The following is a 144,179-nucleotide window of genomic DNA, read 5'->3' as shown; positions in this document are numbered from 1 at the left end:
GAAGTGGTTTTTTTGACTTTGGTTCTCCCTAGAGGAAAATGCACACCGACAAAGGATAGTAGAAAAGGGTGGCAGCTTGGATACAGAAGGTTCAATCCCAGTTCCTCCTAGGCCAGAAACTGGGCAACAAAAACAAATTGATAATAATCATGGCTAACAGTTATTGAAGCTTAAAGTGAGTCAGACACCAATCAAAGTGTTCTATGTATATTAACTCACTTAATTCTGTGAGGTGGTCAAGTGTTTAGAAGAATAGTTTCTGGAGCCACACTTCTTGGTTTTAGAAACGCTCTCTCCCATTTGTTAGCTGGGCAAGTTCCTCTTCTGTATGATTATCATACAATGGCATCTCCCTCCTAGGTTGCTCATGAAAATCAATGATCTAATTCTAAGATTAGCATGTAGAACATTGTTTGACACAAAGTAGATGCTCAGTTAATGTCTGCTATTTTTATTCCCATTTTACATTTAGGAAACGGAGACACAGAAAGTCTGTTTGCTAGAGACGTGGCAATTCATATCTAATGAATGAACCTATAATATCTGGCCCTTTGTAAATATTTCATACATGAGTTACTTCTCATTCTATAATAAACAAAGAGGTCACTGTGAAAACAACTCTCCCTTTGGTATCCAAATTGTGATTTGCCCAAACTTAACACAAAGCATTCCAAGTGTAGATTTCTAATAGAAAACATTTAAATAGTTGTCAGTTATTATTTTTTCCTTCCTCTTGCATTCCTGTCATAAATCCAGAGCACATCAATGTTATACAGATTGAATAAAGACCTATATTCTACAATAACCGTTATATTAAACCACCTTTCCAATAACAATCAGTTTCCCGATCTGTAAAATGGGAAACCCAAACTGCCCCCCACCAACAGCAGAGCACTTTCAGGGTGAATTCCCCACTGTCCAGGTTCTGGTCTACGGGCTGGGTATCTCAAAACTTGACATTGAGCAGAGAACACAGCCATCTCTTACAGACAGACTTCCCTTAACCAAGTTCATGACCAAGACCCTTGGACAAAACCAGAATGTCGAATGATCAATTACAAAGAGACATAGCACATCAAGCAGGCCGGAGACTAGATTAGTTGATGGCAATACTTGCTCCCTGTAGGCCAATCTGCATGGGACACCACATTGTAATTAGAAGGCTGCTTGGTGAATATAAAACCGGAAAGAAGGCAGACCCAGCTATCTCCAGAGTAATCAGAATTGAAGAGTTCATACTGAGGCCAGATGGGGCCAGTTCTTTGCTCTGCAGATAGCTTCTCCGAGACAGAGTTTACCCTTCCTCTGAGGCTAATTAACCCATTTCTGAAGGACTCATTCTTTCTTCAGCTCTGTGAATAACTATAAGCCTGTTACAGTTAAGTTTTAAGGGCCTAGAAGCCGTCCCATCCTTTCAGGTAATTTGCCTATATGTGTAATCTGACTCCTTTTATGTTTATTTTACATTTTAGCTCTCTTAGAAGAAAATTTCCTTTCCAAAGTTCAAAGCTCGTAGGTAGGTACAGCCCTATTTTCCCCAAATACCAACAGTAAGATAATCACCTCATCTAACATAAAACAATTCTCCAAAAACGTAATCCCCTTTCTTAAAGCCCCTCTTCCTGAGGTCAACAACAGTTTACCTCCCAATGGCAGTTAGAAGTCCCCAGAAGTGTTCCTGGGGACACTAAGGGTCAGTTCGTTCATTCACTCATTTAACTTCTATTTACTGGGTTTCTATTATGTGCCAAGCACTGAGCAATGCACTGTGGGTCAACAGGATGTGAAAGTCATGGACTCTGCCAACTCAGATCTCTGAGCACTTGAAACAAACACTAATCATTTACTGCAATCCCACCAGAGAAGGTAAAATTACAAACTGAGAAAAGTACCCTGATGGAAAAAAGCAATACAATTCTTTGAGAAAAGTAATGAGCTGACCCAGCGAGGAGGGTTAAAAAGGCTTCCCTGAAGAAACGACATTTGAACAGAGGTTGGGAGGAGACTAGCAGGCATCAACTGACAGAGCAGAGAGTGGCTGAGAGGCTTTAGGGGAGAGGGGGCCGTTTCAGATGATGGCAATGGCATTACAAAAGCCTTGAGGCTTTCAGACAGTGAGCAGCCCACACATAGGAGGAATCTAAAGGTCAGAGGTGGTGAAGGATGAGCCATTGGGCAAAACAGTCATAAGACATGTAGGATAGGTAGGAAGGAGCTGGCCACAGTGGACCTTGCCACACAAAATACAGTTTTTGATTTCTCTCCTGGGATGAAGAGTTGTAGGGTGAGTTGATGATTCTTGATCAGATTGGGACCTCTAAAGATCACTCTTCCTGTGGACTGAAGAATAAGTTGGAGGGGGCTAAGGAGGAGGCTGGGGGACCAACTTGGGAAGCGATCATAGTTGTCCAGGCAAGAGACGTTGGTTCTTTAGGCCACAGTGATTAGCAGAGATGAAGAGAAATGGACAGGACTGAGATACTATGAAAATAAATGTCCATTAGCAGGCAATGGGCAAGAAAAAATTGTCCCACTGTGTAGACATACTACTCAGCAACAAAAAGGAATGGACCATACTCAACAATAAGACAGAAACTTGGGGGTGCAGAAAAGGGTAAATGACCAGGAAGAGGCATGAGGGAACTTTGTGGTGGTGAAATTTAAATTGTGTTGGAGATTACACAGGCATATAAATTGGTCAAAATTTATCAAAATGTATGTTTAAATGGTTACATTTTATCATATGTAAAATAGATCTCCGTAGGGATGATTTTTTTTAAAAATCAGTGTAGCTTAATCATGAAACATATGGATTTTGGAATCGTACAGACATGGGTTTGAACTCTAGTTCTACCATTAGTAATTAAGCCATTCTAGGAAAGTCGATAAAATGGGAAGGTAGGATGGCTGTTCTTAGGATCAAATCACCCAGTTTAGCAGACGGTTAAATACAAAGGCAAGAGGGCCTATCATTCAAATTTCATTCCTTGACCCAGTGGGAGCACTAGATCAAGGAATGAACATTTCCTGAGTGTGTCCTATTATTAGACATATGCAAGGCCCTTTACAGATGTTGTCTCATTGATCCTAAGGAAAACTCGTAAGAGATGGCTATTATTCCTTTAGCTTAGAAATCGCCCAGGAAACAGTAACTTGGCCAAGTTCATTCACAGAGTGAACAGGGAGCCAAGGTCCTTGCAGTGGTGAGAGAAAGCTGCCTTAGACCCACCTTAGTGACCTGAAAGCATACTGGAGGGTCCCTGCAGGGGATTTTCCAAAAAGCAGCACTTAAACACAGGTAGTCTGAGAGATGATTCTAGATGTCACATGACTAGACATTAGTTATCTTGCTTTGATTGCATTCATTGTTAAGGTTACTGTCTTAGTCCTTTCAGGCTGCTATTACAAAATACCACACACTAGTTAACTTATAAACAACAGAAATTTATTTCTCACAGCCTCTCTGGAGGCTGGAAGTCTGAGATTAGGGTGCCAGCATGGTCAGGTGAGGGCCTTCTTGTGAGCTACAGAGTTCTCATCGAATCCTCACATGGTGGAAAGGGACAAGAGAGTTCTTAGGCATTAATCCCATTCATGATAGCTCGACCCTCATGACCTAATCACCTCCCAAAGGCTGTACCTCTTAATACCATCCCATTAGGCTTTAGGATTTCAACCTATGAATTTGGAGGGGACACAAACAGTCAGACCATAGCAGTTACCTTCCACTTATGTGAACGATAGTGGTTTTCATTTATGGTGATGAATTAAATTTCTTTTAAAAATAAGTTTATTTAAGCTTTTTTAAATGAGTCAAATTAAAACTATGAAGGAATTGATAGTATAGGCACTACTTGGATATGTCAAAATTGTGAAGATCTGAAATGATTGAAGCTTGAGAAAGGCTGGGCCAGCCCAAGCAGAGAAGTGCTAAGGCCCCAAGATCCCAGGACAGTGGTCCGGGGATGCAGAGGGGATTCAGGCTGGGGCTTTGGTGACTTTAGACAGCCTGAGAAGAGAGTTTATGCTCATATCACTATTCCCATTTGAGTGGCTTTGAGACAGCTAGGGACAAAGCTTGGGCCCTGGAGAAGGAATCAAGATGGGCAAGAGAGAGGGACACAGGGGGAGGGGAGTGGGAGGAGATAGGAAAAGAGCTGGAGCAAATGATAAACCAGTCTCTCAATGCCAGTCAGGGCACCAGCGCTATTATTTTTCAGTTCACCTAGGACAGCTTTGGGGGGAAAGCCAAAACAGCTCAAAGCTTTTCTTAGGATATTGTTTTCCTCTATAAACTAGGAAGAATTCAGCTGTAAAATTATCGTTTTTAGAAACAAAAGAATTAAAATAATGAATCTTCTTGTACTTTCAACTTCACTCCATCACTGTCCAGGTAGCTTTTGAGGATGAGGCAAGAGACAATACAGTAATTGTTCCTAGAAAAGATAGTGACGCTCTGCAAATTGAAATCCACTGCCTCTCACACCCAGCATTGTGTTTTCCAAGCAAAATCTTTGCAGAGCAGCTGGACTGCACACATGATATATTCTTCTTATAAGCCAGGACTGTTCTGTTTTTGTTTTTTTTTTTTCCTAGTCTCATACCCAAACTAACCCTTAGGGGATTTTTAAAATGCTTTCAAATTTATTCTATGCCCTGTTTTCACTCCTGTTTCTCTCCGTGGTCCCAGCATGTTCCAGCTTAAGATTTGGTCAAATTAACTTCTAAGTAAAGCTTCTAAATTCTATTCCAATACTCTTACCACCATCACCCCCAAACACACACTATCTTACCACCATCACCCCCAAACACACACTAACTGTGCCCAGGTTCTCTAGAGAGAGATCCTACATTCACCTACGGAGAGGAGAAAGGAGAGAGTTAGAAGCGTCTTTAGACCTGCAACGGAGTCTGAAGCATGAAAGGGCAAGAGTAGGGATAAGACAATGAGAGGTGACCAGACTTCAGTGCCAGACAAAGACGGGTCCCAGGAGAAAGAAGCAACAAACTACACCTTAGAGGTGGAATCTTTAGGGGATAAAGAAAAAGATTATAAACCAGGGTTCTGTAGGGTCACATGAGGCACTTCTGGAAAACTCTTGGTTCAAAATGGACACTGAATGAAGGTTTGCTGATTGGATCAATAAATGTATGAATGGTTACCTAAGCCAGAGCCTGCCTAAGCTAAGCAGGCTCAAGAAAAGAGAAGATAGGGAGCTCACCATCCAGAAGCTTATTCTTATGCTTTCCAGTTTCAATCAAATGTGGGTTGAAAGTTAGAGGTCACAATAGGTATCTTAGCCCCATTGTCCAAACCTGTGTATTAGATCAGTATAAGACATGGCATCTCTCCTCCTGTATTTTACAATAAAGACCATGTAAGCTTTAAGGGCTTTCTAAGATTAAAGAAGCTAAAACTCACTAACAGAAAGAGAAGTAAGAACATGATATGTGATAATTTCCATAAGAACTGGTAAAAATACCCTAAGAATTTGAGTGGTTATTGTTGAAGGTAGCACGCACTGTTTCAGGGAGCATCTATTGAGAGGCTACTACACACCTCACAGTTGATGCAGGACAGATGCTTGGTCCTGAACTGTTGTGTGGCAGACAGAGAGAACTGGGTGAAGAACCAGGAAACATGAATCTGAGCCCTAGCTCTGACACTCAGTGACTTTGGGAAAGGGCATTCCAGGCAGAGAATAACTTGTGAGCCATCCCAGAGAGACAAGAAACAACATATGAGTTCAAGAAATGATAAGCAGCATGGTGTTCAGTAAAAGCATCAGGTAGAGATGGCAAGATTTTAGGCTAATATGTAGCAAGTGCTCAATAAATATTTTTTGAATAAATGAATGAGAAGTAGACAGAAACAGATCACAGAGGACCTTATATTCATTCTACACTAAGAAACTTGGATTTCTTGGGTGCTTGTAGGCAATGGAGACTCACCGATGGGAGTGGACTTTACTCAGACTTAGATTATAGCTAGATGCACACTATATGGAAAATTAATTTAGGGAGACAAGAAATAACACAAAAAAACAGTTAAGGGTCTGTGGTCCTGAGACTTCCCTGGTGGTCCCGTGGGTAAGACTCCGTGCTCCCAACGAGGGGCTCCAGGTTCGATCCCTGGTCGGGGAACTAGATCCCGCATACATGCCGCACCTAAGAGTTCACATGATGCAACTAAGAGTCTGCATGTCGCAACTAAGAAGCCCGCATGCTGCAACTAAAGATCCTGTGTGACACACTAAGACCCAGTACAGCCAAAAATAAATAAGTAAATATTAAAAAAAAAAAAGAGTCTATGGTCCTGTGAGGAAGAAGAGCAAATGCCTTGGAGAAATCAGAGCTAAAACAGACAGCACCTGGCAAGTAATTAGATAGGCAGTATAAGTAGAAGAAAAATTGAATCATGGGCTTTTAGGGTAATAAAGTACGTGACCAATTTATATAGAAAGTGCATGAAGAACAAGTGTAGAATGGAAACTGGTAAATTTGGCTTTGGACACACTGAGTGGAACATCCAGGTGGAAATAAACCGTAGCTAACATTTACTGAGCTCTTCCTATGGACTGAGAGTTATTCTAAGCCCCCTGCACACATGAACTCATTTAATCTTCACAACAGCCCCCATGAGGTCTGTACAATGATTAATGCCATTTTTTAGAGAAGGGAAACAAGGTATAGAGAGTTTAAGTTCCCAAAGTTCCCAAACTGGTAAGTGTCAGAGTCAGATTCAAACTCAGACCATCTATCTCTAAATCCCTCTCTCTCAATCTCTGTGCAAATACATAGATATGTATTTGCCATATAGTGAAGGCCCAGAGCCCTCCCCCATCTCTTCTTGTAGAAACAGAACTCAAAAAATAATCAAATTAAAGTGATGATTTTAAGCACACAAAATGCAAGAATTCCAACCATCAGATCGTGAATGCCATTATTGTTGGTGATTTAACACAGTTAAATTTCAATCTAAAAAAAAAAATTTCAATCTACATTTTAATATACATCCAGTCTTCAAAGCAAGACATAATGTTATTTTTATATTCATTTGTCGTCATGGTTTTTTATATTATTTATTGAGAGTAAATTAAATAGCATATGTTCATTTGCTAAATAGAGAAAAGTTAAACTGGTCCCTATATGTATTGTAAATACTATTACAGGACATATTAAAATATATTTCAATATAATCTTTAATAATATACCACTCATATTGATTTTTAACTTAAAATAACTTCTTTGCTTTCTAGTTACTTTGCAAAAATAATACAATGACTTTTTATTTTAATTCCTAAGAGGTTTTGTGAAATTATATATTATAGTGAAATGGGTTTGAGTTTAAAAAGCTCAGGAACTACTGCTTGGCACCAAGATATTTCTGCCATTTTAGGATGTGTTTCATAACTGAGAGACCTCCATAAACAACTACAATAAGAAAAAATCTGACAAGGGGGGAAAGCGGTGGGTAGCGGGGTGGGATGAATTGGGAGATCTGACATATATACACTAATATGTATAAAATAGATAACTAATAAGAACCTGCTGTATAAAAAATAAATTTTTTTAAAAAATCTGAGAACTTTTCCATACCGATGCTTGTGGTGGAGGGTTCAGTTTTGACTGGTATACTCTCCTGTGTGACTAACCACTACAGGGATACAGCTGGGGATTTTGTGGATGTGCTTGGCTGATGAGCTGCTGTGTTTGAAGCTCAATGCCATTTTCATTTGACTTTAATCCTTCACAGATCAAGACACAGCAGCCCTCTTTGAAAAGCCAGGTTTAATAGAATGCACTCGTGACACATTCTCAGAAATGGAGGAAAACACTTTTATTTCCTTTCCTGGTTACCAAAGACTCTAGAACTTACTGTAATTTCAACAGCAGCCAAAAGGAAGGCCTTTTTCTCTTGACCCTTGGCTGATCCTTTCTTTCACTTCCACGAATTTTCTCCCTCTTTCTGGCTATGGCATAGGTTTTGTTCTCCTTGAGATTCAGCCTTCAACAGAAAATTGAATTCAGGCAGGGTAATAGAGTGATTATAAAGCTCACTCACAACTCTTGAGCACTTGAAGTATGGTTACAGTGACTGAGAAACTCAGTTTTTAATTGTATTTGATCTTTATTTAAACATCAACTTTAAAATTTATACCAAATTTAGTTATTGATGAATTTCTGAGTATGTTTGGAACAATTTGGATATATGAATCTACTTTTTCAACTGTAAATTTTCTGAAATCTAAATGTACATCAAATATTTCCAATGAAAATTTAGTCTCCAAACTGAGATGTGCTGTGTTAAATATACGCCAGATTTTGAAGACAATACAAAAAAAGAATGTAAAATGTCTCATTAATAATTGATTGTATGTTGAAAGGATAATATTTTGGCTATAGGGGGTTGAAAAATATATATTATTTAAAAATAATTTTACATGTTTCTCTTTACTTTTTGAATGTGGCTACTAGAACATTTTAAATTGTATGTGTGGGGACTTCCCTGGCATTCCAGTGGTTAAGACTCCATGCTCTCAATGCAGGGGGCCCAGGTTCGATCCCCGGTCAGGGAACTAGATCCCACATGCTGCAACTAAGAGCCCATGTGCCACAACGAAGATTCCATGTGCTGCAACTAAGACCTGGTGCAGCCAAATAAATAAATAAATATTTTAAAAATAAATAAATAAATTATATGTGTGGCTCTCATTATTTCTATGAGATAGTGCTGGTCTACAGCAAGGACAATGATGTCAGAGAGAATTAGCTCCCTCTGTTTACTGGCTGTATGACTGTAAGATACTTGACCTCCTTAAGCGTCGTTACTCATCTGTAAACTGGGGGAAATATTACTATCTTCTGAATAGGCCTGTAGTGGATTTTATATCAGACCATGAACAAAAAGCTTATCACAGTGGCTGGCTCATAGTAAACTATTCTGTAAATGTTCACTTTTATTATTGTTGTTGTCATCATTACTCTCTAACAATCATCCAAATGTTTAGCAAAAGAGTACATTAAAATAAATGTTGGTCACCTATAGCTTAACTATTATCTCATGACCAGATAGAGCAACCTCATTTTCAAAATACAAATAGGGACTTGAAGTCAGATACAGGAGTTTTTCTCATATTTGTGAATTTATTTTCATGGAAAATCATATCTTCAATTCATGAAATGCTTTTATTTAAAACAATGAAATTACTTGAAACCAGACTTTCCTGCAAAATCCAGGGCATGAGGTTTACTCCTAAAAAATACTGCCACACAATATCTCAAAGAACCCAAACTCAGCAATCTTCATACAGATTCAATTTTGATGGCTAAAATTTTATTTATAGCCACTTTTTGGAGGAACAGGATTAAAAAGACTAAATAAATAGTCTGGATATACATTAGGGACTTCTGCTTCCAGAAAAATGGAGAAGTACTTTTCCCTATTGCTCCTGATAAGTACAACTAAAATCCCTGGCCCTTATTCATAAATCAAGCATAAGACTCTGAAAGGTAGAAAGAAAAAGGCAGACCACTAGGGACCCCAGGACCCAAGAAATAACATAATGGTAAATTCCCTGGGTTTCCTTATTACCTTATGTATCCCAAACTTGGAGCTAGACACACAGAATGCCAATGAGTACAAACAAAGAAAGTCTCCAAAGCAACAACAACAAAACCCTGCTGTCTCCAGCCAAAGGACCAGGAAAGGAGAAGCCTAGCAAGAGAGAGAACTTCTAAACAATACACTCTCACAACATTGTAAAGCAACTATACTCCAATAAAAATTAATAAAAAACAAACAAAAAAATAACCACTGTTCCAGCCAACACCACAGAAAAAACTTTGAACCCACCTCCATCCATGCTAGCAAAGATCAAGCAGGGAGTCTGGACTTCCACCTGTGGTAATGGGGCACCTCTACCCGCTACTGGGGTGGTGTTGGAGGAGGTCTAGTGGAGATGCAAGACTTTCATCACTGTCCAGCAGTAACAAGGCCACTTCAACCCCTGTGGTATCAGTAGAAGTTACATGGGGAGCTGGAATTCCCACCTATACCCAGCAGTAAAGAGGAACTGTGCCTGTCCTCAGGCATCAGTGGAGGCTGAGTGGGAAGCCTCTACTTCTACCCTCACCAGGCATTAATGAAGAGATGACCCACTTCCCACAGTCAAAGTGGTATTAGAGGATGTCAGCTAAAGCAGAAGGTTTAAGTAAGATCCAGAGTATCATAACATAATACCCAAAATGTCCAGGTTTCAGTCAAGAATCATTCATCATGGTAAGAACCAGGAAAATCTCAACTTGAATTTAAAAAGACAATCAACAGATGCCAATACCAAAATAACAGATATCAGACTTATCTGGCAAATATTTTTAAACAGCCATCGTAAAAAATGTTTCAATGAGCAATTATGAACATATTTGAAATAAACGAAAAAATAGAAAGCTTCAGCAAAGAAATAGAAAATTTAAGGAAGAATCAAATGGAAATGTTAAAACTGAGAAATACAATAACTGAAATTAAAAACTCAGTGGATGGGCTCAACAGCAGAATAGAGGGGCAAAGGGAAGAAACAGTGAACTTGAAAACAGGATAATGGAAATTACCCAATCTGAAAAACAGAAAGAAAATACACTGAAGAAAAAAATAAACAGAACAACAGAGACCTGTGGACTATTTAAAAAAAAAATCTAACACTCATGTCACTGGAGTCCCAGAAGAAAAAAAAAAAAAGGTGGGGCTGAAAAAGAACTTAAATAAATAATGGCTGAATATCTCAAATTTGGCAATAGACATAAACCTATAGATGCAAGAAACTCAGTGAATCTAAAGAGGATGAACCCAAAGAAATCCATGCCAAGACACATCATAGTCAAACTTTGAAAACTAAAGACAAAGAAAAAAATCTTGAAAGCAGAAAGAAACACCACCTTACCTATAGGGAAAACAATTCTAATGATAGCAGATTTCTTATCAGAAATCATGGTGGTTAGAAGGAAGTGGCCCAACATTTTTCAAACACTGAAGGAAATGAACTGTCAACCCAGAATTCTGTATCCAGTGAAAATATCCTGCAGGAAAGAAGGAAGAATTTAGCCATTTTCAAATGAAGGGAAACTAAGAGGATTTTTCACCGTCAGATATACTTTAAAAGAATGGCTAAAGGAAATTCTCTAACGGAAAGGAAATGATAAAAGAAGTAATCTTGGAACATCAGGAAGGAAGAAAAAATAACAGAAAAAGTAAAAACATGAATAAATACAATGCACTTTCCTTCTCCTCTTGAGTTTTCTAAATTGACAAATGAAGCATTAATGATAACACTGTCTGTTGTGGTTCCAAATATATGTAGATGGATTATTTAAGGCACTTATAAAGAGGTAGGGTAAAAGGACAGTAGGGGAGGTAAGATTTCTAGGTAAGATTTCTACACTTCACTTGAACTGGTAAAATTACAATACCAGTAACTGTTATAAGTTATGTATATGTAATGTAATACCTAGAGCAACCACTTAAAAAGTTATGAAAAGAGAAACACTATTAGTAAATCAAATCAAAATTCTAAAAAATGTTTAACAACCCATAGGAAGGTAGGGAAAAAACAGAAACAAACAAAAACACAGTGAAAACAAAAACATAGTGAAAACAAAACAAATGGAAAACAAAAAAATTAAATGAAAGACATAAGCTCTACCATGTCAATAATTACATAAATGGAAAAGTTCTCATACATCAATAAAAAGACAAAGATTGGCAGGGTGGATTAAGAAACATGACCCAAATATATGCTATCTATAGAAAACTCATTTCATGTATGGCTGACCCTTGAAAAATGCAGGGGTTGGGGAACTGACCCTCCATGCAGTAAAAAATTCCATGTATAACTTATAGTTGGCCCTCTGTATACACAGTTCCTCCTTATCTGAGATGCCTCTGTACCCATGGTTTCACATTTTCAGATTCAACCAACTGTGGACCATGTAGTACTATGGTACTCACTATTTTTTAAAAATCTGCATATAAGTGGACCCATGCAGTTCAAACCCATGTTGTTCAAGGGTTGACTATATAATGAAGTAGGTAGTTTGAAAGTAAAAGGGTAGAAAAAGATATATCAGGCAAACATTAATAAAAGGAAAGCTGGAGTAGCTATATTAATATCATATAAAGGAGACTTCAGAGCAAAGAAAATTATCAGAGATAGAGAAAGACATTATTACATAATGATAAAAGTGTCAATCCATCAAGAGAACATAGCTATCTTAAGTGTGTATGCAACACACAACAGAATTACAAAATATATGGAGCAAAAACTGATAGAATTGAAAAAATAGACAAATCCACAATTATAGTTGTAGACTTCAACACCCTTTCTCAACAAGTGATAGAATAACCAGACACAAAATCATCAAAGATGTAGAAGAACTCAATAACACAATTAACCAATGGGACAAATTGATATTTATAGATTACTTCACCCAACAATAGCAGAATACACATCATTTTCAATCACCCATGGAACATAAATCCAAATAGACCATATCCTGGGCCATAATACCAACCTCAAAAAATTTAAAAGAAATGAAATTATGCAGTGTGTGTTTTCTCACCATAATGCAATCAAACTAGAAACTAATAACAGACAGATAACAGGAATATCTCTAAACACTTGGGAACTAAACAACACATTTCCAAATACTTCAGGGGTAATGAGAAAGTCTCAAGGGAAACTTTAAAAAAAATACATTGAACTGAACAAAAATAAAAACACAACATATCAAAATTTGTGGGACACAGCTAATGCAGTACTTAAGGAGAAATTTATAGCACTAATGCTAACATTAGAAAAGAGGAAAAGTCTCAAATCAATAATAGAAGCTCTCGCCTCAAGAAATTAATAAAAATAAAAGCAAAATAAACCCAAAGAAAGCAGAATGAAGGAAATAATGTTTGAAAGAGCAGAAATCAATGAAACTGAAAACAGAAAATAGAAAAAAAAAATCACTAGAACAAAAAGCTGGTTCTTTTAAAAGATCCATTGACAAACCTCTAGCAAAACTGACAAAGAAAAAAAGACATAAGTTGCCAATATCAGGAATAAAATATGATTTTTACTTAGACATTACTACAATTACTGTAGACATTGCAGATGTCAAAAGGTTAATAAGGGAATATTACAACCAGCTCTACACACATAAATTTGACAACTTAGATGAAATGGACCAATTCTACATAAAGTACAAACTACCACAATTTATCCAATATGAAATAAATAATTTGAATAGCCCTGTAAATATTGAGAAAATTGAATTCATAATTTTAAATCTTCTGAAAGAAATCTTCAGGCCCAGATGGTTTCATTGGAGAATTTGACCTAACATTTAGAGAAGAATTAACACCAATTCAATACAATCTCTTCCAAAAACCAGCAGAGGAGGGAATATACAGGTTATTTATCAGCTTAACTTGGTCTTTTTGCTCCAGCACAGCTGTCTTCTTTCAGCTCTGGAACATACAGGGGAAGAATGAACCCATGCTGCTGCCTTTAACCAGGATGCTTTCCAATCCAGCCCACTGGCCCCTCAGATCTCAGCTTATTCAGCACACATGTTACTTCCTCAAGGAAGCCCAAAGTAGAGGAGGGCTCTGTCTTATGCACTTAGAGCCACTGGGATATTTTCTCTGTGGCTGAAAACTACAAACTATATGAGAGTAGGAAATCAGACTGCCTTATTCTCTCTCTCTCTCTCTCTCTCTCTCTCTCTCTCTCTCTCTCTCAGGATCCAGACATCATTAGATCAATATTGAGTGAATACACACTCAGGGTCCTGCAGAGAAACAGAACCAATGAGGTGTGTGTATGGGGGTTGGAGGGAGAGAGACTGAGTCTTACAAGGAGCTGGCTCAGGCGATTCTGAAGACTGACAAGTCCCAAGACCTATAGAGTGAGTTGGAAAACTGGAGACCCAGAAGCTGATGGTATAGTTCCAGTCCAAGTTTGAAGGCTGGTAGTCTCAGGACCCAGGAAAAGCCAATGTTTCAGTTCAAGTCTGAAGGCATGAAAAGGCCAATGTCCCCAGCTCTAAGGTGGTCAAGCAGAAGGAATTCTCTCTTACTTAGAGGAGGGCCAGACTTTTTATAGTATTTAGACCTTCAACTGATTGGATGAGCCCCACCTACACTAAAAAGGACAATCTGCTTTACTCAATCTACCAATTTAAATGTTAATCTCATCCAGAGAAGGGAACCCTCTTTCACTATTAGTGGGAATATAAATTGGTACAGCCACTATGGAGAACAGTATGGAGGGTCCTTAAAAAACTAAAAATAGAGCTACCATATGATCCTGCAATCCCACTCCTGGGCATATATCCAGAGAAAAACATAGTCCGAAAGGATACATGCACCACAATATTCATTGCAGCACTGTTTACAATAGCCAAGACATGGAAGCAACCTAAATGTCCATCAGCAGAGGAATGGATAAAGAAGTTGTGGTATGTATATACAATGGAATATTACTCAGCCATTAAAAAGAATGAAATAATGCCATTTGCAGCAACATGGATGGACCTAGAGATTGTCACACTGAGTGAAGTAAGTCAGAAAGAGAAAGAGAAATATCACTTATATGCAGAACCTTAAAAAAAATGATACAAATGAACTTATTTACAAAACAGAAACAGACTCACAGACTCAGAGAACAAACTTATGGTTACTAGGGGAGAAGAGTTGTAGGGAGGGATAGTTAGGGAGTTTGGGACTGATAAAAAAAAAAAGTTGTATATCACTATATTGTACACCTGTAACTTATATAATATTGTACATCAACTGTACATCAATTTTAAAAAATGGTTAAAAATAAGTTAATCTCATCCAGAAACACTCTCACAGAAGCACCCAGAATAATATTTGATCAAATACCTGGGATATCCTAGTCCAGTCAAGTTGACACATGAAGTTAACCATCATCACATTAACAATAAATGCATGTAGAAAAAAAGATTTGTTGGTAATTAATCTATTAAGTATAATAGCCTATGGTCAGAGTTTACTTTTATCTTTTGGCTGAAAAGTAAACAGTCACTAATTCATCAATGAATTCATAGTCATTAGCTAGGTTTTCATCTTAAATGATATTAAAATAATAGTAACTATCATTAAGTATTTTTCTTTGTGTCTATAATCTCTAATCCTTCCAACAATTCTGGCAGGTTCAAAGAGGTTGTATAAATGTCCAAGACCACACAGACAGGTAACAGCAAAGCCATGACAGAAACCCAAATCTGTCTTCAGATCTCAAGCTTTTACCAACTTAAATGCTTCCCATTAAAAAAACAAAGCCAAGGGCTTCCCTGGTGGCACAGTGGTTGAGAGTCCGCCTGCCAATGCAGGGGGTGCGGGTTCGTGCCCCGATCCGGGAGGCTCCCACATACCGCGGAGCGGCTGGGCCCGTGAGCCACGGCCGCTGAGCCTGTGTGACCAGAGCTTGTGCTCTGCAATGGGAGAGGCCTCAACGGTGAGAGGCCTGCGTACCACAAAAAAAAAGAAAAAAAAAACGCCAAGAGAATTACCCAAAATTGAGAAACATTTTGCAGCTCAGCCATTTTTTGAGCAAGTGACTTAACCTCTTTAAGCCCCAGTTTCCTCCATTTGTTAGAAAAAGGTAGAAGTACTCTTGATATGGGATTGCAGGAGGATTAATAGAGCTAAGACTGTGAAGAATTTAGCACGAAGCCTGGGCACAGTAAATGCTCGTAGATGTTAACTTGTAACAGCAGTTGCTCCAATTCCATTGACTCAACTGGCATCTGCTCTTGCAGGCTTTCAGGCCCCAGTTAAATTGTCCTTGAGGACTGGCGGGGTACCAGGGACAGGGCAGCTCACAAGTGTTCACAGTTCAGTTCCCCCGCCACAACCTTTTCATGGCTCGGTCCTTTTTCGCTCCATCTCTGCTGGCCCCCAACACACCCCACACACAGACACACATATACATTTTCCTCCCCTCATTTAAGCAGCCCCATCTGTTCCAAGAGTCCCTGGGGCCAGGCCAGGGGTCATTATCTGAGACTGGCACCAAACCATCCTTCTTTCTCCTTCTTCCTCCCCTTAGCATACCCTTTCAACCCAAGCAAATCAGCTCAAGCTAATAGATGCCTGCAGGTTACCAGGACCACCAGCTCATCATTCCTGCCCAAAGCATCTGAATCCAGGCTAAAAGTCCAACCCAGACATAATACTGGGCACAATAATAGAATTTGTCATCAATTTATATTCTACCTAAGTGCTTCTCTGCACCAGGTTCTTATTTCAAATGTCAAGATCTGCCTGTCCTATAGTTTTCCATTTTTATTTTATTAACTTGTTTCATTCTTTCTATGATACTTATTTTTTTTAAGATTTTTTTTTTGGATGTGGACCATTTTTAAAGTCTTTATTGAATTTGTTACAATATTGCTACTGTTTTATGTTTTGGCCTTTCGGCCACGAGGCACGTGGGATCTTAGTTCTCCCCCTCAGGAATCAAACCAGCACCCCCTGCATTGGAAGGCAAAGTCTTAGCCACTGGACCGCCAGGGAGGTCCATATGATACTTTTTTTTAAATATTAATTTGTTCAAACAATAATAAAAATACTAATAAAAATGTTCTAATTACTCAAATTCCACCATTCTAATAAATTGTTTTACTTTTAGCAAAACATTTCTTCCAACCTTTGTCAGTGTGCATAAATCATATAAACAGATATAAAACATATGCACACATATATACACATATGTATATATGTGTGCATATGTTTTATAATATATGATAATGAAATAGATACAAATTCCCATTACTTTTTTTCGATAACAATGAATATATTTTACGGCAGAGCATAGCAATACGAAACAACAATGCAAAGATATAAGGGTTTTTTTGTTTTGTTTTGTTTTGTTTTGCGGTACGCGGGCCTCTCACTTCTGTGGCCTCTCCCGTTGCAGAGCACAGGCTCCGGACGCGCAGGCTCAGCGGCCATGGCTCATGGGCCCAGCCGCTCCGTGGCATGTGGGACCCTCCTGAACCGGGGCACGAACCCGTGTCCCCTGCATTGGCAGGCAGACTCTCAACCACTGTGCCACCAGGGAAGTCCAAGTTTTATAGCTGTCAAATTAGTAAGCCTCAAGCTCCCCAGTCAATCAAAAATAGAGTTTGGGGTATTATTCTAACATATTAGATTTAAATTCGTTTCTATGCTATAATATTCTATTAAAATGAATTCAGTTTTCCCCCTGTGTTGTTGTATACTAAAGTAAAATACACTTTTACTGTACGAATGAAAGGCACATCCCATTACTTTTCAATACTTACATTGAATTTTCACTAATTCTCCAGCCTGCTCATTTTCAAAAACAGCAATGTTTCTGATAGATTTGCAATCATCAGCTCAACCTAACAAAATATTTAAGCCAAAGACATTTTTAATGCTATTTTCCCTGTATCTTACTCATTGGTTCTCCTTGTTGGTAAAACAAGCTACTAAATATAGGAAAAATTGTGTTTATTCTAAATTTGAAAAAAAAAAACAAATTGGGGAAACCTACCTACTCTTCCCTTTGGGGGCAAAATCCCAAGTTGGCTTCTCCTGGGTTGATCTTGATACATGTTCTGCTCTCCATAAATGGTGGGGCAGGTGCCAAGGATTGTTTTTCTACCCATGATGACAGATTTGCAGTGGTTATCACCAGTTCCAAGGACCGGTCAAGAGAACACTTTTGATAGGACTGGCCAGGTTAGAGTACACGTTGAGACCAGGAAAGAACGGAAAACAAACCAAACAATACAGAGATTGACCCTTTGGCCTTTTTCATCAAGACCCCTGGACTCAGACTTTCCCCTCCACCACATGGCCACTCTATGTGGTTGGCAGTCAATTTAAACCTGATGACCAAAACTTCAGGGTTAACCTGAAGAGAGCTCTCTCACTGTTATTTTGTTCCAATGGAGTTCAAAACATTTTCAATTCTTTTGTACACTTTGCATGCACAGAAAAATTTCTAAATATATAAAGTCTCTGAAAAGTAATACATATCAATTCCTGGAATTAAAATATGAACTTATCCCTTAACAATAATCCATACGAGAAATAAAACAACAGTCCTATTTAAGGGAAAGTTTTGCTGCAGGTTGGGTTCCCTGGGAAACAAGCTCAGAGATGGAGAATTGCCTGCAGGAGGTTTATTAGGGAATGATCTTGGCATTGACATCTGTGCAGGAACAAAAGCTGCCGATTCAGGCAGAGGGAGAAGCCAAGCTGCAGTGCAGTCACAGCAGAGGTCTCTGTTAATTCCACAGGGTGCTCTGGAGCTGGGATGGCCCTGCAGAGAAGTCCCAAAATAAGGAAGGGGGAAAAAAAAAAAAAAGAAAAAGAAAAAAAAAAAGGGAAGGGGGCTGGACCTTCCTACCCGCGCATCAGCCCACCATTTTTTTTTAAATCTTTACTGCATATTTTATCCTTTATTAAAATTAAATGACAATGCCAAAATAAGAGAATTACAAATTTACACAAATTTGTTTTCTAAAAGCTTAAATTTGTCATCTAATATCTCTAATGAGAATTCCAGGTGTTACAAAGTTATAAAATAAAACTGTGTTCTGGCTGCTCCTAGGAAAGGGACATGATCTTAAACAAGGTGGCTTCTCTTCACGAGGGTTATGGGAGCAGGAGGACATAGGTGCAAGCTGTCAGCCAATCACAACTGCTAGCTGCAGTCCTGAAGTGGGGGGCCTGAGCAGCACACTGCAGTGCCGACTGCAAGTGTAAATCACATACTCATTCAACTCTCACCGGGGAAATGTCAGTGTAGACCCAGCAGACAGTAAAGACCACTTCCCAAAGAAAGAGTGAGCTATTAAGAAGAAAGAAAAAAACAGATGCACCATGGAAATTTTTACCCAGAGGTAAGCCTTCATGTCACTGCCAAGACAATGCAGCGTCTTATACTCAGCACAAGACTGATCCCAGCTCCTCAGCGCCAAATTTAAAGCAACCCAGCAGCAAATCTCATGCTGGTTATACACTCTTCTCTCTGCCCCTGCCCACCACTGACAGTACCTTCCCAAACACAAATGATGCAAGGGGAAATGCATTTTATGCAAGCAAGTCTACTAGCAATAGATTTACTCCATGCAACTCCGGCATATTGATTTTTTCATGAATGCCAAGAAACAGAATGGATAAAGAAAAGTTTTATGTGGAAATCTTTATGACAGACAACGGTCTATCAGTGGGTATGTCCTTGGAGCAGAGATCAAAGGTCAAATTGTTATTTCAGTCATGCAGTCATCGAACTTTGCACATGCTGGAGATTCCCTGGAAGGATTATTTAATGGAGGAAAAGAAAGAAATCATTAGGACCTGAAAGAACTTCTGCATCTCCTATTGAATATTAAAAACAAGCAAACAAACAAAAAACACCATGTGAGTCTTCGTTTAAATGAGGAAGGTCAGCCTTCTGCCCAGTTATCGTATGATCATTTAAAATAACATTTTAAAAAATATATAGTTTGAGTTTAGATGGTGGGGGGTTCGGAGAAAAGGCTTGCTTCTTGTAAGCAGTTTCCAAACTGTCTACCTGTCAAATGTCAACCCTAGGATAATGACTTCAGAGAAAGCCTTGTGAAAAGTTTTGTGCGTACATCTGTCTGTCTGATGTGACATCTGTGGTCACACCCTAGAGAAGGCGGCAGGATGAAAGAACTGATTGTAGGTGTTCTCTCAAATCCCTTGGCCGCACCCACCAACCCAGCCTCAGGTTTACCAAACCCCTGTAGAATCTGGCCACACTTCTATGTCTAAACATTCAGGGGGGAAGAATTTTTTTTTTTAATTTAATGCAAGTGAAACTCAAAGGTGGGAGAAGCAAACCCACTTAGCAAATAATCAAGGCATCAAGGTCCTGCATATCGTTTTCCCTTAGGTATAAGTACAATATTCTTGCCCCTGGTCTGGGCTGAAAATGGCCAGGCTCTTCTGGCCCTTCCAACTAACTTCTTCCAGAGGTTCAATCTAATCCCTTGCTCATGGTCCTGGGGGTCTGCCTTCCTGAGGTAAACGCAGTCCTAAAAAGTTATATGTGAACCAGTTGTTTGTAGAACAAATAATATTTTTCTGCTGACTTCATTCTGATTCCATAATGTTTTTATCACTGCTTCTCATCTATCTCTTGTGACAAGTGAGTCAATTATAAAGTAGATAATTCTTTCTAAAGTGAGGAAGCACCCCACCTCTTTTGCTTTCATCAGGAGAGGTATCTAAAAATGGTTTTCCCCTTATAGTCCCCAACAGGGTCTGAAGCTCTCAAGCCTGCACTTGACTCCTTGCCTGCAGCTTCCAGCCTCGACTATGCAGAGCTCACTCTTTGCTTAGGGCTCCACCTTGGTTGTAGGCTGTCTTAGTTGGCTAGGGCTGCCATAACAAATACCACAGATTGGGTGCCTTCAACAGCAGAAATGTATTATCTCACAATGCTAGAGTCTAGACGTTCCAAGATCAAGGTGTGGGCAGGGTTGGTTTCTTCTGAGGCCTCTCTCTGGTTTGTAGATAGATGCCTTCCCCCTGTGTCTTCACATGGTCTTCCATCTGTACCTGTCTGTATCCAAAGTTCTTCTTCTTACAAGGACACCAGTCATAATGAATTAGGGCCCACCCACATGACCTCATCCTACCTTAATTACCTCTTTAAATACAGTCACATTCTGAGGTACTGAGGTTTGGACTTCAACATATGAATTCTAGTGGGACACAATGTCTACACTTAAAATACATTTGAATATTCTTCTACATAAGAAGAGAGTGAGGGAAGATCATTTTATTATTTCTAAATATCTTCCAAAGTTAAGTAAAAAGTTTCTTGTGGGTATCTCATCTCTGCCCTTCTCCGGATGACCATAACACAGTGCTTCCCACAACTGAAGGTGCAACAGAATCACCTGGAATGCTGGCTGGACGCAGATCGCATGCCCCACACCCAGAGTTTCTGGTTTTACAAGGTCTGGGGTGGGGCCTAAGAATTTGCATTTCTAACAGGGTGTGCTGTGGGCCACACATGGAGAACCACTGTGGGTCATTAGGGCGTCATGGATGGTATCATCTCCCATCTCCCCTCTGTGTAGACTCGCTGCACTTTGTTGGTGTTGTCTCTTGTGAACCTCCAGCACTCGGGTAGTCTAGTGAGGGCGAGCACTATTGTCCTTATTGTAGACAGGAGGCAAGTCTGGCTCAGAGTGGTTACAGGCTTGCTCAAGGTTGCACAGTCAATTAGTGGCAAAGCCTCCTGTTGGTCTTGTTCTCTCCACTAGTCCACAACCATCAGGATCAGAGAGGAAACAGAATGAAAGACAACTGGTTTTTCCCAGTCTGTAAAAATACCAGTACTAAGAATGATAACAGTTATTCTCTGCTGAGTGTTCATTATTTTCCAGTCATGGCTGTAGGTGTTTCACTTGTATTATGTCATTTAATTCACTCAACCATGTGAAGTAGGTGCAATTATTATGAACATTTCACAGATAAGGAGGTTAAGAAATGTACCCAAGGTCACATGACCAATAAGCAGTGAGGCCTGAACACAAACCCAGATGAGCCTGATTCTGGAGTCCATGTTCTTAACACTACTCCTGAAGAAGGGGAGTCAATAGCCTTTTCTAAACTCCCATTGCCCTGCGATTCTCAGTAACCTGGGTCAAGAGCTGGGCTTTGTGATGAGAACTAGGACGGGCAGAGGGAGTAAAGCTGGTGGTAGAGAAAGGCAGCTGGACCTCCCAGGTAAGTGATAGAGGGGAGCCTGGGGGCACAGAGGGCCTGGAAACTTACTTGTTGCACACAAAGCTACCCAGGTGGGTAAGTTTAGCTCCAATTTTAGTGAAGCAAGTTCCCTTTGCTTCCACATGCTTGCTTAGTATTACCCCTGCTCTTCCTTGCATAGAGTATCTAGTCTGCCCTTTTCAGTAAGCTGTTTTTTGCTGGTTTTTTTTTAAGTGTGTTACTCCAGTCCCTTTAAAGTTTCTGGGGGGGCTTCCCTGGTGGCGCAGTGGTTGAGAGTCCGCCTGCCGATGCAGGGGACACGGGTTCATGCCCCGGTCTGGGAAGATCCCACATGCCGCGGAGCGGCTGGGCCCGTGAGCCATGGCTACTGAGCCTGTGCTCCATAACGGGAGAGGCCACAACAGTGAGAGGCCTGCGTACCGCAAAAAAAAAAAAAAAAAGTTTCTGGGGGATAGGGGTTTTGAGGGCTACAAGGGTAGCCTCAGACTTCATGGGTGGCCTCGCAGGTATAAACAATTTATTTGGTTCCCGTGACATATCTCTTTTAGGTCATCTACTAACATTAGCTTCTACAAGCCTGTGATTCATGTGTACATAGCACTCCCGTATCTGCTCTCCAGATTACCCATATCCCATCGAAGGCTTCATTGACACAGACAACGCGTTAATTTGAGAAGGGGACACCTTTTCTGGCACCTCCTCCGAGCCAGGAGGTGTGCTGGTGATTTATAAACGCTGCTCCACCACCTCCTCCCAGCACTTCCATGAGGTTAGTATCATCCGCCTTTACAGAAGAGCAAGGAGGAGGGCTGTCTGACGTGTTCAGGTTGCACAGCCTCTCCGGGGCAGCTCCAAGACACACACTTGGGGCTTCCTCACTCTGACACCCATCTCTTTTCTCTATTTATCCTAAAGCAAAGTTGTTTTACCAGACACTGCCTAAGTGACTCTGACCCCCACCACTCTTCCTCCTCCTGGCTGCTTTGGCAGTTTTAGTATATTCTGCAGTCCCTCTTCCAGGCAGAAAGGAAAGCCTAAGTCCTCAGAGACTTTTCAATACCAGGGCATCATTCAACATCTTCCAATTCAACAAGTATTTATTAAGTATCTGCTCAGTGCCTCGGTGCCTCACTTTGCACTGGAATCAACAGCTCTGGGACCTACTGTCTGCAGGAAAGAGGAAACGTGTTATAGACTGAACGTCTGTGTCCCCCCAAAATTCATATGTTGAAGCTGTAAACCCCAATGTGATGGTATTTGAAGAAGTAGCCTTAGATTTAGATGAGGTTATGATGGGATCAGTGCCTTCATAAGACGAGGAGCTCTCTGTCTTCTTGAGTGCACAAAGAAGAGGTCAGGTGAGCACCCAGTAAGAAGGCAGCCATCTCCAAGCCAGGAGGGGAGCCCTCACCAAAATTACATCTGCTGGCACCCTGGTCTTAAACTTCCCAGTTCCCTGAATTGTGAGAAATAAGTGTTAGTTGTTTAAGCCACTCAGTCTATGGTATTGTGCTATAGCAGCCCTTGACTGAGACCAGGGGAGAGTGGAAATGTTAGGCTTGCAGGTGATTCACTTCCCAGGCCAGGTCCTTGGGGCAGATATGGGAGCAGCGGATGAAGGGAGATCCCTCTGATGGACCATTTGGAAGTGTGCTACCTCTTTGGGAAAGGCCACTTAATTAAAGTAGCAGAGTTTGTCACTTTCTCTCAGGAACTCACACTTCTCTCAGCCTTTTGCCATTTAAAGAAAATGTTCACGGGGCAAAACAGCTGCTGACCGCCCAGGAAAGGTAGCCCTCAGGCAGTTCTCTCCAGAGTTGGGGGCAGCGGGGCGGGGAGGGGGGGGGTTGTAGCCCCTTCTGAAATCTCTGTGATGTGTTAATTTGATATAACTAACATAGAGTTTTCTATGGCAGTTACATATTAGAAAGTGAAGGACTGGATCAAAATAAGGAATCAGCTGTTTAGTGTGATATGTAAGACACCACAGCCAGATTCTTGGGTTCAAATCCTACCTCCACCACATACCAGCTGTGTGTCCTTGGGCGGCCTGTCTCACCTCTCTGTGCCACAGTGTCCTTGAAATGGGATCATAAATATATCTACCTCATGGGGCTATCAAATGAGTTAATACATATAAGGCTTTTAAAACAATGCCTGGCCCATAGTTGAATCTCAATAAATATTATATATAATATATAAATGTATATGCATACAAAGAAATTGTGTACAGAGAATCTTCAGAGTTACAGAAACAATATGAGCAAAAAACCAGTCTTCTTATTGTACCTGCAGTCCCTGTCTTCCATGTAATGTGACATAATTCCTATATCTGACAATTTGCATAAGGTGATGTTGGCTTAACTGTTGGGTCACCTGAAGGGTGTTATTAACTCCTTGTGTCGTGAAATAATTTAAATCTAGGACCTAAAAAGTAGAATAGCAAGTTTGGGAAACAAAGATATGTTCCTCTTATTTATTTTTGTCTTTTTCCTTATTGGAGTTTGGTACAAAGAAATGTAATTCAGTTTCTTGCCAAGTTCATCTTGTTTTTTGTGCACCAGTTAATGTGGTGGGCCTTGGCCACAGGGATAAATCCAGCTAGATCTCCAGTCTCAAGGAGCTCCTGCCCTGGCAGTTAGCAACACAGTATACAACAATGGCACACGGTCTTGATTTGTCCTAGAGGATCTGGGGACAGAAGCATCCCTCTAAGGAAAGATCAAAGTGGAGGATCGGGTGAAATCATATTCATATCTTCATCAAGACCCTCCATATATCCTCCCCTTATATAGCACATGCTCAGTGCCAAGCTCTTGTCTAAGTATTGATACTTTACACATATTAACTCACTGTAGCTTATAAGAACCCATGAGAAGATGTTAGTGTCAATCAGTAAGTACAATGTAAAATGTAAACTGCAAAATGTGATGAAAATATTAATGCTTATAAGTTAGAGTTAAAAGACAGAGGAACCGAATTTAGACACAATACCCTCATCCAAGCTCAAAATTATGAAAAAAAGAAGTCATCATTTCATAAAAATGCCTCAAGTGTCACTCCATTTCTAAGGTGCCTCATGGAAGCCATGAAAACCAGGACCATTAAAAATAATAATAATTGAGGAATTGCCTGGTGGTCCAGTGGTTAGGACTGTGTGCTTCCATTGCAAGGGGCATGGGTTCAATCCCTGGTCAGTGATCTAAGATCCCATAAGCCACACAGCACAGCCAAATTATAATAAGAATTATAATAATAATAATTGGATTAATATGATTTATGGAACATCTACTGTGATCCAACATTGCATGTGTTTAATGTTTGTGCATAACCTAGTGCTTAGGAATGGACTCTGGACTCACACTACTTGGATATCTCAGGTATGCAATTACTACCTATGGAACTTTGAGAAGTTTCTTAACCTCTCCCCATCTCAGTTTCCTCATCTGTAAAATGGGGATAATAATTGTACCTACCTCATAGGGTTATTGTAGGATTAATTAAGTTAGTATATATAAAAACACACAGAACAGTGCATAGCACTTAGTAAAAGCAATAGAAGTGATTGCTGTTATTATTAAAATATCACAACATCCTTGTTGTTATTATACATTTTTACATAAATGTTATTATACATTTGTACATAGACGATTAAGTCAACCTGTACTAGGTGACCCACCCAGAATGTAGCAGGGTAAGGATTCAAACTTAGGTGTGTCAGATTCTAGAGCCTGGGCTCTGAATGGGCCCATGGTGACCTTCACTCCCACTTGTAGCAGAGGGAAGTCAGACACATGCTGATGAAGTCCACTGTCTCAGGGTACACAGAAAGGCCATAACCCTTGGCATGCTCAGTTGCAACTCTCCCTGACCTTTGCCCACTTGAAGAGCCAGTCCCAAGGCAGTCTAGGGCAAAGGGGTGGGGCAAAGGCCTTCTAGTTGGGATAGCAACAGAAAGAGTTCAGCCAACACACTGGTTTGGGGTGGGGCACAGTTGCTTATCACTAAGGAATCAGTGCTAAAGGCTACTACAGAGGAGAACCAGACCTTTATAATCAAACAGGCCTAATCACTGCTGGGATCAGAGCGTACTGCAGGCTGGTCAGATGCCCTAGACAACAAACTTGACTGTCCATAAACATCCCCTCCAGGCAGAAGGAAAGATAAGACAGGATGCCAGGGACAGAGACATTTCCTTTAGAGTCTCCTTAGGGGGTGAACAAGCTCAGGAAGTTGGATTTAGTATGTGTCATTTTCATGCCTCTCTTTGACATATGTGTTCCCTCTCCTCTTAGAAGAGTTAACAATGCTTATGAACTCCAAGGGCCATCTTCCAAACACCCTTGGATCCTAGCCAATCACCAAAACGGAAGAGATATTCACATGAGACTAATTAAAATACACAGATAACGGAAGAGAGCTCCATTGGTACATTTCCTAGACGTGCAACTTTTGATTTCATGATGACTTTAGAAGTCGTTAGACATACCTTTATCTTGCCATTAAATATATCTGGTATCTTTGTTGAAAAATCATTAGTTACTTTGCAAATTTGTATGCTTGCAAAAATATATTATTGTAACTTTAATAAATAAATGAGTTGAGGGTTAAAAACACAAGAACTCTCCTGGAAAGGTGTGGGTAGGGGGTGGGAGAGAGGCCCAGCAAACAGAAATAAAACAGTTGTTATGAATCATCCTTTCATTAATCCCGGGGTGTTAGGGGGAGCATAGTGGACACACCATGGCCTTAAGCCCACTCGGAAAGACCTGGATTCAAATCCTAGCTCTATCCATTGTGTGTGACCTTGGGCAGATTCCATGATCCTCCCGTCCTTATCTGCAAATGAAGATAACAATATCTAGCTCAGATGTCTGTTTTGAGGAGTAGATGAGATGGTGCATGACAAGTGCTTAATCTTATGTATGGCCCAGTCTTGGCTCAAAAATGTTACTTTTCTTCCTCCTATACCCCACCTCCTCTTAAATATCCTTCCCCAAGGCACAGTTAGTCACCTGTACTTTCTGTTGTACCCACAGCTGATTTGTTTCTCTCAATTTTTTCCCCTGGATCTTAGAGCAGTAATCAGGTGCTTGGTAAACATCCGTCCATCCAGACTTGGTTATGCTGTAACTTATGTGCTGGCTGTGAGCTCCTGGGGACAGGAGCTGTGCCAGCCACCAGGCATAGCTGTGTTACTAAGTGTGGCCCCTCCATCTTGCAAGGTACACAAACACATCCATCTTCAGCAGCCAGGCAGGTGACACAAATCAGCTGAGTTAAGATAACAAGAATGGTAAAGTCTGTGAGAAATAGAAGTGTGTCCCCCATGGCAGTCACTCCAATTCAACTAAACAAAACACACTTTTTTTGCCAAACAAAACCATCTGCCCCCAGGATCTGCACCTCTGGCCATAAATTTGCCACCATAAACAGAGCTTTACAAGTCACACATATTTTGATGTACTGTGGGTTTTGACCCCCTTTTCACCCCCTTAGATCTTCTGGGACAAAACCCAAACCCCATCAAAAGGTTAAACCTGTGTCAGGTTGATATTCCCATGTCTACCATGAGTCATAGTCCATCTAAAATTCTCACCCAGGTGCCCCTGAAAACAGGGCATTCTTTGCCACCATAGGAACATGTTTTACCCAAGCTGTCCGCACCAGGAGTTAGGCAGAGGGGTGCCAGGAAGAATGGTGGGAGGAGCTCTGCTCCTGAATAGGAATGAGGAAGCAGGCTCCTAGTATCAATGTGAAGAATCTTCAAAGGGACTTGAGTTTGTAAAAGGAGCAAGAAAAACAAGGTAGAATCATAGCAATTAGAGTAAACAAGCATCTGATTTCTCTAGGCTAGTGTTGTCCAATAGAAATAAAATGTAAGCCACACATATAACTTTACATTTTCTAAGTAGTCACATTTAAAAACTAAAAAGAGGACTTCCCTGGTGGTCCAGTGAGTAAGACTCCGTGCTCACAATGCAGGGGGCCCAGGTTTGATCCCTGGTCAGGGAACTAGATCCCGCATGCATGCTGCAACTAACAGTCCCCACGCCGCAACTAAGAAGCCCCCATGCTGCAAACAAAGATGCCACAACAAAGATCCTACATGCTGCTGCTAAGACCCGGCACAGCCTAAATAAATAAATAAATAAATTTAAAAAGTAAAAAGAAACGAGAAATTAATTTGAATACTACATTTCATTTAACTCAATATATCCAAAATAGCATCATTTCAACATGTAACCAATATAAAATCATTAATGAGCTACTTTGCATTCATTTTTTTTCTTACAAAGTATTCGAAATCCCATACGTATTTTACATATACAGCTCATCTCATTTGCTCTAGCCACATTTTGAGTGCTCAACAGTCACACGTGGCTAGTGGCTGCCATACTGAACAGCACATATCTAGGCCAAAGAAACTCCTAAAAGTCTCTATTTCTGGCACAGTGGAAGTGAGTGATATAGTTGAAAGCCAGATCTGACAGCATTCTTCAAGACCACAGAGAGACCTCATTTCCAATCCTACTAATCCAATTTCAATATAGGTCTTGGAGGGCCACCATCAAACTTTGCCACCATTTGGGGGACAGTTGCGTCAGTTTCCAGCCAGTTGCTCTGCAAAGCCAATCAGAGCCATTGTGTTTGGCAACCTGTTTTTGCCTTGCAGCAGTGCAGTTCTCAGCATGTCCCCTTTCAAATACCTATTATTCTGGTTCTGTCTTCAGTGGTGCCCTGACTGGCAGTGACTAGGGTGATGTTTTTTATGTGCCCAAGTTCACAGAGCAAATTACACAGTGTGAGTGGCATGGTGATTAAGAGGCTGTATGTAACGACTAGAATTGTTACATTTGAATGTCTCTGAATAATGAGATTCCTATCTCCATTATATGGCAATGAGGTAGAAATTAATAGCATTATTAACTGTTTACACAGTAAGCACAATTTTCTTTTCTCCTTCTCTCTCTCTCTCTCTCTCTCCAGCTGCTTTCAGAGACATCAAAAGCTAGAAGAGGCAACCAGAGGCTACAAAGTCACCCTCCTCACAATAAGTCCCTAGCAACCCTACCAAACAGAAGTTTTCCACAGCAAGACATTTCAACATCTTGTCAATAAATCCTTTGGCAGCCTTGCAGGAGGGAGCCCACAGACCCAATCTTATGGTTTCATAGGGGAAAAAATTACAGGGTAGAGAGGTAGGATTTGTCCAAGGTCACACAGATATAAAGAAGGCTAGAAGACAGGATTCCAACAATAGCCATTTCTTCTCCAATTCTCATCCTCTGGCGCCTGGCTGCAGCTTTAGAACAATGGAGTCTCCCCTTTCAGTCTAATTACATGTTGTACATACTGATCACACACCCATTTTTCTCATAAAGAGACGGAGAAACCAGCTGAAATTATACTTCGATTTCCCAAACACAAAAACCTTTTCAGTTGACTGTAGAAATAAGTCCTAACTAGCCACTGAATCAACAAACATCCATTTTTGCAGCAATGAAATAAATATATGGGGAGAGAGTTACAGTTATGGTGGGTTATAAAGCAGGGAAAGGGAAAGCTGTGATTAAGTGTTTTGTGGCTCTGCTCCCAGCAATGCAACATTTTTCCATCAGCCATGTAGCAGTGACACTTTTGATATCAAGAGTAAGATCAAGGTAATAATATCCAAAGGTACTCTTTTTAAAAAACAGATCATCAGTGTAGCAATCCACAAATGCATACCAGAGAGTGCCTCACTAGCAATGTTGCAGAAGGTAGGGGAGAAAGACTCTCTTCAATTAAGTCCTAACACATCAGTGCTTTAGTGATGGAATAAACAACTGCAGACAGCATGAAGCATAACTGCCTCTGTGTAAAAGAGGAGACAGAGTAAGGAGATTTGTCAAATATATGGTGGCATCAGCTTAACGTTTGTGGTAGTTAAATGAATTCATGAACAGCTGTAATGCTGAATTCCATTAATAAATATAATGATGACGTGGACTGGAGTGGAGCATTAGTATTCATTATGTACTAAAACGGACTATTTGGGATCTATCTTAAAAGTATCGAGTGCCTTAAAATAACTAGAAAGTTCCATTACTTCCTTACCCCATCAGTAATCAAAGGTCTTGTCCTAGGAATCAAAACTGAAGGAGCTTCTGGGCAGCATAAAGCATAAAGTCCCTTGGGACAGGGACTTCCCTGGCGGTTCAGTGGTTGATTCCGCGCTTCCACTGCAGGGGACGCGGCTTCCACCCCTGGTCGGGGGAACTAAGACCGCACGTGCCGCACAGCACGGCCAAAAAAAAAGAAGAGAGGAAAACTGGGATATATTCAGCAGGATGTAAAAGATGTTGTGAAGACCTTCCGGTCTCCACTTAAACTTCACTGGGTTCAGGGAGGTCTTTCTCTGAACCCACAGTCTCAATTAACTCCCTGTTATAAGTTACCGTACTTCTACATGCACTGTTTCACTTGGTATGTTCTTTACGAGCAGGTACTCACTGTCTGTCTTCTCTGCAGTCTAAGCAGGTCAGGTGCCTATTTGCCTGACACAGCTGATTCATGGGTTCAAAAGGTAGAGCACCTACTTAAAGCCAAGCACTGTGCCGTGTACACAAGTTACAACAGAGAAAAAGACAGTGCTGCCTTCATGTAGTTTACACCCCAAATAGGGAGAAATAGACCATAAACAACTAAACAAAGAAGTTGATTTTAGATAATCATATGTGCTCTATACAAAGTAAAGGATAATAAGATAGCGAATACATGAGAGACTGGTCAGAGGAGGTCTCTCTGAGGACATGAGATTAAGGAAACTGAACAGTGGGAGGTTCTGGGGGAGGGCACTCCAGGCAGCCAGAGACAAGTGGAAAGGCCCTGAGATGGGAATAAGTCTCTATAGTTGCAAATGAGTGAGTGAGGGTAAGAGGGAGCCAAGGATGTAGATTGGGCTGGATCACATACTTGGCACATAGTAAATACTCAATAAATTGTCATAAAGAGCAGGTAGCATGTAATTCTTACTGTCTTGTTTAAAAGTGCGGGTGATCAGCAAATAAAATTCGAGACTAGAAACTTGAAACTGCAAGAATAATACAGCAGGTAAGTAAGATGAGGTCTGGGGACTCACGGAATATGAAAACGAGATATTCAAGGCAGTCTATAATCAACACCAAAGTGCTGCAAAGGAATGTGGGGGTAAGAGAGCTAATTGCAGGCTGACATCACATGGGCCAGGTTCCTGAAGGTGTGGTGTGAGCTGCACCTTGAGTCACACACCAGAATTTATTAGGTGGAAGGAACAGGAAAGGGAGGGCATTACAGGGAAATCAGTCTTATCATGTTATTCTGATGGAACTACCACAGTTATTTCTAGGCCATTATATATGTCCATACTATGCTTGTTACACAGGCAAGGGGGACAATTACATACATGGAATATAGAAGCTGGCATTGAAATGTCTTTACTTTAGGCTCATGTTGCCCCCTTGGAAGTCACAGGCTCCACCTTGAGGGGGGAATTACCTATGTTCAGTTTATAGTGAAATTGATTAGAGTTGTGAATTTGGAAGGCATGCTCTAATTCTCTCATTCTCTGGAAGCTCACTAGCCTGCTATTCTTGTTGCAGTTGTTTAGTTCCTTTTTAGCACTTTGTTAATTAAACCCTTTTGCAAGTTGTCCAGGATAATGCAACCTGATATTATAAGGTCTGTAATATATGAGTCAGAGGGCCACCACCCAACCAATAGGCCTGAACCAGGATCTAGGTGTCTTTACCACCTTGGGTCTAATCAATGAATAATCTCAAATAACTCTCAAATCCATCTTTATGCTCCTTCCTCACCACCACTACCTCATTCAGCCCCTTGTGATCCCTTGCCTGAATCCCATCCTTTAAGTTCCACCGTTCCTCCAGTTCTTCCTAAACATTCCTCTCCACTCCCCACAACATCTGGGTGACTGATTGCATGTTCACCATAATACACATACACACCCTTCATGATTTGCTTTCTTCTCCATTCTCTTCTCCCTTCATGCCTCTCAAACATCCGGAGTTCAAGAAAACCAAGCTCTGAACAATTCTCCCAAAGCCGCATGCTGTTGGGAGTCTCCATGCCTTTGAACTTGCAGCTACCTCTACCTAGATTGTCCTTACCCAAACCTAAATGGACTCCTCTGATTCATCCTTTAAGACTCAGCTTAAATATCACCTATTCTCTAAAGCTTTTCCTGTTTACCATTGTATTATTTAGGGTTCTCTAGAGAAACAGAACCAAAAGGATGTATATATATAGAAAGAGATTTATTTTAAGGAACTGGTTCATGCAATTATGAAAGCTGGCCAGCCCAAAATCTGCAGGGAAGGCCAGCAGGATGGAGATTCAGGGAAGAGCAAATGTTATCGTTCAAATCCAAATGCCATCAGGCTGAAGACCCAGGAAGAGCCAATGTTGCAACTCAAGTATGAAGGCCACCTGCTGCAGAATTCCCTTTTGCTTGGAGGAGGTCAGTCTTTTGTCTATTCAGGCCTTCAACTGACTGGATGAGGCCCACCCGCACTATGGAGGGCAATCTGCCTTACTCAACATCCACTGACTTATATGTTAATCTCATCCAAAAATACTCTCACAGAAAGACCCAGAATAATGATTGACCACATATCTGGCATGATGGTCCAGCCAAGTTGATATATAAAATTAACCATGAGCAAGATTAGGGTTTTTCTTTCTGTCATCCTGTAGCATCTCAAATAAAACTCTATTTTAGCATTTACTATGTTGCTTAAGTTATTAGTAGACACATCAACCTCCCCTCTCGTGGGTAAGGACCCTGTACTAGCCATATTTATATTCCATTCTTAATAAAGCAATAGTAAACACTTATCAAATTAATGACTAAGTGAATTCATAAACTGTTCTTACGTTGTTAGGACAATATTATAAAACCCAATCCTTACAATAATCACCAGATGGGGGAATTATTGTTAGCTTCCCAGGGAAGAAAATTAAAAACAGAGTACAAAGAGGCCATTAACCCAACTTCCCACTGAGAGACCACAAATCCTAAAGTCCATTTAAAACCTTTGCCTCTTGATTAACAAGGCACAAAAGATGGCCTGACTTTCTTAAGCTTTCCTGGGCAGTGGGTAGATGGCCATGAGGATGACTCTACCTGTGACCATCCCAACTCCTGCAACAACTGACCAATAGGAAATTCCCTATAGCAGTCTGGACTTGTATACCACTCCATGACTCACCTGTTCATAAATGTACCAGGCTTTTGGCTCAAAGCATTTGTGGCATAATAACAATCAAGAGACCATAATTCCAACCATGTGTCATAAATCAATTCCTACCATTACTTTGAAACCGAGGACTCAAAGTGTGAAGGGCAAGAACTCTTCAATAGCCAAAACAATGTAATTTCATTCTAGAACAAAGGGGGAGATAGTATTTCATGAGATGGGCTTCACACTAAAGATTTTGCCAATAGCTGCAGTTTTATGAGAATTTTTTATGCTGTAGGCCTTATTCTAGAGCAGTTTATGTGTATATATTATTCCAGAGCTATCTCATGATAGCTCTCTGAGGTGGGTACTATTTTGGCCACATTCTACAGATGAGGGAAGACACTGAAATGCAGAGATTAGGTAATGAGGTTCGGAAGCATCTCAGCAGAGCTTCAAACCTAGACAGTCTGGCTCTAAAGCCCATGATGTTGGCTAGGGCACAATATAGCCCCCCTTAGAACACCTTAGAATCACAGGACCAGATCAGGAATAAATAAGGGAGCTCCTCTTTCTACCACGGCTCACAAGGTTCTTTAGGACCTGCATCCCCATACCCCAACTATCACTCCCACCCCACCCACCCTTCCAACCTTTACGCTCTCTCTATCTGCATTCTACACTTCAGCCAAAGTGCCTTGGTGCCATCAACATCTCTTGCCTGCAGGTCACATCCGTGGCATTTCCTCCACCAGGACCTTTCTCCCCTTCCCCCTCTTCACGTGACCGACTCCTGTTCATTCTCAAGTGCCAGCTTTGCCCTCACTTTCTCTGGGGAAAGCTCTCCTGACCACCCTGCCTGAGTTAGGTGTCCTTCTCCCTGTACGCTCCTACAATCCACTCTAATTTTCTCTGTCACAGACCTTATCATACTATATGGCAATTGCTTGTTTTAATAGACTGTCTCTTAACTGTGGTCTTGTGATCATAACTAAATACCCATCACCCTGCACATGTCTGACTATGGTAGACACTTAATGAGCATTTGATGGAAGGAAGAATATAAAAATGAATGAATTGAATACATGTTGCTTATCACTTACTTTTAGACAGGACACTTTTAAGAATTCTCTAAAGAATCTCTAAGATTTCATCAAAAATTGATGCCCTAGTGGCATCTTCTCCCCCTAGCAACTTAAGAAGCCCCTAGACTTCTACAGGTGAGAAGAGAGGTTCCAAGAACCAAGCACTAATGATTTCTGAGGCCTTCCCTCCCCTAGTTCTATCTCTGAACCCAAACATCTATTATTAGATGGCACCTGGGATACCTTCAAAGCAAGCTAAAGCCTCTTGATACCGCTCTAAGGTGAACTTAACCCTCAAGAACTTTTTAAGACAATGTCTGGGTGTGGTCCAGCTTTGGGGGTATAAATATGCTGTCTGTGTTCCATTATATTTTTCATAAGTAATCCTCCATCGTCGCTAAACTATGCAAATGAGCTTTTCGTCATTCCTCAAGAGCACTCTCTTAGTCACAGCACAAGATGTCACTTCTGATAACAAATTTGAGGGAAATTGTGTTCATCCGGAATATAGACCGCTCTCCTGTCGTAGGATAGAAAGTTGAAAGTCAGAGAAATGTGCCTGCGTAATGCTAAGTTCATTCCTCTTTCTGAAAGAGAGAAGGTAAGAACTACACTAGACGACAGCTGAGGTTTCCAAATTTAATGCACTTTGAGCCTGTCAAGTCATAAAGTGTGTGCAGGCACTATTACTAAACAGATGTTATGTGCTGAATAGTGTCCCCGCAAAATTCCTATGTTGAAGCCCTAACCCCCAGTACCTCAGAATGTGATTATATTTAGAGATAGAGCCTTTGAAGTGGTGATTAAGTTAAAATAAGGCCACTAGGGTGGGTCCTAATTCAATCTGACTGGTGTCCTTATAAGAAGAGAAAATTCAGATACGAAAGCACAGAGGAAACACATGTGAGGACACAGGGACAAGGTGGCCATCTGCAAGCCAAGGAGAGAGGTCTCAGAAGAAACCAACTCTGGCCACACTTGATCTTGAACCTCCAGCTTCCAGAACTGTGAGAAAATATGTTTCTGTTGTTTAAGCCACACAGTCTGTGGCATTTTGTTATGGCAGCCCTAGCAAACTAATACAACAAATGATTAACAAACATTAGAGCAATATTAGAAGCCCAGTACATGTGTTTATCTGCCATTTTTGCTAAGGAAGTTTTGATTCTGCATTTTTAATACAAATATTTTAATTTAAATAAGACCAAAATTTATTAAATTTTTGTTAAGAAATAATTTGGCGAGGGGGGGAGGCGGTGAATGCCATTAAGCCAATTTAATTTCTTAGTCAATTTTCTATGGCAATCAGTTAAATCATATCCAGTTTTTTTTCTATTTTAACCTTTGTTCAGCTGAAGTCATGTTCAATTAATCAATTTTTATCAGCATGTATTTCACAACAAAGATAAGATTCATCAATCAATGTTTTGTCCAAATAAAATTTTATCAATTATGGCCCTTTATAAAGTTCCTGCTATGACTATTACTTTTACCAAGATCAAATTTTCCAGGTAAAATGCTGTTGACAAATTTTGATTCTTTTGTCAATTTTTTTAAATGTCAGTTTTTTAATATTTTGAGATATAAACCATGAACATAAATGTTATCCTTTTAAAGTATACAATCCACTATTTTTTAGTGTATTCACAGGATTATTCACCTATCACTACTATCAAGTTCCATAATATTTTCGTCACTCCAAAAAAACACTCCCATTCCCCTCTCCCTGCCCTCAGCCTCTGGCAACCAGTAATTTACTTTCTTCCTCAATGGATTTGCATATTCTGGACATTTCATATAAATGAAATCACATAATATGTGACCTTTTTTATCTGGTTTCTTTCACTTAGCATGTTTTCAAGGTTCATCGATGTTGCAGTATTTTATTTATTCATCAGCTGATAGACATTTAGGTAATTTCTACTTTATGGCTATTATGAATAATGCTGCTATGAGCATTCATGTACAAGTTTTTTATGGACATATGGTTTTGATTCTGTTGCCTATATACATATATGTATATATATACACATACACCTAGGAGTGAAATTATTAGTCATATGGTAACTCTATGCTTAACTTTTTGAGGAATTGCCACTGTTTTCCAAACGTGCTACGCTATTTTACATTCCCACTACAATTTAAGAGGGTTCTAATCTCTTAATTTTTATTATCATTTACCATGTGCAATTTTGGCTTTTTCAGCTTTGTTTTGTGTTTATTGACACTACCACTAATAATCATTACAAATTGTACAAAATATGGTAGCTTGCATTTATTTCTCAGCAAATTCAAGGACAGCAGCTACTCCAAGATATTTCTATTGTCCAGAATTGGTTTATTGCAGCAGTCTGAAAACTAAAACCCATGGGCCAGATCCAGCCTGGGGCCCATTTTTGTATGACCCACAGGCTAAGAATGATTTTTACATTTATAAAAGTGGTTGAAAAAATTAAAAGAATAATATTTTGTGATACAAATAAATTATATAAAATCCAAATTTCATTAACTAGAAATAAAGTTCTGTTGGAACATAGCCCTGCTCATTCATTACGTATCATCTATGGCAGCTTTCACATGGCAACAGCAGAGCTGAGTAATTATGACAGAGATGGTCTCGCCAACAGAGTCTCAAATCTTTACAATCTGGCCCATTACAGAAAAAAAGCCTATCGTATTGTCAATCCAATTCATCTTTATTTTTCAGATCACATGGTGTGATGGGCAGTAACTAAATAGTTGGCAAAGAGAGAGCATATGGCAGCTACCCCAAGTGTGGGCCTTAGACAATTGCCAGTTGGTGAACTGTCACGATCCATAATGAGATAAGTACAGAAATTGAGAGTAAGCCTTAGAGACGTACAGAAAATAGACTGAGTAATTTTTAAACTTTGAGTCAAATACTTAAAAAACAGGCTGTGTAGTTTGTAGGTTTTTGGGGTTTTTTAAATTTCATTTTTCTAGTTATTGATTTGTATTGTATTTTATTAAAATATCAGTTCACGACAAATTGGAAAACTTTAAAAAAAAAAACTTTTCCTTTACCACAGATAGTTGGAGAAGCTCTCAAATAGAGGACCGGTGTCTTTAGAAAAACAAAGGCGTGAACCTCCTAGGACATAAGCATCCTGGGAGCAGGGCTTTCATCTGCTTTGTGCACTTGTATGTTCCAGCACCTGGACAGTGCCTGGCACAATGGAATAGGTACTCAATAAACAGTGGACGAATATACAAATCCAATACAACCCACTTCCTAACTACAATATCACTGCCAAGGATTACTGTTTTCTAGGCTTGTTTTTGTTTTTAATTTACTCTCAGAGGCAGTATTTACAGCACAGAGTCTGGAGCCAGGCCTGGGTTGAAATCCCAGCTTCTCGCTTTACTAGCCAGGCTATCTGTGGCAAGTTACTCAACCTCTCTGTAATTCTTCATCTGTCAAATGGGGATAATAGTAGTGTCTATAGAGTTATTAGAATAGTCATTTGAGTTTTTATATATATATATATATAAATTACTTAGAAGGGTGCCTAGCACACAGCAAGAACTCAATAAATATTAGCTATTATTATTACTGCACATACATGTAAAGTGTATATGCATGAAGTGGTCACAAAAATTTCTTCTATCAGCTGCCCAAAATGGTATGCGGCACACTTCATCTCTTTTTTTTTTTTTTGCGGTACGCGGGCCTCTCACTGTTGTGGCCTCTCCCATTGCGGAGCACAGGCTCCGGACGCGCAGGCTCAGTGGCCATGGCTCACCGGCCCAGCCGCTCCGCGGCATGTGGGATCTTCCCGGACCGGGGCACGAACCCGCGTCCCCTGCATCGGCAGGTGGACTCTCAACCACTGCGCCACCAGGGAAGCCCTCATCTTTTTAAAGTAATTGCATTTTATATTCCTGCCAAATGTAAGATCCCTAGCTGTTTAAAGACAATCTCTTTAGGTTAAGGTCATCAGATACTTTTGGCAAATATGATTTTTCATGAATGGTGAAGTATTTCTCATAAATTTGCTTAGTACAGTCTAAAGGCTTGACTTCAATTCTATAAAGTGCAACCCACAAATTGGCACAACTAATGTGTAGAAGTTTCAATTCTGTCATCCTGCACACTACACCTACCATCCCAATCCTAAACAAACTTAACAAAACACCAATTTTTTTTCAGAGTGAATCTCTTTAAGCCTGTGGCAGCCCCTCCTCAGACAGGTCTCTGGGCAGTGAGTGGCTGCCCCTAGGAGTGACCCTTTCTATAATTATATCTCAGAGCAATTTTCAACATTAGGGGAAGAAATACAGCTCAAACAGCTACGCAGAAAGTCTTGCTCTCCACAAACATTCTTGCCATTCCATACCTCCCGCCTCTGGCTATGTTTTGCCTTTGGCCTAGAATAAATCTCCCAGCCTCTGACTACTGAGAACTAGACATCCTCCAAGACCAGACACCAATACCACTTCTGTAGCAACTTCCCATGTCCCTTGCAGTCAGAACTAATAAAAACTCTAAAACCTTATATAATCAATCTTGTTTAATGCCTGTCTTGTCCACCAAGCTGACCCCAGAGCAACTACCAAAATACCTAGTACATAATGAAATGAAAAAAGATACGAAATAATACCCTTTAGGAAACTATTGACCAGACATTCACAAGCTGTTCTGCCTTTCCCCACTACCTAAATTCCATGAGGGTAGGAATCTTAACTGTCCTGCTTATTAGTCAGGGACTGGCGTTACTAGGAGGTGCTAAATAAATATTGGTTGAATAAATGAATGAGTTTTAATGAGTGAGTGAATGAATGAGGAACCAAGACAGGGATATTCTTCATAAAGAGGGGCCATCTGTTATCTTATTCCAGCTGATCTCATTCCCTCAGAGGGGTAGAGGGAGATTTCAAAATTACCTAACCCCAAATTTCAATAATTAGGTTGTGTCCCAAGATCAAAAGTAGAGTTATGTATCATGATGTCACATGTAGCATACACAGCATTATTGATAACAAACTATGAGGATTGTTGAAGGAACAGATCTATTTTTTCTTTGTTTCCTTTAGACAATTTTAAATCATCTTTTTTTTCTGGGAGCAAAGCTTCCAGTTGTCTGTATCATTTCTCTCCTAATTTTCCCCATGCCATTAGGATCATCCATTATGTAACATTTAAGGATTTCATCTATCTTGGTGACAATAGTGTCCTCTGGATCAGCAAGACACAATGACCTCAGTAATACTAAAAGCTCAGGTTCAGAACATAAACCCCAGCCAGGAATGGGGTTTATACAGAGGTCAGGGAGTAACTAAACCAATGTCACTAGCCAGTTGTTTTTACTGCCCATTGTAGACATGGGTGTTAACCCTCCCGTAGACCTGAGAGATGTCAAGAAGGTAACCTGAATGTCCCTCTGTCTACATCTCACTCATCTTGTTTACTTACAGAGTGTTCATGATGACTAAGACTTTGGAATCACAGGTACTAATTCTAGAAAGTATCATAGAGATAGTTTAATCCAGGGGTTGCAAACCCAAAGGTCTATGGTGGCCAGATGGGTTATTTTATTGAAAGAAGATAACTAGGTGGGGCCTGGGGAGAACAGCAAAGAATAGGCTCATCTGAAGACAAGAGCAGATACTCAGCTCAAGCTGGCTGTTGCCAACTGGTGTCTAAGGCCCAAAGTCCTGATCTTCTGGGTTTTCCCCCAAAAAAAGATGACTTCAGATTTTCATGAGCTATCTCTCAAAAAAAAATTTAATTGTGGTAAAATATACATATAAAATTTACCATCTTAACGATTTTTAAGTGTACAGTTCAGTAGTATTAAGTACATTCATGTTGTGCAGCCAGTCTACAAAACTTTCATCTTGCAAAACTAAAACTGTACACATTAAACAGCTTACCATTCCCTATTTCTCCCAGCCCCTGGCAACCACCATTCTATTGGGTTGGCCAGACAGTGCCTTCAGTTTTTAAGTAAAAATAAAAGACACATTTTTCATTTTCACCAAGAACTTTATTGAACAACGTATTCACCCTTTTCTTCCACTACCTTCTGCCATTTTTGGGGTAACTTCATAATTCCATTTTCTGAAAACTTTTTACCTTTTTGAGCAAAGAACTGTTCCAGGTGCCTTTTACAGTCTTCCAGGGAATTGAAATTTTTTCCATTCAAAGAATTTTGTAAAGACCGAAATAAATGGAAATCTTAAGGTGCAATGCCTGGTGAATACGGCGGATGAATCAGAACTTCCCAGCCAAGCTGTAACAGTTTTTGCCTGGTTATCAAAGAAACAGGTGGTCTTGCATTATCCTGATGGAAGATTATGTGTTTTCTATTGACTAATTCCAGACACTTTTCGTTGAGTGCTGCTTTCAGTTGGTCTAATTGGGAGCAGTACTTGTTGGAATTAATCGTTAGGTTTTTCCGGAAGGAGCTCATAATAGAGGACTCCCCTCCAATCTCTATCATATACATAACATCACCTTCTTTGGATGAAGACCAGCTTTGCTGTTGTTGGTGGTGGTTTATTTTGCTTGCCCCACAATCTCTTCCGTTCCGCATTATTGTACAGTGTCCACTTTTCATCGCCTGTCACAATTTCTTTTAAAAATTGAACGTTTTCATTACATTTAAGCAGAGAATCGCTTGTAGAAATACGGTCAAGAAAGTTTTTTCCGCTTAAATTACGTGGAACCCAAACATCAAAGCAATTAACATAACCAAGCTGGGGAAAATGATTTTCAGCGCTTGATTTGGACATTTTGAGCAGGTCAGCTATCTCCCACATGGTATAACGTTGATTGTTCTCACCACCAACAGTGCACAAAGGTTCCAATTTCTCCATATCCTCACCAACACTTGTTATTTTCTGTTCTTTAGGTATACCTAATGGGTATGCAGTAGTTATCTCATCATTGTGGTTTTGATATTCGTTTCTCTAATAGTGGTTTTGAGCACCTTTTCATATGCTTGTTGGCCATCTGTATGTCTTTAGAGAATTGTTTACTCAGGTCCTTTGCCCATTTTTTTATCAGATTATTTTATTGTTGTTGAGTCAACTGTTAAATGATAGACACTAATTCAAATTTTGTAAATTAAAAAAAAAAACTACTACACAGACAAAACACATGCTTTCAAGCAATATATGGCCCAGAGACCTCCATTCACTGACCTAATATACGTCCAACACGCTCATCCTGCAGACAAGGAAACCAAAACCTAGATCATAAAGTCAACATGCCCACGGTTGCATGTGGCTGTCTGGTGTCTGAGACAGAACTAGACCTGAGGTCCTCCAACTCAGGCCTTTGGGACATTTCTTAGAACACTCACCAGAGCCAAAACCTCTGATTTGTAAGAGGTTCCCACTTGCTAAAAATTCATGACTCGACTCAGTGATTTGTGGGAGAAATTGCAAAAAGCAATAACTCAAAATGTTCTCCCCCCAACTCAAAAAAAGATAAATATGAGGTGATGGATGTGTTAATTAACTACATGGGAGGAATCCTTTCACAGTGTTTATGTATATCAAATCATCATGATGAACACTCAATATCTTACTTTTTTTGTCAATTAAGCCTCACTAAAGTTGGAAAATAAAAGGCAATAACTCAAGGCAAAGTCAGGCTGAATGGAACTTTCTCTGCCCACAGCCGCCTCCTTCCTTCTCTAGAGGTAGCAACAGAGGTCTGGAAATCCATTCATCCTCAGTTAACAATGGACAAAGGGGAGCCTGTCTGGTGTGTTAGTCATTGATTGGAGGTCCCCGACTTCTAGCTACACTCAGTCTCTATCCCAGAAGTGACTTCTCTTTATTGCTATTTCTGAACTGGAATGCGACCCTCCAGCTAGGCAGGGCTGAGGGCATGTGGGGGACACGAGTGGATATTAGAACTATAACACTGCTGGAGTCTGACATGTGGATTCCCAAGAGAACGCATGGCAATGAGAACTTGGAAAAGGTTGTTATGGAGGGAGGAAAAACGAGGAGTATTCTTATTTTATTTTTTTTTATTTATTTATTTATTTTGCAGTACGCGGGCCTCTCCCTGTCGTGGTGTCTCCCGTTGTGGAGCACAGGCTCCGGATGCGCAGGCTCAGCGGCCATGGCTCACAGGCCCAGCCGCTCCGCGGCATGTGGGATCTTCCCAGATCGGAGCATGAACCCGTGTCTGCTGCATCGGCAGGCGGACTCTCAACCACCGCGCCACCAGGGAAGCCCGAGGAGTATTCGTAAAAAGAAATGGCGAAGATGTGAAGATGTCCCACCTAGAAAAAGGTTTGGCCTTTCTTTTTCTGGGTCAGACCCATGACTTGCTGGTTATGGAATAATGGAGTGTTTCAGCCCCTAACTTACTGTGTGTCCTGAAGCAAAATTCTGTACTCCTTCTGAAACAGGAGGGAAAGGGGTAGGGCACAACCTTTGAAAAAATGACATAGCCTGAGGACATAACAAAGATGGTGGGTGAGTCAACTTCCACTAAGACCTTGAGCCTCATTATACACTCACTGTAACACATTAGCAAGCTAAATGACACACCCACAGGCACCATGACAGTTCCAAGGCCCACCATAAAAGGTCAAAAAGTGGGCAGTGGCCCAATTCCTGGAAATCCCTCCCCTTCCTGAAATAGCTGGAATACTCCTCCAACTCATTAGCCTATGAAATTACCCACCCCTATAAAAACTGACAACCCCATACCCTGGTGCCTTTCTCACCTTCTGAGATGGCTCACACGCTGTCTGTGGAGTGTGTTTCTCTCTAAATAAATCCACTTCTTACCTATCACTTTGTCTCTCACTGAATTCTTTCTGCAATGAGACATCAAGAACCTGAGCTTCATTAAGTCCTGAGACGAGGTGTGTGATCTCAGTTAAAAGAACATGGGTTCAAAATATCGTATATTAACGCATATAGGTGGAACCTAGAAAAATGGTACAGATGAACCGGTTTGCAGGGCAGAAAAAGAGACACAGATGTAGAGAACAAACGTATGGACACCAAGGGGGGAAAGGGAGGGGGGGCGGTGGTGGGATGAATTGGGAGATTGGGATTGACATGTATACACTAATATGTATAAAATAGATAACTAATAAGAACCTGCTGTATAAAAAAAATAATTAATTAATTTTTTTAAAAAAAGAACATGGTTCAAGTCCCAATCTGGGTTGCACAGTTTCACTTCTACTTGTCTTTTCATAACATTGGAGAAAAGTGACATAGCTGCAGAATTTTCTGTCATGCTAATTGTGGCATTTAGTCACACTAAAAGGACATAAATTACATATCCATGCCATCCTGACTTGCCTGGTGTCCCCTGCTCCACTAGCCTCTTGACCAACTTCAGCTGCTTTTGGTGGTTCAGGAATTGAGGGTTTGAGGAATTAGAGCAGAGGCAGTAGCGACTGTAAAACACCGAGAGACCTCATTCAAACTCACATGTTCCTAGAGACCGGCTTGAAATTGCTCATCACATGGAGCAAACGACCAGCCAACAACTCCAAGCTTTGTGTTAGATGTTGCTGTAGAATTGCTACTTGCCAATTCCGTTGTGATAAGGGCCTGGGGTGGTGCAGAAGAAAGTTTTGAAAAAGCACTTGGGAGATCCTCAGACAAAACTGCTCACTATACCAATAGTCTGCTACCAGTTGTATTACCCACTATCTAGGGTTGAGTATTGATGATTTCCCAGCACAACCATCATTCAAGTCAATCTGAATGATGCCTTTTTATTACCAGAGTTGGAGCTGGCCTTGCTCAGTCTCCTGCTTCCTTAACCATCCACTTTTCTCCCTGGAATAAGCTCAAGAGAGTATGTTTGACAAGTGTTTGCCATAGCCAGTAAATGGTCCAACATGGAGCACAACTTATTAGAAAGGTGTGCCCAGGTTTGCAAGTGTTTTACACTGTTGATATGTCATCAGGATTCAGCCAGAAATGAGATTTTATTATAATCTCGATCAGGGCAAAGGCCATGGCTCACTCATTTTTGTATTCTCAGAACAGAGCACAGGGCCTGACCCCTAGTTAACTTCTAATCATCATGCAGTTCCTTTACTCATTCAAACACTGACTGAGCACACAAGGTGTACAAAACATGGTCCCAGGAACCGGGCGGGAAGGACAACAAAGCTCAAGACAAGTTAGGCCTCTGCCCTAAGAATGCTTACAAGCTTGACAAGCTTCACCTCCTGTAGGAAACTTCCCTGTCCCCACCATCTGAAGACTCAGTGCTGATCCAAAAGAAAGCACGTACTACAGGGCACTATAATTACCTGTATGGATTTCTTGAGTACAGGACTATGAATTATTCATTTTTGTAACCCCAGTGCCTAAAACAGAGCTTGGTACTCAGAAGGTGCTCCACAGATGTTTGTAATGACTGAACCCATACTTCCCCTCTGACTTCCACTAAGAGACTCATGTCCTAGAATGCGCAATGTTGCTCTCTTGGTTTGTCCCTCATGCCAACCACCTGCTCGATAATTGCCCACTTACTGACCTGGCTGCACCACTAGACTGTAAGTTCTCCAAGAGCAAAGGCCACACCTTATTTATGTTGTATCCTAACATCCAGCAATAGTAGGCAGACCATAAATATTTGCTAGATCGTTGAACAAATAAGTTGAATTATAAATAAAAATGAAAGATGCTTAGATATACAAATGATTTGCAATTATAGATATAATGATAGTTCTGAAGAGTGATATAAGATTATTCTGACATCTGTGATCTTTTGTTAGAGTGATGGTGGTGGTACTCTTAACTTACAGCAAAACCCTACCAGAGAGATACTGAAATCTGTCAACAGTTGCACCATTATGGTTTTCATTCACAGCTCATGCAGTGAAAACACTTCAACCCATTTTTACTTAACCAACTCATTGGATTGATATAGATCTCCATTTCCTCTCTAAAACAAACTGAAAGGGTACAGCTGGAAGGGTCATTTGTGTGTCTGCTTCTGCTCCCACCAGCTGAGCTGTATGATTTCTAAGACTCAGTTGACTTTGTTCCCACTCACATTTATGTCCATTGTAATTGCTATTATACTTTTCAATTCAATTCAATATTGTAGAAGCTGATGAAATAGGAATGCAAAACAAGAGTTGTTATTTTACAGAAATGAACTTGAATGTATTAGGAAAGGTTGATAAGATAAATCATTAAAAATACTTTCAGATTAGGGGTGAGCTAGTAAACTCTGAAAGTTTGGGGGGAGAAAAATCTACTAAGATTCTACACTCAAAACTGGAAAATGTGCATAATACATTATGGAAAGAGTTTGTGCAAAAAAGACAACATAGAACTTGAATCAGCCCACCCATGCTGAAAGAAAACCTTAGTTTTGAGGCCTAAACCAAAACTAGACAAATGAATCTACCTTATGTGTTGTGAGTTGTATAAAAACATTTAAGGCTTGTAGGTATCATATCCTTTATGATTATCAACTTTTACAGTTTTTTCATTTTTTTTTAAATTTACTGATTGCTGGTCTACAGATCTGGAGAGATTTTCTACTGTATGTTGGATCATTCAGAGGCTCCATCTAAAAATAGTAACTCACCGGGAAGATCCCGTAATCCCATCCTCCTGGCCTCCTGCCCTAATGACTAGAGTAATATAGGATGGTTCTGGTCACATGTCCATCTTACCATTTTCTCTAACACCCTGATTAAGATAGGAGAATCTAACCAATTGTAAGTCATTTACATGTCTGTTTCCACATCTCTCTATTTTTTTTCACTCTAACATTATACTGAAAACGAGAAACAATTTTCTTGAACAGAAGCTCTCTCTAGAGAAAAGGAAAATGGGTAACTGACTTTTGTTGAGTTCTGCCTTCTGAGAGCAGGTTCTTTTCACATCCAATCTCATAATCTCATGTAATCTTCACAGACACTCTGGGAGTTTGAGCTCATGGGCCTCATTTTATAGATGAGGAAACTGAGGTCCTGAGAGTTTAAGCAAGGTCACACAGCCAGTACTAGAGAAGTGGCATGTGATCCACTGTGAACCAATATACTTCCCCAGACACCAAATTACCTCTCATGACTTGCCCCAGATCTGACATCCTTTTTTTTTTTCTTCATAAATAAAGCAGTATTGTGGCTATATATTGTATTTCTTCCCTCAAAGCTCCAGCCACTTCAAGGGGATTTTTTGGTTTCATTATCCATATATGTCCAAGCTGAGTATCTCCTTTGCCCTCCTCCAACCTGGCTGGGGCTGCCTAGGCCCTGTGGAAAGTTCCTGTGCCCTATGTTATGTTCCAGCTCTTCTAGAAATTCTTCAGGCTACCCTCCACCCATCCACTTTCAACTCTCTCTCTCTGCTATAAGTTGAATTCTGTCTCCCCAAAAGATATTGAAGTCCTATGAATGTGACCTTGTTTTGAAATACAGTCTATGCAGATGATCAGGTTAAAATGAAGGCATTAGGGTGGGCCCTAATCCAATACGACTGGTGTCCTTATAAAAAGGGGATATTTGAACACAGACGCAAACAGAGAGAAGACAATGTGAAGACACAGGGAGGATGCCATCTACAAGCCAAGGAGCACCTGAGGATATCAGAAGCTAAGAGGGAGGCTTGAAACTGTCCTTCCTCATAACCTTTAAAAGAAGCTAATCCTGCCAACCTCTAGAACCATGAGACAATAAATTTTTGTTCTTTAAGCCACCCAGCGTCATTGCAGGCCCAGGCTTCTAACACATTCTCTCGTTCTCTCTCTCTCTCTCTCTCTCTCTCTCTGTCTCTCTCTCTCTCTCTCTCTCTCATCTGGTTTCCATAGATTCCCTGGGCCAGGGTTTGGTTTCTCACAGAGATAAGGCCTCCCACTCTCCCTGCCTTGCAGAACAGTCCCCCAGGGACACCTGCTCCTCCCCACCAACAACGCAAGCTCCCAGCACACCAAGATCAAACCCTGGTCCAGTTACCCAGGCCCCCAGTTGGGAAGGGGGGGTTCCAAGGGAAGGGAGATTGGACAGCAGTAGAATAGTCACCTCTTTTTTCATTTTGATTTGCTTGTCAACTAAATAGGATTATAATGCAAGGCAGACACCACTGTAGAATGCCCTTTTCTCACACACCTAATATCTTCTAGTTTGTGTCCTTTATTATTATCACATGGTCAGACTCCAACAAAGCCTTTCCCTGAAATCACCAGGAGAATCACAAAATTAAAAGCTGCAAAGCACTCATCAAGTTTCTGTCACAAAATTCTTTGGTGTCATCTTGACCAAATCTCTCCAACATTCTAACTGAAGTTGGGAGTGAGACATTAATCATTGTCACCACAATGCATCATATTGGGTTTTAGTATTTAATCATTTTTCATTTGAAAGATGCCTGAAGGTGGGTGGTTTTAATGCATGTTTTAAACACATCAGAAATTCCCATCCTTAGTTGTTTCAAACGGGACCACATATAGTTCTAGTCTATTCAGGTAACAAATATTAATCAAGTACCTACAAAGTGGCAGGCACTGTTTTAGTCACAGTGGCAAACAAGATAAAGCCCCTGCCCTCCTAGAGCTTATTATAGTCTAATATCAGAGATAGGCAATAAACAAAAATATATAAAATTGGATCTCAGGTCATGATAAGTACTATGGGGGAAAATAAAGCTACAATTATTTGTTCAATATCAGTCTTCCCTTTAGGTTATAACTTTCATTAGGACAGTGGCCATGTCTGTCTCAGTGCTAGCTCATAGTATGCATTTTTATTTATTTATTTTTGGCTGTGTTGGGTCTTCGTTGCCGCATGCAGGCTTTCTCTAGCTGCAGTGAGCAGGGGCTACTCTTCATTGCGGTGTGCAGGCTTCTCATTGCGGTGGCTTCTCTTGTTGTGGAGATGGGCTCTAGGCAAACGGGCTTCAGTAGCTGCAGCACACAGGCTCAGTAGTTGTGGCACATGGGCTTAGTTGCTCCATGGCATGTGGGATCTTCCTGGACCAGGGATCGAACCCATGTCTCCTGAATTAGCAGGCAAACTCTTAACCATAGAATGCATTTGATAAGGGTTGTTGAATGGATGAATAATGGATGGATGGATGGACGGACGGACAGATGAAGCAATGGATAGATGGAACTCGACACGCATTTTGGGCTCCTAAGAAGCCATGTATATCCTACACTGAAAATTCATTGGTTCAGATACACATTTTGTGAGCCCCCATTGTGTGCCAGAAACAGGCTAGACACTGAGAATGAAGATGGATAAGATAACGTCTTTCCTGGGACTTCCCTGATGGTCCAGTGGTTAAGAATCCACCTTCCAGTGCAGGGGATGCGGGTTCGATCCCTGGTTGGGGAACTAAGATCCCACATGCCGTGGGACAACTAAGCCCATGCGCCACAACTACTGAACCTGTGCGCTGCAACTAGAGCCCGCACGCTGCACCTACTGAGCCCGCACGCTCTGGAGCCCGCATGCCACAACCAGAGAAGCCTGCACGCTGCAACAAAGAGCCTGCGTGCCACAACGAAGACCCAGCGCAGCCAAAAAAATTTAAAAAAATAACATCCTTTCCTTCAGGGAGCTCACACATAGACTTCTAAAAGTACAAGGACCTGGTCATGGAGGTATATATGTGGTACTCTCTGCTTCTTTGGGGGAGATGGGGGAGAGTTAGAGGGGATGGTGGTACAAGAAAGGGGTCCCAAAGGAAGTGAAACTTGAACTGAATCTCAAAGAGACTGCCAGGTCCAGAAAAGGCATTCTGGGCAGAGGGACCAGCATGGGCAGAAGCTGGAGACAGGAAAGTCTAGGGACACCAAGGCCATCTTTTGTTAAAACAGGAACACAGGGAGGAATGATGGAGGCTGGAAAATGAGACAGAAGCCAAATGTTGATTGCCTCCTCTGCATATGTCAGCTCTTTCATTGCAGAAATCCCATGACCTTATCAGACGGGTTCTAAAGGTCAGCAAAGCTAAAGGATTGGGGATATTGAAGTAGTTAAATGAGTAGTTGCCTAGAAACCTTGTTTGGCACAAAAGCATCTTGTTTTCCCTCACGCTGCTTTGTTTCCATGCTGGGCTATCAGATTCTGCATCTTCCTGTGTCTGAAAACCATAGTCCGTCCTCTGGGCAGGCCTAGGTGAGGCCACTCAAGTGGTCCGTTTGTCTGACTGCAAACCTACTAATCCCGGATTCAAATCTGCTCTGTTCCCCACGCACTGCACCTCACTGACCCAAACCTGCTCTGCTGGTTTAGGCTGGTCTCCTCCAGAAAGGAGAAATGTTTAGACACTGGTGGGGAAGGAGTGCTCTGCTGGTCTTGGGGAGCTGCCTGCAGGGAAATGCAACCTATCCTAAGGTCAGGTCACTTTTTACCTTACATTTACAAAGGGAAAGAGCATCTTAGTGATTCTATTTACTTGAGAACCCCCAAATTTAATGGTGCCCCAGTATGTATAATCATGTTCATTTTTCCCTGCAGAAAACATGGAAATTAGAGGAAATACAAAGAATAAAGTTAAAATTACAGTAAATCAATCTCTTAGAATCATTGTTGATGTTTTGGAGTATTTCCTTGTAGCCTTTGTTTTTATGAACACACACACACACACACATACACATCAAAATTCATCTATTTAGTTCCTACCACAGTGTCTGAAACATCTATGCGCTAATAAATGTTCAGTGAATAAATGAATGAATATCATTTCATTTTTACACATTTGTAATGATACATACAGTATGGAATTTTGCTTATAATAAGTGTATTTTTTATGCCATTGTGAAAGCATTTTTTATGACTGCACAAATACTATTGTGTGAAATAATGCTGACTGTCTAATGCATAACCCTACATTTACATCTCTGAAGATTTCCTTAAACTAGATTCCTAGCTGTGAAAGAGAATAAACATTTTTGAGTTCCTCGGTCATTCAGTGTTGATGAACTTTCCAGGATGAATTCCAGGTTGAAGTGATTCTTCACATGGAAACCCAAGTAGTCCTCTGAGAACTCTCTGGCAGCCTGCATGCAGCTGCTTCCCATATGCTGGGTGACGGACCCTCTTTCGTGGGCCTTGGCCCCATAATTTCTCAGACCCCAGATAGCCTCACTTGTCCAGCATCCTTGAGCCATCCCCAGGCTGGACCTTGTTGGATTAAGCTCCAGGTCAATTGCTCTGGTCCTCCACAAAGGATCAAGGGAGCTGGTCCTCAGTATGGCATTCCATTTAGTTTTCACTTTGGCATTGTCTTTACTGATTTCCTGCTCTTTAACCATATCTATGCTGAATGATTTCTGTGTCACAAAGCTATTGCTTTTCTTTTTCCATCCTGTGTGCAGTTTGAGGTGAGGATTTAAAAGGGTGACTATGTCCCCATTTAGAACAACATAACTTGTACTAAAAATATCATTTGACTGATATTCTGTGCCTTTGGTGACACCATGATATATGCCATTCCAACTGTATTCTTCAAACATGCATGTTACTGTGTTATAGGCTGGAAAGAATCTTTTTAAAGATTAAATCTCTGCGTTACAGAATTCAGATTCACCACTCTGACATCTTTACCTAAAGGTCATTTCCCAGGAAGCCTTTCCTGACTATCTTATTTACATTTGTAACCCCCTTCTTCCTCTACTTAATTCTTTTCACAGCATATCACGTCTCACCTACTATATGTCTTACTTATTTGTCTTAACTGATTGTGTCACCCCACTGAAACAAAACCATGACAAAGCATTCATTCATTATTTAGCAAATACCTCCAGGTGTCTAGAATTGTGATAAGCATGGAATGAAGTCCACACACACACAAAAAAAAAGGAGATTACAATTGAATTAGAAACATCAAACAGTTAAGCAAATATATAAAGCAGGCTGTAATTTTAAAATACTAAACTAATGAGGCAGGACAAAGTAGATGTGCTTTGGAGGAAGTGAAGAAAACAGACTGTGAAGTAAGAGTAAAAACTGGTAAGAAGTAGATGAGGTTTAAAGGCAGGTTGGAACTTGAGGGAGGAATTTAAGGTAGAAACATTTGACTCATCCTGTAAACAGTGCAGATTTCTGAGCAGGATAGTGGCATGATGAAAACGGTTTATAAAGATGACTAGTGGGCAAAGAGCAAAACTAAAAAACCACGATGAGAGGACAGATGAAAGGAAACTAACTGGACAGGTCAGTGGGACCTGAGATGCGGAGGGACTAAAAGAAGGTGATAAATGAGAAAGGACGGAGGAAAGCACTGCAGAGGTATAGCTAAGAACACCGAGTCAAAATGTGTCAGCCTCCAATCAGGCAATTCTCAAAATAAAATGTCAAGATCATCCACCATTAAAAAGGACCTCGCTAGTGGGCTGTAGGAGACTCTGAGGTTGGCTGCCTGAATGTGGAGGAGAGGGTGGGAGATAAAGACAGCTGGGGTATTCTATGCAAAGTTAAACCAATTTAAAGAGCCCACATAAAGAGGAATACAAATGAGAAGAGGGAAAAAAATGTGAATTGCTATTTTAGATAAATCCCATATGGGTTATGCTCTTAATTTACTTAAAGCAGATGGCTGGACACAGGACTGTTTAATTTATTACTGTCCTGCCATTCAGAGCCAGAGCCTTCCTTAGGTTCCTAAGCAACTATGATGGGAAATGTCAGATTGCATGAAATTTCCTGATTAGACCATGTGACCCAAGCACATCACACTGAAAATAATTCGAATACTCAAAATCGCTTATCCTAGACGCCAGCTGCCAGTTCTTTTCCCACGGCAGATGGATGGGTGGGCCTCCCTGTCTTTGCAGGCCGTATGGTGGGAGTTCTAGGAATAAGACAGACCAAAATAAAAAGTGGGAGAGGATTTGGAAGAAAGCTTGGGAATCTGGTATTTCAGATTCTCTCTCGTGGTACTATGTACATCCCCAAATTCTCTATAAGGGAAGGAAAGTAGCAAAGCATTTAAAAAGAAGCATTTAAACTTCTCTGGCAATTAAGCAGCCTCTGAGTCAGCAAACTCATCTAATAACCAGAGTAACATTTGCGATAACATCGGAGGATTGAAAAAGTATGGGAAGAATCAGGAGCTAGGCTGGTTTATGATGTGATGAAGAAAGCACAATAATATAACAAAAGCAATAAATTAACATTTTTTGAGGAGGAGTCACTATGTGCTGGGCCCTGTAGGAATTATTATTACCCCCATTGTACAGATGAGAAAACTGAGGATTCCTAGAGGATTGATTAAGTTAGGTCACAGAGCTAGTAAGTGACATGATTACAGACCAGTCCCATGGATCTGTCAGAGTGTAAGTAATTGGTTGGTGAGAAAAGGTGAAGAGCAACAAGCTGCTAATGCCAGAATTAGAGCATGACAGGTGCCTCCCTGTGGCACTTCTTATGAGCAGAGCACAGAGATAAGGCTGACAGAAGTGACTGTTTAGTGCAGAAGGGAGCATTTGCCAAATGCAGTGTGGTATCCTACCTTGGATATCAGAACAGAAAAAAGACATTACTGAAATATGAGAAAGTCTGGGGTTTACTTAATAGTCATGTACCAATGTTGGTTTCTTTGTGGTTATAAATGTACCATAATAAGTGAGATGCAGGTAAGGGATACAGGGGAACTCTGTACCATCTTGCAACCTTCCTGTAAATCTGAAATTATCCTAAAATAAAAAGGTTATTTTAAACTTTTTAGAAAGAAAAGAGTATTTGTGACAGGTTCACAAACATTCTTCAGAGTAGTATCATTTAAAATGGAAATACATTTCTGTGGCTGGTCATATTTCTCAGCAGACAAGATTATTACTAATGATAATCACAATGACTAACATTATTGAGCATTTATTATTCCAGCCTCCATCCAAAGGATGCCACACACATGCCTGCATGTCATATTCAAGACAACACTTATAAATTAAGAAGGTGTTATTATTAACCCAATTTACAGTTGAGAAAAGCTCTTAGGATAGTGCCTGGAATTTCTGGTAGGCACTATTTTTTTTTATTATTATCATAGAGGTTAAGAAAATGGGCCAGTTTGTGAGCAACAGAGTATCAATTCAAACTAAACCCTAAAAGGCTTCCATTTACTAACTCTATGGCTTGGGCAAGTTTGAAAATCAAAAGAAAACTAATAACAGGGAGTGGATTTTAAAATGTGTTGAGACTTGCATCATAACAACTTAAGTTTACAAACAGACAGTTAATTGTCTATTAAGAATTCAAAATCAATGAGTTAAATTTAATTGAATAATTTGAAGATACCCAGGCTGTATAGTACTATACTGAGGTCAATAAAAAGGAGCTGAAAATTATCTTTCTCAAGAACCCTGGGATACACCTCTAGGTATGAGAACCAAGTAAGAGCAAGCAGAGACAGTAAGCAGACGGTCAGCCCCCAGGATCAATGGGAGCCACTAGGAAAAGTGTTTCCAGATCTCCCTTGGGGGGTCAAATGACTACAGCTCACTGGACCAGGCAGATACCCCTGATGAGAAGTATTTCCTTACGAGGGGAAGCTGGCAGGCCAAATTATGAAGACAGCTTTCCGATGACTGATGTGAAAATGACCGTGGGGAGAAGCGGGAAGGCTGGTCAGCAGCCCTTGCTCATCCACGTTCAGTTTAACCCCACACACCTTCATTTAGCATTCTCTTAGTGTTGGGGATGATGCTAAGCTCTGGGAAGGATACAAAGGTGAAAAAAATAAAACAGTGCCTAACCTCCTGAGTTTACATCTAGCAGTGTATTTCACCAGAAGAAAACCCAGCAACCACGCGGTACAGGGAATACCCTGAATTTCAGTCTTCGCTCTGTGCCTGGTCCAAGTTGTAGGCTTTGTTTGGACCTCAGTAAGAATAATGGCAAAAAATATTTGCTGGGGAAGATTGTTGTGAGGATGGAAAATGAGGTAAGTGTCTATAAGAATGTCTGACGCAGAAAGTGAAGAGGAGTCCATCATAAATCCATGTTGCTTTCCTTTATTTACCCCCAGCAAGAAAGAGAAATCTCTTACTCACACCCCCAGTCACCCACATCTTCATTTCAAATTAGACTGTGACCTCAACTGTTAGAGCAAAAGGGAGGTCACAGAGACAAGATAAGAGGCCAAATTTTTGGCTTCAGACACTACAGGAGCCCAAGTCCGAAGAGTATAAAGACGACTTGGGAGGATTTCAAGAATGGACTTTAGAACCTCACCACATTATTGTTACCCACCTGCCCCCAACCTAGGCACAAAGATAGGGGTGCTGAAATACACACCACACTTGTTGACAGAAAGCTGCTTAGAACCTGAAAAAGTAGATGCCCTTTTCTAATCCATCGGCCCAGATCTGGAGCCGCTTCTAATTTGCACAACAAATAGGCCAGCAGCAGCCTTGCTCTTCCCCACCCCCATACCTGCCTAAAATGTGACACCCTTGCACTTCTCAATCCAAAACAGGTTGAGAAAACAACAAAATTCTAAGCCTGGAGTCATATAACTTATTCTTTTATTCAACAAGTATTTATTCAGCCCCTACTGTGTGCTCTGGAACATCTACTCCCTGGAGCCCCTGGGCTGCCTTTAATCTCTGTTCCACCCCTGCTGGCCCTGTAAGCCTCTAGTTTATAATCTATTTACTGTTTCTTAGCCAACGTCCACTTCCTGACAAGCAGGTCTGCCATCCTTTTCCTCCAGAATAGAATATTGTTCTACACTCCCCTGTCCCCCAGGGTTTACCTCTTCCTTCATGGCTTAATTCGAAGCCCTTAATCCCTTCATTGTTCAGCTCCTCTTACTTCTCTTCCCCGTATTCTATCACCAATATCTGATCTCAACTCCCCACACAACAGCCCCCAGATAGAACAAAGGGGACTGAAAGAATGTAACTCATTTGCTTGTGGTTACCCAACTCATGAGTAGTCCAACCCAACAAATTCTGTAAAAATAGTAATGGTAATGATAATAGCTAGCACTTGAGAGTGAGATTAGGGACAGGTCAAAATTGTTCGTAGAGACAAAGTCTAAGGACTGACCATGGGAGTAAGCACCGTAAGGTAGGGTCAGGGCAAGGTCATTAGAGGAGGAGAATCCAAAAAAAAAAAACCAAAAACCAAGACCAGATATTGAAAAAATAACCCATGAGGGTAAAACAATCATCACAAAGTATGACAGGAGTAGTGTGGGAAAGAGGCATCTGGAGCTATAACCTTAAGGAATGAGGGTGTATGTTGGAAGAAGGATGTGGTAAAAGACTACAAGGTGGGATATAGTCTGATGACTTGAGAGTCAGAGCTGGTAAGGAGAGCTGAGGATGGGGTTGGAAAATGGTCTGGAAGCAGTGATGAGGACACGTCAGGTCTTAATCTGTTTAGGCCACTATAACAAAAATGCCATAGTTTGGGTGGCTTATAGACAACCAAAATTTATTTCTCACAGTTCAAGAGGCTGAAAGTCCAAGATCAAGGCACCAGAAAATTTGGTATATGGTGAAAACTAGCTTCCAGGTTCATAGATGGCTATCTTCTCCTGTGTCCTCATAAGATGGAAGGGGAAGAGGCAGCTCTCTGTGGTCTCTTTTATAAGGGCACTAATCTCATTCATAAGGGCTCCACCCTCATGACCTAATCACCTCCAAGGCCCCACTTCCTAATAACATCACATTGGGGGTTAGGTTTTAACATACTAATTTGGGGGTGGTCACATTCAGTCCACGGTATGCACCCCGCTTGTAGGCCCATAGTACAAATGAAATGGAGCAGGACCCTATGGTCCTCCCCGCCCCTTTGGTGTCCTCTGCCTGCCTTTTGTCTGTGGAAAAACTTTAGCCAAAGAATAAGTTTAATCAGAGAAATGAGAAAATGCAGAAGCAAAGAAAAGCAGTCCAACAAGACTAAATAATAACAGTTTAGTCACTGAGCATAGTCAATGACCCTTAGTTCCGTCTCAAGGGCTATAGATAATATTCTAAGCCATATCCTGTGAGCTGTCTTATAGATACTGAAACCCCCACCAGGTGGAAGAAGTTAACTACATGATGACCAGACCTGTAGCCATGACATAAGCTGCCACAATTCCAAGAATCTGCCTCAAAGAAATGGAGACAAACCCACCCTGGAACTGAAGATTAACTGTACTCAAAACAAAACAAAACAAAATCAAGACCACTGATAACCAATTTCAAGATGACTGTCAGAGCTGACTGTGCTGTTTCTGCATGCAGCCCCCTCTCTCCATCTATAAATGGTCTTGCCCACTGATTGTCAGTGGGGGGAAGTCAGCCTTTGGACAGGGGTCCGCCCTCCCCCTCAGTTGCCAGCATCCACAATAAAGCAAAATTTCCTTTCCACCAACCTTGCCTCTTTATTGGCTTTTGAGCGGTGAGCAGCCGGACCCCACTTTCAGTTACCCAAGGAGTGTTGGAGAGAAAATGGCCAACACCTGCAGAAGAACCAGTGTCCAGGCAAGAACCATGTCTCCAGTGTAGCAAGAAGGTGAAGAGAACATTCAGAGAAGTGAGGTATAGAGGGGATATTGTGAGGTCACTGTGGAAGGGTTTCAAAAGTTGGGGAGGAGTGAGATACAGAGTCAGAAAAGGGACATATGAGGCCATGTGGCGATCAGAGTCCAAAGGTTGAGAGATGATTTGGGAGACCAGGGCTGACATAAATGGAGAGGAATGCAAGATGGGATTAGCGCAGGACACCAGGTCTGATAGCAGTGACACAGCTGTGGGTTGGGGGCCAGCGAGTGAGGGTTGGCCAGGAACACTCCGAGCTCTTGCCCATTGCAAATTCATAATCTATTGGGGGAGACCCAAAGATAGTGAGAGAACAATGCACCGCAGATTACCTTTGGAATTCAAAGACTATGGAAGCCTATAGGAAGGTCACCCAACTCAAAACTCATACAGAGAAGGCCAAGGAAAATGAGAGAGAGGGGGAAAGAGAGAGAGAGAGAATAGAAATAGAATTCCATAAAATTACCACCACTACTAGGAAATAATTGAGATGCTTCTCCTATAGCAATGAGTCTTTGTGCTACACTTAATCTTAGCCAAAAGGCCAAGAAGCTATGAAATGAGTCTTTGTACAAATGAGTCATAAACTGAAAAAGTTGTGCAGTTTATATTCACATTATTTGAATAGTCTTTGATCTTGTCAGAGTGAAATTTATTGCCTTTGGCTAGAGAACTTTGCAAGATTTACACAGCAAAGGGTGAGTATAATATTATCTTTAATATAAGTTGTAAAATTCTGAATAGATATAGAGATTTTCTGAGAGTAAAAAATAGGAAACATTTTAAAAGCTAAGAGTCTAATACATCCCTATCTCTCTATTACCTGAAATGTCTAAAATTACCTCTGGTATTTAGGGTGATGGGTACAGAGAAAGAATTAAATTGATGGAACTTTCCCCAACTCCCCTATCTAAATTAGCTGTACTCTTTCTTTTCTTTTCTTTTTTTTAAACATCTTTATTGGAGTATAATTGCTTTACAATGGTGTGTTAGTTTCTGCTGTACAACAAAGTGAATCTGCTATATGTATACATATATCCCCATATCTCCTCCTCCTTGCATCTCCCTCCCACCCTCCCTATCCCACCCTCCTAGGTGGTCACAAAGCACCGAGCTGATCTCCTTGTGCTATGTGGCTGCTTCCCACTCGCTAGCTATTTTACATTTGGTAGTGTTAGCCGTACTCTTTCTATGGCAACATTTGTTGAGTGCTTAAATGTACCTCATGTAATCCTCATAACCTCTTTTCCATTTTTATTACAAAAAATTCAATGCTTAGAAAGATAAAATAACTTGCCAGTGTCCCACAGCTAGTGAACAGCTAAAGCAAATTCACAACTGTCTGTTAAAACCACTGCCTCTTCCCTTACACCATGATGCAGTCACATTTTCAAGATTTTTTAATTGCAAAAAGCTATTCATGTTGTCCACACTAGTCAGTAATCCACTTACCTCTTTCAGTAGTTTCAAGGAAAAATGTTATTGATTAGATCCAAGAAGTTTTTATATGGTTGTTAATACCTAAAGCAGAATAAAATATAATGGGGAGAATCTCCCTCTCAGGAACTCTGCAGATTACAGGCTAGTTTAGCGAAATGAATCTGGTTGTGTTCAGTAGAAGGAATACATCAGAGACAGGCTGACAAGGCTGGCCAGCAAGAAAACCCTAATGGGGACACTCATCACACCATAACTAGAGAGTTGGTGTTGAAAATAGGCTTAGTCTACAAGGCATCCTCATTTAAAAAAACAGATAAAAAAAGCATCTGTCGACCCATAAAGATGGACTACTATTCTAACGTAGAACATTTACTCATCCTAAAATAAATCTAAGAGATTATGTTTTACAAACACAAAAAGGTTCAATCGGGTGACTGGAGACAACAATATATCAATCTCCATCAGCATCTATGAAATTCAGACAAAAAGTTTGCACAGCCCTAATGCATGTCAGATAAACCCCAGGGTTTTGTGCAACACAGTTTAAACACCTATTTAAAATTATTTATTAGTACCCTTGGCATGGTTGTCCTATCTGTTACTTAAACAATTCCCTCTATGGGGGCATTCGGTTAGTTTCTATTTTTCTCCAATGTAAACAATGCTGTAATCAATACCCTTGTACATATATTTTGGCATAATTCTTTGATTGTTTCCTTAGAATAAATTCCTAGAAGTGCTGGGTCAAAGCACAGACACAGTTTTGAAGCTTTTGATAGATATTGCCAAAATGTCCTCCAGATATTCAAATACAACATTAAGATTTCTAGTTCAATGAAAGTTTCTAGCATTCTTCTCAGAGTAACTAAGAGCAAAAGGAAGAGATCAGATCCAGAATCCTGGGTTTGAGTCCTGTGTTTACCATTTGTTAGCTGTGTGACCTTAGTCATTACTTAACCCTTCTGTTTCTGTTTCTTTATCTATAAATTGGGTATAATAGCAGTACTCAACTCATAGAGTTGCTTTAAGAATTAAATAAATCAATGTCTGTTAAGACCTTAGGACCAGGCATAGTAAGCCTTACATTAAGTGTTCACTATTATAATCATCCTTGGTTCTTATACTTTGGACTTCAAAACCAATTTTAAAAAAAGAATTAAGGGAATCAATATGAGTTTGCCTTCTTTTTCTACTTTTCCCAAATAAAAACATTTTTTAAAAACCTAGTACATAAGCAGCACTTCATAGAAAAAATTATATATTAATAACACTAAAAACTTAAGAAGAACATAATATCAGAATACATGACTTTTATTCTTATATTTAGCTTTAAGAGAAATTTTTTATATTATACTTATTTTTCTCATTTCTCCATGGAGCAGTGAATATGTTATTTGTTCACGTGTTTGAGAACAACTGGACAGCCATATTTTCCAAAACCCTTACACTTTTTTTTTTAGCAAAATCCTTACATTTTTATTTTTACTAATTAATAATTAAAGGTTTTAAACTTTTTTAAAAAAATGAATCATAGAATTTGGACAGTAGCTTTTGTGAACTAGGCAAATAAAAGATAATAGAATCATAAAGTCAGCTTACTGACTTTGCAAGATGCAAATAATAGAGGAAAAAGAAACATTCTTTTATATGGCTCTGAAAGAAAATAAAAGTGTAGCTAAAACCCATTCTTTGGCCAGGAAGCTTGACGCCCCTACTTTTATTCTGACAGAGGAATCCCTATGAAGTTGTTGAAATAGAAATGAAATTCCTGAGCACCTAAAAGCCAAATCATTTGTGGAAGAGCCACGTGTTGAATTAACTCCAAGCAAGACCTGAAGAGGAACACAGAAACATTTAGGGAAACCACATGAACTAATGGCAGAGACAATGATCACTGATCACTCCATACATAATTGTCTCCATCTTGAAAACAATTTGTTTTGCATGAATGATGCTACTGCATGATTTGCTGACCAGTTTTCCAAGTCACTCGATAATTGTCAGGCACATATTTAACAAAGAGCTAATAGTAACGACTAGCATTTGATGAGCGTTCACTGGTGCCTTGCACTATGCCTGGCCTCCTCTCCTTTTATCATCACAGCCACTCTGTGACAAGGGAGTATTGTTCTAATTTCTATTTTAAAGACGGCGGAACTCAGACCTGGAGACATTAGTAACTTGGCTCAAAGGTTACACAGGTGGAACCAAACCAGTCCAGCTGACTCCATGATCTTACTCTTTCTTTTTTTTAAAAAAAATTATCTATTTATTTATTGGCTGCATTGGGTCTGTTTCTGCGCGTGGGTTTTCTCTAGTTGCTGACAGCGGGGGTTACTCTTCGTTGCAGTGCACGGGCTTCTCATTGTGGTGGCTTCTCTTGTTGCAGAGCATGGGCTCTAGGCACGCGGGCTTCAGTAGTTGTGGCGCACGCGGGCTTTAGGGCACAGGCTCAGTAGTTGTGGTGCATAGGCTTAGTTGCTCCGAGGCATGTGGGACCTTCTTGGACCAGGGATCAAACCTGTGTCCCCTGCATTGGCAGGTGAATTCTTAACTACTGCACCACCAGGGAAGTCCCTCCATAATCTTACTCTTAACCAATGTGTCACATCACCATTCTAGACCCTATTTTGTCATTTTTAAATGTTAAGGGGAAATACAATACTTCCACCTCACAAGAAAAGAAAACATGCACTAGTCATCATTAACAAGTACCCTGGAAATGACCTGAACTACAGGGAATCTTCCATCACAGGCCAGGCTCCCTACTTACTCCATTACCTTTGCAGATCCCAGCCTTGGCTTTCTCAGCTCTTTTTTTGAAATGAGTGATGTCTGAAGTTCTATCAAACAAGGAATTCATGGGGGTAAATGATTCACTAGATTTTTTTCTTTCCTTAAATTCAAAGTTGGCTTCTAGTTAACACTTTAGATGGGGGATAGTGTGGGAAAGGAAGAAGACGCTAAGAATCTTAATTATTATTTTAGAAGATTGGCAGTTGCTTCATTTCTTTTATTAGTTATACATATAGTAAGGCCATCAGACCCAATCAAAAAAATGCGCAGAAGACCTAAAAAGACATTTCTCCAAAGAAGACATACAGATGGCCAATAAGCACATGAAAAGATGCTCAACATGACTAATTATTAGAGAAACGCAAATCAAAACTACAATGAGGTACCACCTCACACTGGTCAGAATGGCCATCATTAAAAAGTTTACAAATAACAAATGCCAGAGAGGGTGTGGAGAAAAGGGAACCCTCCTACACTGCTGGAATGTAAACTGGTACAGCCACTATGGAGAACATTATGGAGGTTCCTTAAAAAACTAAAACTAGAGTTGCCATATGATCCAGCAATCCCACTCCTGAGCATATATCCAGAGAAAACTCTAATTCGAAAAGATACATGCACCCCAATGTTCATAGCAGCACTATTTACAATAGCCAAGACATGGGAACAACCTAAATGTCCATCGACAGATGAGTAGATAAAGAAGATGTGGTGTATATATATATATACAGAGAGAGAGAGAGAGAAAGAGAGATACACATACAATGGAATACTACTCAGCCATAAAAAAGAATGAAATAATGCCATTTGCAGCAACATGGATGGACCTAGAGATTATCATACTAAGTGAAGTAAGTAAGAAAAATACCATATATCACTTATATGTGGAATCTAAAATACAACAAATGAACTTATCTACAAAACAGAAACAGACAAACATAGAGAACAGACTTATGGTTGACAAGGGGGAGGGAGAGTGAGGGAGGGAGGGATTGGGAGTTTGGGATTAGCAGATGCAAACTATATTATATAGAATGGATAAACAACAAGGTCCTACTGTATAGCACAGGGAACTATATTCAATATCCTGTAATAAACCATAATGGAAAAGAATTTTTTTTTTTTTTTTTTTTTTTGGCGGTACGCAGGCCTCTCACCATTGTGGCCTCTCCCATTGCAGAGCACAGGCTCCAGACGCGCAGGCTCAGAGGCCATGGCTCACGGGTCCAGCCACTCCGTGGCATGTGGGATCCTCCCGGACCAGGGCACGAACCCATGTCCCCTGCATCGGCAGGCGGACTCTCAACCACTGCGCCACCAGGGAAGCCCAAAAAGAATTATTTTAAAATTTTAATTAAAAAATAGTAAGGCCATCAGAATGACAGGTACACATGAAATTTATCTATGAATTATGGTACTGACTGCCAAGGCCTGTTGAAGGCTCTGAGGTTATGCCCCGCAAATTAAACTGTAAGCCTGCCACGGGTTCATGAATGCTGGTACAAGACGTGATTTTCCTGCGTCAGACACAAAAGAATTTACTACTCAAACCGATACCAGTAGCCAGAGTATCAGCACATTCTTGCACTGGTTCCCACAGTCCCAGTCCCCACAGGGTGACAGGAAAGGGGCCAGATAACACTTGCACAAGCACTGGTTTGCGTGACAGGAGAGGAACCCTGACTTTTTCATAATCGGCAGCAAATAAACTTGTTCCTTTGCTGCAGAAGGAGGTAATACCTCTATTTTACAAGGCCATTCACTATACAAACATCTTTAAAAAGAGTGTGGAAATAACACAATAAATGCCTCTGCTCACAGACATGCAGAAATGTGAGGCCCATGGAAAACTGTCTCCCAACACCAACCATTCTGCTTGTTACAAAAGCACGTTTGACTTTTTTTTTTTTGGCTGCGTTGGGTCTTCGTTGCTGCACGCCAGCTTTCTCTAGTTGCAGCGAGCAGGGGCTACTCTTCGTTGTGGAGCGCGGGCTCTAGAGCACAGGCTCAGTAGTTGCGGCACACGGGCTTAGTTGCTCCATGTGGCATGTGGCATCTTCCCGGACCAGGGCTTGAACCCGTATCCCCTGCATTGGCAGGTGGATTCTTAACTGCTGTGCCACCAGGGAAGGCCCTGGCAACTATATCTCGATTAGACCCATGGACTTTCATAACTGTTGTAGTACCCAGAAATTATTTGCCAGGATCTTGGACTATTCCTTTTCAAAAAGGTCAGTTGTGCCACTATACTTGTCATATTTTCTACAGATCCTAATGGGTGAGGAGATTCTAGTAATAAAATACCCACACAAATGCAGTGTGGAAGCTGACCAAGAGCGTCCAAAGTTAACATGCTATAAATGTACAATGTAGGCATTTACACCAGGAAGACTGTTGTATACAATTTTCTTGAGCAAAATGATCTCAATAAACAGTTATGAGGCTTTTTTAAAAAGTCTGACTCTTAAAGTCCAGATTGAATCATATTGAATCCCCATCTGCTCATTAACTCTTGTGAGAGATCAACTAAAAGGAAAAGGAGTATTCTCTCTTAGGACAAGTTTTCTTACGAGAATCCAAAATTTTGAACTATGAGATATATTTCCCAGTCCACCCTTTATTTGAACAGGAAATTAGACCTGAATTTTACAATTATTACACATAGTACTTCTGAAATAAGAACACTATAAACATATTGTTCCTTTACCATAGACCAAAGTGATGAGATTATATACATTTGTCCAACAGAATAAAACAATGATGATTCTTAATTGCACTCAAATCAAACTAAATCTTGTGCATAATACATTCATGCTAAAATGACATGGAAGGGCAGATTGGTGGTTGTCAGTGGCGTGGGGTGGGACGGAGGAGGTGAAGGTGGTCAAAAGGTACAAACTTCCAGTCGTAAGATAAATGTCATTGGGATATAATGTACAGCATGGTGACTATAGTTAACAATGCTGTTTTGTATATTTGAAAGTTGCTAAGAGAGTAGACCTGAAAAGTTCTCATCACAAGAAAAAAATTATAATTGTGTGATGATGGATGTTTACTAACCTTATTGTGGTAATCTTTTCACTATATACACATATCAAATCATTATGTTGTACACCTAACCTAAAACTAACAGTGTTATATGTCAATTATATCTGGGTTTTTTTGTTCGTTTTTAATTTATTTATTTAATTTATTTATTTTGGGCTGTGTTGGGTTTTCGTTGCTGTGCGTGGGCTTTCTCTAGTTGCTGCGAGAGGGGGCTACTCTTCGTTGCGGTGCGCGGGCTTCTCATTGCGGTGGCTTCTCTTGTTGCAGAGCATGGGCTCTAGGCGTGCAGGCTTCAGTAGTTGTGGCGCATGAGCTCAGATACTCCGTGTTATGTGGGATCTTCCCGGACCAGGGCTCGAACCCGTGTCCCCTGCATTGGCAGGCAGACCCCCAACCACTGCTCCACCAGGGAAGCCCCTATATCTCAGTTTTTGAAAATAGAATAAGGGACTTCCCTGGTGGTCCAGTGGTTAAGAATTCACCTTCCAATACAGGGGACATGGGTTCGATCTCTGGTCGGTGAACTAAGATCCCACATGCCGGGGAGCAACTAAGCCTGCACACTGCAAATAGTGAGCCCGCGTGCTCTGGAGCCCACACGCCACAACTAGAGAGAAGCCCGCATGCCACAACTAAGACCCAACGCAGCCAAATAAATAAATAAATAAATATTTTAAAAAAATAAAAATAGAATGAAATGGGATCTGTAAAAATGTAATAATATACCAAAGCATATCAGTCCCACTCACATTCTCCCAGACTTTCACAACCCAGCAAAGTGCCTGGCACATAGCAGATGTCATATAGTTGTCAAACGAATTAATGTATAAATGAATGAGCACACTTCTCTGTCATTTATACCTTGCTTCGTCCATTTCTTCCCAAGGAATACTGGTTTCTTCTCCTCTAACTCATCAATACTGTCCTAACTCATAAAACTGCACTAGTTCCTTCTTCCCAATGCCTCACGTGATCCTGAGTCTCACAGAACCACCTTCTGATCATTAAAAGCTTAATATGAGATTCAGAGATCTATGTTCAGAACATTCCTTGTAAGTATTTCTTTTGCCTGCTATAACTCTAGATAGTAGGCCCAAGTTACAAAAATTAAAACAACCAATTAAGCTTGAAGGCAAACCATTCTGTTCCCCATATCCATGGGTTTATAGTTGAATTCATGCAAAACATTTACATTGTCTTCCCCCTAAATCTTTTGAATGTTGCTCTATCTAAGTCTTATAGTTTCCCATTTATTCCCACATGCCAATGCCATGCATCATTCATAAAAATGAAGCAGGAGCAAACATTTGCTGCTTCAAAATGAGGACATACTGACTTTTTCCCAAATTCATTTTATCCAGGTATAAATGCCCAAATACTGACAAAAAGACATCGGAAAATGTGGTGTAATCGAGAACTGCATCTCATATATTGTTTTTTGATGATGTCTGTCCTTCAGGGTGCTATATATCTGCGTTTCTGTAGTTTTGGATACACAGCCCTACAAAATGTGAAATAGAATTGTCTCCTAATTTCAATAAGGTTTGCTTTGGAAAATGGTTAGAAATAAACCCAAAACGTGACTGAAAGTCAATTTTTTGCTGTTTTAAGAAATGTAACGTTCAATCAACTCAAAGGTTGGTTTCAAAAAAAAATGTCATTCTCCTTCTTCGAATCTCATCACACACACACACACACACACACACACACACACACACACACACACACACACGCAAATATATGCCCTGGAGAATAATTACCAAGAGCTAAGCTCTAAAATTAAAGAATCTGTAGAAAATACAATGATGCACCTGAAAATAGTTTTCATTCTCTCCTTTGTGTGAGATTCAATTACACAGAAAGCAAACAAATGGAATAAACAATGAAAATGGCATTTTGGGGACTTTTTTTTTAATTACTGTAAACTGCACTCTCTAAAACAAAAAGACCACTTATGTAGCAATTGCATCTAATGATGTGCATTTATCTCCTGTCTGGCTATTCTTGATTTAAATAATGCTTTCCTTAGAGCCTCACACCACTAAACCCAGTCATTAACTCCTTTATAACAAGAAACTATTTCTCCCCATAAACGCAAACAATAGTAATCTTGCTCTTATCTTGATATTTCTGTCAAAAAAATACTTTTAAAATCTTTGACATTACTAAGAAAGATTCAATATGGTATTTACATCTTTCTAGAAATATTTCATCGAGCCCACTATGACCATTCTAAAACAGCAAAAATGAAAATTATGAAATCTTATTGCTTTAACTTAATATTAATGTATTGCTTTAGAAGAAAAAAAAAAAAAGAAGCTACTCTCATGTACAAATGCAGCCCTGATAAAAATATCAAAGCGTACATCTACCAGATTAATCCTCTAGTAAATTAAAATACTAAAATTCTTCTTTGGATTCCTTTAAATAACAATATCTCCTTATATTTAAGGAGATATTTTTCATCTTTTGCTCCAGAAGATGAAAAAAAAAATGAACTAATTTAACACATTTCTGGACAACACATGTCCAGGAGTTAGATAACTCTATATAACTCTCTCTATATATAAATATAACTATATATACAAGTAACTATATATTCTATATGTATAGAATTTATATAACTATATATTTATATAAGTATAAATAATAATATATAATCACTTATATATTTGTATATATTTATATTATATATAAATTAAATATTTATAAGTATATATATGTGTATATATATATTATATATATATATATATATATTCACTGTCTTAACCTATGTCATTTGGGCTTGAACTGATAAGGTATATAAATGACTTACCATAGATGCCCCACTCTTCCCAAGTAAATTTAATTGTTTTAATAGGAAACAATCCCTTGAGCCAAAAAGAACTTAAATATCAATGACAAGCTTGTAGTGACATTTTAAACTCTTCTGCCACATGGAAAACAGACTCTACCATCCACCTTCTCCCACACCTCAAAACAGTACTACATATTTGTGAAAGCTTTCGAGTTCCACCTATATACACCTAAGACAGTGGGACAGTCAGACAGCAGACCTCACCACCTACCAGTCCTCCTTCTGGAGACAATGTAGTATGGTGGAAAGTGCAATGGGTTCTGGGGTCCACAAACCTGGAATCCAATCCATTTGCTAATGTTGAGTCTTGGGCTAGTTGCTTTCTATCTCTGTGAGCTTCACGTGTCCTCATCTGTAAAATGAAGAAAATAGGACCACTCTCCAGGGTTGTAATGAAGGTGACACATACAGAGCTTCAGGCCGAGTACATGACAGAGAAAGGTAAGCATGAGGAAACCCTCCTGGTAGGGGAAGTAGGACAAGTTCCAAAGTTTGAAGCAGTGGAAGGAAGTATTTGTGAGATCTCTGAAAACTTTGTCTTGGGCTAGTTCTGAACATCCCTATTAAGGATGGAAATTATTTTTTTCATGCATTAATTCATCTGTTAGGTACACAATTACTGAACTTCTTATCTAGGCCATCAAGGGAGACAGACCCATATATAATTAACTATAACTATAAGACACGGATGCTATTACTGGTGAAAGAGTGAAGGGAGGGCTAGAGATGACAGTCAACAAGGTCCTGGATAACTATAACTATAAGACACAGATGCTATTGCTGGTGAAAGAGTGAAGGGAGGGCTAGAGATGACAGTCAACAGGGTCCTAAAAACAACAGGGAACACTTCAGGTCAAGTCACACAAAATCAGAGAGGGATTAGTAGAAAGACATTGAAGGGAAGCTTCAGGGCCACATACAAGTGGTTCACACCAATCTCTCTAGGAATATGAAGCAGAGAGCAATTGCACCTGGAGATCTGTTGGGTGGTCTCTCCATCGTCATTGTGGCAAGGACTCAGAAGGGGAGTGGTCTGGGAAGTGGGTGCATTCAGGTCACAAGGGGCTCTAGGCTTTCTTCCAGACCAGCTGGACCATCACAACATGAATGGCCTTAGACACCACCAATTCAAGAGGGCAGATTAGTTAGAAAGAAGGACCTGCAAGGGATAGAGAAAGATTTCTATTAATATATCCTTCCAGATAGGATGAGGGAATCAGATTTACTGTGTATCTGATAATATGATTAACCAGTCTAAAAGTTTCAAATATAAATTAGAACAGAATGATGAATGATAAAGCGATGGTTTCTTCTGTTTGATTCTATACATTCCTGATTGTGTTGTTGATGATGATGATAACAAATAATAGCAGTTACCATATCCTGTGTATTTCCTATGTGTCAGGCAATGATTTAAGTGCTTAATATTTATCTTTCACAACATCCCATGAGACAGACAGTATTACTATCCCCACTTAACAAATGAGCAAATGTAGAAACTGAGAGGTTAAGTAACTAGCTGAAGGCCACACAGATAGTAAGCGGTAGAGCTGGGTTTCAGACCCAGAACTGCCTACAACTCCAGAACCTCCACTCTCTCCTACTGCCTACACGCTTAATGAATCTCTAAATGGCTCCGTGGACATTCCACAAACAAGAACTTATCAAAGTGCTATTTACTAATCTCTATTGTCATAGAAATAGTACTAACATTACTATGAAAGTAATAAATTTCTATGTTTTAAGAGTTTAGGTCTCAAAGTGACCTTTGAGGTAAATTCAAGCAACCCTCAATTCTACAAATAACGATCTGAGCTATCCCAAGTTTAATTGAGCTATAACGAAAATACCAATGGTTCTCATTAAAATGTTAGGCAAGGTAGGTCTCTTTGTTTATATTTGTTGATAGTGATGATAATTACAGTTTGAAATAAAATGACAGTGTACTAACAGGATAGTATCAGCCTACCCTGGGATTTGACACAAAAGGTTGGAGTGTTTTCAAACCTCATTAACTAACTTTGTTGCTGGACAACGTGGCGAAACTCAAGCGGCTTCCTGGATGCTGGCTATTTGGCTCTCTCTTAATCATTCTGAAAATATCAAAGGTATGTCCTGGTTTATAGTACCCTTATTGGATTAATTTTTATTGAAAAACCTGGTTATCCAAAATTGAATTTTTTTCCTCAAGCAGAAGCAAAACCTTTCTAAGAGTAATTGAAAATAAAAGCCTTACTCAAAAAGCAATTACAGAATAAGGCCAGTGTCAATCATTATAGAATAAGGCCATTGGCTAAAAGTAACAGAGACAGAAAGTTTGGCTGGTGGCTTTTTTTATTGATTTATTTTTTATCCTCCCATCTTTACTAGGATAATTTTTTTTCCATAACCAGTTTACTGGTCATTTGGAAAATATATTTTTTTAAGAAAAGACCATTTACTTTCACTGTAAAATGACAAAATGAAATCCTCAGAAGAAGTCTTCAACCTCATTAATAATTTAAAAAAACAGACTAAAATGAGATATCATGTTTATACTATGAAATTGACTAAGATAAAAGACTTTCCCCCCCCCAATTCTTAAGTTGGTGGGAGTGTGAGAAAACAAGCTTAACAAGTTTTAACAATACTAGGAAATAAACTAAGGCAGTCTTTCTGGAGGCCATTTGGCAATATTCCTTACAGTGTGGCTTTTTTGTTTGTTTGTTTGTTTACATTTTGGCCCTGCCACGTGTCATGTGGGATCTTAGTTCACCAACCAGGGATCAAACCCCGGTTCCCTGCAGTGGAAGCACAAGAGTCTTAACAACTGGACCGCCAGGGAAGTCCCTACAGTGTGCTGTTTTAAAAATATGCACTTTACACAGCAATGCCACTTCTAGGAATGTAAATTCATGTTGCCTTGCGTGCAAAGTCTTGCCTATAATGATATCGATATATGGGATGTTCATTATAGCAAGGAAGGAATGAAAGAAGGAAAGGAGGGAGAGAGGAAGAGAGAGAATTAAAGAAATCAAAATATCCATCAATAGGAACTGCTTAACTAAATATGGTGCAGTACATTTGTAAAAAAGCAGTATTATTTTTCCATTAAAAGTGATGTTGTGGATAAATATTGAAATGGAAATGGATCACAAATGTTACTAGTTTTTTCTTCTTTAAACAATACAAAACTCTATGTAACTGTATGCTTCCACTCATATGAACTTTAAGAACAGGCAAAACCAATCTGTAGCAATAGATATCAGAAGAGTGTTTGCCTGGGAGGGTGGAGAGCAGATGAAGAGAGCAGACTGATTTGAAAAGAGGTAAAGGAACTTTCTGGATTGATGGAAATGTTCTAACCTTGGAATATGGATGGAGGGGGAGGAGGAGGAACAGGGTGAGTACACATTCGTCAAAACTCATCAAAATATACACTTAACATCTCTATAATCCACTTTATGTAAAGTATACCACTATTTAAATAAGGAACAAAATCTCTAAATGTACATGATCTCAATTTTATAATGAAAACAATGTTTATATATGTACATGCAGAAAAGGATTTGGAGAGGATTTTTGGGTGGTGGAATTATGTTTGTTTAACTTTTTCTTTTTTTTCAACTTGTCAACCAGCATTTTAATAGTTAAAATAAACCCAAATATACAAACATATTCAAATGTGCTACAATGACCCTCTCTTGCCCTTAACCTAGATTTTCCTTCCCACTACCTCAAAGGGTAGTATGTGGATTACCCAAAGCATCAAGGAGCCACCTTGAGGTTCACAGAGCCCTACGTTTCCATTGAGTATCCCTCCCTGGTGGAGGTCCTTCATGGTTTGCACTCGCTGGTCACTTGTTTCATCTTTCAGATAGCTTCATATGCCAAAGTCACACCAAGAATTTGGTCATTTTGAGGCATGATTTAAGTAGATCTTTTTTTGTTTTTTTTTTTTGGCCAAGCCACAAGGCACGTGGGATCTTATTTTCCCCATTGCCCCCTGCAGCGGAACTGTGGAGTCTTAACCACTGGACCGCCAGGGAAGTCCCAAGCAGATCTTATTTATAGAACCCAAACCCCTCTTAGGTCCAGAGGAGGAAGCTTCAAATCACAGAAGGGAAAGCAAATGTTTTATGGCATGTGTCCTGCCAAGCTTCTAAGAATAGTTATGCCATTAGTTCCAACCCCATAAGCAGCTCGGCCTGAGCCCCACCCCCTCCAGTAAGCCTATTACAGATAAATTAACCCATCATTATGGGACAGGGAAGCCTTCTGTGCCAGGTGTGCTCATGGCCAAGGCTCGGTGTCTGCCACCTCTGGATGGTAGCAGCTCATGTTCACATGCAGCCCAGGAATCTCAGCATGGGCTGCTGGGTGGTTAACCATGCAGGCACAATTACCTCCTAACAATGATAGCACAAACAACCTTGGGGCAGTTAGTTGATGGGCGAAGAAGATGAAACAAAATTACATTCCTCCTCCGTAAAACCCCTGCATGCGGCTTCCCTGTGGTTGAGAGTCTGCCTGCCGATACAGGGGACACGGGTTCGTGCCCCGGTCCGGGAAGATCCCACATGCCGCGGAGCGGCTGGGCCCATGAGCCATGGCCGCTGAGCTTGCGCGTCCGGAGCCTGTGCTCCACAATGGGAGGGGCCACAACAGTGAGAGGCCCGCGTACTGAAAAAAAAAAAAAAAAAAACAACCCTGAATGATGGATACAAATTGAGAACTGAGGTAGGTGGTAACAAGTGAAAACAGAAATCCAGCCTTTCCTTGGGATACAGCCAAGGAAGCTGGTGAACAAACAGTACTAAGAGAAGTTTGCACTCAACAACCTGGCTTGGATCTGGACAAGGATGCCCACAGGATCCATCTAACTAGCCTACTGGACAGCTTGCCAAAGATGTCCCACGGGACCTCAGACTTAAATTGAACATCCCTGCACTGCCTCTACCCTGCTACTTCTTTTGCAAAGTCCCCATCTCAGTAAATGACACCCCAATCTACCCCTTTACCAGAGCAAGAACCAAGAAGCCATTTTATACCTCCTCCTCCATCTTCCACACATGATCCGTTACCAAGTCCTATAGATTCTATCTTCTAAATGATCTTTCTGACCAGCCTTTTCCCTGCAGTTTGTGCTACCAACTGTCACAAAACTTGTTCTCTACTTTACTGCATGGCTGACCTTCCCAAATTACAAATGGCATCATGCCATTGCCCTATTCCAGTCCTTCCTTTTCTCTCCATTGTCTACCCAGAGGTTTCTTGAGACAATGCCTTCACTACCACGTATTTAAATACCTTCACTGCTCGGTATTTAAATATGTGAAGTCATGTGATTTGATATAGCCAAGTAAGAGGCACTAAAGACCTGGAAAAGACCTGTCCCACCTAAAGGCGTTCAAACCCAAAACTATTTTACAACAGCTGCACCGGCTCAGTAAAACTCTTTCTGAAGTCATTTTGATACTCCTGTCTACACAACAGAGTCCAAACTCACTAGCCTGCATTTAAGTCTGTGAGGTAGCTAGTGTCTGCTTCTTTGGCCTTGTCTTCAGCTATTCTCAGCAAGCTGCTTTCGTTTTCCTGAAGATTCTCTTTCACACAGCAGTGTTTTTAAACATGACCTTCCCTTAGCCAGGGCCCGTCTTCTTTCCCTATCTTGCCTGGACACTCTCATTTTAAGACCTCTGCTGCCAGCCTTCCTGGAGACCCAGGGAGAGTAGTACTCTGGACATACATCCGTTATTGTTCTACATCCGTTATTGTTCTACATCCGTTATTGTTCTTCTTTCTCAACCTGCAACCATTTATTTTTCTTCCCTACTAGACAGTACTTAGGGGACTTGTCTAAAATTGCACAAATTATATGCTACAAAATAAACAGCAAAGGCAAAATTTTCCTAGAGACAATTTTCCTCCTCAACAATTTTTTTAAATTTATTAATTAATTTATTTACTTTTGGCTGCGTTGGGTCCTCGTTGCTGCCCTGCGGGCCTTCTCTAGTTGCGGTGAGTGGGGGCTACTCTTCGTTGGGTGCGCGGGCTTCTCATTGAGGTGGCTCTTGTTGCAGAGCACAGGCTCTAGGCGTCCGAGCTTCAGTACTTATGGCACATGGGCTCACTAGTTGTAGCTCACGGGCTCTAGAGCGCAGGCTCAGTAGTTGTGGCGCATGGGCTTAGTTGCTCCGTGGCATGCGGGATCTTCCCGGACCAGGGCTCGAACCCATGTCCCCTGCATTGGCAGGTGGATTCTTAACCACTGTGTCACCAGGGAAGTCCTCCTCCTCAACATTTTAAAGATTGAGAAAATATTGTTTGAATATCACAGAACACATTTTTTTTTTTTGGTGTTAATTTTGGGTGTCCTTAGAGAGCTAATGGAGATTTTAGGGGGCCTCCAAATATGCACTCCTCTGTCTTTAGACAGTCTCTGCCCACGAAACCTTTAGTGAATATGATATTGCAACAATTTTATGCCAGAAAAGCTGCTTTAGGCCTTGATCAATTTCACAAAATGTTAGCTGGGTAATATTAATTATCACGAATTTTTAGTCTTCAAAAGAGAGAAAGGAAGAAAGAAACATTACATGCTCCAGTACCTTTTAAAAAGTCGCTCTAAGAAATAAAAGGGAACTTGACTCCACTCCCACAACTGGGTCACAAGCTCCATTGGCTAAAGTAGTTGAGTGCTCAGTCACATGAAATAGTTCTATTTCTCAGAACTTGTCCAAAGGGATCTCTCCTACCTGCAGAGATAGAAGTATGGAAAAAAGAATCTTTCCAATACCTTTAAGTTTGACCTGCTTCATTTTTTTCCTCCCTTCCTGTCCATTGATTTAAGTCATCGGAGAGGCATGGAAATAAAATGGGAAGTTGGAAAGGGAAGAGATAGTGAAGGATGAAGGGGAGGGCAGTAATGGGGGGGCTTTCGAGGTATCTATGCCTGCAGTTGCTAAGGTTAAATGAAGTCAACCACAAAGCTACAGTAACCTCACCACTTCCTACTTTGCACGTAACAGGCTGAGCTCTAGCTCTGACTTAAAGGTGAATGGTCTGGAGTGAACTCATTCGTTGTACACCAGTTCCTTCCAGAACTTTTTAAAATCATTATTGTTGGGATTACACACGCTTTTATTCTTATTAACCAATGTGAAAGCAATTAAGATTTGACTGGGGGAAGAAATACAGAGACACTCTATTCTAACATAAAAATGAACATGCTCATGATAGAAAACTGGGAAAATACAGAAAAGCATAAAGAAAAAACCTCCACCTATACTCAAGGATCTATATATAATTATGACTATATTGTATGTACTTTTTACACTTGAACTTTGTAACAAGTTCTTGCCTTGTGTTTAGAAACTACTTAAACAGTTTTTTATAGTTATATAGTAAACTTTGAAGTGGAAATTGTAATTTGTATAACCATTTCTCTACTACTAGACATTTTGTTTTTTTTCAAATATTTTGGAATAATAATATGGATTTAACCCTTTTAAAAGCTCTCAATACCAGCAATGAGTAAACGTGAACTCCTCCAAGACGGTGTAGGCAGCAGTAGGAGAAAAGTTTAGAAAGTACTGTAGCCATTGGCTTCCTTTAGCCAAGAAAAACAGGTATAATATCATGAATTATGGACAAAAGCAGGAAATACTCTGAAATTTCCTCAAGAAAAATGTATTTAAGCCTCTGTTGACTTGAAGGTGGGACCAGTTCTAGGAAGGCTTTGGGGGAAGAGAGGAATGTTGAACAACGAGTACAAATAAATGAGAGGTGGTGTAAAGACATGCAGTTGGGAAAAAGAAAACTCAGGCTCTCATGTGACCTCGCAGAGTTTTTCTCCCATTGCTGCCTTTGATGGTGACTAGACTGTCTGATAAGCTTTGCCACAAGTCCTTAGGTGGAACACTTTCTTAAACAAAGAACTTTAACAGCCATTTGTTGACAGCAATCTCCTTTCTACACTAACTGTCTTTTCACCACATCATTCACCTTTTCCTATGCTCTTTAAACTTTACCAGCAACAAAGTAGGGGGCAGATGTTATTGCACAGAATCCACATGGCTGGAATCACACTGTGGGAAGGAATGCTTTGAAAGTGATATAGAATTTAGGGTCTCCCTAAAACCTAATTTCCCTGGATTTTTGTGGCAGTCTGGGGAAAACAAAATGCTATTTTCATTATACTTTCATTTGATTTTCACTTAAATCAAGTTTTTTTCTTATAAAGTTACCTTAAAATTTTGAGTTCATTCTGTTTTGCCAAAAGTGTTTGCAATTATTATCACAGTTCGTCTTCACAAAACCCTGAGAGATGGGTAGGCAGGTATTAATACCTCCATTTCAGAAAGAAAAAAACAGATGAAGAAACTAAAGGCACTGCCACCAGAACCCAGATGTCTTGTCTTTAGGCCCAGTGTGCCTTTTCTTACAGACTATCACAGTGGCTTTGGCAAATGGTATTGTTAGAAAGCCTATGGAGACATGGCTTGCGCTTCTGTGATCAGATATCTCAAAATGGTTTTGTACTTCAGTTTCAAACCTAACATATAAACCCTGAGTATTTTCCTCAAGCACATACTGATGTATTCTGTCTTAAAAAACATCCCTAAGTTTCTTCAGATGTGAATTTAAAATTTTTCTCATCTAATTAACCTACATATAAGTAGGAATCAAAGATAACTTTACCATTAATTTTTCCAAAAAGTTAAAAGGGATGAAAATGAATCTTCACATATAGTATCATATTTGAAAAACTATGGTTGACATTTAAATGGCAAACAAAACTAGGAAATGCAAGTGTGTCTCTTAAATATAGAAAAAAACTACACTGTGTGTGACTTAAATAAGTGAATATTTATCCTAACATTTCCAAACTCTGTCAAATAAGGTAGAACAATACTTTTTTTTTGATGACTAGATACATAAAGGTTCAGTCTGAAAAATTCATCAATAGAAAATGCATCTGCGTATGGATGTTTGCCTTTTAAACTAATGTGACTTTTATAGAAAACTGGAATACAGAGGACTCTTGGAGAACATAAACCTGAAATAGAAGACATCTTCTATACACAGCACTTTAATGTATTACTAATTTTCTTTTCAAAGATGAAAGGAAAAGTGATAATGAAAGCTACTTTCATTAGCGATGGGGAGAGTCTGTGTGCGCCTGCATGTGTGTATGCACATGTGTGTTATTGTTGAAGAGCAGTTTCCAAGAGCCTTCAACTAGCCTCTGAATGTGGTTATAATTTGGCACTTGACCACGTTGAATTAAATGCTCTACTCTATACTGCTATACTACTTTGTACTGTTTCATGTTTCCTGGAAAGACTGCAAGTATCTTTGAAACTGGAGGGAAGGGGGCAGGCACAACCTTTGAAAAAATGACATAGCCTGAGGACATGACATAAACTGATTAGAACCAAATGGGTCCAAGATGGCAGACAAGTCAACTTCCACTAGACCTTGAGCCTCATTATACGCTCACTGTAACACATTAGCAGGCTAAATGACATACCCACAGGCACCATGACAGTTCCAAGGCCGACCATAAAGGTCAAAAAGTGGGCAGTGGCCCAATTCCTGGAAATCCCTCCCCTTCCTGAAATAGCTAGAATACTCCTCCAACTCATTAGCCTATGAAATTACCCACCCCTATAAAAACTGACAACCCCATACCCTGGTGCCTTTCTCACCTTCTGAGATGGCTCACACTCTGTCTGTGGAGTGTGTTTCTCTCTAAATAAATCCACTTCTTACCTATCACTTTGTCTCTCACTGAATTCTTTCTGCAATGAGACATCAAGAACCTGAGTTTCATTAAGTCCTAAAACCAGGTGTGTGATCTCAGTTGGAAGACTGTGGGTTTTGGCCGGGTTTGAGTCCCAGCCGCATGGGTTCAAGTCCCAATCTGAGGTGCATGACTTCATCTTCAGGTTAAGAACTCTGGCTTCTATATCTTTTGTATCCTCCACGGTGCCTGCCACAATGTCTGTATTGAATTTAAAGAAATAAATTCATCCAGTGTTCCATGAGAACCAGTCCTACTAACCATCCAGTCTTTGAAATAAATTATTCTCATTCTCTGAACTATAAAACCAAATGTTATTATTATTTTATGGAACATCTTGACTCTACAATAATCTGCATTTGTATACGGTTTCAAGATGATGATGATGACGACGATGACAATGATGATGATGATGATGATAAATAATCACTTTTCTGTGGTCACTCCCTGAAGATTTCAAAGCCTCAATTTGTAAATGTAATGGCGGTAGTAAGAAAGTAACAGAAAGCAGGGAGTCCATCATCCTTGAATCTTTTGTAAGTTGTCCATAGGGTATGGAGAGACCCCTTAGGAAGGAGAGTTGGAGTAATCACATAGTTATCTGGGAGCTCAGACACATTAACTCATACTGATATATAACTGTTACTGGGAAACTTCTTGTCTTACCCAAATCTAAAATTAATTCCTTTTCACGTGACAGGTATTTACTAAAACTGCCTTCGTTGTGTTCTATCTGTTCCTCTTTCCTGGTTCTAGACAATTTCCGTCCCTACATCTGGATTCTGATTTACAAGCTTATGACCAACCCATGACTGTAATCTCTTATTACTGAACCCCACATCTGGGTTATTGACAGTGTCACCTGATTCCAACTTTGACTCTAGCTTCCTAACAAAAGATTCAGACTTCTGTTGCTCTTGTCCGGGATTTTTAGGTGGGTCCATTTCAGGTAGTGGTTCTTAATCCTATTGAGGGGTTCCCTGAAAAATGTATGAAAGCTGTGAACTCATCCCCTATAAAAAAGATATATATGTACATAAACACACACAGATCTGCATATAATTTCAAGAGATTCATGATCCTTTAGAGGCTCCTTTTGAGGGACATCTACTGGTAGGTTAACCTATAGTATAAAAAAAAAACAAACTGCATCTGTTTTAGTCATTACAAACAGATGCAATTAACCTTTGCTGGAGTCTGAGAAAAGCTAGTGCTTGTCTTTATCACTCCCAAGATTTTCCTCCTAAAAAAATCACCAAAGTAATATATGTACATTGTAGAAATGTTGGAAAGTGAGGAAAAGCATAAATAAGAATTTTCAAGTCACTCACAATCCCAGCACTAAAGATACCCAATTGTCAATATTTTAGTGTACTAATTTCCAGTCTTTTTTAATTCATATTTGTTAGACTTTCACAACATCCTTCCTTCAAATTCTCCTTCACTTTTATATAAGAACCTGTTGTGCATTCAAAGACTTAGTTCAATCTGCAGGCGTGTAAGAAACTTCCAGGTTGCCTAGGACTTGTCCCAGGCCTGCAAACTTTTGAGCTCCCAGTTATCTTTACCTAAACAAAACATGGTCTCTAGCTGAAGGTTAGGTGTCCATCAGAGATTGCTATTGTGTCTTCTGGTTATTAGCTCTGCCATCAATGTTTGTCACTATGATGATAATTATAGTTCTGGAATCCTGAGTTCAACTCTTATCTCCACTGCCACCTTCTAATTTTGTGAACTGGATAAATTACTTAATTCATCTGTGCTTCAATATTCTCATCTGTAAGATGGGAATGATGATGGAGAATAAATGAGTACGTGAAAAGTATGTAGAGCAGACTATTACCCAGGAAGCACTCGATAGATGCTAGCTATCACTGTTATCATTTATATATTGTTGTTGTTTCCATTCCTCCATGATGTTTTCTGCGTTGTTTGTTCTACTGTCACTGTTGATTGAAGAGGTAAAGACTCTCCTTTTTAAACATGATCACAGCCCCCAAAAGTAACAATAGTTGCTTAATATAAAATATTCGGTGTTCATATTCCCTAATTGTCTTCCAAATGTCTTTTGTTGTTTGTTTGAATCTAGAGCAAAACAAGGTCTATACATTGCAACTGATTAACATGCATTCTCTTATGAGCAAACATTCTTTTTTTAGCCTTTATCCCCAAATAAAAATGCAGAATTTGTTTTTGTTTATGTAGCAAAAAACAACCTTCTTCGAATGAAGCAGAAGTTCAAAATGCTGTCCTGGAGGAGTCGGTGAAAATGTCAAGTCATTGCCTTTACTGAGGAGATAAGCACTTGGCATATACCTTTCTCTGAATGATAAAGAACGAAAGGAGGAAGTGTGCTTCCCGGTAAACATTTTTATTAGCCACAGAGAACTGAATACAAACATGATGCTAGTGAAACAAAGTGCCCTACAGTAAACAGAAATTGAGGAAATAGAAAATGGATTGTAAATCTGGAAACCATTTCTCTATTTCAGTGAAAGAGAAGATTATAAATGGCCAAACCAAATAGTCTGCTTTTAAAGTTTCCCAACGCTGGTTGGATTGATGAACCCTTCTTAGGATTTTTAATCCTAAAGCTTGAATCTAATTTAAAGTTTTTGAATTTTCAAACTTTGCTCACTCCATTCTAGTCTGTGCCTTTGGTAAAAGAAAAAAAAATCACTTGAGGTGATATAAAATTAATCAAGAGTTCCACTTTCATGTCTCATTGTTAAGACTGTCTCTTACAGATTCTACCTTAAACAAAGCCCCTTTTTCATTTTAAAATGGAAAGAAACCCCAGAATACAACACACACAAAATAGTAATTACCACGTAATAGAAGAAGCAGGATAAGCACACAGTAATACAGTGCAGGAGTTAAGAATGTGGGCTGCAAAGAGAGAATGCTGTCCTCTGTTTCTTTGCCTGTAAAATGAGGACAATAAATAGAAGCTGCTTCATAGAGCTGCTGCTGGGATCACCCATGAGATCATGAGAAGCACCCAGCACTGGCTAACACTCTGTAAAGGCTGGTTATTATTATGATGAGAAAGACACAGGAAGGGATCTTTTGTCACAACTGGTTTTATCAGGAGAGGAGCTTACTTCATGGTAACAGTGTGAGTCAGTTACCAGAGAAGGCAGCAAGCTCGCTGCACACATCCCTGTCACACCGCCCCAAGACACTTGACTACTATTAACAATACATTGTTAAAAGAACCCAGGTAAAAGAACTATCCTACACAGGCAGTGTAAAACGGTTTCCCTCTCTGGTGTTCTAAACATTTGAAATAGTACAAGAAATGGCTCTGTGTATAGTAAGTTCTAGGTAAGACAATACTGTGGTAAGTGAACTAAACAGAAATTAACCTGAAATTGGACTCTGATCCCCAAGGGAACCTGCCAGTGCAGCCCAGTCCTTACTGGCCCTGAGGAGGAAAAACAACCTTGCTTCCATCTCCACTGTGATCTGACTAGATATGATCTAAGCTTTGAACAGTGCATTTCAGATCATGCATAATACACATTAGACAACACTAAGCAGGGAGCTTCAGGCTGGGGTGTGCACCCTAATAATGAGGAACTGACACAGGAAAATGAAGACCTAACATTTGTAAATTCAGCCTTTCACTATTCTCTCATTTCAGTCACACAAGTTTCCTTTTCTGTTAGGTCCCTCTCAAATAATTGCAATAATATAGTAAGTTAATCACTTAACAAAAAGGGGAGGGGGTAGTTATTCATAGTATCAAAACATTCTTCATTTTAAATGATTTGTTGCATAATTCCTTTTAAATAGACCTTCCCTCACAGTGTGAGAATCCGCAGCCCTCCCCAAGCACCTGGCCCTCTCCATTACTCCTCTACTCCTTGAGAAAAGGAGGGAGAAAGAGATCTGCAATGAAAATTTCCTTGTTAATAACTTAATCTTATGTTTCTTTAAATGCTTTCTAGTTTTAAAGGATTTTCAGAGCCACTGTGATATCATAGTTAAGCTTTGTACAAGGTGGTATAAATCATATTATACCCACTTGAGAGGTGAGAAAAGCTACATATAGTAATTGAGTATATGTGAGACCTGAACTCAAGATCTTTTCAACCAAGCCCTATGGTCTGGAGCTGGAAGCAAGTGGCCCTGTTCTCCTGCTCACTAGTTTTGTGCTGCTGCCTTTCCTGCCTTTGGTGAGTTGGTTCCAGGCATCTCCTCAGTCCTCCCCAGTTAATTCTGATTTGTGCTTCGGCTCATGTAATTACTAAAATGGGAAGGACTTGAGTGAACCAACATTCAGTCAATCAGCATTTAGTGAACGCCAACTAGGAGCCAGACCTTTGACGAGGTTTAAGCAAAGAGAAACGTAATCTTCCTTGTCACTTAAAAAGACTACAGTGAGACTATCACTTTATCAATTTGAGCCAATTATCTAAAAATCGTATTTGCATATTAGCTGTACTGGGGTCCCTAGCTAGCTGTGCTCTATCCCTGTTTGCAACTCTGGAAATAAACTTCAAGTGGTTTCTTTAAGAAAGCTAAGGCTTAGAAAATGTCTCTGCATAGACTTGATAAGGTTTCCAATTGTACCTTGGTAAAAATCTCATTTTTTAAATCACTTATTCAACATTAAGTCATTGTACAAACTTGCACCTGATTCAAGAAGATGAGTTAGACACAACAGTTCTTAACCTAAAGGAGGTCAGAGCCTAGAAAAAGAAGACCAATGCCCACTTTGAGCTCTCCAAGGGCCCCCAGGCTCTGAACAGTCAGCCCCCACAGTTCCCTGGGCCAGAGATGGAACCCACCTCCCCACACCCGTGGTGCAGGCACACTGGCCTTTTTCTTTCATTTCTACAAACTCTCCTCACTCCCTCCCCCTCTGGACTTTGCGTAAGTCCCAGTTCTCCCAGCCTTAAAACTGCACCAGGCTCCCAGTCTACTTAGCTCCTCCTTCAACCTCAGCTCCTGCCCTGCTGCCTTCTCTGACTTGCAGAACTGGTCAAATCTCTCCATTAAACCCTCTACCACCTGAGACCTTGTCACATTTGTAGTTTTACATGTACTTGTGTGATTGACTGTCTGCTCTCAGGTGCCTACGTTCCTGGCACGGCAGGGGCTGGTTTTAGATGCCAGCGCCTGGCACTCAGTAGGCCCTCCAGGAATGAAGACTGAACTGTCAAGTGGGGCTGGACCTAAGCGGCCCGGGCTCTGTGGGCAGGACAGGATGGAGGGGGTGAGGGGCTCCCCTGAGCTTCCTTACCACCTTCCTTAACACTAAGACAGGCCTCCTGGCTCCCATCTTGGCGCTTGCCTGAAAACGTAAGAGTTGTTTGTCCCAAGTCCCCGAGAGACTGTACGCCCCTAGAGAGCAGACATTCCACTCTATTTAGCGTTGTGCCCCCAGCACCTGGCTGTGCCTGTTAACTCAGCACGAGATACACTTAGGAGATATTAGCCATTGCCGGCATTAATGAATGCATTCTGGAGGGTGGGACAAAGTGAGAGACGTTATCCAGGGCTTCAAACAAACGTTTAAGCTTGAGTTGACTCTTGAGGGAATATAAGCGACGCTACCCCCAACTAAAGACTGAAAAACAAAAAGGAAATCTGCCTTCTCCCTTCCCCTGCAAAACAAAAACAGTAAAACCTCTTAATCAACGTCTTCACCTTTCCAGGTCTCCACTGTCTTCTGTCCCCGCACTTGACGGGCGCTCTCTGGACGTGTACACAGTCACTGCGGAGACTGCCATCGCGGCGACGCCGCCAGGCATTTTCTGACCAGGGAGCGACTTTTCTGAGGAGGTATGTGGTTAGACCCCCTCTCACGGAGAGGCTATTTAAGACCGTCACGGGGAAAATAACGGGATTTATAAACAGGGAGGTAAGGGTCTTTGCTTCCGTCCCTTCGCTGGCATTTTGGATCCCGGTCCTCCCACGCCGAGTTGGAGCTCTAGCCCTCCGACCCCGCCGAAATCGAGCAGCCTGAAGGCCGAAGCCCCGTCCCCGCCGCCCCTCCCCCACCTCAGCGGTCTCGGCACGCAGGCGCGGAGGCGCGCGCAGGGCGGCGCGCCTGGCGGCGCGCCTGGGGGCGGGGCGTGCGCGGTCCCCTTAAATACGGCGGAGGGGGCGGTGCGAAGCTGCCGCGGCGCTGCTGCCTAGTCGGCGCCAGTTCTTGCGGCTGTCTCCTCGTGGCGCGATCCTCGAGCCTCGCTCTTTCTCCGGCGGCGGCTGCGGCGGTGGCGGCAGCTGCAGCAGCAGGAGAGAGCGGAGGCGAGCGGGCGGCGGGCTCCATGGAGAGCGGCGGACGCCCGGGAAGAGGCGGCGCTTCCTCCCCGGCACCTGGGCTCCAGTGACCGGCGCTCGCGCCCTGCACCGCGTCGGAACGGCCGCCGGCTCCGGGACTGACCCGGCCTCGCTGCCCTTCGCCGCGCCGCCGCCTCGCCTTCTTGCTCCCCGACTCGCCCTCGCCCCCACTCCCCGGCCGGGTGGCGGCGGCCAGGCCCCCGCGGCGGCGGCCGGAGCAGCAGCGGCAGCAAGAGCCCGCCTCTATGATGAAGTTCAAGCCCAACCAGACGCGGACCTATGACCGCGAGGGCTTCAAGAAGCGGGCTGCGTGCCTGTGCTTCCGGAGCGAGCAGGAGGACGAGGTGAGGGCGGTCGGCGCGCTCGGTGCCCTCCTCGGGGGCGCCGGGGCGGGGTTGGGGTGGGTGTTCGGGCTGGCCGGAGTAGGAGGGTCCTTGCCCTTGCCCTTCCGTTTCTGCATCCCCTTCCCAGCCGACCCTCCGTCTGGCCCCAGGGCTGGAAGGGATTAGCCCACTCCCTCCTTCTCTCCCGCCCTCCCTCCCTCCTTCCTTCCTTTCTCTGGGTTGATTGTGGAAACAAAGGGGCTCGCCCAGCCCTATGCTCTCCCACTGGGTCGTGGTTAGGACAGGAGGCCGAGACGCCTCCTGGCACCCGAAAAGGTCCCGGGCCGTCTAGGTCCCGCCTAGGGGGAGTTACCACTTTAACCTGCGAACTGAGCGTGGAGCAAGATAAAACCTTGAGTTGTAACAGAGAGGGTAGCCATGGCGTGAGTGTTGCAGCCCAAGCCCTTCTGCCTCTGTTACATTTTCCTCCCGTTACAGCAGTTTGCGGTTTCAGATAAATGTAGGCATGATTATGGAATATCCAGTCCCCGTGCTTTAAAATAAAAACTCATTCGATCTAGTTTTGTCATTTCCACTTTCAAGTGGATCCTTTAACTTCCAAGCACTTGGCATATTTATACTTGATTTTTTTTTTTAAACAAGGCCTACTCTTGGAAAGTTTTCTGGCTATAGAATGATGGGTAGTGAAAAATGTGGAGTCACACCAGAAGGGAGAAGATGGACTAGAGTTGGGCAAAGTTGCCATTTTCAGACAGTAATCTCTAGCTCTCTGCATATTTATCAGAGCTGCTTTGCTATGTTTGGCTTGACGTCTGGAGAGAAGCAGTCTTTTTCTAAAAGGAAGCAGCAGTCAGTCTTCTGTAATTCACCCATCAGCATTGGGTTGATAGTGAGGCCGTTGAGGTTTTCCTGGAGAACAGTTTTTATTTATTTGTTACATTTATTTAATTTAAAAATGGTTCACTGCTTTAAATTTCCATAGAGCAATAATAGTCGATTGGTAGCCGATGAAAATCTTTCAGCATTGCCACTTCTAAAATAGTTAGACAGGGAAAGCATTAACATTCTGAGTTCTACTTCCATAACCAATTATGTCCAATAAAATTACAGGCTAAAGCTGGAGACGGGAATTTAATGGCTTCCTTATTGCCAGTCCCTGTAGTTAGGGTGAGTATGACATAGCGTACTCTCAGTGGCTTAGTTGTTCTTACTATGCTAACAAAGATCAAAGTGCCTCAGAATGGTGCTCTTCAAACTCTTGTCTTGCCTTTATTTTTTGAAAAGAAACCAAGCCCTTTAGTGCTGATCCGGTGCTCAGTTGGGGGTCTCTAAGTGGTTAAACTTAAATTCCAGAAGAGTTTTCAAGGGAAATTGGTGTCTTTGAACTGGGCCTATTTAGGAGAGCCAGAAAGTAGAGAGGGAAAGGTTTTTAGCATTTACAAAGTCAACAAGCTTTAAGTGCATTCTGTTAAAAAGATTAGAAGGTCCTTGAGGGAAGGACCATGTTAGGACAAGGCAAACTTTGAATATAAAATAATACAGTAGCCAGAAGTGATCAAGATAGGTCAAGAATCTTACCTGATTGGCTCCCTATTGTGTAATTATTTTCTTAGTTGGGTGCTTACTAGGTGCTGGGCACTGCCTGAAGACCTTTAAGTTTGTTACATTTAATCCTCTTAGTGCAGGTTTATAGGTGAGGAGACAGTTGCAGAGCATAAGTACTTTGCCCAAAATGACGTAATTAGGAAGTGGTAGAGTCGGAATTCAGCATCGGGTCCTTACTCCTGATGCTGGGCTCTTAACACAGGGCTCAGTCCCTAGCGACTGGGCACACGGAGATTTGCTTGAATGAGTGAGATTTTGTGAGGCTGAGCTTGGAAGACTTTGCGAAAGTAGTGACTTTGAAGTCTTGCCATAACGTGAACTTGGAATTCAGGCTTTGTAAAAACAAAAGTTCCCAGGGGAAGATATGGGAAATGGGAGGAAATTGAAATGATCTGTATTGTGTGAATGGTAAAGCAAAGTCTGAGGAGAGCTTCAGAAGTTAACCTTAGCAAATAAATGAGTTGTTTTTGTGCTTTGAAATTGTTTCTACTGTAATAAATGCTAAATTCCTAGCCTCTGGTCGACTCAAGAGACCAGTGCCATTATAAAATGAAGTAAAGAGCAAGATTTGGAGAATTTAGTGGATAAGTTCATTGCATAAAACTTTGACAACCTGGAGGTTGTGAGACCAAGTGAATCGGTTTGTTAGAGAATATGCTCTTTAATGTCTGGTTTAGATCTTCAAGATCTTCATTTCTGTAGTTGTGTTTATAGAATGTAAGTTGAAATAAAATAGTAATTGCTGTTTGACCCTCAAAAGCTATGCAGTATTCTAGTCTGGCTGTCTGTACTGAAGGGGGTCTCAGTAGACCTTACTTTAGAATAGGTTATTGTAGGAAGGAAAGATGTTCTAACAGCAGGAGTCTTTATTCTTTTGGGTGTGGTTTTATGTACTTTCCCATTGTATCTCTTTCTGCCCTGTGAGCTAAATAATAAGCATTAGCATTTGTATAGGAAGAAATTAGGCAGCAGAAGTAACTTGTCTCGAGGTCACAGAAGCTGGCAGATCATTTTGAGCCCCTTTATTTCTAAATCTCATATTCACTTGATCCTCTCTCCAGCTAGTTATTTCTGTGGGGAACCACCCTTACTTTTGACAGTTGGGCTTCCAGTCAAGGCAACAAGTAAGTGTTCCATAGAGTAGCTGGGATACTCTGCTTGTGCAGTGAAAGTGGACAATACATTCACAAAAGGTAACCCGAAATGGATTCCATTGAACATATTTGCAGATATGATAGTTGGAACAGGGATGCAAAGATGAAAAGTGTCACCTGGTAAGGAACATGCTGTACAGCAGGAGGTTAGACAAATAACTGATAAAAAGGAAATAAAATAAGGTTAAAAGTACCATCAGGTACTCCAGGGTTAAGATTCAACGTAAGTCATTTGGAGTTGGATTTCAGTGAGTGGGAAAGGAAGAACCAAGCCTCACAAACAGTAAGACTTGGGGCTGTGGTCTAGTTAAGCTGCAGCTTAGGATAGCATAGAACAAATAATGGCTGAAAAACAATGAGCACCTTAAATGTAAGGTTAAGGAGTTGCTAGGCGAGAAAGGAACTCTTACTTTTGGACAAGGAATATTTTGATTTTAGATGTATTCAAGTTTGAGAATGATCTGGCAGCAAAATAGGCTAGAATTCTAAAGAGAGAAATAGAAATGACTTGATCCTGGATGGAATCCAGGCACAGTTGCAAGTGGGAAACATAGACAAAGAGTCTTAAGAACTTCCATTTGGACTTTTTGTTCCAATTAACTTTTTTTTTTTTTTTTTTTTTTTGTGGTACGCGGGCCTCTCACTGTTGTGGCCTCTCCCGTTGCGGAGCACAGGCTCCGGACGCGCAGGCTCAGCGGCCATGGCTCACGGGCCCAGCCGCTCCGCAGCATGTGGGATCTTCCCGGACCAGGGCACGAACCCGTGTCCCCTGCATCGGCAGGCGGACTCTCAACCACTGCGCCACCATGGAAGCCCCCAATTAATTTTTAAGCTCCCTGAGCCAGGGGCTGCATTCTACAGATAGTAGAATCTCAATGCAGAATGTATGTTTCCAAAATGTCTGCATTCTACAAAATCATGCACTAAAACTAAGACTTGCTGGGAAGAGTAGAGTCTCAAAGCCTACGGAACTCTAAAACCAGAGCTCTCATAAACAAAAACTAATATTAATACTTCTCCCTACTAGTATTTTAACCCCTAGGATCAACAATCCTTTTCAGACATATATTCTGGGACTCTTACTTCCTCAGAGATTTAACTCCTTGAAGATGCTTCAAATGGAAACCACTTTCATCAGAATTAACTATCCAAAGGTAGCCTTTTCTAAATCCAGGAAAATGTCACCAGCCCTCTTCATCCGTGCCCGCAGCTCTCCCAGACCTAGAGAAGGGCTACTTCGCCTACTCAGCCAGCCACTTCCTTCAAGGGAAGGCACTTCTGTACGATTCACCTCTGGTTTTATTCTTGTGATTTTGGTTTAGCGCCAAGGCATTCTCTGCTTTTGTAAAAGTTTACCTCAGCACTTCAGAACATTAACATGCTAGGAGAAAAAGTCATGGTCAACCCAACTTACCATTATCTACCAATCCATATAATCTAATTTGGGTTAAACACATTTTCAACACAATGCACTGTTATTTCTGATCTTCTTATAGCACTCTGCCTCTATAGCCCAAAAAAGTAGTACTAGTTTGCTTAGTAATAGCAGTTGGTAGTGGTTAGTGGATATAATAACTATTTTTGTAACTTACTATCTTTTAAAATGTGTATGTGTGTAGTAGGTGTTCCTAATATGCTGCGGGCCTAATTTTGGCTAAATGCCTATGAAACAGTTAAGTACGGTAGAGCTTGTTTTAACCATTCATGCTATCCTTATTCATGATAATGTGGGAAGAAAGAACAACAACCCCAAAACAGCTTCTAAATAGCTACAATTCACAAAATAAAATTCTTCATTCTTAGATTTAGGCATCACTTGAGGGGTTCTCTGGATAGCTTTGTTTTTTCTAGGAAAGAAGCGGTAGTTTGTAGTGACTAGTTGTTCGCCGCAGGGGGCCATGACCCAGAGCGGTTCTAAGGGTAAAAGCTGAAACACGAAGGGCAATTTGGGGCCCCTTGGTGTAGGGAACTAACAATCCCATGTACCTCCAGCCTCTGAGGGCATGACTGCATTATATAGACATTGAACAGCGTTTTCTAGGTTACACGCTTTTACGCATCCCCAGTGAGGAGGACTTGGGCAATATAGGGTATAGAATCTATATTATAGGTTATTCCAATTCACAGACAAAGCTTTGTCCAGCAAGACTCAGGACTGGTTCCAAGTGGACCACTATCACTATACTGTTGCTACTAAAAGTGAAGAATACTTCTGTTCCAAATCTTAAAACATTAGGTATCTAAGAAAAAGACAAATGTGAGAAATGACTTCTCAACAATGCCAGGTGAATAGTGTTTTATTCTGATAAATTGCCCAGTACATGAAGAGGGATAAGGTCTGATAGTGCAGTAGGAGGAATGCTGATGTGAAGGTGGTCAGGTTGAATCAGGGGAAGAAGTGTCTTCACTTTTCACCACTCTAATGCCATTGGCTTTGGGGTTTGAGTGTGATTCAAGTCCAGCACTGCAACTTGGTGGGTGGACTAGCCTCCTTTTTATAAATCTTTCCTTTGGTCTCAGCTTTGGCTTATCTGGAAGGTTAAAATGTCTACTTTCATCTTTGTCATCTTGTCACTAATGTGACAGACTGTCAACTTGTTGGGTGCATAAAATCTTATATGCCTAGAAAAGTAGTTGAAACGGAATTTAAAACCTGTGAATGACCATGTATGGATCTGTCAGCTGTTGATGTATCCTCTTACTGAATAAGCTTTTGTAACCTATCTTTTGTTACTTCAGTAATACCGTTCTTTTTTTTTTAAAGCATTGGTCATTTCCTTAATAAATAACGGTAATATATAAGTATAAATATATTCATATCCATATATATGTTTAGTGGCAAATATCAGTAGACTTACTTCATAGCAACTGCTCTGTACCCTCATCCCTTTTGTCTTTTACACCTTATCCCCACTCCCTTCACTCTCTCTCACTTCCTTACAGTGTAGATTGTTTTAACCTCCAGCAAATTTCACCACTTTCTCTCAGATTTTGCATCACAGACGTCTAAGAGGCAACCTGGGATTTTTGGAGCCTGTAAAATTATGGATCCTTTTTGGAAGTCTGAGGGAAGAAAGAAGTTTGTAAAAGTTAATGCAACCATAGAATTTAAAATTGTGATAAGCATTATTTTGAGACAAAGTATAGATGGAAGTGGATAGTCTGAGAACCCTTTTCTCTAGAAGTTTTTGTTTGTTTTTAGTAACACCATTCTTAGAGCATTAGTTAGCATTGCTAAAGCTACATTATAGATCTACTACATTGGGGATGTTATAGAATGTTTAGATGGCTTTGCAGGGGGTGAGAGGGAGATATTGCATAATAATGCTTTGTGATATGGTTCTATAGGTTTTGATTCTTCCAATGTGTAGAAGGGGTTTTAATTGTCCTTGTTTCTGCTTATGGTGTTCAGATTTGTTTCTTCTACCCTGGCAGACCTCTGCCATAATTCTGTTTATTCTTGTCTATGGAATATATCCCTCAGTTCTTGCTCTTTTTTTTTTTTTTTTTTCTGTACGCGGGCCTCTCACTGTTGTGGCCTCTCGCGTTGTGGAGCACAGGCTCCGGACGCGCAGGCTCAGCGGCCATGGCTCACGGGCCCAGCCGCTCCGCGGCATGTGGGATCTTCCCTGACCGGGGCACGAACCCGTGTCCCTTGCATCGGCACGGCAGGTGGACTCTCAACTGCTGTGCCACCAGGGAAGCCCTCTTGCTCTTTCTTAATCACCATCCTCCTTCCCCCCCCACCCCCCATGTAGCCTTGACCTCATTTGAACTCCAAATAAAGTACTCAGGATGAGTAGGCAAGTACTTAATAACATACTGGTTTCCAAATCTGTACCATCACCAAAGGCTCGTTATCAGATCTCTTAAGTTAGTTTAGATGCTGATCATCTAAACATTTAGTTGGTATACCTTAGGTATTACTCATTTTAAATTGACCATTTTTTTAAAAGATACATTTGAAGTTAATGGTTTAATCAAATTTAATCACTTTGGAATGTCAAGAGACTCTTGCAGCATCATAAGTTCTTGATTTCAGCTAAATCATTTGGAAGAAAAGCTTAGTCATATGATAGTGATATCCTGTAGATAAAGATTTGGTTTTAAATCGGAAGCTTAAGTGTTAGTTCAAAAACAGGCACAGACTGTACTAATTGTTTTTCAACATTATTAACCTTATGTAATTTAGTTCTTAAAGACTGTCTTGGTCAAATAGGAACATAATAGTCATTTACCTAGATATATGACACTGAATTTCATTTTTTCAGAACTCAAACATTATAAATATTGATGGTTTTGAAACTCCCTATTTACTAAATGAAGATGTACTTTTCTGGTGGCTAGCCACCTGCACTGTCCTGTTCCATTATGAAGGTAATCAAGGAGGTTGCTTAGAGAGCATAGCATTGTGTAGTAAGAATTTTGTTTGGATAATAGAAACCAGATTATCCCTAACTCACACCTAGTAACCAGGAAAAGAGGCTTCCAACTCTGTGGTCAGGACTGGTGGTTACCATTTACTTCTCCCTTGATGTAAGATATAACACTTTGGTGCCTTAAACATTTTTGTTTTAACTTAAAAACTTACATTCATTTGCCAGTCTTGATAATAGGGTCAGAGTCTTTGAATACCGTAGATTCTTCTCAAGTCTCGTTTTTGAATAAAATACAAAGGTGAAATCTGATTTGCAGTTCGCTTTGTACAGAGTAGAATTTTAACTTTCTGGATTTTTAAAATTTCCTTCTTGTAGTCTTTTTTTAGTATCTCATCCATACTTAATTTGATAGCAATTTTTTAAAATTTATTTTTTTATTATTTATTTTTGGCTGTGTTGGGTCTTCGTTGCTGCATGCGGGCTTTCTCTAGTTTCAGCAAGCAAGGGCTACTCTGCATGCTGTGTGCGGGCTTCTCGTTGTGGTAGCTTCTCTTGCGGAGCATGGGCTCTAGGTGTGCAGGCTTCAGTAGTTGCAGCACATGGGCTCAGTGGTTGTGGCTCGTGGGCTCAGAAGTTGAGGCTCGCGGGCTTCAGTAGTTGTGGCACACGGGCTCAGTAGTTGTTGCTCCGCAGCATGTAGGACCTTCCCAAACCAGGGCTCGAACCCGTGTCCCCTGCATTGGCAGGCAGATTCTTAACCACTGCGTCACTAGGGAAGTCCTTGATAGCAATTTTTAATAACACATTTTTAATGAATCTTTGCAGACCCATTTTTGGTAATTCCTTCTTGCTGTCATTTATCATTAACTGTCAGTAATTATAAAAACAAGTACAACTGGCAAAATTTGGGAAGCAAGCTTATCTTTTTTTTTTTAATTTATTTATTTTTTGCTGGGTTGGGTCTTTGTTGTGCTCAGGCTTTCTCTAGTTGTGGAGAGCAGAAGTTACTCTTTGTTGCTGTGTGCTGGCTTCTCATTGCAGTGGCTTCTCTTGTTGCAGAGCATGGGCTCTAGGCGCACGGGCTTCAGTAGCTGTGGCTTGCGGGCCCAGTAGTTATGGCTCGCGGCCTCTAGAGCGCAGGCTCAGTATTTGTGGCACACGGGCTTAGTTGCTCCGCGGTATGTGGGATCTTCCTGTACTGGGATCAAACCTGTGTCCCTTGCATTGGCAAGTGGATTCTTAACCACTGTGCAACCAGGGACATCCCAACAAGCTTGTCTTGATAGGCTAATTCAACTCAATTGGTGGGAAAGCAGAAGAGCTAGTAATGGCCAACAGTGAGTATTTAGTCTAGGATCTAAGGTATTTAATACTAACACTCAACAGTCTTGAAAGGATAGTTACTTCTTTTTACAGAGGACGACACTGGTACCCATCACCATGTGCATCAAGAAATGAAACACATCTTCTTTATGATCAGTAGAGTTATAAACATCTTCAAGTTGAAACCTGTGCTTTCTAGTTCTTGCTAGATTTGTTTACTCTGGCTCTTTAGTTTCTAATTTTGATACATAAGCCCTATTTGCTAATACTTAAGAAAGCTTAAATTTAAGGCTGTCTTACATTTTACTTTACCAAAATTGCTATATTTGGACTTGGTGGTTCCCTCAGTGTCAGCCATTAGTACTTTAGCTAAGGCTTTGTCAACTGTTGGGTTAATTTACAGTGCTTTCTCTGGACTTGCCACTGTTCTGCCAGTTATATACTTGGAGGAGTGATGCTGGTAGGAGCAGTAGAGTCCTATCCAGATTGAGAATGAGAGAAACGGAGCTCAGATCACTGGAGCATTAGTTGATCCACTGCTCTGTGGTGATGGTGTGTCCATAGGCAAAGGTGTGCTGCTTTTTTCAAGTTGAGGGGGATTGTGCACCTGGACAGGTGTTCCCTCATCTTCCAACCCTGTTTTAGAGGTTTGGGGGAAAGGTGTGGGACTTGCTAAACTACTACTGTCAGCCTGGAACTTTCCATTTGGGGAAGGTTGAGTTCTGGCAACTTACTCAAGTAGGTGAATTCTGGGCTGGCTGTGAACTCCTGAGGGCCATCCGTTCCTCTGGCAGTAGGGAGGAAGCTGGGCAGACAGCTGGCACAGTGTCAGAAAACCAGAACCTGCATTGGGGATCAAGCTTTGCCCTCAGTTGATTGATTTCTGGTGAGAATTCTTTGCGTTTACTTGAAGGCAATATACTAAGGTAATTTTGCAGACATTTTTGTTCAAGTTAGTCAAGATGTTACCTTCATGAACATTATTTGGTTATTTATCATAGCCTTTCTCCACCCCCCCAACTTCGGTGAATTCTAACCTAACCTGGCACACAAATTTTCACTTATAGGATGAATATATATTTCCTGTTTCAGATACCATTAAAAAGTGAACTAATAGGATACTACTCTGTGATAATATAGTGTTTGTTTTTGTTTGTTTGTTTTTAAGTGTGTGCACATTTCAATCTTAATGCTGTTCTTGACCCAGATTTGCAGAGTTTCCTGTAAAGGCCAAACAGTGTTTTAGGCTTTGTGGGTCATACCGTTTCTGTTGCAATTGCCCAATTCTGCTGTTGTAGCATGGGGAAATGAATGTGAATGTGCTTCTGGGGCTGGGGTTTACAATTATGGTCGATCTTGCAGGTGCTGTTGGTGAGCAGCAGTCGGTACCCAGATCAATGGATTGTCCCAGGAGGAGGAATGGAGCCCGAGGAGGAGCCTGGCGGTGCTGCCGTGAGGGAGGTTTATGAAGAGGTAAGATGAAGAGTAGCACGTTCTGGGTGAGATTCACAAACAAGGCACTTTGCTGCGTACACCGGGGAGAAGGCAAGAAGACAGGCAGATCCCACAGGTGCTGTTTGGTTGTCTAATTCAACATTTTAAAGCATGTGACTACAGCTAGTGCTTTGCTAAGCAGATTTTTTTTTCTACCTGGTAAAAATAGACAGTAAGTCTGATAGGTGATCAACATATAACATTATGGCCTTGCCCCAGAGCAAGGTTTGTATTAACTGAGCAAAAATGCACAGAGACATTCCTCATATGCTACAATTCCTTTTCAAATGAATAAAAAAGCCAGTTGCTTTTATTTTACTGGCTTATTCTTAAAGTTCAGTAAAATAAGGGCACACACGTGCACAGAAGCACACTTGGCCTGCCTGTCTTCTCACACCTGATGAGAGATAGAACTTGCTGTTACCCAGGGGCAAAACAGCATAGATCAAGTGCCATAAAAACTTGAACAGCATTTAGGGCATAAATGAGAAGTGAATGGTAAGGCTCTCATTGGGTGTTGGTGCATAATTGGAAAGGTTTCCTAGAGACGGTCTTAAGGGATGAGCATCCTCTAGGAGACAGCATGTGCCAGTTTGTTATTTTGCAGTATGGGTTTGAATGGGGCACACACTGAAGTTCCAGTGTCACAGTACTAGGTAAAAGGAACAGGACTGTGCAGTGGAAGTGTAACACATAGAAAGAAAATAACTTGCATATAAATTTTGTTATGTAGAGGTAAAAATTTTACATTTCATCTTTTTTTAATAGGCTGGAGTCAAAGGAAAATTGGGCAGACTCCTGGGCATATTTGAGGTGAGTTACAAAAGTAATCCTCATCTTGCTGATGATAGAATTAATGATTTCTTCCTTCCTAACAGGCCAGCAGCCTGAACCAGACATTTCCTACTTCTGGCAGCAGCCTGAACTAGACATTTCTCTAAAACTATCAGTAGGCAAGCAAGTCATAAGGATTAGGAGGGAGGGAAGTAAAAGCTGCTTAACTTTCGTATACCATTAATTTTATACAGCATTATTACAGTGGTAATTTGTTTTATATGACAATACAGTGGGGCTGATATAGACAGACTTACCTCTTGGTTCACTGTATACAGTTTAGGTATAGACTTTTTAGGAGGTGATATCCTCAGTATCACCTAAGGGCTTACGTTTCTCATGGATACTGTCTTGAAATGTACCCTTTGCCTTCAGCATGTAACATTGGGTGATATACATAATGACATGGTATCCTGAAAGGTATCATGGTATCCTGAAAGGACACCATGAGGATGCAGAACTCAGATACACAGACTAGATACTAGAAGCGTAGAATTTTCTTGTATAATTTGTTATGACTGAAGTCAGAATGGAATTTGTGGAGAGGAAATTTGGAAGTGACAGGTATTCTGTGGAAAGTGGGGAGAAATGAGGTCAGGTCATGAGACCCAAGCTGTTCTCAAATATATTTTCATCCAAAATTCAGACCTAGATACATAGTATATCAGACACATTGTGACCTTTTTTTCCCCCAAGATTAAGTGTTAGTTTAGTCCTGCTGGTAGGACTATGTAAATACAGTCCTTACAGATTTTAATTTTAAGTCTTTTACAGGGATTCAGAAAAAATTCTGATTGTACAGCACTTGATAGAATTGATGACTTCCAGAATACAGTAATTGTTAAGAATAAAGTTCTTAAGATACTATTCAAAATCTTGCAGAATTCAGCACTTGCTTTAGCCAGTTAAATAGCACCATCTCCTGGTTAAACTGGAAAACATATTGCAAGTTTTCTTTCATTCTCGAAGACATAAGACACTGAATGAGTGGATTGCTCAGGTGATTTGTGGTAGAAAAAAAATAGGGCAATTATCTAAAGTCTTAGACTATAGCAAACAAGGCTAACTTTAGTCAAGATGAAGATGAGCCCCTTCATCTTAAGGCCAACTTGGGTTTAATTTTGAACCTAGAGACAAGGCTAGGCAGCAGTTTTAATATGGTTAAAAATTGAGTTTGGGCATATAGGACTAAAATATCAATGTAACATTCCAGAAATGGACTATCCTAGGTATTATTCTCAACCATTGCTGCGCATAGTTCACCTGGAAGCTTTTAAATACTTAGGCCTCCTCTCAGACTCACTGAATCAGTGTCTCTTAAAAAAAATTTTCATCCTGGGTGATGAAGTAGATCGTCAAGGTTGAGAGGCCCTGGTCTAGGTTAATAGGGCTGTGCTCTGTATGCATCTTGTGACCCTCTAAGAGGCATGTTCTAAAGGAACTGGGGCTATTTGCTCTTCTACAGAGGTCCTAAAGGAAGCAGTTTCCATAGTCACAAAAGACTGTTGGGATTAGCCCACAGGAATAGGACCTAGGATAAAGATGACAGGAATGCAGTTCTTTTAATATAGATTCCATTCCAATCTTAAGATTTTCTTCATGAAAATTGTCTAATGGACAGAAATCAAAGTGCTAAAAGTTTAGTATTGGGAGCTAATTTCACCATTTTAAATATTTTGTCTCATATAAACTCACTTTTAGGCTGGGTTATGTGACTGAGTATACTTGCCTATATTGGCAAATAGACTATGCTAATGTATGCCACACTGAATTTTTCACACGAAAATGTGTATATGGCTAGGTCTTGTAGATTAAAATGCTTTTCTTTTTACATTCAAGCAGAACCAAGACCGAAAGCACAGAACATATGTTTATGTTCTTACTGTCACTGAAATATTAGAAGACTGGGAAGATTCTGTTAATATAGGTAAATTCCCTTTCCTTTTGCTATCTGAATTCTCTTAATTCAAATACTACATATGTGTATTCAGTTTTCATCTTAAATTATTTTGGGTTACTTTTTAGAGAAGATCAATATACATCTCCAAATTTGAATTATCTTAAAATTGTTCCCCAATATATTGTTGTCTAAGCCATTCCCAAAAACATAGTCATTATTTGTGGAGACAGTTGAGGGGGCATTGTTAATAGTGTATAGCTTTTTAAAATTGACCTCATTATTTTTTATTTTTAGTAACCAATTTCATACTGTTTTTTAGGAAGAAAGAGAGAGTGGTTCAAAGTAGAAGATGCCATCAAAGTTCTCCAGTGTCATAAGCCTGTACATGCCGAGTACCTGGAAAAACTAAAGCTGGGTTGTTCTCCAACCAATGGAAATTCCACAGTCCCTTCCCTTCCAGATAGTAACACCCTGTTTGTAACTGCTGCACAGACCTCTGGGCTGCCATCTAGTGTAAGATAGAGAGAATTGGAAGGACCTCTTCCACCATGTGCAGTCTCGTGGGCAGAGGCTTTATTATCCTTGGCAAACATCTGAATGACGCTTGCAAACTGTCTGAATTTGCCATGCAGGATTTTCAAACAATCTGCATGTTTTTCAGATGCTTTCAAATCTTCTTTAAAAAAAAAAAATAGTGTAAAATATTTTAATAAGCCAAAGCCATGTGGAATTTTTTTTAGATGCCTTAACTGTGCCCCCAGCCCACCAACCTTATTATTTTGGTTGGCATTTTCACAGCATTTTTTTTTCAGTTTTTTGTCCATTTGATGTCAGTCTGTGGTTTTTGTCAGATCAGCTTATTCGTGGGTATATTTTTCCCCTAAATTGTTTTCTCATTCACAGTATTAACATATTCAACAAATCCTTCTGTTGTGGTAATTTATGACAGTAATTCTTGATATTAAAGCAGTCCATCAACCCAAAAACTTGTTTCATAGGATCACAATTTTGATTCATAGATTCCAGATTTGGACTATTTCTATATGGCCCTATTTTCGGGAATTTGTCAACTCATTTGTCTCAATTTTCACAACCGGTATTATGTCCCTAACTACCTGATATGGCCAATTCCCTTAAAACTCAATAGTTCTTTAACACAAAGTTTAACTCTGTAGAGCTGGTGATTGTTAGGGCAGGTACAGTAAGCAAAATGCATGTAGTACATAACATCACGAAAACTGTATTCATGGAATTTGAGTTAGCATGCTCCATTGCCAATCCCCTTCATCCATAATCTCTCCTTACACAGAATACATGAGAACCACATTTCCCTCAATGTAAATTGCTTTTAAAAACATATTTCCAGTTTTTTAATTTAGTGACATCTCTTTAGTTAAACTTGCTGGTTACCACCTTAAATGCCAGTCAGTGCTGACTGCATCACAATTGAGTGAAATGGCCTCTTGTTCAGCTGTTACAGACCTAGATTGTTAAGGCACCTTAGAACATCTCATCTTTTACAGCTGGTTAGTAGGTACTATTTATCATATAACTAAATATTGGGGCACTGGAACATACCTGAATTAAGAATTACTTTGTCTTACACTTGTCTTTATATTCACTTAAATCCAAGAATCCCATCTAAAACACATAAATACCTTGTCTGAAACACCTATACTTCCCTGACCAAGTCAGAAATGAGGTGGGGCAAGTGAAAGATGATTCCATATGTAGACATTCGTTAGCTTCTTGTAAATAATTGTAACTGGTGGAATATAAAGTAGAAAATAAGCATAGTTATACATTTGTTCTATAAATTGTTAACCTTTAAAAATATAATTGCTGCTAAAAATAGAGTGCTGTTACACTTAAGGAAAATTGGTGCCACTGTTTTGAAAATGAGATCTTGTGCCATAAATGCAGCTGAACTAAATATAAATATTAGTTCACAAATTAATGCTGTCAAAGGAATGAGTGAAGTAGAAAAACTTTTAACCACTGCTATTTCATTCTAAATTATGTAGTGTGATCAAACGTGATCATCCAGAATTTTTATATTTTTCTTTGTACAGAGGTTATGTATTCTGGGTGTTTTTTTAAAAGGAAACATTTTAAATCCCACAGATTGACACTTTGTATCAATCTTCAATGGACTAAGGGTTTTTTCCTCAGTGATCTCTGAAGTTTCTTTAAATTATATACTTAACACAGCAGAGAAACTGGATTGTTTTTGTATATAAGACTGTGTACACCTGAAATGTTGTCAGAAGTACTGGGAGTGGGGGGGAGGGCTGGGTATCTTGTATATGATATTAGAAGTAATAATGCATGAACTTATTTTATAAACCCTTGGACTATGTATTTGACATGTAAAATATGTACAGTATTAATGTCAGCCATTTCTTAAAAGTGAGCCTATAAATATTGTTGTATAATTTTCTTTGGTCAGAAACATTTGGACTAAGTAGTGCCACTGGGTCGGGTTTTCTTCAGTGCCATTTAGCAAACTACCTGTCTTTACTATGCAACTAGCAAAAATTTGTATAATGCATCAGAATATTTCAGTCGTCACACTTTAAATTTCACATGAAGGGTTCTTCACTATTCTTTTGGAACCCAGCCTAGCAAAATTAGAGGAAAGGCGCTAAGGAGATTTATTTCTGTTAAGAGAAAAAAGCCTACATTTGCAGACTCAACAGTTGAATCTACTATAAATAACAAATACTGTCTACTATCTCAACTCTTAAAAGTTTACAGTGTTGGGACTGTCATTTGTGCTTTCTGTGGGGTAGTTGGATAAAATTGGGCAGCTAAAATTTTCAGTTCCGTGTGGCTCCTAAATTTTAAAAAGTTTGTAAGTTGATTCGCAGACACAAAGTAGCAGCTATCTTGCATGTGTGTTGTTGGGGTTTTGTTTGTTTGTTTGTTTGTTTGTAAACCGGTGAAATTTTCCAACCAGGCACATGCCATTCAATTTTCTGTTGATCATACAGTTGTATAAAGCAGCAAAACTGAAGGGGGAATGATTGTTGTATACACTTTAAATTGCTTTGCATGGTCTCATTTGAGATAATTGGTGTAAGAATCTTGACTTTTTTTATATTTGGAAACATCAAATAAAAAATGGGAATGAATTTTTTTTTTAACATATCTTAACACTGTCCAAGTGAAAACTTGTCTGGCATTCTACAGTAACAACTTTACTGTTTTCCCATGGGTGGCCATATAATTATCTCTTAGTAGTAGTTCATTTATACACTTCCCTTTTATGATCCTTACTAGTGGAACTGAGTTAAAAGGAACAGCTCACCAGTAAGGTGTTGCCATTACGCTCCTAATGTATGTTTTCCATCTTATTGGACACCAGTCATGCCACTGTGGTTGTCTTATTTATTGCTAGTCCCCTTTCCTAATGGGGTTTGTGTTATAATTATTTTAACAATTTTCAAGGGCTCTTGGCTTATTCTGTGAGTATTTTGCTGTAATATGTTGCAGACACTTTCTACACTACCATCACATTTTTTTTTTTTTATATTTATTTTGGTTGCGCTGGGTCTTAGTTGCGGTACTCAGTATCTTCGTTGCCACCTGCAGGATCTTTAGTTGCTGGACGCGGGCTCTAGTTCCCTGACCAGGCATCAAACCCGGGCCCCCTGCATTGGGAGTGTGGAGTCTTAACCACTGGACCACCTGGGATGTCCCCATATTAATTATTACAGCTCTGTTTTAAAAGGGTGACTGGTGAGGCCATTATATTTACCCAAAATATTATTTACCTAAGATGAGCTTTAGAATCCTCACATAAAAGTTCTACTCAAATCTCATTTGGTTTTTGATTAGGATTGTTAAATTGGAGGAAAAGAGAAAACTTGGCATTTTCTAATGTCTTCATGTTGGAATACAAGAATTCTTTACATATCTCTTACACAGACTAAACACTAGTTGAGTATTTATCGAAGTATGATTTGTAATGGATTTGTGACAGCTGGAACGTTGCTGTGTAGCTGATTGTCTCGAAGTTTCCATCCAATACCTTGTTTCATAAATTCTTAATGCAACTGTTTACCATTAGCTGCACAGTAGTCAGCACCTTCTTTATGCCTAGCATTAGAGCTACAGAACAGGTTTGTACCCTCAAGGATCTTATATTCTAGTGAAGTAGAGATGAGTGATAATTATTTATACATCAGAAAATGTCTTTCAACGTGTTAGATCTATTTTTTAAGACATACAGGTACCATCTTCAAAAGCAAAATTTTATATAAAAATGTGATCCCCATCAAATACTTTTATACATACATTTTTATATGGAATTGTAGAACAAAGGTTGAAAAGTGATCTCATCCCTGGTGCTACTTTCTCTCATTTTTAATACCTTCCTGACTAGTGCCATTGGCTAAATTCTAGCAGTAAGATGAGAAGGCTTCTAAGGGCCAGCTTGGCATTGCATTATGTCAAAGACCCTAATTTACTCTGAAACTAGCTTTTTTTTTTTTTTGACTGGGTTGGGTCTTCATTGCCGTGCACGGGCTTTCTCTAGCTGTGGCAGGCAGAAGCTACTCTTCATTGCAGTGCACGGGCTTCTCACTGCGGTGGCTCCTCTTGTGAGCACAGGCTCTAGGCGTGTGGGCTTCAGTAGTTGTGGCGCATGGGCTTAGTTGCTGCGCTGCATGTGGGATCTTCCTGGACCAGGGGTCGAACCTGTGTCTCCTGAGTTGGCAGGCGGATTCTTAACCACTGCACCACCAGGGAAGTCCCCAGAAGCTAGTCTTAAATTCCTCTACTTTGATGCGATTTCAACTAATTATCCCAAAGGTTACTCTTCCCAATATGTGGAATACTACCCTCTGGACATCCCATTTCCTGGTTCTAATTAAACACCAGTGCCAGACATTATAATAGCATAATAAAAGCAGTAATTCTTAACTGCTTTTCTCAATTTCTACTCAAATTCATTCCTTAATCAAATTAGTGAAATAAAAAATACTTGGCTATTACTGTGCATCAAGAAATAAAATACCTTTTAATCAAGTTACTACACTAGGAATCTAATCTCCAGGAATGTGGACACCGATGTACCTACCAAGATAAGGCAACCAAAGTGGTGAGATGTGGAAATAAAATGCCCAGGCCCAAAGGGGTAATGGTTAACTAGTAATATATCCATATAATGGAATATTATAGACATAAAAATGGCATTCAGGTTAAGGATGCAGAGTAAACCGGTATGGCCTTTTTGAGAGCAACAGTAGTAGTAACTATCAAAATTTTAAATGCATATAGCCCTTTCACCAATTCCACTTCTGGGAATCTAGTCAACAAAAATACTTCAACAAGTTGCAAAATCAAAATATGGTCAAAGATGTGTATTGCATTATTTATAAAACTGGCATCAATTTAAATGTATAAACTGGGGGATTAAATTATGGTCATCTACTTGATAGACACTATACAGCTACCAAAGAAATGTGCTGCCACAGATGGAGGTCCTTTCAATAATGCTAATTGAAAAAGAATACAGCATTACCTGTTAAGGTCACATTTTTTAAAGGAGCCTGTACAGATTTCAGATTTCCTTTAAAAATCCTGTATAGGGACTTCCCTAGCAGTCCAGTGGTTAAGATTCTGCACTTCCACTTCAGGGGGCACGGGTTCGATCCCTGGTTGGGGAACTAAGATCCTGCATGCCGAGAGGCGCAGCCAAAAAATAAAATCCTGTATAGTTTTTAAGTGAACGTTCTGAGAAATTTTCAGTGTGAAAATGTTCAATAATCTCAAATGAAAAAACTGGGTTTTATAAGTGCCCAACCTGTATATAACTTATCAAAATATATATTACTATCAAAGCAGAAAAAGGAAATCTGCACCACAAATCTTTTCCGTTATTGGAGTAACAGTAACGTATCACTTTTTTTTTTTTTAAAGGGCTTCAAATGCTTGGCTTATTTATTTGTTTGATTTTGGCTGTGTTGGGTCTTCATTTCTGTGCGAGGGCTTTCTCTAGTTGTGGCAAGCGGCGGCCACTCTTCATCGTGGGGCGCGGGCCCCTCATTATTGCAGCCTCTCCCGTTGCGGAGCACAGGCTCCAGACGCGCAAGCTCAGCAGTTGTGGCTCACGGGCCCAGTTGCTCTGCAGCATGTGGGATCTTCCCAGACCAGGGCTCGAACCCGTGTCCCCTGCATTAGCAGGCAGATTCTCAACCACTGCGCCACCAAGGAAGCCCCGTATCACTTTTTAAAAGCGGGAGGAGAGACACATCTCCGTCGGTTCTAACACAAGAGCAGTGGAATAATCAATCACTGCCAAGGAGGTAGGGGTTAATTCAGCCTACAGACCAAATGGAGTCCCCAGCCTGTTTTGTGTATAGTCCACAAACTTGGAATGTTTTTTACATTTCTAGTGGTTGGAAAAAAAATACCTGGTGACATGTGAAAATTAAAGTTTTGTTAGAGAAGAACACAGCATGCCCATTTGTTTAAAATTGTCTATGGATCCTTTCTCACCACACTGGCAGAGTTCAGTAATAGAGACAGACTTATGGCCTGCAGAGCCCAAAATATTTACCGTTTCAGAATGAAAAAACACGGATTACAAGAATTTGGCCCTACTCTTTTGGTTACTCACAGTCCTGATGCTTCCTGCCGAAACATAAGGAAAACAGCACCAAGTTCAAATTTAGTGTAACCAACATATCGTGTCTAACCTGCTTTTGACAGTTCTGAGTAAATCGTCTTGAGTAGTCTACTGTTGAACCTAAGCCAGAATACTTTGTAAACTTGCTAGGTTATAATGAAACAAGAGTTATTGGGATTTACTAATCTAGATCATGAACTATTTCAAAAGGAGTCACATGGTGGGTGAGTATGGATCAGGAATATGTAAAATGGAAATGTGCTAGTTATTCCACATGATAGGAACCTGAGTTATCAAATCTTTCATAATTTCTAAAACTTTTTTTGTCCCATAGATAAAAATGCTTAGCAGAGCAATGTTAAAGCTCCTTAATGAGCACCATAAAATGTACGTCTACGAGATCATGGGATTTCAGTTGCTCTGCTACGAGACAAGGAAGGTCTAAATATTCAGACAATTACCATATGCTTCTCCAACCAACCAGAAACAACTACATCAAGTCCACAGCGGCTCAGCTTGGTTAGCAAGTCTGCATTCATACGCTTTCGAAATGCTACGCCAACTGGCACATACGAAATGAGATCAGCTAAAGGGTAGCAAAGGTGAAATTGCAGGGAGAAGGGAGGACCCAGACTCTTGATGTTGAGTTCCATACTTAACAGGAAAAACTTTAATCCAACTCCCAGTTTTGCAGCCAATGGGAACTTGTCCAATTTGTAACATAAAGCTGTAGCAAAGCCAACTCTTGGAACAAATCCTCCCAATTTCCAACCTCAATGATAAAAATGGAAATTAACTCAGGGGGTGGGGGATTTGGTTAAGGAAACAAAGTATCACCAGTCTGGATGGTGGAGTACAGATTTTTATTCTTAATATTTCAAGTTATTACAGTCAACTTATTTTGCTTTTGTGATCAAGTCATTTAAAAATAAACCCCTGATATTTCTTAAACTAAGCAGCATGCTAAATAGCTAAATGAAATGTTGCCCCCAGCCCCCAAATACATTATTACAATGAAATATTTTTTTTAAATAGACTGTTGAATTAGCTGCCCTATAATCATGGCATTTTTTTTTTTGCCACCTTTTGTAGGTAAGGCTGTATTTTTAAACCTTTGCTACTGCAACTAACAAAAAGTTGATGTGGCTAGAGTAAGTAGCCAAAAGATTCCTGAACCATCAAATAGAAAAATAAAGCCGATTCCTATCATTCCCATGATACCATTTAGTTCCATTTAGCTAAAATTGTGTTTACGTCTTAAAGGATACCAGATTTCCCCACCACACTCTCCTTTAATAGTGCTAAACCATAGCACCTATGGCTGCCGTGTATTGATTTATTTTTAAATGCTCTGAAACTGTATTAAAAGTGTGTTCTTGGTGTAGAACAGGGTTTAAGTTCTACATAATTTCAAATCTGAGATCTCATTAGACAGCCTCTGAGAGGACCAAGACTAACTAGTGTGGAAGCAAATCACAGCAAAGGAGACAACAAAATTTAAAAATCACATGAAAAACAAAGCTCCTATTAATACCTCAGGATTTCAGAAAAGCTTCTGAATGGGCACAGTTGACTTTCAAGAAGCACTTATCAATATATTCAGATTCTTTTCCTCTCGCAGGGCTTTGCACATGCTGTTCCCCAGCCTGGAGGTGTTGAATCCAGAAGAGCGGCCCCTCCCAAGTGCTTACTTCCCTTCTCCATCAGAGTGGAAACTGCTCTTTGTCCATGCCCCCCTCCCCCATTAGATTAGAAGGTCCACAAAGGAACGTCCCATGCCAGTCTCATACACCTAATCATCCCCAACAAGTAGTACAGTGTTGGGCACATATTAGGCACTCTTACTTGACGAATAACTGTGTCCATAAGCTTAGTAGTTACAAAATCAAAGATTTACGAGCGAGAAGAACTACATAAAGGAGCAGGTGGGCTGGGAGAGGACTCTAACCAGCTGGAGAGTCACTGAATTAAGAGAAGAATGATAAGCTCTTCTTAGGATGGCTGCTACTCAGCTCCTCCCAGAAGGTACCCTACATAAGCCAGGTCATGTCTGCTGCTGCCAGAACTTCAGATCATTCAAGTTACCAGAATTCTGGATTTTCATGTGAGTCTCCTGATTTTTTTAAACGTTGGCACTGAATTCAAAATGTTTTAACCAACCACACTGTGTGGGCCAAGGAAAACAGGCCCCAAAGCCAGATGTAGCTCTCAGTTTTCGAACTCTTATCTTGGACTCTTCCAGAGCCCCTTAAATCCTAAGAAAGCTCAACACACTGGTTCTTGTTTCATCTCACTGGTTGAGAAAGGAAGTATTACCAAAACAATGGGGACTCTTATCAAAATTACAAAGGAAAAAACCATGATGCCATGAAATTAGGAATTCATGTATTTGAAATAAAAACAGTGAATTATTTCATTTCTGTATTTCTAGAACTCAAAAACTCAGAGGCCTATTTTAGATACATTTTGTAGAGCAACAGATTTAAATCTGGAATTTTATAACTTGTAAATCACTATGTAATACTAGCTATCATCATGAGTAGTGCCATCTGCAATAAATAAAGCTGATCTCTATTTAACTGCTTGAAGTGTTCACTCATTTTGGCCCCAGAATGAGATTCAGTTTCCTTAGCGGCAAGACAACTTCTAAACAGCTCAAGAATTGTTATAAATGACAACTGCTCTTAAGTCTTTAAATTTACAATATTAGGGTTATGAACAATTTTATTCTGAGTTAAACTAGCATTTGTTTCCAAGCAATGCATTTATTTGGAAGGATATCAGTTACCAGTCATCAAAAACTTTTTTATGTTGAAAATGTAATTTTAATAGATAATTCTTCATCTTACATAGGAGCACAATAAAATACACCACATTCTGAAAAAACTCCAGAAGTTACGAGAATAAGAGGGGGGAAAATTCAGATGGGCTACAATATCCATTACCTTAAACTGCAAGAGACAAAGGTTCCAACCCACAGGTTAACATTTACATACTTATGACTGACTACATTTATGTCTTAAAAATAACAAGAATCAGGAATTAGATATGGAAGGGTGGGAAAGAACAGTTTTGTGGGGGAGGAACTCTGTCAATGCAGAAAAAAGAGTTGATTATCAAATTAAAGAATAAAAGGAGCTCCCGTAGCAAATATTAGAGGGATGACAGTAAGAATCATTAATTGAGGATATGATGCCCTCTAAGGGAGAAACCTTTCTGATGACACTTATGCAAGCTGGCTGCTTGAGATTTGCTCAGCAGGTCTGTAAGAAAGACTCATAAATGGCCTGAGCAAACCCCAAGTGATTATCAGATTGGTGTTTCCTAATAACACACACCAGTGGTCACACATGAAGTTCTGAGACAAGAACTAAGAGCAAAGTCATAATGCAAATGCCAGACACAAATGTGGCACATGTGAAAGTCCCACATAAAGCCAGTCACAAGTGTGGCTGTGCTGTGACTCTCTCTCCTCTACAGTAATTTTCAAACATTGTGGCAAGACACCAATGATCATCTAACTAATCAGACAACACAAACACATTTATTTCAAATTTCTAGGAGGTAAAAAATGTCACATACTGATGCTTTAGGCATGCTCAGGGCCAGCGTATAAATACTCCATTCAGTGATATATCTTAACACAAATTTTGCATTAGTGAAAAGAAACTGGCAAAATCCTCCTCTCGCCATTCAATTTGTCAGACGTTGAAGACCAAAAGAGAATGTTCCATCAGTTTTAATTTTTAAATACGATTGTCACATTGGGAAAAATGAAATAAACACAGTAAAATAAACTGTACAAAGGCAAAGTAGAATAACAAAAAATATTTTACTAAAACATAAGATTTACAGAAGTTTCCAGACAAGCCATACAAAATGGTCACAAGCTTTTTCTTGAAGGGAGGATTCTACACTTGACAGCAAAGTCACAATGTTATTAGTGAGGGCTGTGATGTTTGTTTAATGTTCCCATTTTGGTTCAAACAATCAAGCTTGTCCATCTACAGTGTCTAAATAAAGTTAGACTTGGCTAGAGAGCATATTCTAAAGAACTGGTTAGCTGCTTTTAACCAATGCAATCAGATCACCATAAAAAGGGGGAAAGGAGCCCATAAAATTAAAATAAAACTACCTTCCCCCCACCACCAAAAAAATAATAATAATAAAGAAAAACACCCACACCCCTGCAGCTAACCCTGACAACTACCTTCATTCACAGTGCTTTATACTCAAACCATGATGGGGAAATGAATAAAAGCAGAGAAGGGCCACTGCTTTTAAACGTTTCGCAACAATCCAGATGACACTTCTAGCCTCTGCTCATGCTTTACAACAGTGAATCAGGACAAGACATAGATTTGCTAATGTGCATTTAATCACCAAAGGACTGAAGATGTCTGGGGCTTTTATTCTGTAATGTTTCTAAGACTGTGTCCATTAAATGCAAACAAAAAAGGAAGAAGTCTTGGCAGAACAAGAGAAGTGATGCACACTTGATGATCGGATCGATTTAAATATTATTCATGGCATATAGCCTAGTCCATGCTCTAGCTGCAGACAAAAACAAACACGCAATTATTACTTTACTTACTTCAATATGTTCCTTTCCAAACTCTATAAAAAGTAAACAAACAGTATTAAGTTAATTATGGAAACAGCATGCTGTAATCCCTTAAATTCATGCCATTTTCTATAATCTGGATCAGGGCAGAAAGATTGTCTATGTGTCTAATTACCAAAACACTACAATAGAATTTTAAAGTTCTACAAAATTCAACAGGATGAAAAGAGCTGTCTTCTTTTGTCTCCTTCATTTCTAGACATATAATCCTCCTCATTAATTATGTTAAAATCTGTAGCAAGAAGCTTACTGATTTCAAACTCCCTAACTAAAAACTGACACATAGTTTAGTTTAATCAAACAGATTGCAAAAACAGCTCAAAGAAGCTTAAAGGTCTTCCATTATCTTTAAGTATTGCTAGATGAATGGCAGGCACTCAGGTATTTGTTAAATCATGTGTAGTTATGCAAGAGTCCAAGATCTCCCAATTACAGTTCCTCTTTAAATTTGGGAGTCATGTAGCAGGCTATAAGATGGCGTTTGAACATCTTTTGTTAAGAGGTTATTTACATACTCTAAGAAAGATCTGATTTTTTTCCTTTTAATGTATTTTTTCTTTTTCTTGTTAAGACTCTAAATGATGTTTTTAAGACGGTGGTACAGGGGAATTCCCTGGCGGTCTAGTGGTTAGGACTCGGTGCTCTCACTGCCCAGGAGACCTTAGGCCCAGGAACTAAGATCTGGCAAGCTGAGCACAGTGCAGCCCCCGCCCAACCCACCCCCCCCAAAAAAGGTACAGGTTGTTTTTTAAAGTGGAAGTGGAGTGAAGGAGAATGAACATTAAATACCTGTTTCTATGGCTTGGGCTTCGTTGCTCTTCCACTGCTCCGCTACATCATTTGCTAATGGATCATCTGGATTGGGAGCACTTAACAAAGCCTGGATCGATAGCAGAACTGTGCGGATCTGCAGTGCTGGGGACCACTTATCTACGAAGGCAACAGGCCCAGAATGACCAAGCATGAAAAAAACAGCCACAGAACTGCTGCATTTCCCTCCTACAGAGTTCTGTGGTCTTCATATTATATAAGGTAAAATTACAATATTCAGATTCTCAAAAGGGAATGCTTAAGAGAAAAAGGAGAAATCTTAATAGCATATAATGATAAAGATAACACTTACCTTTCAAAATATCTAAACATATTCTTCCCAACTTGTCTACATTAGGATGATAAATTTTGGTCATGAAACGTACTTTAGGGGCTGCCATTGGGTATTCTTCTGGAAGGAATAGTTCAAGTTTAAAAGTCCCTCCCTCAAAGGGGGAATCCTGAGGGCCAGCAATGACCACATGAAAATAACGGGCGTTGCTCTCATCTGGTTCTGCTTTAATGCCGGGAACTGGCTCTGCCAGCAAACGCTGGGTTTCCTACAACAGAAAAACATAACACATCTGTGAAACAAATATCATTTTGCTAAACATCAAAATAAAAGTTAGAAAATTTATCTCTTGGAATTGGACATAAAAGAGCCTCTCCAATCTCCTAAATAGTTTTTATTTAGCTTAATAAAATGCAAAGTTCAAAGGAAAAAACATAAATAATCACAATCAGCTGAAAGCAACTGCAAGCAAATACTGATGATATCATATACAATTCCAGCTACAAATGTCTACAAATACGTTGAGAATAAAATTAGACTAATGAAACTGATCTTATACTCAAGGAAAAGAAAAAAAAACACTAGAATTACTACATAGGTAAAGTAACTTGCTCTGTTTAAACTTTACCAAAACCAAGCTGTTTAAAAAGTAAAATTAGTTTTTAAAGCCATTGAAAAATCTCCCCTCTGAAAAATATAATGGAACAAAATAAGTACAAGTGCCTAGGCATTTAAACAGGGCTAGAGAAATATACACAACCATGCTGATTAGTCTCTAAAATTGACAACGACTCAAATGGACCCTTCCTGCTCCCTCAGCAATCATATCATTAGTTCTCTTTTCCATCTTTCTCCCTCTCTCCTAAATAACTGTAATATCCTTCCTCCTCTCTGTTCAAACCTCCAATATCTCCATCCACATCCTCACTTTTGGCTGGTAACTCTGCTTTGTATTTCATGAGAAAATAGAAACCTCCTTAAGTTCCCACTGTAGCATTTGTATACCAACCCGCATGTGTGTGCCCATGTGCTCTGTACCTTTTCGCCTGTTACTAAGGATGTAATGGCTGTCACTGGCTAAAACCAACCTCTCCTCTAGATCTTATCTCCTTCTCACCTACTCAAGGACATTGCTCTAGCATCGCTTTCCTCTCTTGAATCATCAGTTTCCCCTCTTTATTGGATCTTTCCCCAAACTGTACAAACTTACTGTAATTTCTCGCCCAAAAAAGGAGAAAATGACCTTGACCTGACTCTCCCCCACCAGCTACTGCCCCATTGCTTTGCTCCTCTTTGAAAGTTATCTATACTTGGATGTCTCCAATTTCTCTCCTCCCCTCCTATCTTGAACACAACTCTCCAATCAGGCTCTAGCCACCAACCTGCTTGTTGAGGTCATCAGTGATTCCCACATGGTAAAATCAAATGGCTAAAGCTTAATCTTCATCTTAATTGACTTAAACACAATGTCTTACCCAGCTGGTCTGCCCTCTCCTTGGTCTGCAAGGCTTCATCCAGCTTCTTGCAGCTGGCTCTCTTCCTACTTGTACACTCTCCTGGCTCTCTTCCTACTTGTATGGCAGCAGCTCCTTGCAGTTTCTTCCCACCTCCCCAATACTCCAATATTGACGTGCGCCAGGGCTCTGTCCTAGGTCTTCTACTCTGCCTACACACTTCCAGAGTGATCTCATCCAGTCCAATGAATTTAAATACTCAATCCACTCCATATATGCTGAAGCCCCAAAAGCATATCCTGCACAGATATCTCCCTGAATCATGCCTCTCCTATCCATAACTGTCTGCTCAACAGCTGCTCTTAAATGTCTAATACGCATCCCAAATGTAGCATGACCTTTCCCCACCCTCAACCTGCTCCTCCTCAAAGCCTTCCTCGAGTCAGTTAACCAGAAATCCATCCTTCCAACTGATCCACCTTTTCCTTCATACCCCACCCATCTAACCTGATAAGCAAATTTTGTTGGCTTGAACTTCGAAATCTACCCGGAATTGGACAGAAGTCTCATCACTCCACTGCTACACTTCTGATCCAAGCCACCATCAGCTCTCACCTGGCAGACTTCAACAGCCAACTAACTTGTTCTACCTACCCCATCTGTATTCCACAGAACTTTTAAAAATCAAAGTCCTTATAATGCCCCCCAAAAGCAGCTTTACGTGATCCCCTCATTCCACCTATCTCTTAGCCATCTTCAGCTATGCTTCTGCCACCCTATCCCCCCATCTCATCTGCTTTGTTCCAGCCAGACTAGCTTCTATGTAGTTCTTCAACCTGCGAGGCATACTCCTCCCTCAGGTACTTTGTGCTCACTTTTCTTCCCCCAACTTTCTATAGAGCTCACCCACCCAGTTCCCAAGATCTCCATTCAAATGTGTTTTCTCTCAGTGAAGCCTCCATAATTGAATCTGCAAACCCCACTCCACCCTATCCCACACCCTCCCCCTCTATCCTTGCTCCCCCCGCCCCACCAACTGTATCTCCAGGGCCTCTGAACATATTACATCTCACTTGTTTTGTTTGGAATGTAAGTAACACAGAAGGGGAGATTTGTGTTTATTTATTGCTATATCCTCAGCATTTGGAACAGTGCCTGGCACCATAGATGTTCAGTAAATATCTTACTGATTTATGAATCTATCTAATGTTACAAAGAACGAGGAATAAACAATCAGAAATTTCATCTTTAACATTAATGTTATTCAAAGCAGGATGAGCACATCACAAGAAGAAAAAGAATCCACTCAGGGGCTTCCCTGGCGGCGCAGTGGTTGAGAGTCCACCTCCCGATGCAGGGCACACGGGTTCATGCCCCGGTCCGGGAAGATCCCACATGCCGCGGAGCAGCTGGGCCTGTGAGCCATGGCTGCTGAGCCTGCACATCCGGAGCCTGTGCTCCGCAACGGGAGAGGCCACAACAGTTGGGAGGCCCGCGTACAGCAAAAAAAAAAAAAAAAGAAAATCCACTCAGGTGTGGGAAGAAGTAATCTAATTTATATTTATAAATTATTTAGCCAGAAAAATGTTAATATTCAATATACAAACTGACAATAATAGTACATGTAGTTTTATATATTAGTAATGTATTTTCAACACTTTGAATACGTATGTGTAGTCAAAAACATTTAGAACACTGCAGTATCTAAACATTTAGGTATGAAAATCAATGAATGAGAATATTGTATTCACACTGCCTTCATTTAAGAAAAATTATACACCTTACACTACTTCACTCTACAGCCTGCAGTGCATATACTAAAAAAAGATTTCTCTGTCAGCACGGTTATATACTGAAATAGTCACAAGATGCAGATACAAAATCAAATCCTTTCCCAAAATGTGTTAAACTCATTTAAAGTAATGCTTTTAGTACTTTAATTCAAGACTAGTTTGTTTTGTTTTAATCATGGCAATGCAAGGGCAAATCAAAAACTGAAATGATACACACTACTTTCAGCAAAATATTCTTTAGATTCAAACAAAGTAAAACATTTTTTGGAGCATTAAAAATCTCAAGAGGCAATAAAGAAGCCTCCCATCTTGGGAAGTCCTCCAACATGTAACTAGAACAAAAGAGAAAAAGTAAAGATATCAGGATGAACAGCAGGCGTGAAGGAATGAGAAAAGAAGTGGATGGTAAAATTCCTTGAATTTTGACTCCTCAGCTCCATCCTCCTTTGGTTTTTACCCCAGGTCTTCATATTTTTAGAAAGCCATAAAGAGAGAGACTGGGGGAAAAAAAGAGAAAGCTGGGGTCCAAGAGCCCCAAAACACCATTCCCTGGTTAAACGAAATAGTAGCTCTATTCAAAGCTATAAAAAGCTTCCAGAAGGGCCTCCAAGATCACATCCCAAAATAGCTTCAAAATCACTCTCTGTAGACATTGTCAGAGGCAGAGAGGGCATTCTCCTCATCTTCAGTTCACCCTCAAAATCAGACAGTCTTTCTAAAGAACGTACATATTAAATATATCATGTGGCCTGATCAAGTATCAGATTTAATCGGAACACATTCTAGAATAAGCTCTTCGGTATCGAAAACTTTTTGAAATAGTTTTTATATGCTCTCAAGTCCTAACGGATTTTGATATAATGAACAGATGCATAATTATTTGACTACACAGCACTGATTTCCCAAACCCACAGCATAAATTACAGGAGGAAAAAAAGAATAAAATCCAAACCAAATGGAACAATTCTCTCCCACAGAAGTTGTCGATTTTTTTCCCTAAAAAGGCAAAAACTGGGTAGGAAATAAAATCCTTCCTGCTACTACTCTCACACATGGTTATAACTGTGAAACACGTTCTAGTTTTATCCTATCCTTTGGTAGAAAGACAGTGAAGTATTCTTCAAGTCTAGAAATAATGGGTTCAAATTACTAGTGCATTGCTTAACTACAGTTTTGAGCACGTAATTTACGTTGCTCTGAGCCTCAGCTTCCTCATCTATATAGTTAACATTACCTCTCATGCAGAGGTGCTATGAAGAGCAAATGAGGTAACACTGTAAAAGGACTTGGCAAATGAAGTCACATAAGAGGGCCACAGTCACATTATAACCAACTCAAAAAGAATCTAGGGTAAGAACAAAGCACAGTAACAAGTCTCAAGATTTATTAAATAACAGTGTTTGTTTTTAAAGAAAACAATAACCTGTAGTTGCATTTTGTGATCCTATTTGTTTAAAAGCAATCCTGGGACTGAATCCCAGGTAGAACTTAGGTTAGGCCATGCAGAATAGAAAGTAATGTAGACTAGTTTAGAAAACTGGTTACAAAAAGTAGAAAAGGAAGTACATAAAAGGACAACATGAATTTAAGTGGCAACAAGATTAGGTCGCAAGGAAACTATGTCATCTTACAGAATGCATATAGCAGTTCATGCTACAAATACTTTAAAGGATTTAAATAACATCAAATTGATCTGATTATCAACAGATCTATTGGGACTCAAAGAGCAAATCCCAGAATAACACCACAGTAATGACAACACTTGACATTCAATCAACTAAACTCCATTAACTAGGACTTTTCCTGTTTTTAGGTTCAGTAATAATTTGTGTGCACTATGAAACAATGTAAGGTCTTACAAATTTTAAGGCAATGAATTATGTACAGTAAAATTTTAGATAATAAACCACTCTTAGAAAAAGAGTGGTAATTTTCATGTAGGAAAAGCTGTCCCACTTATTAACTGTATATACCCCCAACACATTATATGTACAGCAATTAGAGTTTTCCCCATTTAGAATATTCTCTGAAACACAAAACTGCAATTGTGGATCTTTTAGCTCATCTCGCCTAAGATCTGACTCAATAACTCTATCAGGGACTCCCCTGGTGGCGCAGTGGTTAAGAATCTGTGTGCCAATGCAGGGGACACGGGTTCGATAACTGGTCCAGGAGGGTCCTACATGCCGTGTAGCAACTAAGCCCATGCGCCACAACTACTGAGCCTGTGCTCTAGAGTCCTCGAGCCACAACTACTGAGCCCACGTGCTGCAACCACTGAAGCCCATGCACCTACAGCCCGTGCTCCGCAACAAGAGAAGCCACGACAATTAGAAGCCCGTGCACGGCAACCAAGGGTAGCCCCCGCTCGCCGCAACTAGAGAAAGCCCACGCACAGCAGAGAAGACCCAACTCAGCCAAAAATAAATAAATTAAAAAAAAAAAAAAAGAGTTCGCATGCTGCAACTAAAGATCCTGCACACAGCAACGAAGATCCCACGTGCTGCAACTGAGACCTGGTGCAGCTAAATAAATAATAAAATAAATTAATTAATTTTTTAAAAGTAATGTGGTAAAAAGAAAAAGGTAAAATTAATTTTAATATTTTATTTAACCCAATATATTCAAAATAGCATTTCAACACGTAACCAATATAAAAATTATTGATGTATTTTATGATCTTTTTTTATATTGAGTCTTCAAAATTCAGTGTGTAATTTATACTTAGGGCACATATCAATTTGAACTAGACACTTTTCAACTGCAATCTCCACATGGGACTGGTAGCTACCATATAGGACAGTGAAACACAAGACAATCCTGTTATGTGATGATTTTACTTACAGGTCATTAAGAATAATTTAACTTACTTCATATAGTGAGTAAAATTTGGTAGAGAAATTTTAAAGCATCACTATATTCCCCTCAAAAAATTCTTTATGAAAGGTAACGTCAGGGAATTCCTTGGCAGTCCAGTGGTTAGGACTCGGGGCTTTTCACTGCCAAGGGTGCAGGTTTGATCCCTGGTCGGCGAACTAAGATCCTGTAAGCCACACAGCACGGCCAAAAAAAAAAAAAAAGTAATGTCAGACATCTGAATCACTAATGGCGGGAATGTGTATTACTGTTTTTACAGTCACAAGATTGTGTTTGAAAATGATTTGTAGCAATTAAAAAAAAACACTGCATGGAGAAAAATTAATTCAAACAAGGCAAGTTCACAATGAAATAAGGGTTAATCGGTGAGAAATAATTTTAATTTTTATGGTTCACACTACCCCCTAGTGGACATAAGACATCATCTACTTATATCAACCCCTTTTCCTTGGCAAATGAAAAATCTGACAATCATATAAGTTAATTATTTTACCCTAATTCACTGTTTTTTTAAAATGCTTATCCTAAAGTTAGATGAGAATAATGATTCTAAAGGCACACCCTCCTCCTTTTTCTCCCTCTACTCCCACACACTTAAATCTCATAATTTCTTAGGTGGTACACTCAGAGACGGAAAAATGGAGGTAACTGTTTCAAAGGCTCTGGATACCAAGATATCACTTTGTTGAAAAGCTTTATTTCCAGTCAGACTGATAAGTAACAGTTAGGAAAGTACTCCTGTGTTCCACTTGGAGTAACATCCAATAGATAGGGTGGGATGACTTGGGCAAGAAATCTCTCCATTCTAATTTTTCTCCTCAACCCAAGACCAGATCAATACTTCTGTTAAGTTCAGTGAAAAGGAATGGAGACTTAGGAGCCAGAGAAGAACTTTTCAAAGGCTAAGTATATCCAACCAACTTACTTCTCAGGTCTGAATTTGTCTGGAAGCATCTCCCTATACTTCCAGTTTCCGGCACCTTAGTACCTCCACTCCTCTTACTATAACTAGCACAATAACTTGGTTTACTTGTCAGACCCTACACTATTGGAAGATGGGAACTCCAGCTAGCAAATGGTGGTGGTTAAGTGCTAAATAAAGGCTTCTTCCAGGAGTAAATGCATGCACACTCAGGTCCCACACAGCTGACGAGAAGGATTACTATACCTGCTGTCAGTTAGTAACTTCTACCCCAGGAACGGCACATACAATTATTCCAATCAGTGACAATGGACAAAAATCTGAAAATCCTACTAACAAACTGTGCATCCAACAAGGAAAACTATTAGGCTGAATTCCTTGTCTTCCTTGTCTACTACCCCCAATTCTTTTGCCCCCTAAACGCATCAGGTTATGTTGCAATCTGTTTCTTTTCCTCCCGCATCACTAGCCTGTAAATTCCATAAGGTCAGGGACTTTATGCAATTATCAAGCAATGTTCCCAGATCAGCAGAGAATCTATAAAAGCTCAAGTAATAAAAAAAACTAGGTCAAATACCAATTTAAGTGCTTTAAATGTATTACTAACTCATTTAATCCTCAGACCCATTTTACAAATGAGGAAAATGAGGAACTAAGAGTGACCACTTAACAGTATAACCAAAGCTAGCAAGTGACAGAGCCAGGTTTGAAATCCAGGCTATTGGGCTCTATTCACTGTAGCTTCAGAGCCTGTTTTCTTAATCTCAATGGTAAATAGAAAGACAATTAATACAAACAGTAAATATCAAATGTTTGGTAGGACAATAAATAGCACAGAAGTTAAGGAAGGGCTTCATAATCATGAGGAAGTACTTCATGAAAAAGGTAAATTAAGCCATGTCACTAATTTTTTTCTTTTGGGATTGTCAACTGAAGAAGTATATAGTCTTACTAAGATAAATAGGGTAGGGGAAAAAATCTGCTATATTTGATTTAAAAATTGGTATAGACCAATTTTTGCATTCTTTTTTAAATTTTAATAATGGTTATTTTTTATTTATTTGTTTATTTTTGGTTGCGCTGGGTCTTCATTGCTGCGCGTGGGCGTGTGACCCTAACTATCTGCTATATGGTAAGCCATTCTGTCTCTGATATTACAAAAACCATTATGCTCTGAAATGTTCTGTGACTTTGAAATATGAACTTACTAACAAATGTATTAATTCCTTATTTTGCTCATGGTATTGTGGCATCAACTAACTCTAAGTAAGAGTAAAGTAGAGTCCCTTGCCCCCTCCCACCCCAGGAATTTATTTCAATGTGGGTATAAATATACACAAAAGTCAGAGTTTTTTTTTAAACATCTTTGTTGGAGTATAATTGATTTACAATGTTGTGTTAGTTTCCGCTGTATAACAAAGTGAGTCAGCTATACGTATACATTATGTCCCCATGTCTCCTCCCTCTTGCGTCTCCCTCCCAACCCTCCCTATCCCACCACTCTAGGTGGTCACAAAGCACCTAGCTAATCTCCCCGTGCTATGCAGCTGCTTCCCACTAGCTATCTATTTTACATTTGGTAGTGTATATATGTCAATGCTACTCTCTCATTTCGTCCCAGCTTACCCTTCCCCCTCCCAAAAGTCAGTTTTTGGAAGATGCATTTTAGAATGGGTATCTCAAGGTCTTAGAGTAGGTACAGGTGTGAGTTAGGGACACTATATGAACAACAGGACTAGATTGGGGGCATATTTTTTCTTGGTTATTTCTAAAGACACTTTAAAAGTTTTCTGGAAAGACAGAAACTTTACATCTCCATCTTTTTTCCCCTGTTTTTTTGAAAGATTTCTAAATATTGGCATCACAGTTAAAGACAGTATCAACTACTCCTTCATATAGCACTCATGAAATTCTTGGTGGTAAAAATGTCCTTTGAATACCCAGCACTGTAATTAGTAGACTGATAGAAGTTACGTTTCCCCATTTCTCTTGGTTTCTTATTTGATGATGCCATAACACTTCATGGCTTGAAATGACTTTAGCACCAGCTCCAAAACTAAGTCTTTAGTGATTTGAATACTTCAACTGTCCATCTTAATGAATTCTGTGTCTTAGAAATGATATTTTACACCTCTGAATGAAGAGAGGACCTAATAACTTAGTAACACTTCATCAGTGGGATTGCTATTGTGCCAAGGTACTTAAGGCACTGTTAATAAACCCATTTAAAAAAAAAAACTTGCATATTTAAGATTCTGGTAGGGAGGGTGTAACTTAACAGGTGGGGGAGGGAAAGTCTTCTGAATTCATCCTGAATGGAAACAGGGAAAAATTTTAAATGCCTGTTCCTGTATGGTGAACACTAATTATGAGTGATACATTAGCAAAAACCAGTGAACACGTACTTTTTAAAAAATTCATCTTAAGTTAGAAATGATCTAGATTGTGGGTTTCTTTCTTTCTCAAAGTTTTAACTCATTGTTTGAAGTTGATAATTCATTTTAAGGCCCTTATGTGTGAGTTTAGACAGTTGTCTGTAAATCTATCCACTATTAAGCAACGGTAAAAATTCCCCATTTGTTCATACCTTTCGCTCCTCTTCCTTAGTGCAATGTTCAGGTTGGGAGCTTAAGAAGAATGTGAGGGACTTCTCTGGTGGCGCAGTGGTTAAGAATCGCCTGCCAATGCAGGGGACACGGGTTTGAGCCCTGGTCTGGGAAGATCCACACGCCGCGGAGCAACTAAGCCCATGCACCACAACTACTGAGCCTGCGCTCTAGAGCCCGTGAGACACAACTACTGAGCCCGCACACCAAGAGCCCATGCTCCACAACAAGAGAAGCCACCAAAGTGAGAAGCCTGCACACTGCAACGAAGAGAAGCGCCCACTCACCACTACTAGAGAAAGCCGGCACGCAGCAATGGAGACCCAACGCAACCAAAAATAAATAAATAAATATTTTAAAAACATAACCACTATATAATTTAAAAAAAAAAAGAATGCGAAAATTTGAAGTAACTGTTGTAGAAAATAGAAAAACTTATCTGTGGTCACACAGAAGGACTGCCTGGCAGCAGAAGGCAAAATGAGGTTCGTAGTAGACATTCATCATTGCTTTTGGCTACCCAACAGCTAGAACACCCTTTTTTGGGAAGCACACTCCCCAACCTTCATGGATCCTCACCTCCCTCAACAGAAGCTTTAGTCTTATTTCCTAACTCTCTTGCAACCTAGCATGTGAGACCTAGGCTCAGTCAAAAACCTGTGCATCAGAAGCTAAGAAATAAGGATCCATTCTGGAGGGCACAGCAGTAGTTACCTCTAGACAACCAAGTGCAGCCTCCTGTACTTGGCATCAGCAATCACACTGTAGTGTGTGTTGCATGCGATGCCCACAGTGAAGTCCGTGATGTGAGTCCGAGCCTTGTTCCTGACTGCCTCTCTCTTTGGCGCTCCTAAAGACTGTGTTAGATATCTCATAACTCAATAAATACTACTGCGGATTAAAATAGCCAAAGTTGGCTTCCATTTTTTGCTGAAAACAAAGTCTAAGTTAGAAAAGAAAGTGAAGGAAAGGTTAAGAGCTAATAGACTGGGGACTTTCCTGGTGACGCAGTGGTTAAGAATCCGCCTGCCGATGCAGGGGACAAAAGTCCGATCCCTGGTCCAGTAAGATCCCACATGCCGCGAAGCAACTAAGCCCAAGCGCCACAACTACTGAGCCTGCGCTCTAGAGCCCGCCAGCTACAACTATTGAGCCTGCGTACTGCAACTACTGAAGCCTGCGTGCCTAGAGCCCATGCTTCACAAGACAAGCCACCGCAATGAGAAACCCGTGCACCACAATGAAGAGTAGCCCCCGCTCGCTGAAACTAGAGAAAGCCTGCGCACGCAACAAAGACCCAACACAGCCAAAACTAAAAATAAAATAAATTAATTTTTTAAAAAAAAGAGCTAATAGACTGCGGGTAAAATGAAGAGGTTAAGAAGCAGCTATCTCTTTGGAATTAAATGGGGTCAAAGGAGGAGAGCAGTGAAGCTGGCTAATTTCTTTATCAAAGAACTTCTACGGGCTTCCCTGGTGGCACAGTGGTTGAGAGTCCGCCTGCCGATGCAGGGGACACGGGTTCGTGCCGCGGTCCGGGAATATCCCACATGCCGCGGAACGTCTAGTCCCGTGAGCCATGGCCGCTGACCCTGCGTGTCCGGAGCCTGTGCTCCGCAACGGGAGAGGCCACAACAGTGAGAGGCCCGCGTACCGCAAAAAAAAAAAAAAAAAAAAAAAAAAAAAAAAAAAAAAAAAAAGAAGAACTTCTACCTAGTTTAAGAGCCTTTAAAGAGGGAGCTAATTTACGTTAGAGAGCTAACTTCAACTAGGCATCCTCGTGTACCTACTAGGGAAAAAACTTTAGAGCTAGGAATCTGAACTTAATCCCAGTTCTAATTGTGCTAAATTGTTATATAACCTTACAAACTCTTTTACCTCCCCAATCTACTAAAATTTAGTCCCTTGAACATTTCAAAGGTTCTCTCTAGCACCAAACTTGGCTAAACATTTTATCATTGGAATGCGTTAAATCTTACTGCTATATGCTTCCTTCTACTGGACGGTCCCTTTTTGTAATACGCTTTAGCCTTGTAATTACTGTTCAATACTCAGTATTTATTTCATCTTCCCTGTTGAGGGAAGGGATATAAATGAATATACTGTATCCCCAGTATCTATGACAATGCTTAATACCTAAATAAGGAAGAAATCTGTTGCGAATGATACCTGCTTTTCCCCCCAAGTTTATTTCACCTGCTTATTAAAGAAAAATACATATGAAATCAACTTAAAATCGCTCTACTCCTAATAATCAAAATCCGGTTAATATTCCAGTATATTTGTATTTGTTCTGACAAAGACAAAATGCTTAAAAACAGTTTAATGTGTTTACACTTTTTCACTTATTATGTCCCTGCACGGTGCTTTCCTGGTTGCTTTATAGATAATCAATATTCTTTGCAAACCATATGACATAAACAGGCATTTTTCCTGGCCTACCAGCTAGTGGCTACACTTCTACAACTCCTATATATTATTTATTCAATCCTTTTCCTTGATTACTAGTTATTTCAGGTTTCAAATGTGGCAATCACAGCAAAATTTAAGTGCTAAATGCCTAAGGACTCCACTAATAGGAAAGGCCGCTGTTGATATTAACAGACAAGAAGACAGATGGAAGCTCAGCAGTCAAAATTTTCAGTGAAGCAAACAAAAACAAGTTACAGTTGGTCCAGATTTGAATTCTCAATCCATCTGTGTCACTGACATAATTTTGTCCAAAATCCAAACCACCAGAAAGGAAAAATTAAGTTTTTTTCACACTCTGCATGCAACTGTGTGATAAATTAGGAAGCAATCCGATATTAGGGTCTGTCTCCCCCAAATAAGCATCCTTTAACAAGTCTGCCACACTGTACAGCTCCAGGAGAGGACCATTCACATCACAGTCTGCATGAATGACACCCCTTGAAGTTGTGCAGCACAAAATCCTAAATACTCTGGATTAAAAATAAAACTTCAGTTTAGCACCTGTAAAAATAAAGTTTAGTATTGTCTAACACATGGAAAATTGACTACATATATGATAATTCTAATAAAATCAAAATATATTATTTACCCCAAACATCCCATTTCCCTACCCACTGTTGACAAATGGTGTTCACTATGCTTTAAAAATCTATGTCCCATGGAACTTCCCTGATGGCACAGTGGTTAAGAATCCGCCTGCCATTGCAAGGGACACGGGTTTGATCCCTGGTCCAGGAGGATCCCACACGCCACAGAGCAACTAAGTCCATGCACCACAACTACTGAGTCTGTGCTCTAGAGCCCGCGAGCTACAACTACTGAGCCCATACACCACAACTACTGAGCCCGTGTGCCGCAACTACTGAAGCCCGTGCACTCTAGGGCCTGCGTGCCGCAACTACTGAACCCACGTGCTGCGACTACTGAAGCCCGCACGCTTACAGCCCATGCTCCACAAGAGAAGCTACTGCAATGAGAAGCATGCACACCGCAACGAAGAGTAGCCCCCGTTCGCCCCAACTAGAGAAAGCCCGTGCGCAGCAACAAAGACTCAATGCAGCCAAAAAAAAAAAATCTATGCCCCATTTCAGAGTTATGTTTAATATTATCTATTTTGTTGAACAAATATGAAATGACAATCATAGGTTTCCCAAACAAAATACGTTCATTCTTCTAAGAGTGAGGCAGTATCTTTGCAAAATCAGAAAACAGTAGTAAGCAATATTAAAAAAGGGTCAGAATTACATTAGGCTCTGTTCTATGCAATCCAACTCTCCCAACCACTCTAGAGCTAGATTAGTATATTAAGCACATAAAGAAGCAGAGAGATCAAGTGAGGATGTCCAAGCTAGTATTTGGCAGAGCTAGAAATCAATCCCAGAGAGCCTGGCCCCAGATTCTGTACTCCTTCCACACATAACCACACATCTCCATATACACAAAATCCTTTTGCTCTTGAGAATTAGGAAGTAGACTTAAGCCATTTAAGCCATAAAACATTATTTTGCCCACAAAGCAGCATTTCTACAATTTTGAAAGTCAACTGACAGTTAAGAGGTAAGCAACTGACTAAATGCTACTGTGGCCTCTCCCATTGCGGAGCACAGGCTCCGGACGTGCAGGCTCAGCGGCCATGGCTCACGGGCCCAGCTGCTCCGCGGCATGTGGGATCTTCCCAGACCGGGGCACGAATCCATGTTCCCTGCATCGGCAGGCGGACTCTCAACCACTGCGCCACCAGGGAAGCTCAAATGCTACTGAAAATTGTTGGGAAGCAGGGGTGTACCTTCTGTAGAAGGCCATCCCTCACACACTTCGCCACCCTACTGTTGGTCTCCCAACTACACCTACTCCTATAGGTCAAGGCCCAGGTCTAATGTTTGCAGTCCCAATGCTGAGCACCACACTGTCTCACATTCTGTACCAGCTGAATGAACAGATCTAACTACTACTGACTGGGTAAAGAGGATCCAAGAACTTCCAAAAATGGTAGGCCCAAGGCTTTAAGGAGCCAGATGGTGGCTGTATATGGCTGGAGCATGCAAAAAAAAAAAAAAAAAAAGGACTTTTTTAAAAATTCCAAATCCAATCTTCACAAACTATTTCAAACTTTTTGCTCAAAAGCTTTGGCCTTGGTACCTTCCCTACAGGTTGTGCACTTAAAGGACCAAATACTAAGCAGCAGAGATAGCAGGCTTAAGTTTCTGTTGCCCCTTTAGCAACTGTGAAGATCCAATAGTCATCTTCCTCAACTTTAATAATGATCATTTGCTCAGTACTAACTGGTTGACATATTAAAGATTCAGTCCTCTACCTCAAGGTTTTTAGAAGAATTTGGAATGAAATTTCTCAAGAAGCCAAATTAACATGAGGTTAAGGATTTTAATATTTCAAAGATTATCAATTTGGTTGAAAGTTAAGTAATCTTAAGAGATCCAGCTGGAGTATAACTTAGTACATATAAGTTTTTTTTATTCTTCTGTGATTTCAGGTGATTATTTTGTCTTGTGCTACTGAGCCACAGGAGAAAATGACCATGACAACTCAGATTTTAACATAACTGAAATAAGCACAAATTTACATACTAAGGCAGAAGTATTATATGATACAGCACCTGTGTACAGTAATACTGGTCAAATTCATCCACTTCATGTGGATAGCCTGAGTCTCTGAAACAATGCAACCATACATCTAAAGAATATGAATGCTAGACTTAGGGCTTGCTGGCAATGTGAGCTAATATATTATGTAAAAATACATCTGAACAACAACAATAAAAAAAACAGGCTACAGAACCATAAAATAACTGATTTAAATTGTCCAAGTAAACAATGGCTTCTTTGAGGAAAGGAATTACCTGAAAGTGGAGACACTTTTCAATGAGTACCCCCCTTTGTTGAATTCTGTAACATGTGCAAGACCAAAAAAAAAAAGTTTTAAAATAAAATCATCTAAAGAAATTGTGCATTTTGAGTAACCCTATTTTGAAAGTAACAATGTCTCATTATCAAGACAATCCTTAAAACTCAGAATAGTCAAAGATTTAAAAAAACAATGCTATATAGTGCTGTGGAGAAAACTGGATCTCATATACTTGGCTGGTGGGACTACACGCTGGCCAACCTCTAAGAATTCCACCTCTTGGAACCTATCCTAAAGAAAAACTGTGGATGTGCTCAAAAGTACACCTCCAGAAATAACGATCACAACAAAGAAAAAAGATACTGTAATGTAACAGTGTAGAAAAATATTCCTTCTATATAAAGTGAAAACACACTTCAAAACAGTATGATCTTTTAATTTAAGTGCTGTGCTGGGGTGATGGAATGTTCTAAATCTTAACTGAGATGGGCTTCACAGCTGTATACATTTGTCAAAACTCAAATTGTACACTTAAAATGAGTGTGTGTAACTGTATGCAAATTGCACCTTAATAAAGTTGATTTAAAAGAAAAAAAAGTACAGTATGTACCGTGCCTTAAGCTTACTGAGGGAAGGAACTGGGTCCTAATTTAGGGAAACAGGGTTCTTTATTCACCTGCGTACTTGCCAGGATTTGGGGGCAGGAGCTGCACAGTTTGACCAGGCATTAGAGAATCTAAGCAGCGGAGCAATGCAAGTGGAGAGAAATGAGAAAAGAGAAAACCGAGAGCCAACAAGGTGAGTTACACCATTTGCTGCTAAACTCCTAACTCAATAAAAATCACTAAACTTGCAAAACGCTTGCAACTAATGGATTCTTGTCTCAGTTAATAGCATGTACAATCCCAGAACCACACAGAAAAAAAGGAAACTTCAAGACCTTAAACTACTAATAAATGGCCAAACTTTGGGCAGGACATTAGACTTTCAGAGCTTAAAGAACTGGAGAGCTAGATAAATTTAGTTAAAACTCCAATGTGCAGGGACTGACAACTGGATTAATCCCTAAAATTGAGTTGGATGTTCACATACATTGTTTCATTTAATTCTCATAAATGCACACAGAAGCCTATCCAGTAGAAGTCCACTCTAGAGCCAAGGGTTCTTTTCACACATCACAATTAGAGCCTGGAATCCTCAGCATCCAGCAGTGCTTCACACCTCTGCCTTCACGTTAGGTGAATGACAAAGAGTTTATAACTAAAAGGTGTAAAGAGAAAATTATAACTAAAAGGTGTAAAGAGAAAATACGTCTCTTAACTTGCCCTGGTAGTATATGAAGCCCTGTCCTTAGGGCTAATGCAGAGTCAAAGGCAGGCGGAACTTGTCCCCCTTGGCATTTTCTCTCTTTAATCCCCACTTGAAGGTATGCAGTTCTGTCTTTCCTGAGATTTGAGGGCTGGCCAAATAAAGTGGGGGATTCCAGTGATTTGGTACAAAGGCATTTCTCTGTAGTATATAATACTTACAAAAAAAATCAAAACAAATACACACATTTTAAAAAACTATAAATTCCTAATACTGTAGGACTGAAGTCAAGCCAAATACTGCCATATCTCAAGAGCTTCTTGCCCTTCCCTGTCATGGGCTGGACCAGAAGGTCAGGCAGCTTTCTATGTTTAAAACGTCTATACTGGGGACTTCCCTGGTGGTGCAGTGGTTAGGAATCTGCCTGCCAATGCAGGGGACACGGGTTCAAGCCCTGGTCCGGGAAGACTACATGCCGTGGAGAAACTAAGCCCGTGCACCACAGCTACTGAGCCTATGTGCTGCAACTACTGAAGCCCGTGCACCTAGAGCCTGTGCTCCACAACAAGAGAAGCCACTGCAATGAGAAGCCCGCGCACCTCAATGAAGATTAGTCCCCGCTCGCCCCAACTAGAGAAAGTCCACACGGAGCAACTAAGACCCAACACAGCCAATAAATAAATAAATAAATTTTTAAAAATTAAAAAAGAAACCAAAACCCTCTACACTGGGAAATTTATATCTGTGCCAGATGTAAAGTAAGTATCTCTCACTTATCCTTCTATACTTTGTGATTCTGGAGGTGGGACTCTGCAAACCACATTTCTGCTCTGCCAGGGGCTCCCTGTTAAACTCAGCAGATGAGGTGGGCAGTGCTAAAGCTGCTAGAGGGGACTTGCCTCTTCCAGGCTTCTTGTCCACCTGAAGTGCCTGTGAGCATCACCCAACAACCCTGCAGCAATTCATCCAATTCGCAGTTTATCCCACACTGAGAGAGCCAGTTTGTCACAGCACCTCTCCCTGCACGGCCCCACAGGCTCCCCCACAAGAAGGCGAGACTCTCTTCAGAGGTCTGGATCCCAGCTAGGGCTCCTTCTCTCAAGTTTCTAAATTTTAATAACTTCAACTTTTTCTCTTCATTTCTCCCCCCAGACTTAGGAGATGTAGCTGCTTCCTATAGCTGCTAGCTCCACAATACCTTAAAGTTCTCTTTTCATCTTTCAGTCACCTAAGTAACAACTTGACATATGTGACAGCTCCCAGGTGTTCACAGACTGACAGAGTAAGGATCAGCCCAGCCGCCTGCACTCCACCTAGTACCACCCCACCCCTCTGGCCCTCTACTCAGCAAAAGACACAAAGGACAGCTGGGAAGCAAGAGGGCAGCTGTGCCAGTTAAGGAAATGACAAGTCTAGAGGGAGCCCACACAAGCACCTTGGCCCACAGATGTCTGGGAGCCTTTCCACTTGACACAGGCAGAAGCCACAGTGCCCATATCCAACAACTAGAAAATAATCAAATTCGGGATTCAAAGGTGATTTATTGGTATCAAAGTGAGTTTCACAGAAGTCAGGACCAACCCTATACTAACTAAAAGCCACCTTTCCTCGCCTTTCAAAGCAGAGGACCTCAGCTAGATGCTCTTTAGAGAACAATCTGATAATGTGTTCTAAGTAAGCCTCACCCAAGTGTGAATGACCCAAACAGAATTTCACAAACGTGGGAGAATTCTGAGACTCCCAACCACTATCCAACCAACTTCTCCCCAACCATACTTCTCCAGTACCCTGATAAAAGATTTAAAGTCCCGGGCTTCCCTGGTGGTGCAGTGGTTGAGAATCTGCCTGCCAGTGCAGGGGACACCGGTTCGAGCCCTGGTCTGGGAAGATCCCACATGCCGCGGAGCAACTGGGCTCGTGAGCCACAACTGCTGAGCCTGCGCGTCTGGAGCCTGTGCTCTGCAACAAGAGAGGGTCGTGCACCACGATGAAGAGTGGTCCCAGCTCGCTGCAACTAGAGAAAGCCCTCGCACAGAAACGAAGACCCAACACAGCCAAAAATAAATAAATAAATTTATTTAAAAATAAATATTTAAAGTCCAGCAATTCTGCACACAGCTTGGTAATACTTTGAGGCAACAATTTCACATATTTGGGCATCAAATGAATCTAAAGAAAAAGGTAAGCTGCACAAATCAAGATTAAGGAAAGTGATCTTCCTGCCAGAGGATATAAATAACCTTTCTCAGTCTTTCTCACTTCCATTATAAAGCTTTTCAGTAGATGTAAGAACAATAAGACTCTTGATACTGAGCAAAATGGGCAATATTTCTGTAGTTCGCAATCACATTTTTCTGTTTTCCAACAGAAGTTATATGATTAACTCTGTGATATAAATAAGAGAGACTAACTAGTATGATAATGTAAACACCTACAATTTTATAATTATAAGGTGAATCTTTGGACTTGGACTGCAACATTTGGGGCTTTAAAAAATACAATCTTCTTTTTTTTTTTTTAATGAATGTTAGTGTGTTTCTATACTACCCCCCTCCTCCTGCTCCAGCCATACACTGGCTTTCATTTTACTAAAGTCAAATATTTGAATTCAATCATTCTACTACACATGCCAGCTAATGGCAAAATGAAGTAGCTGATATGTACCAAGCAGAAAAAATTATCTTGAGTATTTGTTTTAGTCTGCCATAAACAATAGAGGGACCTGTCAACAATCAGTACAAGGAACACAGTAGATATTCAGTGTACTCACTAATACTCGTAATGTTTAAAATGTTAACATACAGGGCTTCCCTGGTGGCTCAGTGGTTGAGAGTCCGCCTGCCAATGCAGGGTACACGGGTTCGTGCCCCGGTCCAGGAAGATCCCACATACGGCGGAGCGGCTAGGCCCATGAGCCACGGCTGTTGAGCCTGCGCGTCGGAGCCTGTGCTCCACAACGGGAGAGGCCACAACAGTGAGAGGCCTGCGTACCGCAAAAAAATAAAAATAAATAAAAATAAATTTAAAAATTAACATACATTGGTCATAATTTATTTACATAAATACATAACCCCAATTGGCTTAATGATTCAACCAAAGAAATAAAGTAGCAGGACTTCCCTGGTGGCGCAGTGGTCAAGAATCCGCCTGCCAATGCAGGGGATACGGGTTCGAGCCCTGGTCCAGGAAGATCCCACATGCCGTGGAGCAACTAAGCCCGTGCGCCACAACTACTGAGGCTGCGCTCTAGAGTCCTCGAGCCACAACTACTGAGCCCATGTGCCACAACCACTGAAGCCCACGCACCTAGAGCCCGTGCTCCGCAACAAGAGAAGCCACTGCAATGAGAAGCCCGCGCACTGCAACGAAGAATAGCCCCCGCTCGCCGCAACTAGAGAAAGCCTACGCGCAGCAACGAAGACCCAATGCAGCCAAAATAAATAAATTAAATTAATTTATAAAAAAAGAAAAAAATAAAGTAGCACTTTGCAGTAAAGAAGTGTATGTGTGCACTCTTAAAATATTAAAATTGCTGTAACTTGTGCACTCTTAAAATATTAAAATTGCTATAACTTGATTACTCATAAGAGGGAACATATGCAAGACCTACTTTCTTTTTTCATTATAGTGGACCTAAATATCTGCATTTTTACATCCACACCTGAGGGGCTTAGGGAGTGAAAGCCTGCTGAGTAGGACTGAGTTCTTGGCTATCAGAGTCCCATTGCATACTAATACAGTAAAATCTGCTAGTGCAATCCCTACAACAAATGGAGATGACATTGGTCTTCTCCAACTCCTATGTTTATGGCCCTGTTACAACTAACCCACTATTATCAATTAAGCAGTAGAAAACAAAAGGCTAGTGTGTATGTATGAGAACCATGAGGGCAAGGGTATACAGGCTTTTTAAAAAAGTATACATGGCGCTCAAAACCCTGACCCAAGGAGTGTCAAATATTTTATTTTTCTGATGGCTACAAAGAGCAAATTAAAATATCTTTTCACCAGTTTTTAAAAAAGAATGAAATCTTGCCATTTGTGACAATGTGGATGAACCCAAAAGACATAATGCTAAGTGAGATATGCCAGACACAAAGACAAATAGGCATGTCACTTATGTGCAGAACCTTAAAAAAAAAAAGTCAAACTCAAAATAACAGATTAGAAAGGTGGTTACCAGAGTCTGGAAGGTGGAGGGAAAGGGAAGATATTGATCAAAGGATACAAACTTTCAGTTAGAAGATGAAAGACCTAATGTATAGCATGCTGACCATAGTTAATAGTAATGTATTATATACTTGAAATTTGCTAAGAGATCTCTCTGACCACCAGAACAAAAACAACAAAGGTAAGTAAGTAAGGAAAGTGACAGATAATGTTAGTTTGTGGTAATCATTTCACAATGTATACATATATCAAAACATCACCTTGTACACCTTAAATACACACAATTTTTATTTGTCAAAAATTAAAAAAAGTTTTTTTCACTATGATGACTCAATTAACAATACGTCCAACATTTGTTTCCTAGAGTGCCTTTACAGGATTTCAGAAAATAAAGCAAATGACTTAAATTTTATCCCTGATTTTCTTTTCACGCAGAAAATAGTATTTCTAGTTTCTGTACCACAATATACTTCATACTAGGAATATAAGCAAGATGACTACAGTCAAGATTGTCTCAGAAGGAGAAAAAAAACCCAATCCCAACCAACACAGAGTGCTGGGCAGTCACATTTCATACAAAGGATGTTCCCTTGCCAACATGGCATAATTCAAAAGTTGGAAAATACATCATTTTAACTGGTAAACACCATCAGTATCAGACGTTGTATAGGAGAGGGGAGACAGGGAAGGAGATGGCAATGAATTAAGATGAAAAGACCAGGTTGTGAAAAAGTCTTGCATGCCAAGTTAAGGAATCTGAACTCTAGCCTGAACACAGTAGAGAGTAACATGATCACATTGGGTGTTTTTAGAATAATGTGGCAATGTGGAAAATGAAGAGAGAGAGAGAAACAGCACGTGTGTGTGTGTGTGTGTGTGTGTGTGTGTGTGTGAGTGTGAGTGAGTGAAGACAAAAAGATTTGTTCTCCGATTACTGCAAAAACATGCAGGAGAGGGTAAGAACCTGAGAGGATGGGAGACAGGAATGGGTTAGGAGAAGGACAGGCATTTCTAAGGTTCAGTCGGCTTATGACTGAATGTCTAAGAGAGAAGAGGGGGGAGGAGAGAAGAGGAAACAGAAGTAAATTGTAGGCAACTGGGTAATGTTAATGTAATTAATAAAGAAAAGAAACACCAAAGGTACTAATGCAAGGGAGGGGGAGACAGCAAAATGAATACATTCCACTGTAAAATAAAGTTGATTTTAAAATGTGTGCAAGACATCTAAGTGGAGATAAAAAGTAGGCACTTGGAGAGACCTGAGACTCACCATTAGATTTTGGAATCACTGATCAATGCTGACTGCAGCCAAGAAAATGAATAAATGTGTTCAGGAGAATATATAATGAGAAAAGGTCCAAGGTCTGAACCCCAAGAGAACATGAACATTTAAAGGCTTTAAAACTATCATAGCATATAGGATACAGGCCTTCATATTAGCTATACTGGAAAGCTATTCAAAATTTCAGAATATTGCTACTACTCAGCATTTGTCCTGGGTTGTTTTTTTGTTTTTGTTTTTTTTTTTTGAGAATTGCTTAAAGTCCAATTTAAAAGCCAAAAAGGAAAGTCAGTTCCAGGATTAAATGATCATGGCTTTGTCTCAACGAGAACTTTTTAAAAAGGAACTAGAAATAATGGAGGCCCAGGAAAAGTGAGTTGGCCAAGGTCACAAAGTTTCTTAATACTTAAGACAAAAATAAAAGTCAGTGCTGTTCCTACCCATTATTCACCAGAATTGGCTCAAGTTTTTCATTCTCCAGCAATCAAAACCAATCTTTTTTTTTTTTTTTTGGCCGTGCTGTGCAGCTTGCAAGATATTAATTCCCTGACCAATGATTGAACCCAGGCCCGGTGGTGAAAGTGCCCGCTGGACTGCCAAAGAATTCCCCAAATCCAATCTTTAACGATAAAAATTTACTGGCTGCTGACAATTTAAAAGATAATAACAACGGCTCACAAGGCTAAAGGATACTTCTTAAACGTTAGAAAGAAATGCAGGTTGCAAATGTGATTAGTTTTATGGGAACCAATACAGATTTTTACCTGCTAAAACTTCTGCTTTGCTTCATTCAGCATTGTAATTTCTTAAAAGTATTTACTTAGAAAAATTTCAACTAAAAAAATTTAAAAAGGAATGAAGTACTGATACATACTACAATATGGGTGAACTTTGAAAACATGCTAAGTGAAAGAAGTCTGACACCAAAAGCTGTATTGTATGATTCCATTTATATGAAATGTCCAGAATAGGTGAATCCATAGAGAAAGTAGCTGCACGGGTGCCAGGGGTTGAGGGAGTAGGGACAGAGAGGGACTGCTAAAAGGTAGAGGGTTTCTTCTTCGGATGATGAAAAAGTTCTGGAATTAGAAAGCGGTGATAGTTGCACAACTTCGTGAATGTTAAAACCACTGAATTGTACATTTGAAAAGGTGAATTTTATATGTGATTTGTATCTCAAAAATATGAAGCATTTTGGTTTTCCTTTCATATTCAGTAAGATTTTAGCATTTTTTCTATGAAGTGGAGACTGGAATAGCAAAAGAAAGTGAAGGGGAAATCATCTGTATTACTGGATTATTTTTAGTTTGTAACAGTTTGTATACTGACTTTTTAGTAATGACTATATATCCATGAATTACACTTCTAAAGGAAAAAAAACTCTTTCAAATTAAAGACTGCATTTGAAGTGTCTGTGGTCCAAGCGAAGAAGTGCTGACTCACGTTACAGTTTTAGCACTGCTCAAATATCTTCCTAGAGTTTGATATGTCTAACCTGGAATGACATTCTTCTCCCCCGACCCCGTTTTTCTACTTATCTTTCAAAATTCAGCTCAAATGTCACCCCCCTAAAAACTTCTTTCCCTAAACCAAACTTGGAGGGTTTCCCCATCCAGAATGTCACATCTTTGGTGTTCCCACTGATGCTTTTGTTTTCTATATGAGAAACTACTGGCTTTATGTATGATTTTAGTTCTACCACATTCTACCCAACTTTGCATTGAAGCCAAGCATATACTAGGCCATTGTTTCTGCAAGGTGCACACTAAAATCATCTGGAGATCTTAAGACAAAACATAACAAAAAAAATTTTGGGGCTGGCAACTGTTAAATTTATAAACACCCAGGTAATTCTGATGCACTACCATAAACTGCTCAGATTACAGACCAATATTCACAGAAAATATCTTCTACTTCCTACCACTCAAGACATCAGCAGCCCACCCAATTAAACTAAGGGAAGATTCTGATAAGAAATAGGCAAGGTTTGGCCAAGTGTTTACTGACCTCTAATCACAGTCAGTGGCAGGAACCTGAACGGAGATTGCAGCACTTTTAGTTTAACCCTTATCTGAACCACAACAATAAAGACAGGGTAGACAGAGTACTTCGTTCAGGGGGGAAAAAAAAATTTACTTAATGGGAATAGCTCTTTCACAGCTAAAGGTAAGCAACTTCAAGCTTTATAGCTGTAAATCACTGTGCCTCCAACTGTGAAAAGAAATGACTTTTTTAAAAAAGCCAAAGCAAGAACTGCAGTGCAAACGTAGGGGGAATTTTACTGGAAAGCACTTTTCCTTATTCTCTCTAAATACAAGTGAGGAAATTAAGTAGGTACAAATACCCTCCACTTAGTGGAAAACACGAAATTCAAATTAATATATAAACAAGTGTAAGATAATTCTATCTTTAGGCTTACTGAATGAAAAACGTCTTGTTTAAAACTCACATTAGAGTGGTTATGGTCTGATGCAGTGATACCTCAAATGTATTTTCCACCTGCTCTTTAGTTCCTTCTCACTGGAACCCCGAACTTCCCCAAATCCAGGGACCCAGGAGAGCAGGAGAGGAATATGCCACCCCAGAGAGGCAGTCCATCTTAAGGTAAACTATATTACTAAACAGCACTCACGCAAAAGCCTGTAATTAAACTACAATAAGACACTATCCACCACACATAATGGATCTCTGGTATATATAATGCATTCATGCTTGCTTTCTCTCCCTCTCTCCCTCTCTCCCTCTTTCTCTCTCCCTCTCTCTCCTTCCAGCTTTCATATCTACTATTCCCTGTGTCCACTCTCCCCACTGCTCTTCAAGTTTAAAAACACTCCTCAACAGATATTGATACCTTTTCTCAGACTATGGTAAATCCCAGATATTCCTTCTTTTATAACACACCTCACTGTAATTTCTTGTTTCACAGCTCCATTTTTCACCAGACAGCGATGCCTATCTTTTTTTACTGGCTTAGTGAATACATACTGTGCATTCAATAAATGTCCATTTAATTGAACTGAAACATGTTTTATGAATGGATAATAAAAAGGCAGACAAATCGCAATGTCATGGAAGATTGAAATTTGGCCTTGGGCTCTTACTAGCTTACTAAAGCCACTTTTGCCCCTGCTCCATAGTAAGGGGGTAAAGGGGATGGTAATCCCAATGGTCCTTAAAGGTCACTAAAAACACAGTGACTTTACAGCAATAGCATTTTCCTTAGTATAAACTATAAAGAAATCTTAGAAAACTCTAAAGAAATAAAAAGCACCCATAGTCTCAAGACACAAAGATAACATTTGTTAGATTTCTTTCTAGTATTTTCTCCACTACAGTGCCTTCAGTCACTGGATTGTAGACTTTAAAAATAAAAACTGATTTGCCCAAAACAGACCAAACCTCTGACAGTGACATATTGTGATGGTACTGAAAACTAAAGGAGTTTGAAAATATGAAGAGGAAATAGACAATTAAAAAAAAAAAAGCAGGGCTTCCCTGGTGGCGCAGTGGTTTAGAGTCCGCCTGCCGATGCAGGGGACACGGGTTCGTGCCCCGGTCCGGGAAGATCCCACATGCCACGGAGCGGCTGGGCCCATGAGCCATGGCCGCTGAGCCTGCGCGTCCGGAGCCTGTGCTCCGCAACGGGAGAGGCCACAACAGTGAGAGGCCTGTGTACCGCAAAAAAAAAAAAAAAGAAAAGAAAAAGAAAAAGAAAAATATGTCAACATTAGATTCTGAAACCAATGCCTAGAAGTACTTCAAATTATAGCCTAATCTTAATTATTCAGAAACATCTGAGTTACAGGTCAACTCAGAACTATAAAAATTTCTATGCCTAAGTATCCCTAGGGGATTTTAGAATAGCTACATCCAGGATTTTAACAAACATACAATGCCCTGAATGGTGTGGTGTAGCTCTTGGAAAAATGGATAATAAAGAATGCTTTCTGTTGATTCTCTGAGGGCTCTTAACCAGTTACCTACCCATTTCTTCCGATCACACATGGTTTCTGTCACCAGAGATGCCAGGGCCACAGATCTCACTCTCAGACTATGGTGATCCCACATCCTATTTAATCTACAAATTGAAGATGACTACTTAGTATTTAAAATAAAAAAAACTTGGGAAGCATTTTTAAAAGTTGCTAAGATTTTAGCTGAAGTTAACTGATTCCCTATTATTCATCTCCTAATTTGTATATCCATGCTGATGTCCTTCATACATTACATTTCTTTCATATAGGAAAAAAAGAATTTTTATTTCTTGATGTAACATTGCTACATATATTATGCCTTTCAGATCTATTTCATTTTTAGAAAGTAAAATTATATAATATAGTAATTAGGCACCCACATTAGAACTGTGATGACTACAACCATAATGTCCAAAGCTCCTGCTGCATGCCATCCTCATTTCCTTGGTTCTGCTATTTATTTCTACAGTGCTTATGCATCAATGTTCATGATAGCACATTCAAATGTATGTTCAGAATCCATACTACTTGAATCTGAGGTGCGTAAGTTATTTTCTTCTTAAATCCATTTACACATAGGTAAACTGAAACACTAGATACAGCATAGGGAAAAAAGCAAAGATACTGACTTGCAGGCCAGGAATCTCAGTCATCCAATTTCTTTGGCCTACAGTCTCCTCATCAGAGAAGGAAAAGGATAGTGTTCTCTACTGTATATGGCTGTAAGTCATCACAAGTGTGGGAAAAAACTCAATTACTACAAAGCAAATGCATAATATTTCTGATATCATTATTTAGCATGCTGGATACTCAGGAAGTACTTAATAATTTGACAACTCTCAATTTCTATTGTGTGAGAGCTGATCAATCTGGACTGAAGAAAGTGCTTGACAAAGAAAAGCTTAAAAAACAACACTTGATTTTTAACCTACTTTCAGTTATGCCTACATTCCATAATCAAAACATTAGGTAGTATATTAAATAATATCCATATAGCCTGAAAGTTTAATCACTACCAAAAGTAGTTCAGGGATTCTTAACCTGGAATCCGTGGAGATCGAGGGGATTCACGAATAAGCTTGTCAAGAATCTGAATCCCCAGGAGTCATATGCAAAAAGTATGGTTTATTGTACTAGGAAGAAGGTCAGAAAACTCTTAAATTGGGACAACAACCAAAAGAGCTAAAAACTACACTGTTTCTACTCAAGTTTTTTTTTTTTTTTTTTGCGGTACGCGGGCCTCTCACTGTTGTGGCCTCTCCCGTTGCGGAGCACAGTCTCCGGACGCACAGGCTCAGCGGCCATGGCTCACGGGCCCAGCCACTCCGCGGCATGTGGGATCTTCCCGGACCGGGGCACGAACCCACGTCCCCTGCATCGGCAGGCAGACTCTCAACCACTGCGCCACCAGGGAAGTCCTCTACTCAAGTTTTTACTATATGAGTTTATCTGCTTCCTAAGAATGTTTTAATTACGATTTATAACAAGTCCATCTTCATCATGGTAAGTTTTCATGCCTTTTTTTTTTTTAAATGGGAAAAAACATTATGAGCCAAAGATTCTCAGGGCTTAAAAAAAGGGTCAGTTTTCTGAATCGTTTTTCTTACTAAAAACTACCTTATATACTAAAATACATATCAAATGAGTGGCTTTTAAATGGTGATAAGAGGGACTTCCCTGGTGGCGCAGTGGTTAGGAATCCTCCTGCCAACGCAGGGAACACGGGCTCGAGCCCTGGTCCAGGAAGATCCCACATGCCGCGGAGCAATTAAGCCCATGCACCACAACTACTGAAGCCCGCACACCTATAGCCCGTGCTCTGCAACAAGAGAAGCCACCACAATGAGAAGCCTGCGCACCGCAACAGAGTAGCCCCCGCTCGCCACAACTAGAGAGAGCCTGCGTGCAGCAACAAAGACCCAACGCAGCCAAAGATAAATAAATAAAATAAATTTATTATAAACTATAATTTTAAAAATCTGTATTTTTTAAAATAAAAATTATTAAAGTAAAAAACAGAACTCAAGACTCAGTCAGCTCATAACAGGTTTTTAAGAGTTTGAAACTAAACCTCACCAAAGAGAAAATAAATTGTAGGGAAGACTGGTGAAATTCTAATTTCAGAAGGTTGGTTTGCTAGGTTTTAATCAAATAAGTCAACTGCTTGAGTAAGTTAACTGTTTCCTAAGCCTATATTTTATTGACTTCATGATTAATTTTGAGAAGAAAATTAAAGGAATGTCATTCTGTCAGTGTAACACGTAAAGCTGAAATAAATTTGTTTTTGACCAAGCCACAACTACAGATTTCATTTATTTGTTCGCAAAATACTCCGGTTCTTTATGACAGATAGATTAAGGAGGATCTCTTATTTTAGGTGGCTTTCAACTTATGTGACTTTAAGCTTTAATTGCTCTGTCACTTTTAGAGACTAAAAGAGGTTTTGCCCAGGAAAAGAGAGAGAAAAAAAAATCCTATAATTGTAGCTAAACACGTAACTGCCAAGATTCAGTGTAACTCATACATGTGCAAAATATCACTATATATAAGACCATTCATTACAGCACTGTTTGTATAGCAAAATATGGGGAACAATCTAATAGTTATCAATATGCAATTAGTTAAATTAAGGCCTAACCACAAGGTTCCACAAAACAGCTCTTTAGAAAACTAGTCACCTCGAAGACATAGGTGGGGGCAAGGGGAGGAATCAGGTACAGCATTTACTTGGGGAGGAGGGGAATAGGCCTAACATATATGCACTAAGTCTCTCTGGTCTTTTGGGAAGAATATACAATAAAAGTTGTGGCTGTCTGGGGAGGGAAACTGGAATGCTGAAGGACAGATGAGTCTTAATTTTCCTCTATGTACCCTTTAGAACCTTTCAAAGGTGCTCTATGTATTTCCCAGTCAACAAAATAAAAGATTGATTTGTTTTGTTTTTAATGAATTTATGGGTAGAATTAGAAACTTTTAGCTCAGGCACAGATTCAGATAGAATCTACTGAGCAGTAACAATGTCAAATTATATAGAATAACTCTCCTGAAACTTTCTTTCAAAGAGACTGAAGCTCATTCATTCATTCAATCAGTATTTCAGAGCCGAGACATTAGATTTGCAGGTTATGTGTTCTAGGCATTTCAACAATGCCCAAGTCATCCAAGAATTCCTGCTTTCATGGAGCTTTAGTGGGAGTAGAGATAAACAGTAAATAATATAACTTTGAGTGATGATATGTGCTATACAGAAGAGACGAAATAGGGGCTAAAGAGCAACCATGGGGGAGGAGGGAGGACTGTGTTTTAGGACAGTTAAGGTAATCCTCTCTGAGAATATGACATGTGAGCCAAGAACTGAACATTATGACAAAGCAAGCAACGCAATAAACAGGAGGAAAGCCCTGTGAATGGAACACGCGTAGCCTCTTATTGTTCAGGGTACAGCAGAGCAACAGTGTGGCTGCAATGGAGTGACCCAAGGGGAGAAGTGTGGGAGATGATCTCAGAGGTAGGCAGATCCCAGATGGATGGAGGGCCTTGTAGCTAGGAGGGAAAAAAAGTCAAGATTTTAAGTGTGCTGCAGAACCTCTGTGGAGTTCTGAGCAGGGAAGTAACAAGATCTATGTTTTTAAAAGTAACACTAGCTGCTGTTTAAAAGGAGATCAATACAGTAGGCCAGGTAACAAATGATGGAACTGAACAGTGGTTTCAGAGAGATAGGGAAATGTGTCTGATTCAGGATATAATTTGAAAAATAGAGCCCACAGAATTTGCTACTGGATTAGAAATGGGAATCTGAGTGGGACAGCAACTGGGTGAATAGTAATTCAAAAAATCACCTTTATGTGTACGGTTACAGTTGTTAAGGTACTTTGACATATATTACGTCATTTCATAATAACAAGGGGCAGGGGAAGGTCACACTGGGTCAAGATCCAAGTTCTGCCTCCTGCCAGTTTTAAGACCCTAGGAAAGTCCTTTGAATGGGTTTCTAGCCTATATAATGTATTGTCTACTTCACAAGACTTCTGCAAGTACCAAGTGGTTGAAGAATTTTGCAAATGTAAATAATGCCCATTTTGAGGTAGAAAGCATCACACTGTCCAATGAGAGATGGTACATTCCCATCATTCAGGACAGTAGTGCTACCCCATTATATTCCACTGCCACCATTATATTCCACACAGAACCTTGTATTGTAGTTGACATAGAAGAGACAAGCTTCTTTTTTTAAATTCTGATATAAAAAATAAACATTTTCACAGATTATGAAAAAGCCTACATAATATAAGCATGGGCACTAGAAAGAAAATAGTATAATCTTTTAATCCTTCCTAGGGATTGGAGAAAACAGTTCTTTTTGCTATAAATGGCATTAAAGTAAAACCACCGAACTCTTACAAGATAATACCCAAACCAAGGGACCTTTCATTAGAGAGATGTTATCAACAAGACTTTAAATTAAGAGTATATATGACTTATCACTGTCTTGTTTTAAATAGCAAAATGCAAAAGCCTGGTGTAAACTAAATTATTGTATGCCAAATGAACTGAGTTATGAGGACTTCAATTTATTGCTTCAAGTCATATCTATAAGTTTATATACAAGGTCCCACAGAATTTATTTTTCCATCTAAGACTTTCATATTATTGCAGAATATCTCCAGCATTAAGCAAAAATGAAAAAAATATGTAAAGTCTTTCATTCATTATGTATTTTGGAGAATTATCTTGAATGTCAATGTGTACTAGGTACTTAGTCGATAACCTGAATAACAGTAAATAAAAATCCAAGGATATCTGATGTACACAGCTCTATCTTCCACCCCTCATTTTCAAGTGGGGCCTCAATAAACATGACCACTGGGGCCATGTGATTGTATTACAACCACATTGTTAAGTACCCTCCAACACACAGCCATTAAACTGCCTTGGACGGAGTCGAAGACAAATCTTTAACACAACAAATGAAGATTTTGTTTTACACAACACTATGAAGGTTCACATCATTAGACTCCAGCGCACAATGACAATCTGTTCTACTTCTCCACTTGCTAAAACTTGCTACTTTACAAAACACGTCTTATTTCTCTAAATTAAGCACCTTTAGGTCAGAGACACCCCCATCTCAGATATATTTCATTGCAATCGCACTACACAATACACCATCCTTCAATCACTTAGCATGCATCTCCCCCCCAAACTTAAAGGACAAACTAGATTAAATACACGTTCAGAGTTACAGCAAACAAAATGATGCTGCAATTTAGACACTTTAACTCGCATACTGAGCAACACAGAGGTTCAACTAATTTCCTTCACTAAAATTGACCAAAAAAACCTAAAGGTTTTGTCTTCGTGGACTGCAAGAAATATTTCACGTCTGAGGACTTGATATTTATGTAAAGAGTTTACAAAACCAAGATGAATTTTTCATGGTTCCATTGATACTTGTCAAAGAACATATTCATGAAGAGCTAAAAAACGGTATTGATAATTTAAAGCGCACAAAATCGAGAGGCAAAAGGTTTCACAAGGTCCCCCGTACCTGTACTGCACCCCCTCCCCCAATCCCCGCTCGGTCTCGTGTTAGAACTATTTCCTCTAAACAGAAACAGTCCTAAAAGAGTTTGCCAACTAGAGTAAACTCACTTCGCTAAGATAACGAGCGGAAACGCATTTAAAGAGGAGATCACGGAAGCGAGAGTGGCGGGGCGCGGAGCCCCCACGTCTCCCGAACCCCGGCAGCCAGGGGCGAGCATGTGCCGGCGGCTGCAGGATGCGCGGCCCTCCCGGAGCCGCCTCCCGTGGCACAGGGCCCCGCCCGGCCTCACCCTCCCGGTTCATTCATTCTGAACCTGCAGCTGCCGCACCCCCGCGCTCCCGCCCGGGCCGAGACACGGATCCGAGGCCGAGGGACCATGTCGGGCCACAGCCCCCGCCTGGAGTGCGGGCCCCGCCGCGATTCCCGCGCGCCCGCGGCCTCCGCTCGGGGGTGGTCTTAGAGACCGCGGAGGCCCGCTCCCAAGACCAGAGCCCCGCAAGCCCGCGGCCCCACCCTCTGCCAGGGCGCGGGCCAGGCCTTCCCCGCTCGCGGGCCGACCGCCTGGGAGCCCCCGATCCCCGCTGCCGGGCTGCCCCACTGCGGCCGGAAGTCTCCCCGGCGCCCCCTCCCCAGCGCCCGACTTCCCTCGCCGCCGCGGCCAGACCCTCTCCGCGCTGCCTCGGGCCTCCCAGCGCGGGCCGCGGGCCGGAGGAAGCGAGGGACCGCTCCGCCCGGTCCGCCGAGAGGGCAAGAGCAGAGCGGGTAGCCGGAAGCGGGCCCGGGCGGTTACCTTGATAATCCTGCGGGGCAGCCCGGCCATCTTGTCAGATCCCGAGTTCGGCCTCTGGTCTCGTCTCCGGCTCCGCTCGCCTCACGCACGAGTGGAAGTCCCGGGCTCCACTTCCGGGGAACGTTGCCGCGCCCGCCGCTGCCGCGCCGAGGCCCCCCGGGAAATGTAGTCCCTGCTCGGGCGCGGGCGGACTTCCCTCGGACCTGGCCCCCTCCCCCGCGCTCCCCGCCCCAGCCGCGGCCTGGGGGTGGCGGAAGTGACGCGCCGCGGCGGGGCAGGGATTTGGGAGAGGTAGTGCGGGGCGGCGCGGAGCGGCGCGGAGCCCCACAGAGCCCCGTCGCTAGTGGCTGGTCCTGGTGCGCGCTGGTGGGACTGAGAGGTCTGCGACCAGCAGGCCTCTTATCCGCGGCCACGCCCGCGCCAATGGGCGACGTAACAGAGGCCTGGCCGTAGAGGTAGCCCATTCGTTCGTTCGTTCATTCAACGCTACTGCAGGGTGCGCGGTCGGGGCTGGCGCTGGCCGAACGCCTGAGGTCAAGTTGATCCGCGAGCTCCTTCCTCACAAGTAGGGGAAGACCGAAAGTCAGTAGCAAAGCTCCCAACTGTGGGTCTCGAAAGTTATCCAGGAAAAGCCTAGCCAGAATTTTGATGTTTAAATTTCGCATAAATCGGGTGTCTTTGACACACCCCTTAGACCAGGAAAAGCTAAAAGGGTTTGGAGAGAGTTGGGGGGCGGGGAAGAAGAATGGCCTCTGAACGCCTGGCCCTAGTGGTTGACTCGCGGATTGGAGAGCTGGAGGAATGACCCAGGAGAGGATTAGAGATCCCAGCGTAACCCCTAAAAGAGGGATTACCTTTAGAGTGCGGGGCCCTAAAGGAGGATTAGAGTGAGGGTGCCCGGAAATGGGATTGTTGGGGAAGGCATTTCCTAACATCCTGATGATTGATTGCTTGCTCTGTAATGGGCTTTTTGCGAGAATTATTTTACTTTATCGTCATAGCAATCTTAAAGTGCTTCCTCCACTTTACAAATGAGGCTCGGAGACATTCACTCTTTCCAAGGTTATGAGGGAAATGGAGCTGTTTTGTTCCCACGCAGGTCTGCCAAAACGTGGACCCCTTAACTCCTTAGCCACGGTGTTTCCTAGCACAGTAGCACAGACAGTAGATGGTGAATAAAGATGTGCCAGATGCTATGTTAGTGGATGAGAATACAAAGAGGCTGACCCTAGGGAATTCCCTGGCGGTCAAGTGGTTAGGTCTCGGGGCTTTCATTGCTGCGGCCGGGTCCAATCGCTGGTCGGTGCATTAAGATCCCGCAATCCGCGCCAGGTGGCCAAAACTCAAAACAAAAAAGAGGCTGACCCTGCCTTCCAGGAACTTAGAGTCCATCGGAGAAGAGAGACTAGTGAACAATAATTACAATCCGGTGTGTTAAGGGCCGTAATAGAGATTCCTCCAAGGTGCTACTTGAGCACAAGGGAGGCATTAATTGCTTGAGAAGTCAGAGAAGGCTTCTCAAATGAGAAGTGGCATCCTAAAGGATGAGTAAGAATCTAACTGACCTGGTTGGGGGAGCATGCCAGGCCTAGAAAAAAGACTGTGAAATGGCATTGAGCTATAAGAAAAAAAAAAAAAAGTGCATTAAAGAAATGGAGAATATGAATGCAAGAAACCTAGTAAGAGTAATAAGAGAAAACATTATCATTAGCACGATGCTAAATAATTACATGGATTATCTCATTTAATGATAAAGTATATAAGGTAGGCTTTCTTATTACTATTGCTTTTTAGATGAGAAACCAAGACTCAGAGGCAATAATGAGAACTTCAAATAACCAGAAGTCTGAAATGAGTGGTTCTTCTGTATTTAGAAGAATTTGGGAAAGTAAATGACATTGGAGAAAGATACTTCCAGAATATTTTAGAGAGGGTCTGGAACCCGCCCTGATAGAAAGAAAGGCAGAGGGAATATGGGGTTAGAAGGGTACTAGTCCAGTTAGCTCTTGCATAACAATTCAGCTCAAATTTAGTGCTTAAAAGAACAATAATCATTCGTTTAGCTCTTGAATCTGCAATGTAGGCAGGGCTTGGCAGGAAAGACACATCTCTGCTCCATGCTGTGTCAGCCTGGGCAGCTTGACTGGGACCAGAACCACTTCTAGGATGGCTCACATAGCAGGCAAGTTGGTACAGACTGTTAGTTCCTCTCCGAGTGGGCCTCTCCCTGGAGCTACTTGGGCTTCCTCACTGCATGGTGGCTGGGTTCCAAGAACGAGTGTTCTAGCAGGCAAAAGTGGAAGCTGTCACCTTTTTCGACCCAATCTTGGAAGTCACGTAGCATCACTCCCACCATAATCTATTGGTTGACTCATCACAAAAGCCCACCCAGTTTGAAAAGTAGGGGACATGGACCCCCTCTCTTGAAAGAAGAGTCCAAGATTCTGGAAACTAGCTGGGTATGTGTGATACAAGATACAGTTGTGACCAACTTCGAAAAACACCAACTGCCACAGGTATATTTATCACAGTATGCTTACAAGCCACCATGCTTACAGTCACCTGCAATGCTGGTTAAAATAAGCATTCCTGGAGCCCTTCCCAGAGATTCTAATATTCTAGTTTATTGCTGAGGCCTGGGACTCTGCATGTAAACATCACAGGTAATTTTGATAGATCCTAAAATTTGAGAACAAAAGATTTTGAATAAACAACAAAAATTGTTGCCATGTGCCTTCTTTTGGCTATTCTCTATTGGAATAGATAGTGAGTATCCTGCAGATTAAGAGTGAGGGCCCCGAAGCCCTGCCTGGATTTGAAAACTTAGAATTTGCTTAACTTGTCTGACCTTCGTTTTTTTCACCTATAAAATGTACTTCATGTTCTTGTTGTGAAGTTTCAATATATATTAAGTACTTAGAGGGGGTATTATTTTTGTAATCTTGATAAGAACCAGGTATAGTTTTCTTTAGGAAACCAGATTTTTAAAATTTGACAGTATAACCTTGTTTGGCAGAGATTCATTTGATGGCATGAAATTCTCTTAGATAAATACATAATTTTTAATGTCCTTTCCCATTCTTTTTTTTTTTTTAACATCTTTATTGGGGTATAATTGCTTTACAATGGTGTGTTAGTTTCTGCTTTATAACAAAGTGAATCAGTCATACATAAACATATGTTCCCATATGTCTTCCCTCTTGCGTCTCCCTCCCTCCCACCCTCCCTATCCCACCCCTCCAGGCTGTCACAAAGCACCGAGCCAATATCCCTGTGCCATGCGGCTGCTTCCCACTAGCTATCTACCTTACTACGTTTGTTAGTGTGTATATGTCCATGACTCTCTCTCGCCCTGTCACAGCTCACCCTTCCCCCTCCCCATAACCTCAAGTCCGTTCTCTAGAAGGTCTGCGTCTTTATTCCTGCCTTACCCCTAGGTTCTTCATGACTTTTTTTTTTCTTAAATTCCATATATATGTGTTAGCATACGGTATTTGTCTTTTTCTTTCTGACTTACTTCACTCTGTATGACAGACTCTAGGTCTATCCACCTCATTACAAATAGCTCAATTTCATTTCTTTTTATGGCTGAGTAATATTCCATTGTATATATGTGCCACATCTTCTTTATCCATTCATCCGATGATGGGCACTTAGGTTGTTTCCATCTCCGGGCTATTGTAAATAGAGCTGCAATGAACATTTTGGTACATGACTCTTTTTGAATTATGGTTTTCTCAGGGTATGTGCCCAGTAGTGGGATTGCTGGGTCATATGGTAGTTCTATTTGTAGTTTTTTAAGGAACCTCCATACTGTTCTCCATAGTGGCTGAACCAATTCACATTCCCACCGGCAGTGCAAGAGTGTTCCCTTTTCTCCACACCCTCTCCAGCATTTATTGTTTCTAGATTTTTTGATGACGGCCATT

General features: G+C 40.4%; 2 protein-coding genes across 3 annotated transcripts; one reads left to right on the top strand and one right to left on the bottom strand.

The window, feature by feature from the left end:
* The first annotated feature begins 82,609 nt into the window (after positions 1-82,609).
* NUDT4 (nudix hydrolase 4) lies at positions 82,610-98,114 on the top strand. Of its 2 annotated transcripts, none has more exons than XM_079937589.1 (5): positions 82,610-83,146; positions 92,970-93,080; positions 93,870-93,914; positions 95,775-95,862; positions 96,155-98,114. In XM_079937589.1, exons 1-5 carry the CDS (start codon positions 83,048-83,050, stop codon positions 96,355-96,357), a joined length of 546 nt encoding a protein of 181 aa, XP_079793715.1. In that variant the 5' UTR covers positions 82,610-83,047; the 3' UTR covers positions 96,358-98,114. The 2 variants fall into 2 exon arrangements, with proteins under 2 accessions (XP_079793715.1, XP_079793716.1); XM_079937590.1 differs by having other exon boundaries at positions 82,612-83,146; positions 95,778-95,862.
* A 4,931-nt stretch (positions 98,115-103,045) lies between these two features.
* UBE2N (ubiquitin conjugating enzyme E2 N) lies at positions 103,046-140,612 on the bottom strand. The gene is made up of 4 exons (XM_079938217.1): positions 140,251-140,612; positions 108,217-108,463; positions 107,883-108,023; positions 103,046-107,023 (listed from the first exon to the last, which is right to left on the bottom strand). The coding sequence occupies exons 1-4, from the start codon at positions 140,278-140,280 to the stop codon at positions 106,983-106,985; spliced, it is 459 nt and encodes a 152-aa protein (XP_079794343.1). The 5' UTR covers positions 140,281-140,612; the 3' UTR covers positions 103,046-106,982.
* Between the last annotated feature and the right edge of the window lie 3,567 nt (positions 140,613-144,179).

Source organism: Stenella coeruleoalba (assembly GCF_951394435.1).
Source record: "Stenella coeruleoalba genome assembly, chromosome: 11".
Classification (NCBI taxonomy): Eukaryota; Metazoa; Chordata; class Mammalia; order Artiodactyla; family Delphinidae; genus Stenella; species Stenella coeruleoalba.
Note: the sequence above shows the minus strand (reverse complement) of the source record. Positions and strands in the feature narration are given on the sequence as shown.

Excerpts from the sequence above, each read along its gene's own strand:
- UBE2N (XM_079938217.1), bottom strand. The coding sequence starts at position 140,280 with ATGGCCGGGCTGCCCCGCAGGATTATCAAG. Across the intron at positions 108,464-140,250 it reads TGCCCCGCAGGATTATCAAG|GAAACCCAGCGTTTGCTGGC; the intron begins GTAACCGCCCGG and ends TTTCTGTTGTAG. Across the intron at positions 107,024-107,882 it reads AGCCCAAGCCATAGAAACAG|CTAGAGCATGGACTAGGCTA; the intron begins GTATTTAATGTT and ends TTTTGTCTGCAG.
- NUDT4 (XM_079937589.1), top strand. The coding sequence starts at position 83,048 with ATGATGAAGTTCAAGCCCAACCAGACGCGGACCTATGACCGCGAGGGC. Across the intron at positions 83,147-92,969 it reads GGAGCGAGCAGGAGGACGAG|GTGCTGTTGGTGAGCAGCAG; the intron begins GTGAGGGCGGTC and ends TCGATCTTGCAG. Across the intron at positions 93,915-95,774 it reads GACTCCTGGGCATATTTGAG|CAGAACCAAGACCGAAAGCA; the intron begins GTGAGTTACAAA and ends TTTACATTCAAG.